The sequence below is a fragment of the Rhipicephalus microplus genome, chromosome 3 (genome assembly GCF_043290135.1).
Source record: "Rhipicephalus microplus isolate Deutch F79 chromosome 3, USDA_Rmic, whole genome shotgun sequence".
Lineage (NCBI taxonomy): Eukaryota > Metazoa > Arthropoda > Arachnida > Ixodida > Ixodidae > Rhipicephalus > Rhipicephalus microplus.
In genome coordinates, this window is record NC_134702.1 from 187,114,059 (window position 1) to 187,224,589 (window position 110,531).

General features: G+C 44.9%; 2 protein-coding genes and 2 long non-coding RNA genes across 4 annotated transcripts; 3 read left to right on the forward strand and 1 right to left on the reverse strand.

Annotated features, from left to right (window-relative positions):
- Positions 1-4,404: 4,404 nt before the first annotated feature.
- On the forward strand, positions 4,405-5,660 carry LOC142803073 (uncharacterized; the record flags this gene model as incomplete). Its single annotated transcript, XM_075888183.1, has 1 exon — positions 4,405-5,660. A coding segment is annotated over one exon (846 nt), but the record flags the coding sequence as incomplete, so codon positions are not given.
- A 12,849-nt stretch (positions 5,661-18,509) lies between these two features.
- Positions 18,510-80,441, forward strand: LOC119167539 (uncharacterized). The gene is made up of 3 exons (XM_037419037.2): positions 18,510-18,793; positions 26,202-26,424; positions 78,181-80,441. Exons 1-3 carry the CDS (start codon positions 18,674-18,676, stop codon positions 79,245-79,247), a joined length of 1,410 nt encoding a protein of 469 aa, XP_037274934.2. The 5' UTR covers positions 18,510-18,673; the 3' UTR covers positions 79,248-80,441.
- Positions 80,442-81,218: 777 nt separating this feature from the next.
- Positions 81,219-82,598, forward strand: LOC142803448 (uncharacterized). The gene is made up of 3 exons (XR_012894123.1): positions 81,219-81,555; positions 81,642-81,728; positions 82,264-82,598. It is a non-coding gene; the product is annotated as an uncharacterized LOC142803448 (long non-coding RNA).
- A 7,468-nt stretch (positions 82,599-90,066) lies between these two features.
- On the reverse strand, positions 90,067-102,326 carry LOC119178602 (uncharacterized). The gene is made up of 3 exons (XR_012894455.1): positions 102,059-102,326; positions 101,818-101,968; positions 90,067-90,733 (listed from the first exon to the last, which is right to left on the reverse strand). It is a non-coding gene; the product is annotated as an uncharacterized LOC119178602 (long non-coding RNA).
- Positions 102,327-110,531: the final 8,205 nt, after the last annotated feature.

Here is a 110,531-nt window from a genome sequence, read left to right on the forward strand (position 1 = left end):
GGACCTAATCCCATAAAAATTCGATGCGAGCTGTCATGCGATATTGATCGCACTACATTGCGCAGACTGGTTCTGACTGGAGTGAATGTTTCTCAATTATATAAAATTTGTAAACAGCTGTCATTCATGTCCAACCTCCTAACCACTTAAAATAAGGGTGTTCAAGAACAATCGTATCTACTCCCATTGACACCACTGCTGTGCATAATAAAGAAACGAATTAGCCAAGGAATGCATACGGGGCATTATTTGTTTTTTTTTTTAACAGAGTGCAATAATTGTCCCTTAAATTGAAAGGAATTAAAGTGGACGAAAAATAGCAGCGATTTTTCATCCACTTTAATGCTTCAAACATATAACAAAATTTCACTTGAGAATATCCCCAGAGGTACTGCAGGATTCTGCTATCACTCACGGCTGGCAGGGGAAGCGGATGGTGGCTGTCGTACCGCTTGCCTGAGAACGTATTAAATTTAGAAACATAAGGGAATTGAGAGTGCTTCCTTGGTGTTACCTTAGACCACCAACTCGTATGGAGTCTGCATGTTGCTGATCTCGCAAATCAAATGAACTCTACCATAAATGTTATTTGTCGCATAGCGGGAACAAAATGGGGTGGTACACCCACCTGCATTTATACTCCACGTCCATTGTGCAGTAATCTGACTGAAGATTGCCTACTTCACGCCAGTTCTCCACATCTCTACGCCGACTTCAACTTTTACAAGCATGAAGCTTACACATATGTCTGGGGGTTTCACAGGCAACATCAAGTTCTCTGACATGGGCAGAGGCACGAGAACCCAACTTTATAGCAATTCGAAATGTGCAGACCTGTTGGAACCTCTTCCGCCTAGACACGCAACACCCTTCACATCCACTCATATCAAATATTGAGAACTGCACCGGAGTGCAGATATACAGTGTGTACCAACACTACATTTTATGACTTCCTGTGTCAACACATTGGCCAATAGACCTAAATTACCCGCCATGGCTGCTTGAGCTTCCAACTAATGAAACGTCTATAGAAGACTTCGCAGCAAGCATCACGTGCCAATCATTGCCGCGCAGCATTTGAAATCACATCACGTGTACACCAACGGCCCCGTCGCCAAAAAGACTGCGACATCAGCATTTATAATTCCTGAGTTATGTGAAGAATATGCATCTCTCCTTTTCAACAACACCGGAGCTTATAGCAATTTTGTTAGCCATAAGCTTCATTATATCAACGATGCCAAGACAGTGGGTCATAATTACAGACTCTCTGGCAGCATTTGCATGTGTGGAAATTGCCACTTTCAAGACATACCTATTGATGTGCATACAGTATACGCGATGCTAAAAGAGCTTTCAGAAACTACGAAGTCGAATCATGGAGTGGCATATGCGTGGGTCCCCAGTCACTGCAGAATCAAGGGACATGAAATGGTAGCCGAGTTGGCGAAAACTGCTCGTCATATGCAAACTCGCCTCATTCCTTAATTGATATGTGAGTTTAACGTCCCCAAACCACCGAATGATTATGAGAGATGCCGTAGTGGAGGGCTTCAGAAATTTCGACCACTTGGGGTTCTTTAACGTGCACCCAAATCTTGGCACATGGGCCCACAAAATTTCTGCCTTTATCGGAAATGCAGCCGCCGTAGCCGGGATTCGATCCTGCGGGTCAGCAGCAGAGTACCTTAGCCACTAGAGCACCACAGCGGGGCACCTTACTCTTGTATCTCAGTGTTAAGTAAACAGAATTTTAAGAACAGTGAAATGTGAACTCTGCTTGTCTACCTGGTTCACAAACAAAACAAAGGAATCGATCCTATATGCAGTTGATCCTAATCTTCCTATCGATCCTATATGCAGTTGATCCTAAGCTAGCTGCTGTGCAATTATGCCTAGCCCACGTGAAGGTCCTGGGACCTGCGACAGGTATACATTGGCTAGGGTGACCTCGTAATGGGAGTAATTAGCTGCACCTAAAGCATACAGCAATTAATGCTGATTTTCGAATTGGAGTGTGTGCTACAATAAAAATCACTACACACACACAATTGATGTTTGTGTAGTCAGTCCTGAAAATTGCTGCAGCCAGTCAAATAGAAGCTGGTATGCACTTTTAGAAAAGTGTGACAAGCCGGTCGCACTCAGTTAACAAAGGTGGGACACTAATGGCTCAACTAAGTGCAGGAATTATGAGAGTGCCCAAGGTTGGACTGGTAAATAGGCAGCCCATTTTGGAACCACTACAACCACGAGGCTCTGAAAAAAGATGGTATGCACACACTCGGTGTTTACAATCAAGACACTATGGCACAGAGTCATAGGGTTCGTCAGTTGGTTAATAGCAAGCATTTGATTTGGCCCACAGAGAATCAAGACATTGGCAAATAGCATCAATGGACTATTGAAAGTATTTTAAGAGTACCAATGTGTCAGAAGGAAAAGGACATGAGAGGGCACAGAGACTCTCCAGGGCTATCTTATTGTTTTCACTGACAAGGCATATGCTTCAAATTCAGCCAAGCAGTATTTACAGAAAAAATTGTGTTGCACCTCCTGAAATTAGTAGAAATGTCTTCGAGACCAAAAAGAGAACCATATTAACACAGTCCAAGTACCATCTAGTCTACTGTCTGCACCACGTACCATTGTGGAAGTAGTGAAATTTTAAAGTGCACCACAAGCGATATGCTCCTAGATGATGAGATAGCAGCTCCTCCATTGACTATCAGTAGTTGAGTACCAATGACTATTTGAACAAGGATGGCGTAGCACATTGTGCATGGTGGTGAAATTTACTGGTAAGGTCTCATTTTTCACTTATGTTCACCTTATGTTCTCACTTATCAGAGCACTGTTTTCAATGATCTTGATTGTTGATGCTGCTGAACATTTGTCTATTGATTTAGCCAAAGTCAACATCTCTTAGTTTCTCTTTAAAAATAAACTCCATGTAACTTTAGAAGGCACAAAGCTAGTCCAGAGGTCCTGACTTTATTTTTTATATTTATTCATTTTTGAATATTTTACAATGTCAGAAACCTCTTCGGCTGGCCTCCCTGAAATTTTTGAAATGGCCCTGCATATGGTCAAAAGCTTGTCTTGATCTTGCATGATCTATGATTGCATGATCTATGATAGCTCAACGAAAATGTTTGTATGAACTGTATGTCTATCATGAAGGATCAGAAAAAGGAACTAGGACTGAGTGTCATGTGACAATCTGTGAAGTGCAGCAAAAAGGAAGAAATGGGGTCATGTTGGGAATACTGCCATGAGCACAAGAAGCAAGCTGCTTTAGCGGAGCTTGGCTTGTGGGCACTATGCACACTCTCTTCGCAGTGTTTGTAGTCCTCTATTGTCTTATATCATAATTGTTTATGCTCATATTTGCGATGCACAGCCAAAACTATAGAATTCTTAATTGCAATTTTCAGTTATTCGTTTATAGCGAATGTAGAATGTGGAAAGAGAAATATTTTGTACCAAATACCAGTCCGTCATGTGGTGGCTCAACTTCACTTAACTACTAGTGCACTAATGGCAGGAAAGATCACTATAAGTATTTGCCTGCTTTAAAAATATTCCAACAGACACAGAAGAAAATAATGCCTAAACTTTGAGCTTATGTAAACAAAAAAAGTCACTTGCATTTAGGACAATTAAGTTCTGTGTCTGTCTATTTGACTTGCATTTAAAAAAATTTGACCCAGAGGGCAAAAGAAGTTACTATAGTTACAATTAAAGTGGCCATTTGGATATAACCAAGGTTATTTCTCATTTTAATAAAGAAGATTTTACTGCTTTCACATTCCAAATAATCAAAATATCTAAGCATGAATGTTCAAATTTGTATAACAACTTGCTGTTATCTCACGTGCAATAATATGCATTTTTAAAGCATTTTATAGATGGAATCATTTTAAATGCCTGACATGCCTGCTTTCATCATCACTTTCATTTTGCAATGACCCTTCATAAAGCACATATGGCTAAATCCAAATAAATTTGAAGCACACGTGGTTTCTCATGAGGTTATTCAAACTTTTTTTATATTCACAGGAAAACTTGGACAAGGAGTTCCCCCCAAAATCATTCTGCAGAAAATACAGGCATACTCATCCACAAAAAGGGACCAGATGAATCTAGTCAGAAGAGAGGACCTCCGGAACATCAGCAAAAAATTCAAGATTACAAAACAAGAGCAGCGACACCCGGATGACTTTATAAGTGTTGAAATGTGGATAGCTGAAATGACTAAAAATAATGGGGCAAAGGAGGCAAATAATGACCTAGTAGACTTGGATAAAGCAAGTCAGGAAGACAGACACTGTCCTCTTCTTTACTACAAGAAGGTTGGTGACCCAAGAGAGAATGACGAAAACTTTAAGCTTGCTTTAATGACCTTCCCACAGATGCAACTCCTGTGCAAGGCTAGGCACACAAAAACTGTGCATTGATTCCACACATGGAACAAACAGATATAATTTCCAATTAACAACCCTGCTCAGTATAGCTGAAGATGGATCTGGAATCTCATGTGCTTACCTCATATCTAAGAGGGTGAACACAGAAACTGTGGCAACATTTTTTGAAGCCATTCAAAAAAAATTTGGTGTCATTCAGTGCCAGGCATTTATGTCAGATGATGCTCCAGTCTATGGGAATGCATGGGATCAAGTGATGGGGTCTTTGCCAAAGCGGTTACTATGTGCCTGGCATGTGTTGCGTAATTGGAACACACACATAAATTCAATTACCAACAAAGAGTGCAGAAGCACCGTGAAAGACGTGTTACATACTCTGATGAAATGCACGGATGTGACAGAGTTTGAACAGATGCTGCAGGCATTTCTAAACCTTGGATCAAAAGAGCGAAAAACAGATAGCCTCACTCCCAAAGAGCTGGAGCAATTTGAGAAGTTCATGAAATATTTTGCAAGGACATATGCTGCAAGAGCACACCAATGGGCTTACTGCTACCGGAGCAATGTTGGCCTGACTACGAACAATCACATAGAGGCTATGCACAAGACTCTGAAATATTCTTACTTTGCTGGCAAGGTAAACCAGTGGCTTGACAGGCTACTACTAGTATTATTTAGCTTCACAGCAGACAAATTATTCAGTAGGGCGATTGCACTTGTGAAAGGCAAAGGAGACCATCGAAAGACTGCAATTTTTAAGATGCACAAAACAGGATTTGAAATTCTGCCATCAAACATAGTAAAAGTTGGAGATGGTCAGTAAAAAGTAGAATCGCAAAGCAAGACTGGCTCCCACTACACTGTAGAGAGTACACAAGTGATTTGCACTGGCTGTGAGCTCCACTGCAAGCAATGCGAAGCTTGCCATCACATGTATGCAAGCACATGTCTTGATCATGTAATGCATGCGCACATGTGCAAGCACACTCATGCAGTCGCTTCAGTGGAGCTCCAGTCTCGCAAGTCACAGCAAGATTCAGCCAGCTGTGTAGCGTTCCCTCAGAGCAGTGAGGGTGAAAGCTGCCCAATGATTGATGACCCCAGTTTCCTTATGGAGAGTGCTCAGAAAATAATACAGGGTACAAAGCAGCATTAGAGCGAACAATTAAGAGCCAAAAAACTCGAGTCATTTAAAGTCCAGGCAGAAGCCACTTTTCAGGGGCTATTGAAAAAGCTCCCTTCAGTTACATCAGAAGAACTAGGAAGCATGCAAGAAGACCTGTATAAATATGCTGCGAAGCATAAGCTTGCAAATCCAGAACAGCCCCAAGAAAAAAGATCTGATGTGGTGCCCGCAAATAAGAACGCTGAAAAGCAGCCGAGATATATAGCACCAAAATGCAGTAAACGAAAACCTGCACTTGGTCATCCTCCCACAGTGCTGCAGCAAGACGCCATCAAGAGGCGGCATCTGTCCCAAGATCAAGAAGAAGAAATGTTAATCATACACACAGGGAACGACCATGATTATTGCAGACCACAAACTCATTAAACAACCTTCACGTTAGCCTGTGGCGAAAATTAAGAAGTACCGTCAAGTCTTATACTCTCTTATGTGAAACATGGAGGCAACTCTGGGTAATTGATAGATTTATATGTGGGGTTTAAGGTCCCAAAACCACCATATGATAATGAGAGGCGCCGTAGAGGAGCGCTCAAAAAATTTTGACCACCTGGGGTTCTTCAACGTGCACCCAAATATACGCACACGGGCCAACAGTATTTTCGCCTCCATCGAAAATGCAGCCGCTGCAGCCAGGATTCGATCCCGCGACCTGCGGGTCAGTAGCAGAGTACCTTAGCCACTAGACCACTGCGGCGGGGCACAACTCTGGGAGAAGTTTTGCTTGGAATTCTATTGAGACACAGTACTTCACATGCGTACCCGTCGATTGCACAGTTCGGTATTGCAAGTACCTACTTGGCACTGATGCATCTCTGCTTTTACATATTCTCTTTGAGTCTGAGAACTTATGCTGGGTGCTGGAATTCTGCATGGAAAACATTTTATTTTCAACGGACAATTTTACAAGCAGCAGTTCAGAACAGCAATGGAGGCTTTTGTTTCTGTGCTTTCTGACCTGTGCTAACGTCGCCCTTGAACCATGGAACAAAAAATAAAAGAATAATTGCCTTCCCCAACGTTCTTCTAAGATGGCCAGCCAAAGGGCTTAAATCAGTGTGTATCTAAAGTCGACCCACATGGGTAGATACCTAAGGTTTGGCTCTGTGCATCCTACAAGTCAAAAACGCTCAGTTGCCGCAGCTCTTTTTTTCTCGCGCAATGCGCATCTCCTCTGAGCCTGGTCTGCGCAAGCGAGAGCTAGCTGTGGTAAGGAAAGACCTCTGCAGCAATGGTTACCCCTCACAGCTCCTGAAGACTCAACAATTGCGGTCTTCAGTTGCTTGCCCTGAAGAGGTACGTGAAGCTGACAGGCAAAAACATGCTGCTGTACCCTACGCGCAAGGCGTCAGTGAGGTGCTTGCAAGAGTGTATGGCACATAGGGTGTAAAAATCACACACGTGCCGATTACCAAGCTAAAGCAGAAACTTGCACGCGTGAAAGACCGCCTGGAAAGCTAAAGATTTTCAGGTGGTTATCTACAAGATACCATGCAAAGATTGTGATGCATCCTACGTAGGTGAAACTGGAAATTTTAAATGAAGAATCCAGCAGAACCAGAACCATGTCAAGAAAGGCAATGCAAGCTCGTACGTCTTGGCAGATCATCATTTGAACAGTAACCACATCATCGGCTGAGATTCTGCGAGCATAAATGCAACAGAGAAGCGCCTATCGACACAGCTACTTTTAGAATCATTACACATTCAAATGACGAAAACTGCAATTAACCGGACGCAGGGTAATGTCCCGGAAATATGTATGTGCATTCTGCGCCACTCATTCCATAGTCAGGCCCTCTTGCATGCTCTTCATTGAACAAGGGACCTGTAGTGTCCTCGACTCGTCAACATGTGTGTGTGTGTTTTTTTTTCAGACAAGGTATTTTTTCCGAAGAACTTCAGAATCATGTATGTAGCTACTATGCAAGACCCTTTTTCAGTTTTTTTTATTATAATAATTTTTTTGACAATGAAAGTGCAAATGGCTCACCTGAATGATTTCGTGGCATGCCTCTGCCTCTACAAAAGACCTCTAGCACCCCCAGGCACAGTGCATGAGCTGAGCACGTAATTCGTCTTTGGATCATTTATGCAAGAAAAAAAAAACGCGTGTGCGGCCATGTGTCCACTTCTTATTCATGGCATTTGTGCTAGTGAGAAAAAAAATATGTATTTCAAGCATCAGGTTCTGTAATAATTGCAGAGATTTAACATTCCAAAAGCACAATACGATTATGCAGGACGAAGTAGATAGTGGAGGGCTCCTGAAAATTCAACTAGCTTTAACGTGCAACTAGATCTAGGTACACAGGCCTCAAGCATTTCTGCCTCCATTAAAAATGCGGCCATGACGGTCGAGATTTGATCCTGCTACCTTCGGCTTGCCAGACAAGCATTATAACTGCAAGACCACACGCACCAAGTGCTACCGCTACAGTGAAGATACTCTGCCAGTGTTGTCTTGAAACGTAGTTCTGTGCGAAGGTTACAACTTACAACAGAACACTATCCTTTTACGCATTCCTTGGATAATTCTCAAAGAATATATGGGGTTTTACGTCCCAAAATCACAATATGAGAGATGCCGTCATGGAGGACTAGGGAAATATTGATCATCTTGAGTTCATTATTGTGCACTGAGATCGCATAGTACACAAGTCTCTACTACTTTGCCTTTACCGAAATGCGACCGCCACAGCCGGAATCGAACTCGTGACCTTCGCATCAGCAGCCGAGCACCTTAGCCACTGATCCACTGTAGCGCACCAATTCCCAAAGAAGACTTCACATCCATTTACTCCAGGGTCACCCATCTTCACACAGTGCAATGGTTCCAATGTATTTTCACAATTTTTTTCATTATTATTTTCTGTTTTGGCCGTGCAAAGTGCATTTATAGGCAACTGTTCTATTTTTAATGCATACTTGTTTTTTTTTTTATATAATGAATAGGTTTTAATGGTCAATGTTCTAGAGTAATACAGCCGACCTCAATGAAAGACTATACTTGTGTGGCTTGAGGCATGCTAGGAAAATCTATTGTGTTGTGCATTGTTTCTATTCTTTACTTTTTATTATTTATCTGTGCATAATGCGAGTATTTATCAGGCACTAGTTCATCATTTATACATGATCATCATCACTTGTCGGGGCACATCTTGAGATAGTTATGTGCCTCAAACCTAATTGTTTCACTTCTATGTCACAATATTATTTTCTGTATCGGTGATGAAGTTTTAGAGTAATCATGCCAGCCTCTAGAAGCACGAGCCAAGGTGAATGTGCATCTAAGAGTTCAATTCTAAAAGTCTCAACAAACTAGTAATCAGACGAGTAGACTATATAACCTTAAAGATGACTGGCTGGTGACAGTCACTATAGCAGAGTTGACATTTTTTTAACTTGCAGGTGGTTACCCAGTACTTACCTATTAAACATATTAAGATATTAAAGCAGCTCACAAGAGAATGCGATGTATAAAAGGAATGAGGTACACTCACATTTTGTTCACTGAATATTGTCACTGCTTTTTGAGAGGACAGCCATGTTAATCTAGCGTGAATAGCTCTAGACTTGCAATGTCCTTTCTATTCAGTTTTACTTGCAAATACCACAATCTGATTATGAGGGATGTCCTAGTGGAGGCCTCCAGATTCACGCAAGAATTTCTGACGTGCAGTGTAACGCAAGAAAACTGGTAGTTTTGGATTTTTATTTTGACTGTACCACGACTGCCGCTGTGATTTTATTCTGCGGCCTCGACATGAGCAACGAGAAGAACCGACACTAAAATCCTGCTCATGAATTCATCTTTATTAGACCTCTCAAGAATAACAACTTGATGGGCGAAAGTTCGAAATCATTTGTGAGTGCTTTCCATGCCCTTTTATTTCGTTGCGCTGTGGAATAAGTCTTGCTGTAAATGTATTTGCACGTAGATACATCTTGTGCACTAATATCTTGCCCTTGGAATATGTTTATGACGTATGAGATTAATGTATTGTTTCTGTGTGTAAGCAAATGTAACAAATATTTGACTGCCCCTCCAAAAAAAAGCTTCACAGATTACTGCAGTGAACGTGCTTGTCCTCTCAATTCTTTTGATTAAAATTCACTTGCAAAAAAATCAGAGCATGCACACAATTATTTCTAAGGAAACAGGCCTATTATATGGTTCCATCAAGATGTGCTGCATCATGTGTAAGATGTCATGAATAAATCTATGATGAACTATGAACTGAGCAGTTTCGCCATAGTTTTTTTTTGTAATCTTTCTTTCACCATGTGTCTGGCATAGCATAGCCTTAGTTAATTTTGCACCACAAAACCAGCATTGTACAAGAAATATAGAGCAAAACAAAATACAAATGAGCATTCAAGTGGTGGCCAAAATAAAATGATTACATGAAAGGTTATGTGCACGAATCTGTGCAATATATTCATTAAATAGCTTGTCAAAGGCAAGATAATGTCGCGATGCTTGGCTTGACAGTAAGGATACAAATTATTTTCAGGTCTGTTTTTAAAAGAGCACTAATGTAAGACAAAAATCAGCTTAGATAGATAAATCGTGCTCTAAAAACTTTACTATCATTAATTTCACTGCTATAAGCCCATCAACAGAAGAGAAAATCAAGGAAAGTTTCATTTTTAAATGTTGCGCCAAAATACCCGCATGTGATGTCATAAATTTCGACATGTTTTTGTATTTCAGCATGAATGGTTCATTAAAATTTAGCAAAATTGGGTGTGCTAAATGCCTGGCCCTAACAGAGGACAATGTACTTCATATTTACCAATCAGGAACTGCGTAGGCTTTAGTAGACAACATCAAAATATATGACATCGTGGCACAAGAACTTGAAAGTGGCATTGCCACCCACACTTTTCGTGTGGATATTCTAGCGTACGAAGAGTCTTCTTCTGGCAAGCTTGGCGATTTATTTATTGTGACAGAGTAATTTACTAATGTGAAGAAAATTGTTTGTCACAGTGTCCCTTACACAGGCTCCAGAGAATGTCATCAAGGTTTTGCCTTAAGTTTTCACAATAGCAGTTTCGGCTCATTCAAATATGTCTCCGCTTAGCATATTTTGAGAACAGTTAGTGCTATTAGCATTATTTTTTATTGGATGGACAATCTATATTTGCAAAAATAGCCTTGAGCAATGTTATCGAACAGTTCTAGGAGTACAGGACATATTTCATAAAAATCTTTTTAAAAAAAAGCAGGAGAGTGGACAGCATCGCAATAGTCATACATAACAGGTACATTCAGCCTTTACTAGCAACAGGCAATTTTTTCGTGCTTTTTATGGCACCAAGTAGGCCCCATGGCTTCCATGTATTTTTAAGGTTTCTTTAGGACCTATTTTCTCAGTAACTTCTCTATGTAAAGAGTTTGGGTTTGTTTCATTTTATTCCACGGTGTCTTCTTGCAATTGAACTACAATTATGACTGTATTTAAACACTTGACATTTTTTCAATTTTTTAGCAAAACAGGTAGTTTTTCTCTATATTTTTTTTATAAAACTGCCAGAAATATTACAACCATTTCACATATGTACATCATTTTAGTTAAATAGCTTCGTATTCATGCTTCATTTATTCTTGTTAAAAAGCCGCTTTCTGCCTTCAAAACTTGTTTTAATAATAGCACATATGTAACAAAAAGTTGATTGAAGGATATTGTAAGTTGAAGCTGAAAATCAAGTTTATTTCATGTATTGCTCTAAACAAACATGTGCTATACAATTTAATTAATGGAAAAGTAGAATATTGTCATCACACAAATCAGCTTTTTGCTTTTTCTATTTTCTTACTTTATTGGCTCGTTTTGTCATACCTTGTGAGCCTCTGTTGGCCAAATGCTATCGATCTCGTCCAACCATAGCGCAGCATTTTCCCTCAGTGATATGCCTAACGGCATCGAGAAAGAGCACTCAAGCCATGCATGCCTTTTTAAAGGTTAGAACGACTTCAAAGGTGGCAGTTCTGAGGGTTTCCATTCCAACAGACATTATCCATTGTGTTTATTACAAGTCCCACAGTTCCTCCACATACTGTGCAGACACAATTTCCCATAATTTAATGTCACTACAGGTAAGCATTTAAATGTCACTACAGGTAAGGTTTTGTCCTTGCAACAACACAGAATGAGGGATGACAAACTTTATTTGCTGAAGTACTTACACATATGCTCCCTGTCTCATATCTGTTAGTAGCTGAAGCGTATCGATTTCTGATCATACCATATTTGCACTTTATAAACAGTTTCATTGATTTAGGAACAAAAGAATACCGTTTACTGCCACAACCAATTAAAAAAAAGGCACAACTAAACTCAAAATAATTGCACAGAACCCTGTCCCCATGTGCGTCTCGCACACACAAAGCAAGTGGACTCTGTAAAGGCCACACATTTTAAAAAAGACTCCACCATGTGCCTTTAGGTAGCCAGAATACTTTCATATAAACCTGCTAATCTCAGATAAACTACCGGTTTCGATTTTCAGATGTTTACGTGAGGCAGAAAGCTCTGGTTGTGCATAGTCTGAGATAAGGGGGCTTGGCTGCCCGTCAGTTGGTCTCGAAAACCTGATCCTTATGGCTGAATGAAACTGCACAAAATAAGTGGGGCACTGAATATTGTTAGAGAATGTCTTATTTCAAACAAACAAAAAAACAAATTTCAATTTTTAATAATTTTGCTCTACCGTGTCCTTAAATTATTGACCTATGATACTATAATTACCAAATAAAACTGAGAACTTCACTTATCTTGCATACCATGGCATTACTGTATGCACTCTTTCACTTAATAAAGTTTCCTGTTCAAAAGAAAAGCACAGGACTGTATAGTTCTGGCGGTGCGCCTAGGACTAACAGCACTGCCATGCTTGGCACTGTTGATGACAACATTCTGAACATGTACGTGTTCACCTAAAATGCTAAAATAAATATCGGAGGTGGTTTAGGGACCGTTGTATGATGAGATACCATTATAATCATGATGATAGTTGTTATACAGGGATTGTTTTAAATGTAATGTCAGTGATTATGTTGTAAGTGTCTGTCTGTACCTTACAACACACAGAACCTGTTGACATAACTGCAATTTTATGTCCCTAAACCGTGATTGACTAAGAGAGAAGCCGTAGAGGAGGGCTCCGGAAATTTCGACTATCTCGGGTTCTTTAACGTGCACCGACATCGCACAGTACAGAGACCCCTAACATTTTTCTGCGACCGAAACGCAACCACTGCGGCCAGGATTGAGCACGCAACCATCCGGTCAGCAGTGAAGTATTATAAGCACTGCTCCACCACAGCAGTCATGGTCACACTGTTGACTGCTACCATATAGAGAATGAGTACAGACTTTTACCTGAAACGCTTTTTCGTTTCCCAAGCAAACCACAATGAAGCACTCATTTGGAGAAAAGATGAGCATCAAAAATAGGTAATCTTTTCAGTGGGAAAAAAGATTGACAAAGTAGTGTAAAACTATGCAAGTCGAAAGTGTAAACAAGTCCAGCAATAAAGACAGCGTAAACTGATAATTGTTAGAGCTTCAAGTGCACCAGTGGCACAAAAAGCTCAGCGATGAGCCCGCGGTGAACAGCCATCAACAACCACTGGAAACAAAAACGTTCTGGCCCGCACCACTCTGTCGTCACCCGCTTCCCGGTTGATTCAAAGGTGCCAAAGGTTCACAAGCCATCCGACAGTTCTGGCATGACTTCACCCTGCCTTCTATTTATTTCAACCTTGAAAACTCTAATGAAAGGGCATAATTTTGGGACAGTTGATGAAATCAGAGGCTTGCACCAATGCTCTTATGGACATTCTGTAGGAGGCCTGCTGTGATGCCTTCGGTACCTGGAAATCTCGCTGGAGACCATGTATTGGCATAAGATGACCTTAGTGTTATATGATATGATGAATATATCTTTCTTAATCAACTCGACATTACTTTTGAGACCTATCCTTAGAGCTAAGCCTCGAGTAGATACTGTTGAACACCATGCAACTGGTTAAAATGCCACTTGATTCATTAGCCTCATCAGTGAAAATGTATATTATCTTCATGTGTATACAACAGGAAATCGAACCACCCTAATAGTAGTTTATTCACACTGCATTAAATTAATTACATTACAAAGCACTGCTAACATATATATATATATATATATATATATATGCAAATTTCTTGACAGAGGGAAGGCTAAAACCAATGAAAAAGAAGCCAGAGTGCTTTACTAATGGCGGTTGGCATGCAAACACGGACACAGTGAAAGAACTACACTACACAAACACCACTTGTGACGTCCCATCCTTTTCTGCCCCCCACTTTCTTTTGTGATAAATACTTATCAAATAGCTCAACTTTCTTCCATTCTAAACAGGGGCATCTGCAGAACTTAATTAGGGTGGTGCATCCACAAGGGGAGGACATCCAGCACTGCAGCTTTTCTAATCATGAAGGCCAGGTCCTCAGTGCGCTAATAAAGCTGTGTAGTTTAGCCACTTTAAAATATATATATATATATATATATATATATATATAATTTCAGGAAGGGTGCCTGCACCCTTCCCCCCTGGAACCTTTTTCCGGACGTCCATGATTTTAAGCAAGAGTGGCCTTGTTGGCACACATAAGCACTAGTTGGGCTGAGCTTTGAGGTTCATTTCACCACCTGTGCAGTTCATACACTGCTCAACATATGCATTTACCCGCACAATATGCATCTGTATCTCAGATTGCAACAAAAACAGCAACAGGAGAATACACAAACCTTAGGTTTGCAAAAATGAGCTGTTGCTGTATTCAGCACACATGACACTGCTGACACACATCAATAGAGAGACATCAATAGATGAAAATGCCTCAACCTAGCTGTTGCCAGTACATTTGGTTCATTGGCGCTAGCTTCTCAACACAAAAAGGTCAAGATGTGTTGCAAGGCCCACATTGATTATGAAAGAATTCTATAGCATGCTGACCAGCATTAGCTCTAAATCTACCCATTCTTTGCATCATTATTTTTTCAAAATTTTATAACTCTCAGCATAGAAAAGGCCAATCAGTGTTGCAAAGCCAACATTAATCATGAAAGTTTGGGGAATTCAATGGCACTATGACCAGCTTTTAGCCTAAAATCAGCCCATTCTTTACACCATTAGTTTTTCAAATCTTTATAATTATCAAGATTTTTTTTTACCCCATGCTCTATTATTTTCTTACCCTGTGAAAGAGAGTGGAATTGTGAAATTATACTACTGACATTCCACGAGAATTGTTTACTGCTTGGAAGCATTGCACTCGCTGATTGTACCAACTCAAGTGACATTTTTACTGTATGCTTTGGATTTGCAGTGTCGCTCATTGTAAACATTTAATTAAGTGTCCATATAAAGCTTCTCAGTAAACGACCGGTTAAACTGTATCGGGAGCAAGGCGTAACGTATGAAGTCCTTCAAAGTAAACTGGTCATGAAGCACTTGTTATGTCTGTGCATCATCAGATGCACTACCTTAGACATTTTCTATTGCACAGCGCTACTAGTACACACGTCTGCAAAATACATATAGCCACATGTCCGCATCTGCCAATAACTTAGACCTAGCACAAGCAAGTGGAATAGCACATACTGAGAAAGCGACGGAGCAAGCAAAACACCACATGCTCTCGTGTCAACTTGCTTACACCGTCCCTGCCTCGATGTGAGCTATTCCGCTTGCGTTATGTATGTGCACGAACAAGCCCAAGCTACCCTTCTTGCGTACAAGCACTTCTACGGGACACTTGAAATGTGTGCAGCTGCATGCAATACAAGAAGAGAAAAAAACGCAAAACACTTCTCAAACCATTCACGGAAACTATATAGAGTCAGTACACATGACACACATCAATAGAGAGACCAATTAAAATGCCCCAACGTAGCTGTTGCCAGTGCATTTGGCTCATAGGCGCTTTCTTAACAATTATCACTTCACATTGCGTTTTCACACCTCACTTGCCTGTATTTCCTTTCCCACGAGTCGGTTTCAGTGCTAATGAGGACGTGTGGTTGAGACGGCCTGCCACGCTTTATGTGGTAACGAATTAACGCAACTTTACTAGCTCGCCCCGCCACTGTGGTCTAGGGGCTAAGGTACTCGGCTGCTGACCCGCAGGTCGCGGGTTCGAATTCTGGCTGCGGCGGCTGCATCTGATGGAGGCGGAAATGTTGTAGGCCCGTGTGCTCAGATTTGGGTGCACGTTAAAGAACCCCAGGTGGTCGAAATTTCCGGAGCCTTCCACTACGGCGTCTCATAATCATATGGTGGTTCTGGGACGTTAAACCCCACAAATCAATGAATCATCAATCAACTTTACTAGCTCGGAAGCTGTGGACACACGTCCACCCCGTTCATGCTTCTCACACACACCCATAACACACCACGCGATTGTACGTGTTCCGCATGTTCTTTGGTTTACTTAAACTGTCCATAGACACACTCTCTGCTCCTATAGGTAAAGAAGTACCTAGATGAGCTATCGCTTTGATCACATGACTTCATGACCACGTGACCTGAGGATCGTTCTCCTGCATTTACCGCCTCGCCACTGCCCCCTTCTAGTACACTGTAGTTCGGTGTAGAGGTAGGGTGGCTAGGATGCTAGACACCCTAGTAGAGGTGTGCGCTGTAGGGTGGGCGTGCGGCCGCCAACAGTTCTTGCTACGCCGCCGACGCGGTTAGTCGATGCGCCATTTAAATAAGTTTTTTTTTCAGCTTGCCTACGTTTTGATATATATATATATATATATATATATATATATATATATATATATATATATATATATATATATATATGAGATCTAACAGACAGTAATGCCAAGATCTCATTAATATTGTGTTAAAACACGGAAAAACGAGCCCTTAGGTACACACTTCTTTCCCTTATTTTATATATGTGTATATATCTATATATATATATATATATATATCTATATATATATATATATATATATATATATATATATATATATATATATATATATATATATATATATATATATATATATATATATATATATATATATATATATAAGGGAAAGAAGTGTATACCTAAGGGCTCGTTTTTCCGTGTTTTAACACAATATTAATGAGATATAACAGACAGTAATGCCAAGGAATGTACAGGGGAAGTTCTATAATAGTTTTAATAAGTTTTAATAACTTCCCCTGTACATTCCTTGGCATTACTGTGTATATATATATATATATATATATATATATATATATATATATATATATATATATATATATATATATATATATATATATATATATATATATATATACATGTGTGTATGTTACCGTTTAATGGATAACATGAAAAATATTTAAATTATGTTTCTTCGATACGCTTTCAGAATATAAAAACTGCTAACGTCTATTGTAAAGTGTCCAAAAATTAATTCTCAAGCATTCCGGCTGAGAAAACGCGAAAGTGCTGAATAAACGTCACAATAATCAAAATATGTTAGTTTAAGACATTTTTATAAATAGAACAATGACTTTGGCACGCATTCAGTGCCATATCATTCGGCTTTATGAATTGTGGATTTTGCTGTCAGCCTCAGAGCAAAAAGCTGGTTCTGAAAAAAAAAAAACGTCAAGTGTTTGGCACGCACAGGAAAAATCAATTGGCTTTTCAACTAAATAGTGCCTCGTAGTCTACTAAATATGCAATATGTCATGGCTGTGATAAATAGATTTTAAAAACACTGATTAGAACAACTGAGTGGGTCACTGTTGTGACAAACACGAGCTAATTTGCTGCGGCTTCGAGGGAGCCGCCGCCACTCGTTTTTCCGCCACAAAATACCTAGCGGCGCGCCGACTCTACACCGAACACATATTACTAATGTCGATGTCGCAGGGCAGTCTATTTTTTTTTTTCTCCTTAGCTCTTCTACGTTGTTTGATGTCGAAATGAAATAACTTCGACGCGACAGACGCCATTCAAATTTGGCCAAGACCACCTATGCACACTAAGTGATGGAATGATGGGCGCATCTCGATCTTGGAATTTGATGTCAGTGCTCCTTTAAATTGAAGCGGTTGGTGAATCAAATGAGATGCGTTTGCCTAGTGGGCATAATTACGAAAAGACCGCCTATTTACCGGGGACGGAAGGTGCCAAATAAAGGCCTGTTTGCTGAAAAAAAGTTTAATCGTACCTAAAGGACACGTCGATCGCGCCGAAAGGAGACGTCAGTGGCGGCGTACCGACGGCCGGCGCACTCCTTTAAAATGGCAACTGAACAGGTTCTAGAAACATTTCTGCCAAGAACGTTTCACAACGCCATGGGGCGCCGATAACTTTTATCTTCCATTAAAAACCCGTTCGCGCGAAAACCACAAGATACACGTTCTTCTGTTAAGGATTTAGATGATTACAATGAACAGTACCAGAGCCAAATGTGAAAACAGAAGCGAAACCCAGGATATGGTGGCTCCTTCTAGCCTCCATACCCAGGATAAATGGATAAGATAATATGACTGTACTCTTTAGATAGGGCGGCGACTACCGCTTTCTAGCTGTATGAAGCGTATTTAAGCGGTACTCTATGTTCGCAAGGAACCTTCAAGATGGCAGCGCCCGTGAAACGCCAATGGGTGTACTTAGTTTGTGCCGATCCACGGTAGAGAAGTCGTGTACCGAGAGCTCGCACTGTCACTGTCTGCTCGTTTTTCGCGTTAGTTCCCCTTCTTGCCCTGAATACTCAACCTGCCCACTCTACTTTCATAGTTCGCGCTTCAGAGAGCTGTGACTGGACGGAGAATCTTGTCTATCACCGTGCCGGACCTTTTTTTCCTGCGTACGGCTGAAGAAGCAGCCGAAAGCATGTAACTGTATCACAACTTCCAATTGAGAGAGAACAAGCTGATCAGTTGATTGCTGCTGTGAAATCAAGGAATTTCAAGCCTTCGAGAACCACAGTTCTCTGTTCGAAACAATTTGGTGGCGGCAACTACCACCAGTGGTTATCGTTAATACGTGTAATGGGAACTCCGCTAAGACATGCTCGATTAAGGCCCTGCGTGGTGGCATCTATCTTCGTTAATGAACAGAGTGCATCGGAGGCGCCGAGAGCAGCATTCTTGAAGAGTGCAGAAGATGAAGTAAGATTTTGAATGTTGGAGCTGGTGGGAGAGGGGTATGTGTTGTTTTGCAAAGAAGCAACACAATCTCAGTAAGGTAGATACATGGTCTCCCTATTGCTATTCAATGCGTGTTTACTAGATGTTTTCAGGGTCCTAGATTAGGAAGAGCTAATTATGATGTGTTAATGGAGTACTTCAGTAACCTCCCATTCACTGATGACATTGTCTTGATGAGTAACTCGGGATTCACAACTCGTGATTACTGTATTGGACGAGGAAATCAGAAAAGTAGATCTGAATATTAATATGCAGAATACTAATATGCAACAATATCGCTAGAGAACAGCACTTTGCAATAGTTAACGAGACACTGGAAGTTTTACAGGAATACATCTACTTAGAACCATAGAGTTTCTTAAAGTTAACTAGAGGGACCTCTGGCACTGCGATCATTTGTGATCACTACCCTGGATAGTCTGGATAGTGATCACAATCATAACAAGCTAAGTTTTGGAAGAACGATGAAAGTGGGAAGGAGACAGGGTGAGCAACTACCGGGAAAATTTTTATTCAGAAAGGCAAATGGAAATGGCTACTAAACAAATTAAGAAAGTAATCACTGAGAATAGTAAAACGGTGTGGAGGTACACAAATTTATTCAGACTGTTTGAGCTAGAGCTTGCTAAGGCACATGACAAGTTGCCCTGGAAAAGGAGACACAAACTCAAAAGTTGGTGGGATGAAGAAGTTATAAAGAACACAGACATGCTAAGCAGAGGGGTGAACCAACAGATGATGTTGAAAGAAAATGGAATATCTTTCTATGCTGGAGAAGGGAAGCATTGCTTCTGATCTATGAAAAGATCAGAAGGAAGGGGGCTCAGTGGCTGGAAGAAGTACGTAAAAAGAATAAAAACGCAGCTGCGAAATTTTGGAACCACCTAAAATCCCTGAGTAATGATACAAGCCGAGAGGTCAGGTTTATAACTACAGCTCAAGGTGTTAGGCTGAAAGATGACGAAGCAATTTAATATATAAGAACAAAGATGGCAGAAAACTTTCAACAATAAAGTGCCTTATGCACCTTAATAGACAAGGATGGATCAAGTGGAGCAGTGGCTTCATTTTCAAAACGAGAGTGGGAAAGGGCTGAGAAGAGGGTTCCTAGTAGTACATCAACATGTCTTGACAGCATTCCAATTATGCTGAAAGAGGAATCGGGTCGCAAGTCTAAGCAGACTTTGAGAGAGGCAGCAAGCATAGGAATAATCGATGGTGAAGTCCTTGATGGATGGAAACTTAGCAGGATGAGCATGATCTATAAAGAAAAGGGGGAGAAAGCTGACATAAACAGCTACCGTCCTATAACAGTGACATCAGTGGTCACTGTTAAGCGGCCGCCAGGTAGTACCTGGCGGCCGCTTCGTGTGCCTGCTGGACGACCCATTGCTGGTCGGCAAGAAGTGAGCTCCTGAGGAACCTCTCCCACTTGCTTGAGGTAGAGTCGGGAGGAGTTGTTCTATACTCCCAGAGCACGTGTGCGAGTGTCGCTGTGTGTCTACATGATGGGCATGTGTCGCTGGGGTATGCATGAGAATAATAAACGCGAATCGTGGCAAAGTTTGGGTATGTGTGTGTCTGTAATAGGCATAGGGTCAATGTCTGCGGTCTGTTAAGTTTTGGATGGGGGCGTGAGAAAATGCGGCGTTCCAGGTAAAAGTGCTTTGTTATGTCATTCTACGTAATGGGTGCATCCCGATTGGTATCTAACTCAGCAAGATGGGGTTGCCCTGTGGCGGTGCGGTCGGCAAGTGTGCGCGCTCCATCATGGGCGATCTCGTTGAGGTTGGATAGGGCACCCGGCACCTGGCCGAGATGGGTGGGGAACCAGAGGACAGTTTGGTGCTTCAGGGCACTCGCGTCCGCTTTGCGCAGAATACGTAACGCCTGGTCGGAGATGATTCCGCGTTTGAAGGCTTTGATGGCCGGCGTGGAGTCGCTGTAGATGAATTCCCGTTTGCTGTCGAGCATAGCTATAGCTATAGCTACTTGCTCCACTACTTTGGGGTTTTGAGTAATGAGAGAGATAGGTTAGATTTCAGATTCAGTAAGGAAAAATCAGCAGTCATGATTGTTAATGATAATGAAGTAAGTGAGCTTAGGATACAGGATGTCACTCTAGAGATAACGGATAAATACAAATTACTGGTCGTATGGATAAGCAATGGGACCAAGTACGTAAGGGAACACGAAATATATGTAACAACTAAAATTTACTAGAATTCAATAGTGATCAAAAATGGGGCACTTTGGAATTACAATAGGTATGATGTGAGAGGGATTTGGACAGAAGCCATGGTTCCTGGTCTGATGTTTGGCAATGTGGCTTTGTGCATGAGGTCGGAGGTTCAAGCAAGATTAGAAATTAAGCAACATGGAATACATAGGCTTGCTTTAGAAGCTCACGGGAATACACCAAATCATGGGGTACAAGGTGATATGGGATGGACATCATTTGAGGGCAGGGAAGCTAGCAGCAAAATAAAATTTGAGAAGCGCTTTAGAGGAGCGTTGGGCTAGGAAGGTTTTCAGTTACTTGTACATGAAGAATGTCTATACAAAATGGAGGAAGTGAACCCGAAAATTGACAGGTAAATATTTAGAAAACAGCAGGGGGCGAAACCAAAAAGAACTATCGGTTAAGATGAAGGTAAAAAAAAAAAAACAGAGACCGACATGTTGAGAATATGCGTGTATAAGAAGTCGGCGCTAGAGATGTAACCCACTTTTAAGCAGGAAATTGCCAAGGAAAGGATTTATAATAATACTCGGTGTAGTTCTTTGCTGTTTGAGGCCAGGACGGGAGTATTACGAACCAAGACATATCGGGCCAAATACGAAGGGGTAAACACTGTATGCAGTGAATGTAGAGAGGAGGAGAAAACTGTTGAACACATGATAATGTTCTGTAAAGGGCTTCACCATATAGTTCAGAATGATGGCGCAGAGTTTTTCAAAGCACTGGGGTTTAGGGACAGAGAGGGCGAAATATACTTTAGGCGGGTAGATATAACTAGAAGGAAGTTACCTGATAGTGGCTAAAATCAAGACACGAGGGAAATTGAAATTCTTCACTGTAAAGTACCAGTCTCTAACTTCACTATTTAAAAAGAAATAATAATAAATCTAGTTTTTGTTCACTAAGTATTACGACTAGGTGGCATTCGTCACCACCCAATCTTAAGGGTACAGCCTTATCAATCGACCACGGGAATAATGGGTAGTACATGAATTTGTCTAGTTTTTGTACTTGCAGGTGGTGAATTGCACACATGGCTTCGTTTATTGCTGTGTTTTAGTTTTGTTTCAAAGGAAAAAGCAAAAACGAATCCTTTTGAGCTTTGTGAGCCAATTTGGAATTGTAAGCCTGACAGATAAGGTGGTAAAGTGCAACCGCTGAACATTTGCTGGTTTTTGTTTTGTGAAGAAACAGCTTCAAGCCACATGAACCCACACGAAGCCAGAAGTACGAAGCTTATACAAATCCGTGTACTATCCACCATTTCCATGCTCTCTGAAGCGCTGTAAGTTGTAGCTCCCGTAGACACTAGCGGCAGAGTTCCCTCTAGCGTTTACTTAGGAAACTCTGCTTAGGACCGGCAATAACTGTGAAGCCGAACTATGAGAGAGAAAACTAGGAGAAAAAGGATGGGTTGGAGAACATTCAGCAAACATTCTCAAATCATGAATGGTAGTTTACCTATCCTAGAGGAGGGAAGTATATTATAGCTGCATCTTACTGGTACTTTACTACAGAGCAGACTGGCAAAGGGAGTTCAAAGAGAAAACTTACGAAGGGTGTTCACCTTAAATTGAGGGTGCACTGAGCAGTAGAAATAAAAAATGATAGATGTAGCCTTGAGAGAGAGGAAAAGAGTTAAGTGGCTTGGGAAGAAAATGGGTGTTGAGGACATCATAGATGAAGTCATGAAGAAGAAATGGACGTGGGCAACGCACATAGCGTGTAACTACTGGTCATTGAAAGTAGTCGATTGGATTTCAAAAAAAGACAAGTAAACGTCAGGTAGGCAGATGAGATTAGGAAGTTTGTGGGTGTAATGTGGCAACAGCGAGCACAGAACCAGATCAAATGGAGGACCATGCAAGAGGCCTTTGCCATGCAGTGGGTGTGTTCAGGCTCACTGACCACTACGGTACTGTCCAATGTGAATGCCGGGTGCAGCTATTGAGTGTTTTTGATTTTCCAATGAGTTGAGGGGCAAATGTTTTGCTAACTAGAAAAAAAAGCAGCACATGCGTGCATTTCACAACAATGGCCGCATACAGGCTGCCGTTCATGCAGCCCTTTATTTCCACATATGGATCGGTGGGTACTATCCCCACGTGCCTTAATGATGGTGTTATTGGCGACTGAACGACGGTGCTGGAGCATTCAGTGCGCAAAGTGGCCCTTCGACCTACGCATGTCTTTGTCTTTCACACCTTGCATGTCAAACCAGTTTCTCATGCCCATGTGGTAGTGGCATGCGTTGCACTGCCAAAAAAAAGAGCGAGCAGGCTTGAAGCATTGCAGACACTAACGCAGTGGTGGGCTGCGCTCTGGTCTCATTCTTTTTTTAACTCTTCTTCGCTTCATCGATTATGCTGGCAACGCCACTCAAGGCAAGAACGGGCAGCTAAGAGATGTGCTCTAAAACTTTCGTGAGGCTATGTCATTGTCTGAAGCTGCACGACCAGTGAAGCTGTATTACACATGGCATGGAGGTTACGACATACGTAATCCTCATGGAAAGTAGAAGAAGTTATTGTAATTACGATACGTTTATTGTTGATCCAAAGACACTTTGACTGTTTCTTTTGATTGTATCTAGCCAGCCACGTCTGAGTGCTTTAGTGGCACTCGTTCTACAGATTATGTACCAAAATTGGCATGGAATATGCAATTTGTTTGTCGAACGAGATTCACGCAAAATGCACTTAGCTAACGTGAGAAATCAGGGGAGCGAAATGGTAGAATAACACAACAGAAGCCATTGTGAGTGGTTTCTTGGAGTCAGAAAATCGGGACCATATTGCTTGTTGGCAGGTCTTTCTTAACTTTATATGTTTTGCTCCATTTCATTTTTCATCTTTCTTCAGTAGTTTATAGAATTGCTCCACCACTGTCAAAGTGTTCTTGGGAAATTTTAAACTCAAAATTTTACCCTCACGAATTCGGCTTGAGCTCTGTATCTGTTATAAGCTCAGTGGTTTGCAAGATTGCCCCCTTCTTTGCATGTGTAGCGTGAATGCCTTCTTCAGTGACCTTGCAACCCAAATATGTCGCAGATTTCTGAAAGAATAGCCACTTATCGATGTTGTGCATTATATTCGCTCAATCTTTGCCGGACACATTCTAGCGGACACATTCTGGCCATTTCAGACCCTATCACAATCACATTGTCAGTGAAACATCTTACGTGTAGAAGGCCTTCAAGCTCCTCGTCCATCATTACCTGAAATATAAGATGGTGCATGAGGCGCCCCATGAGGAAGGCACTGAAATTTGACTACCCCAGCCTGGGGTCTACTCCTAACCATTCGTGCGACAGTGGGACACTTATGTCCTACTTTTTAGAAAAGTCTTGAGAAAACATTTTATCCCAAATATCACCCATCCCACTTTGCTAAATCATTGATATTGTCACGGTGTTGTGACGTTGACAAAAGGAGCAGACTGTAGTTTGAAGATCAAACTGCTTATTTGACCGTACTTGTGGCCGGTCAATGAAAAGTCTGATTGCAGCAATACACACTGGCACTGATAGCAGCAAACTGAGTGTCGGCTGTCAATCAACTGACAAGCGGCGAAGCGCGTCAGCATTTAAACATGTGCCGTCAAATATTCAAGCCTTATCACTGGTCGTCGCGCAACTTCTATAATAATCTCAAATGTTTGCGTCTCTTACGAATTCTTGACACGGCGATCTATAATAATCGTGAGCCTTCTCGAACAATGAGGCGCAATTTGGGCTGAGCATTTTGGACAGGCTTTGTGGGCGAAAACTGAATGAAACGAGTGTGAAAACAAAAAACATGTGTAGCAATAGTTTACTTATGTGCTCATAGTTTCGAGGAAATTTTTCTTACCATGCTTTTAAAGGGTAGTAGTAGTCTTACAGAAGTGCTGATATTTGGTCAGCGTTTCATTATAGCTTCTGAATTTTCCTCTTCTTCAGATAGATGGAACCTACCAATCAGAATGCTGGATAATTTCCTCTTCTTCTGGTTTTCTTGAGAGGTCATTTTAGCTTCCAACCATCACAGGTCTTTCGTAAATTTGCGCAATAACTTAACCGATCAATTCACTCGGACAGCCCCCCTTAAAATCGCCCCGCTCATCCCTCACTGCAGTTGCAGATATTAAGGCACATGTTCAGTAGCAACAGCTGTGCTCAACAGTATTGACAGCAAAAGTAAGGCAGTCAAATAATGATAAAAAATATGTTTGGTGCTGGTGAAGTAAGCTTTACAGGAACAGAACAGAGCGTTCGGTATGAATCAGGCTTACACTGCAGCTGGTGTTGCGTGATAAAAATCAGGTCCACATGATTTCCCTCTTGACAGCTTGAGAAGCGATACTGTGTGCCCCTTGCTTCTGGCATTTCATTCCATATATCCGTTGAAGCAATTGCGACATGGTGCCTTCAAGAGGCAGTACGACAATGTTTTCCCACTTTTTCAAAACACCCTCGCAAGATAATCGGACATATACGTCCCACATTTTTTCAGTAAACTACTAGATAGATTTCAATGAGATTTGTTTGGTACTATTTTTTTTGTAGTTTATATCACTGTACCAAAGCTGTTTTTTACATCACTGTGTCAAGAATAAAGGTCAACCTACAAAAGGTTAACAATGTTAGCTACTGTTGGAGCAAATGATAGATGTTGATATACTAAAAGCAGGCTCAGTATACTAAGTATCTTTTGCCTGCTGGGGCAGTGTGCAAGTTCTGTCTTCTCGGAGGGGGGTAATGATATGTGTTCAGAAAAGGGGTACTATTGTTTTGTCGTCCCCACATTAACGGGCGTACGCCGCCGTCTTTTTATGACAGTGACTAGTGGTGTAGCCGCATTACTGTTTATCTTTTTCATGAGTTCCAATAAATATTTCACATTGTGTATTAAGAGTGCATTTTAGTTAATGTGATGAGTACCTATTTTGTGGTGTATACATCTCTAACTCATGTTTTCGTGCACCGTTTGATATTCTTGGGTGGTTGCTCTCTGGAGGCACAACCATTCCACTCACGCCAAAACCAAGATTTCATTGAAAGAGATCTTGTAAAAGCACTTTGATTTCTTTTCTAGGGAATAATATTTTGCATTTTCACTTTCGACAACATATACAAATTTATTTCAGGATGACTTCACAGCAGAACCGTTACATGGAGCAGCACCAGGTCTGGTTTGTGAGGAGGGACAAGCTGTGGAAACATCACCAGAGCCAGCATGTGAATCGAACCACATTACTCATAAATCTGTTCAAGTGCGACTACATACCCGCAGTGAAGCATCCCAAGCAAATCAAGGGAAAATTCTATCAACAACTGCAACGCAAACAGAATCACAAGCTCTTTTTTCAAGTATGTCATCACATTTATCATAAGATTTAAAGGGCCACTCACCAGGTTTGACAATTTCGAGCTGACAAGTGCACTGCATAGATGAGGCGTTCATGATCACGCCTGCCAAAGTTTATATCGCTACGCGCCGCAGAAATGGGTCAAATTTCAAGATGAACGCTGCTCTCCCTCCCTTCTGCTGGTGTGCGCCCAGAGAATGAGGGCATGACGTGCGCCTATAAATGGCCCTACGTACATGGCAATGCAGTGACGTTGGTCCTCTACGTAGAGGACTCTGCTCTGCCGTTGAAAACAGTGGCCCGTGACATGGCGAAAATTATTTTATACGGCATGCGTGGTTTATATAATTGTTGCTTGAAGAGATCAATAAAACTAGATAAGTAACAAGGCGTAATAAGGGAATGTAAGCGTCTTTTTTCCTTTTTTTCTCCCGCGAATTGCAACGAGATGTGGGGCTAATGTGTTGGCGTTCCGCATGCGTTCGTGTCCTCGCAGTCAGCGCATGGAGCAGACGACCACCGTGGAACGCTCCTATGCGTTCGCGCACTTATTGTACTCATCTATTCTATCACATCTAAGCCAAGGTTTCCAAACCATCCCGCAAAAACAGGCAGAAGACCACAAACTAATGCTGGTCAACAAAGCAACGCCGCTCGCGTGCACGGGGGCTGGGCTTGTTGGGGCATGTCATGCGCACGTGACCTCTTGGTCGGATGCCTGAGAGGATGAGGAAGAGATTTGGCTTGCAAAGGCTACGCGGAGGAGCGGCAAGGGTTTCAAGCTTGCCTCCCCTCATCCTCGTTTTGCGCGCTTCAAAAAACCTCTTTTCTCCACTCGTGATGAACCGATTCATAAAATTTTTGTGGAAAAATGTTCCTCATCGAACACCCAACAGCTTTCACTAACTAAAATTTGGTGTGGGGCCTGGTGAGTGGCTCTTTAAAAAGGAACTCGGTTTTGGCCGCGAGGTCGCATAGCGGCATATCGCGATGGTACATGAAATGAGGCTTTGGGATCAAATGAGGCATCATTCTGAATGCTAACATAAGATAATAGTCGCTTCAGCGAGCAAAGTAACTTTCATGCTGTCAGTCACTTTAATGCAGAGTGATTGGTGAGAGCGTAGCAAGTACAGCGGTTACAAAAGTATGAACCATATACTGATATCCGAGACAAGACGCAACCGCGCTTATTTATTCAATGTTTACAGTTTTAGCCCTAGGAGCATACCCCCCCCCCCCCCTTTGTATCTGACCCCCTTCATGATTTGTGTGATGAAGAGGGCTGGCAGTCACTTAACGCAGCCATCAAATGATTACAGAAACGGTTTCGTAAATTTGTACCGAGTCCTCCACTTCAGGTCTATAAGCATGCAGCAAACTGTGCATTTGTGAGAAGTGTGTTGTACTTGGATTAGACTACATTTCATTGATTCTAATGATGCTATGTCTCACACTGTTATTCACGAACTGATGCTTCTTTCTCCCTTTAAACACAGAGCCTCCGAGCTAGTGTCCAGCAGTAGGTTTCACAGAGGCAACTGAGGAAAACAAGAAAGAATACTGCTTGTATGAGCCTGACCCGATTCGCTAGTAGTATTTTTTAATGTCAAAGGCTCTGAACAAAGACGCCTTAAACCTTCCCGCAGCAAGGCGAGAAGGGATCAGCAACTTTCAGTTCTTCTCGTGATTTCTGAATGTTGCTCTGCTTTCGCAGGAGTTCCTGTAACTATGCATGACTACCTTTAAATTGAGCATTTCAATTGTTTTTTAAAAGTAGTCAGCATATACAATGAGATAATGTGGCATTGTACAGCTTCCCTATTTGTATCGCGTTGCATGCGCCTGCACCCAAGGTTGCCTGCACCTGTGTCATGGGCAGCTTCTTGTCCCATCGTCTTTACTCTTTCGATAGGTGAGGCAAGCCAGGTCACCCAAAACGTCACTACACATATGCACGGACACAACAGGTAGCATTATGCTTGATTCCCGAGATGAAGTGCGGGTAGCAAGGCTATGTCGCTCCAAAATCTTATCGACCTGGGAACTGCTTTCACGTTTGCATAAGCACACCGAAACGTTGTTCAAGACGTTCTGACGAGCATAGGATTATTACGTCACGGGGAGCTAGCTCCGCTTTAATGCATACTTCTAACGCAGGTCTATAGGTACGTATTTACGGTGTAATGTCTTTTAATATACGGAAACCAACAGTATTTTAATACTAATAAAAAATTTGTTGTCGCAAACAATGGTCAACGTTCACGTGGCCAGGTACATCGGATCATTGATGTTTTTGCTGCCAAAAGTGCCACAGATAATTATTCACGGCTTTTAGGGACGAAATAAGAGCATAAATCTACCTCTCATGAAAACAACAGGGTTAGTTAGAGTCAATGCGACAGACAATCTTTTCAGCAGTGGAGTTGAGTCATTTCATGTTCTGGACTGTTTTCAGTCCCTTTAAGAGGAGTAAAACGTGCTTCATGATTACTTGTTCATAAGCAGAAATTTATACATTTTGCTTGCTTTTATGCATGTGAATGATACTTTTGGCATTGACCAGCTTGAAATCTGAGCTGCATGCTTTCTGTATTGTAACCTACATGCTTATGTCCAGGAAGCTGAGCACTTTCCATGTCAACCATAGCTCAGCACCTGTTCCACCGTGACTACAGCAGTGTTACACAATTAGTCAATTTCGTTCATGATGTTACCTTTAACCTGGATACAGGAAATCAAATAGATGCAATTTTTATTGACTTCTTTTCTGCTTTTGACTCTGTTCTTCATTTATAACTTGCTAGTGAAATTAGATACCACACGCAATGATTCCCCTTCTTTCTTGCATTGCCCGTTTGCTTCAATATAGCTCACAATTTAGTTATTTCAATTCATTGTAATCATCCCTTGTTGACGTGAGACGAGGCATTCCTCAGAAATCTGTTCTAGACCCTCTATTATTTTTAATCAATATTAATGATTTGCCTAACTTTGTACCTCATCTCAGTAAGACTCGATGCTGATGATTGCGTAGTGTGCGACCCTATTAATTCTGCAGAAGACCACCGTCGTTCACAATCACTGCTTCCTTTCAGCAGCTGGTGCAAAACATAGCAAATGAACATCAGTTGCATTAAAACAACCATCTTGTCATTTAGCAATGGTCGAAAGTTGTTTTCGTTTTATTGTTGTCTGGATAGTACACAATTTAAAAGAGTGTCACAGTATAAATATTGTTATGGATAAGACGCGACGCCGTATCGACAAGGCTGTGGATGAGATGTATTTAAAACCAGCAGTAATGGCATGACCGGTTCACCAGCGATCGAGCAGAGGCAACCCTTCGTCTTCCTCCTAAGGCACACACGCGCGTTGCCGCCCAGAATATCAATGTGCATAATGCATGCACGTTGCATAATCCCCGGCGGCAGAAGCGCCGTGTCGGCACATCTAAATGTCAACGTCACTGGGAGAGTAGTAGGGCTTCAAGCGTGCAACATGTACAATATCAGTAGCCCGTGGGGCACATGAAGGCGACGGGGCGACAGGACCAATTTTATATGTCAGAGTAGTAACCACACAAAAGACTTGGTATGGACCTGTGTAGTGAGTAAGCAATTTTTCTCACAAGCCAGCTCGACGGGTTAGAGACCAGAGCAGGACTAAAGAACCGGACAAAAAGTGTATGTCGCAGTGTCGTTGATCAAACAAACGCCATTGCTTCTCTTGAGAGGTCAGAAGGCGAGTACGGGTGATTCCGCGTGCGTGAGCGCCTGAGTGATAGCGTCCATGGCACATTCACTGGTCAGTACTGCAGGGGACGGGATGACGATGTCTAGAGGCAATGTTAGTCTCACTAGTCTTTGCACATCATCACTGGTCTTCGCACAAGCTTTGGAATAATCTCGATTGTTTGCATCTTGCAGATAATTAAACTTTTTTCGGTCCAAGACTTCTACCCACTTTCCGGCTCTACTAGTCCGAAAGAAATTTGCCAGTTTCTGGTGTCATGGAAAAAACATAAGCCGTGCAAGAAAACCTCACAGGATCTTTATTTTTGCTTTTGCATTCTGCATGCAACTGCTTTAGTGTTATTTGCTATAGTGCATGATACCGCTCAAAGCATGATACCGCTCAAAGCATGATACAGCTCAAAGCTCAAAGCAGACGACGCAAGCAGTGCCAGGAGACAAAGGCGTTTTATTCACTCAGCGACGCGCTTTTTATGCGCTGTCAAGCGAATCAGAGGGTGACAAAAACAAAACCAAAAAGAAAGCCAAATGAAAGAGCATGGCAAGCTGGGCGAATGTTACAACTCGGCCAAAGCTACCCATGTCGGAAGGCGTTCAAGAGGATGACGCTTCTTAAACAACTGAAGGTAGGAACAGGTGGCCAACATTCGAGGCAAGTCTGTCTAAGCACGGCGCTGACCGCACGTTTCACACGTTCACATATGCTTGACACGGGTGAAGACGACGGGATGCATGGTTTTTGGGGCTCCCAGGAGGAAGCGACGATGAGAACGGGCTTCATTCGCCGATTGGTGCTTGGATGCCACGCATGTAGCGAGAAGGAGCTGGCAGAAGACACCTTGCGCAGGGTTGGACTCGTCAGGCGGCATGAAGGGATCTGAAACAGCCTAGTGAACTAGCGAGCACCGTAGCGCAAGTTTGGGAAAGCCCGGCGGCTGAATTCACCGGGAGCAGATAACACGAAACCAAAACTACAATGGAGAAGCGTGCGCCGAAATGCATGCACACACAATGGGAGGGAGAGAAAAAGAAACACTAGGGAGTGCGGCTGAGGAAGTCAGCATTTGCATGGTGTTTGCCTTTCTTGTGCCGCACTGTGAAATCAAATTGTTAGAGTGCGAGGCTCCACCTCATCAAGCGGCCATTTTCATTTGACATCTGGTTGAGCCACACCAAAGGGGAGTGATCGGTTTTGAAAACAAAGGAAGACCTTTTCAGATAACACGAGAGCTTTTTGAGGGCCCACACCAAGCAGGCGCATTCTTTTTCTATTGTGCTGTATGCCTGCTCACAAGACGTGAGCTTTCTACTGGCGTAGATAACAGGGTGTTCCTCGCCTTTTTCGTTCACTTGACTTAAAACAACGGCCATCCCGCGTTCTCTGGCGTCGCACTGAACTAGGAAAGGGAGGGAGTAATCTGGTGCCGCGACAACCGATTGGCTGACAAGAATATTTTTAATCTCTGCAAACGCTGCCTTTCGAGCCGTATCCCAATGCACTGTAGTTAGTTCGGTCTTGCGGAGAGCGTCTGTGAGGGGACTAGCTATGTTTGCGAAGTGAGGAATATAGCTTCTGTAGTATTCAGCTAAACCCAAAAATGAATGCATGTCGGTCTTTGTTTTCGGCAAAAGAAAGCTAGTGATTGCGTCAACTTTTAGTTCGGAAGGACGTCGCTTTCTTTGGCCAACAACATGCCCCAAGTAGTGGACGGGGGTGTTCGCAAGACGACATTTAGTCATTTTCAGAGTTAAGCCTGCTTTACGTAGTCGAAGGAAAACCTCTTGTAAATGTTCCAAATACTGTTGCCAAGTGTTAGAGAATACCCTGATGTCATCGAAGTAGGGAACAGCAAATGACTCTGTGCCTGCGAGCACCTGATTCATTAGTTTTGAAAATACGAACGGTGCGTTCTTGAGACCAAAAGTCAGCACGAGTGGGCGATATGTGCCTGTCTGAGTCATAAAAGTGGCTAGCTGGCTGGCGTTTTCCGTGAGTGGCACTTGCCAGAAGCCGCGGACTAGATCCAACGTGGGAACATATTGTGCTGTGGAAACGAACAGGGCTTCGACATTAGGAATGGGAAACAACTTGGTCTTTGTAATCGCATTCAATTTTCGATAATCAATGCATGGTCGGGGTTTTTGCCAGGACTTTCTACGATAAACATTGGTGACACGTAATCGCTCTCCCCCGGCATGATTAGACCCAGGGCCAATATGTTTTGAACGCAATCGTTCAACAGCTTCTTATGACGGGGTGAAAACCTGTGCATCCTGGTTCGAAGGGTTGGTCAGATGTCAACTAGATGTCGTTTTCAACAAGGTTTGTTCTGCTGGGGTGGGGGCTGAACAAATCGCTGATGTTGCTAATAAGCATTTTCAACTGCTTTTTTTGTTCGAATGTTAAAGAGGCTTGTGTAGCTACAGACTCAAATATGTCTTCAGTTGGCGGGGAAGAACAAGGGGTCGTCACTTGATTTATTTCCTCTGGTTCGTTTAAGACGATGCACAACATCTCCGTGCGTTCGACAAAGGGCTTCACCAGTCTCTTCGAAGGCGGGGGTTCAGATCCCACCGCTGCCACCAGCTGTTACATATTCGGCGTCTTAAACGAGCGACAAGAGCTGAGGAACAGACGACGCAAGCAGTGCCAGGAGACAAACGTGCTTTATTCACTCAGCGACACGTTTTTTATGCGCTGTCGAACCAATCAGAGGGTGGCAAAAACAAAAAGAAAGCCAAACAAAAGAGCATGGCAAGCTGGGCGATTGTTACACAAGTTCAAGATGAAGCAGCGGTGGACCTACCTCGTGAGCTCTGCTCGAAAGAACTCGTGAATCTGGTTGTGAGAAAGGCAGTTGCAAGCACTACTGAACTACGACGGAAAGGTGCTGTTAAAGTGAACTTGCGTGTGGTGACCTTCTACAACCTAGTTCTTGAACCAGCGTGTCGAAGAGACTCAGGATCACGGTCTTCAACAGAAGAGGTGAGCCTCGTTTTGAAAGCTCTTCAGCTGCAACATGAACAGATTGTGCAACAGAACCAAATAATGCCATCCCTTATAAGCTCTCTAAATGCTGTGAAACCGGTGCCTAAATTCGTAGAGCCTGATGCCTTCGACGGTGTCTTCAAGTCCAGAAAGTTGGCTTTAGTTCTATGAATATGCCCCTGAAAAAAACAGGTGGCTCTCTGATGAGAATAAAATCACTAACATGCATGTTTACTTGAGAGGTGTTGCGCTCAAGTGGTATGAAATATGCATTCAGGAAGACAGTGGCGACTCTTGGAGTGAGTGGAAGAAGAAACTTTTGACCACATTTAAAAGCAATCCAGTACCTAGATGCAGTACAGCACTTAATTTCAAGTCCAAGCAAAGCTCTTTTGTTGAGTACTTCTTCGAGAAACACCATCTTTTTTAAGCTAGCTGAGCCTTTGCTTCCATCTATGGCCGTAGTAGCCTTAATATTGCATGGATTACACACTGAAGTCTTGAAGCAGGGCAAATATGGTCACCAAGAACTCTAGATGACCTCTTGGAGTGTTTTCAGAACATACCATCAACATCAGAAACAAGCGTAACCGCTAATTCGAGAAGCTGTTTCAAAGAGAGTAAAGCGGACTGGTCAAGTTGCAAGCAGCGAAAACTGAGCCACCTCGCAAGTAGCACGGATAACTTGACCTGGCGTGCTCCAAGAGGTCGAGTGAATAATATCGACTCTGAAGCTCAGGAGGATTCGGCAGAAAAGAAACTGATAAGGGTGATCAGTCCCGCCCGATGACTCCAAATGAGACTGTTTATTTAAGTTGCTCTAGTCTACTTCACATTCTCATCAAAGTAGAAAACAAGCTGATGATGGCTCTCGTAGACAGCGGTGCATCTGTGTCTATTACAAATGCCAAGATGGTGGATGCACGTCAGGTGCATAGTGGGAGAGTCCTACGTGTACAAGGCTATAATGGAAAAGTAATGTTACATGATCACTGGGTCTTTGTAAGCATCGATTTCCAGGGCCAGAAAATAGAGAGCGAAGTATTGGTGGTTGAGGGCGTGACGTACGGCTTTATGCTATCAAGACCAGATATAAAGAAATTAAAGATCAATGTATACTGGGATGATGTGGTTCTAGTCGAGGCCGTAGCAAGAAACGAGACATATGTAGATGCTCTATCAAGGTTGATGGTACAAAGCAACAGGGAAAAATCTGAATATATCAATGAAGTGATGCTGTGGGAAGGCTCCGAACACCTGTTTTTTACTGAAGGTCGGTATCAACTCCCACCAACACTTGTTTCCAGAGTCCTTTATTTGTACCACGATAGCCCAGAATCTGGAGGACACAACGGATTTTGGCGCACCTACAACAAGTTGGTCAAGAGATTTACATGGCCTAACATGAAGAGAGACGTCAGTCAGTACGTTTGTTCCTGCCATGTGTGTCAAGTACACAAAGTCAAGTATAAACAACCTATGGATGCTATAATACTACCTTGCCACTCGAACGTGCCTTTCGAAGTAGTTCACCTGGATTTCGCCGAACTAAATAAGAAATGGGAAGGAGTCAAGAAAACGCAAGCTTTTCTTCTAACCATAGATGAATGCACAAGGATGGTCGCTGCACGAGCAGGAAAAAAAGATGCAAATAGCGTCATAACCCTTCTGTCGTGTGTTAGGTTCGTCACATAGCAAGGCGTGTGACGCGAGGAAGATGGAGACAGTGAGGAAAACTAACGGAAGTTATATTGGACGAACAAAAAAAACTATTGCACATACAGTACCATAAGTCGCACACGCACGCAGTTCACACACGAAAGAAAGGAGAAAACAGTCTCACAGTCTGTGCCGTAGCCCGGTGCCTTGAAGGGGGACCCGTTGCGTACTCGGATGCTGTCGTCGCTTGGGTTCCAGGTCAGCATACCACGGTAAGGGGCATTCCCAGGTCTAGGCGCAGCCGCACACTGTCAGCGCCGTCGGCTCGGTGGACGTGGTCAGCAGCTCCGGTCTTTCGAGGGCGCTCGCCGTACCGGAGATGTCCACAGGACCACTCACCGAGAACTCGTGCTTGGCCACGCCGACGCGCCGTGCCCCGAGGACGTCAATGGCTCGAAGACAGGAACCCGGTCTTTCGAACCTCGCGCGTAGTTGCGGGTTCGCCCTAGGCTCCCTTGCGTCGTCTTGCCGGCGTCCGAACGGCTTCGTTCTCCACGAGCGTCTCCTCTTCTTTTTTCAATGGGCGCGCTGCAATGCCTCTTCATTTTTCTCATCTTCCAGGTGATGTGGCGCTGTCGTCTGCTATGCTCGCATTTTTAAGGTACTACATCACATCACCCCCCACTTAAGAAAGTTCTTCCGGTAGAAGAACTTGAGGGCACTGGGGCACGTTGGTTCGCAGTCGGAAACACACACGTAAGCACCACTGCACACTATATCAGTTCCGAGCCCCGCACACTCGGCACATTCGGTCACAGAAGTATACACACCAGAAAAAAAAAAGAAACAAGTCACAGAACTAAAGCGTCATGATACTTGTATCGCGCTGTAAGGTTTACATCTTAAGCAATTAATACCACTGAACATCAATTCTTCATACAGACGATGCTCACAGAGTTGGCAAGCGGCTCATGTATTCTGCGCCTATTATGTCTCTGCCTTTGATATACTCGAACAAAAAGTCCTATTCCATAAGAATGAGGCTTCACCGTAGGACGCGGCTGTTCACACGCTTGGCCGACTTGATGTACACAAGCGGTTTGTGGTCACTTTGTGGAATGAATGTGCGTCCAAATAAGATATGAACTTTCCGGACCGACCACGTAAAAGGCAGGGCCACTCGCTCCACTGTTGAGTAAGCAGCTTCGCATGGTTGCAGTATACGGCTTGCGTATGAGACTGGGTGCAGTAGTCCTTTCGTTGGAATGGAACGCATGTTAGCTCGTCGCTTTCGGTGTCATTCGCCCTGCAAACAGCTGATGCTTCATGCGGTGGTGCAAGCGGCCATTCCTCATACTTCTTCGGTAGGTTTATATGGAATAGCGTGCTTCTGGTACCGAGGTCAATTAAATAGTCGACATTGTTTCTCTTCTCAAGGACATTAAAGGGTCCCTTCCACGTCAGAACCAATTTGTTGGTATCCGATGGGAGCAGAAGCAGAACCTTGTCTCCAAGGGATAATTGACGTGGTCTGGTCTTTCGGTCACAATGCTTCTTCTGTATCATTTTCACTTTCTGTAGCTCCTCTTTGGCTAATCGGCAGGTGTCTTCAAGACGATTCCGCAGTTCGACTAAGTACCGATAGGATGTTTTAACATCATCATCAAGATGATCAGCGGCCCATAATTCTTTCAATATCGCCAGGGGACCTCTGACGTAACGGCCGTAGAGCAAGTCGAACGGGGAGAAGCCTAAGCTCGACTGGGGAACTTCGCGATACGCGAAGAGTAAGGGCGCCAGGTACCGGTCCCATTTCTTCGGACACTCCTGACACATTCTTCTTATCATTTGTTTCAGGGTACCGTTGAACCTCTCTACAAGGCCATTAGCCATGGGATGATATGGGGTTGTTGGCAATTGTTTGAAGGAAAGAAGTCGGCTTAGCTCCTTCATTAGGCGTGACGAGAATGACGTGCCTCTGTCACTGATTATCTCCCGTGGGACACCTACACGAGAAAACATCTCCAGAAGTGCCTCAGCGACTTTCTCCGTCTCAATGCTCGGCAGTGCTACAGCATCGGGATAACGCGTTGCCATGTCCACCATTGTCAGTACGTACTTGTTTCCGCCCTCTGACATCGGTGATAACGGACCCACAATATCAATGGCTACTCTCTTGAAAGGGGTGTCAATTATAGGAGTTTTGCCGAGAGGTACACGACCCACCAAATGCTTGGGAATAGTTCTTTGACATATATCACACGATTTAACAAATCGTGTGATGTCTGACTGAACCCCTGGCCAGTAGAACTCTTCGAGTACCCGGTCGGTAGTTCGTTTAATTCCCTGATGGCCCGAAAGGATGCCTTCGTGGGCCATTTTCATAACAAATTGTCGGAGGCACCTTGGTACCACAAGCTGATTCACCTGCCTCTTAGAGTGAAGGGTGTACTTGCGATAGAGGATTCCGTCCTTCAGAAAGAACAGTATTTTAGCAAACCTCGTCTTTACCTCTTTGTTAACGGCTTCGAAGCATTTCCGCAGGCTGCTGTCTTCCTCCTGTTTGGTTTTAAAGTCCTGTGGGTTGATGTCTAAGGGGTTAATAACTGGAGCCGGAAGTAGATGTGTATTTCTTGCCTGCCGGTTTACTGCAGCAACTTTTGTCTTGCGGCGTGTTTTCCTTGCAGCTGATGTTGAAGTCTTTGCATACAAGGGTCCGTGTGCAGAACCGGATTTTTCTGCGCCAGAATACTCTTCTGCAGTGTTCTGGGTGTAAAGACGGCTCTTCCAATCGTTATCAGGATTGTGAGCATCTCGAACGCCTTCCACATTTCCCAATACAACATCATATAAAGGAGTATCCATGCAAAGGGCTCGAGTTTTGCCAGTGAAGAAAGGTGAAAAAATTTCCACGTGTGCTTCAGGCAGCTTCATCAACCGTCCATCCAAGAGGCAAATCGAAGAAAGCTTTCCAGTCAGCTTGCTATCCGCCACAAGAGACCTTCTGACAATGATTGAATCGCATCCGGTATCTCGCAATACTGTTGAGGGATATCCTTCGAGTACACCTTCGCCTGTGGGCATCGATTTTTCCTTCAGCTTGGCTGGGTGCGTTTCTTCGCACTCCGGACTATAAGGAACACAAAGGGAAGCCTGCGACTGAATTAATTATCTTGGCTCCATCTCTTTGTTGAAAAGAGCATGAGGCCTTCTCAACGCTGTTGGCCCTTTTGGAGCAGTCAGCTGTTTTATGCCCAGTGCGGCGGCATTTTCCACAAAAGGGTGGCTTTGTACCTGGACCCTTTGTGTTGGTCCAGCAATCAGCAGCTCTGTGACCCTTTTTGTTGCAAAGGAAACACTGCTGTCTCTCTTTGTCATCTTGCCGCTCAGACGTTCGAGTTTGACCTGGAGGCTTGCTCAGGATATCGCCTTTACATTTGCCAAGGTTAATCAACCCCTGGGCCTCCAAGTTGTGGTCTGTAGCCTCCGCAAGTTTTTCAAGGTTATCACAGTTTCTTTCTTTAAGAAACACAGCGAGTTTCTCATGGCATTGTGCGAGAAACTGCTCCGAGACAATTTTGTCTCGCAGAGCATCGTAGGTCCGGTCTGTCTTGGCCATTTCTTGCCAATGGTCAAAATAACCTAATAGACGCCCGGCAAACTGCGTGCCCATTTCAGAATTATCTGGTTTTGCTGATCGAAATTTTGTCCGATAGCCTTCTTCTGTGAACCTAAAGCGTTGTAGTAGCGTTTTCTTCAACGTTACGTAGTCTGTGGCATGTTCTGGTGCCATCCTACCAACTACACTCAAGGCTTCTCCGGTCAAGCAAAGGCTTAGTGATAGGGCCCATTTGTCTTGCGGCCAATCTTGACTAGTAGCGACGCGCTCAAATCGCTGTATATATGCGTCCAGCTCATCGCGTTCCTCGTTAAAGGCTGGGATGAGTTTATGTGGACTTCGGTAGCTCTGCGTGGTGCCTACGGGCGCACCCTCGGTAAGCTGCCCAGTAGTTGTGCTACCTGCTGTCGCACCTAACTGATGCAACCTCAGCTTGAGCTCCAGAACTTCCTTCTCTGCTTTTAATCTAGCGACTGCCTCTGCCTCGGCTTCTTTCGCGGCATTTCGTTCAGCCAGACGAGCGTCACGTGCCTCTTTTTCGCGTGCGCGTTCTTGGTCCATCCATTCTTTTAGTGCTGAGCCGCTTAACCCCAATTCCTTTCCGATCGCCGTCAGCTTATCTGCCTCCATCATCGACCGTCACACACACATATGCGATGTGATACTCTCCTTAGGTGTAATAAGAGTAGTCCTGTCGCGCGGACGCCAGTTATGTCGCGTGTTAGGTTCGTCACATAGCAAGGCGTGTGACGCGAGGAAGATGGAGACAGTGAGGAAAACTAACGGAAGTTATATTGGACGAACAAAAAAAACTATTGCACATACAGTACCATAAGTCGCACACGCACGCAGTTCACACACGAAAGAAAGGAGAAAACAGTCTCACAGTCTGTGCCGTAGCCCGGTGCCTTGAAGGGGGACCCGTTGCGTACTCGGATGCTGTCGTCGCTTGGGTTCCAGGTCAGCATACCACGGTAAGGGGCATTCCCAGGTCTAGGCGCAGCCGCACACTGTCAGCGCCGTCGGCTCGGTGGACGTGGTCAGCAGCTCCGGTCTTTCGAGGGCGCTCGCCGTACCGGAGATGTCCACAGGACCACTCACCGAGAACTCGTGCTTGGCCACGCCGACACGCCGTGCCCCGAGGACGTCAATGGCTCGAAGACAGGAACCCGGCCTTTCGAACCTCGCGCGTAGTTGCGGGTTCGCCCTAGGCTCCCTTGCGTCGTCTTGCCGGCGTCCGAACGGCTTCGTTCTCCGCGAGCGTCTCCTCTTCTTTTTTCAATGGGCGCGCTGCAATGCCTCTTCATTTTTCTCATCTTCCAGGTGATGTGGCGCTGTCGTCTGCTATGCTCGCATTTTTAAGGTACTACATCACACCTTCTCTAAAGAGACATCTTTAAGACTACGAGGTCAATCGTATGCGATAAAGGAGCTGCGTTTAAGAGCGAAAAGCTAGCAAGATGGGCTCGGGATCACAATATATCGATCAAGTTCTGTGCCCCATACCATCCCGCAGCGAACGGGTTGGCAGAACATGCCATACGGGACGTGAGACAGTACATCAAGATGTACGATAATTTTCCTGGTGGATGGAAATATTCTTTGGAAGCCGCCGTGAAACATCATAATCTATCTTATACAAGTGGATTGGGGTGCTGTCCACAGTATGCTTCTTCAGGAGAAACCCCTATTCTGCAGGCAAACCGTGAGTTTGGACTCTTGGAAAACATCACGATCGTCGAGGAGAGGCAAAAAAAATCACAGGAGGAGAGATACCGAAAACCAATGAAAAAGAATTTTGACAAGAAGCATCGAGCAGACATGCCAGACATTCAAGTCACCGACCTCCCACTAGGGAGGAAAGGACTAAGAGATGACAGTGCCAAATTTTACGGTCCTTACTGTGTGACCAAGGCAGCCACTCAAAACGTAATTTGAAGACTGTCTGGTACACTGGTGAATGTGGATCAGTTGAATGGGCTTCAATTGGAAATGTCTTCAAATATTACCCCAGGAGGGGTAATTAAAAGAAACGGGGAAGGGTGAAGCGGTATGAGCCTTGGGACAGGAGAAGAAGAAGCACAGCAGCTGGGGGGCAGGAAAGAAAAAAAGGATGAAGTTAGAAATAAAGCAGATTAATATGGACTTCAGTTTCACACTGAATCTATAATGCTGTTCCGTTCTTTTAAGTAGGAACACTACAACTGTCAACAGCGGTATTGTCTCCGCCACCGTCGTCGTCTTAGTCGCTCACTTCTGTCCAATCACTGTCTGGTGGAGGCTTGTAATTCTCATTCTCACTAAAGTCATCGTTGCTTTCGTTAAAAGCACCGTAAAACACATGCTGTGAAAACGTGGCTATGCTTTTTAGCGAACCATGCATGAGTGGGTACGTTTTAGGCTTTGTTATGAAACATAGTGCTGCACCCTAGTGTAAAGAAAAGTAAACCTCAACAAATAAACTTATTCCTCAAAAGATAACGCTTTATGTGTTTGACGAAATTGGCATGACTTGCCTGGAGAAAACCACAAAATTTACATCACAAACACTCTTGTCGGTCGGTTCTCGACGGCGGACCGCTGCGGCCGTCTTGCTGTCGGGCGCTGCCCAACAATAGACTACAAAGGGTTGACAGAATGATCTACAATGATCACGAACCTTCTCCAACAGTAAGGGGCAGTTTGCACTGAGCACTCTTACCAAGGCTTTGTGGGCGGAAACCGAATAAAAAAAATGGGATAAAAGAAACGCGTGGGGTATTGATCCCCTCTGAGAAAGCATCGTCCCAATGCTTCGATCAGAACACAGGGAAAAAATGCATGAACAATAAAAATAACAATAAGGTGGAATAATAAATAGGTACAAGCAATACAGCATGATAACAGAGAAGCAACAACAAATAATGCAGTTTTTAGGTTAATAAATGCCCATGAAGTGGCTTGAGGTACACCACATGAACGACTTCAGATTCTGCACGTCGGCTTTGAGAGTTCATGATGCTGTCAAGGACAACATCGCTGTCGAGTCGGCCAAGACGTCAAACTATCCTGTACGATCCAAAGTACCGTCGCAGAAGTTTTTCACTTGGTCCGCATCGGCGTCTCTACCAAAACACGAGCACCAGGTTGGTGTTCTGCAAATTGTCGTCGAAGGTTTTTAATAACAGCTGTCGATCGTCTGATGGTTCTCAATGCAGAGGCGGGCGAGTTGTCGTGCTTCTTTGCTCGCTGAAAATAGACAGTCACGCCGAGGTTTTTTTTGTCAGCGATGTTGGGCAGCACAGGGTCGAGCGGCGTGGACGGGTTCCTTCTACAGACCAACTCTTATGGCACTGCCGTGCTGTATGCGAAGTTTATGTACGAAAGAATTGCGTCCCACATCTTGTGTTCGAGGTCTACGTACATGGCCAGGCCAGCATGTCAGCGATTATCTTGTTCAGCCGCTTGGTGAGGTCGTTGGTTGGTGAGTAGAACGCTGTCGTTCGATGGTGTCTAGTCTGGCTGTGTGCCAAGATCACCTGAGTTAACTACGCAGTGAAGGCCATACCCCTGTCAATAATGAGGACCTCTGGGGCATCATGATGCAGGACAATGTTTTGACGAAGAACATCGCTATCTCGACGGCACTTCCTTTGGGCAGCGCCTTTGTCTCGGGGTAGTGGGTGAAGTTGTCAGTAGCTACGGTGACCCATTTGTTTCCGCAAGTCGACGTTGGAAATGACCCCAGTAGGCCCACGCCCATTTGCTGAAATGACCAGCGAGGTGGCTCCATGGGCTACAGAAATCGAGCTGGCCTACTCGGTGGTGTCTTTCATCGCTGTGTGGTCATCATGCAGAGCATTCATAACTTCCGTATGTAATGTCGAAGTTACCACAATGAGGTATTTGGCCCGACATGGCGGGAAGATTTTCTTGACGAGGAGGCCGTTCCGCGAGAAAAATGGTGCCAGTTTTCTCGTTAGTACCTTTGAAACGACGGCAGCTTTGTCCTCAAGGTATTCCAAAAGACCCTTGACTTCCAGCTTGGCTCGCTGTTGTTCAGCAAAGTCATCAACGCTTAGGGTTCCCAAAAAGTAGTCACTGTCTTTGTCTTCTTGAGCCGGTGGGTCATGGGATGAGCAGTCGGCGTTGAAGTGCTTTCGTTTGGACTTGCAAATCACGGCAATGTAGAATTCTTGAAGTCTTACACTTCATCGTGCGAGGTTACCTGAAAGGTCCTTGAAGTTTACTAGTCAGCACAAGTTGTGGTGGTTGCTTAGAACTTTGAATGGCCTTCCATAGAGGTGGGGGCGAAACTTTGACATAGTCCAGGTGATAGCAAGGCACCCTTTTTTTGTTCTCGAATAGTTGCCTTCTGCCTTAGATAGCAACCGGCTAGCATAACTGATAACCCTTCCTTCTTTGTTAGTCTTTTGGACAAGAACAGCTCCGATACCTACACATCGGTGTTGATTTCTATATTGGCCTCTTTGTCGAAATGTGCAAGCATCTGAGGGGTGTGCAGGTGTTGTTTCAGTTTCCTAAATGCTTCACTTTGCATCATTTTTCACTTTAAATAGATGTCCATCTTCGTGAGCTGAGTTAGTGGCATGGCGATCTGCAAAAAACCCTTGACGAAGCGTCTGTAACAGGCGCACAAGCCAAGAAATCGGAGCTCGGCCTTCTGGTTTGTGCGTTGTGGGAAGGCGGTGATTGCATCTGTTTTCTGTGAGTCTGGGCGCACTCCGGTCTTGCTGATCACTTGACCCGAAAACAGGAACTCACCCAAAAACATGGTGAGTCCAAAGCTCCTGATTGCCTGAAGTATGAATTCAAGGTGCTAGAGGTGTTTGTTGAAGCTTGAGGAAAACGGGATGACGTCAATCAAGTAAGCAAGGCAAGTCTGGCGCTTCAAGCCAGCCAGGTCTGTATCCATGCCTAGCAAAGACCAAAGGCCACGACATTTTACTTGAACAAGCAGTTCGGTGTTATCAAGGCAGTTTTTTCTCGGTCTTTCTCGTCAACTTCAATTTGCCAGTAGACGGTCTTGAGGTCCACCGAAAAAGGTACCTCGCATTGTGGAGTTGGTCTAGGGCATCATCTATTTATGGGAGCGGGTACATGTCTTTCTTTGTAATTTTGTTCAGGTGGTGATAGTCGATGCAGTAGCGTAGAGTTTCATCCTTCTTCTTCACTAACACCACCGGTGATGCACATGGACTCTTTGTAGGCTGGATGATGTCGCGTAGCATTTCGTCAACTTTTTTTTTATGGCCTCGCGTTCTCCTCGAAACTTTGTGTGGGCATTGATGAAGTGGCGTGGCAATTTCTTCTGTTATTTATTTATTTATTTATTTATTTATTTATTTATTTATTTATTTATTTATATACCCTAAGGGCCTCTAGGGCATTACATAAGGGGGGTTTTATACACTTATCAGTGACAACAGCAATTTTTTAACAAGAAACGAAAATAAAAAAACATGTGCAGGATACACAGGAATGTGGGGAAGAAGAAGCCGAAGTGTGCGAACGCTTCCACTACGGCTCCTGCTTTTTTCAACGTTTTTGCGACGCCACTTTGTGATTTCAGCGTCATATTAGTGCAACGACTTCCAGAAGACACAGGGACTCTGCCGACACAATTTGCGCGCAGTGAGTGCTTGCTTCTTGCATTTTATTTCGCCTCCGCCATCGTCGCTCGCCCGCCGCCAGCTAGCCCTGACGAGTATCTTCTTTGCTCTAACGTGGCGCGTGCTTGCTCGCGCGCCCCGTAGCCGCACTGTTTCGCTGAGCGATGGAGTACCAAGTGACAGGGGAAGACATTGACCCTGAAGAAATCACGCCAGACCAAGGCTGGCAGACCGCCTCGTGTCGCCGAGCAAAAAATGAAGGCTCCAAACGTGTGCCGTCATATAGCGCTCTGAAACGCAACGAGCACAAGCCCCGCAACAGAGAACATGTGAAGAACAAGATTATTCGAGAAAGCCGAATGCCTCACCTACCAAAGAATGACATCCGCATTATCATTAGACCCAGAGGGGGTCTTAACATCGCTAGGGTTGGCCCAACGACAATCGCTGAAGCCATTTCGACTTCGGCAGGTATCAGCCCATCGGAGCAGCAAGCAGACACGCTCTGCCCCAATATTAAACAGAATATCTTAGTAGCAAGCACGCCGAAGAGAGAAAATGCTAATCGCTACGTGCGCGTTAAAGAAATTCGCTACGCTGACAAGACCTATGAAGTTAGTGCCTACGAAGCGGCACCACATTCTACATGCAAAGGTGTCATTCGAGGGATTCCCGTGCAAGACGGTTCGGCGGACATTGATGCGAAGATTGTCAACGACCGCAATCCACTAGCTTTGGCTGCCAAGCGCATCGGAAGTACCACTGCAGTGATCGTGGCCTTCGATGGACATCGTGTGCCCAATTTTGTGCGATACGGATCGGTGCTACTTCAATGTACACTATACCGTAGACAGATAGATATTTGCTACACCTGTGGTCGGCTCGGCCATCGAGCGGACGTGTGCCCGAACCCTGGAGACGTTATCTGCAGAGGCTGCAGCGTGCCGAACCCCGAAAAGGAACACCGCTGCACACCAACATGCAAGCTTTGCGGAGGAACCCACCTCACTGCCGACAGGGAATGTAAAGAACGCTACCACATTCCATACGTGGTGCGCCGACGACGATGGGAGCGAGCACACTCGATGCGACACAACAGTTACGATGCAATGAACGAGTTCAATGCAACCACTGACGACGACCAGGCCTCGAAGCTTTTTACAGATGGTCGACCCAATGGCAGCCGATCCCGGTCCCGATCCCGGAGTCGTCCCAGGAACCGCACAATGCGTGTATCGAGGTCCCGGAGCCGCCCTCGGACCCACTCCCGCAGCGCGCGAAGTGGGACCCCAACCAGATCTATATCGCGAGGCTACTCCAGGTCTCGTTCTGGTTCACGTCACGGTTCCCGTTCAGGTTCCCGACACGGATCACGCTCCGGCTCCAACTCAGGTTCCGGGCCTCATGCCAGTTCCAGGCCTCACCCCAGTCTCACCGGGGTCTCGCGTCAACGATCGCCTAGCCCATCGGCACCACCATCGCCAGGCAACGTCAGCAAGAATAAGCGGGGACCTCTCACTTGGGCGGACGCCGTCCGGAGAAAAGGAAACACTACATCACAGGTAGGGTCGGGATCACTCCCAGAGCATGATACACACAACACCTCTGAGATAGCGATCTTAAAGCAGGAAAATGCGATGATGAAAGAAACAATACGCAAACTCACAGTCGCAATTGCCGAACTAAAAACTGACAGAAACGCACGCGCTGCTATGCCCCCAACCGACAACGACGACAATGCAGTCACTCCGTTGCAGCCGCAACCCGTAGGCGTTGGTAACGACGACGGCGAGAGCGCACCCAAGAAACGCGCGGTCGCCCACGACCAGCCAGCTTTAAAGGAAGAGTTAGACGACATTAAGAGCACGCTATCGGCGATTAAGGAAAGCCTTCGCTTTCTTGGCGAAAGCATGGCTCTCGTGCAGTCTACTCTCGCGGTACACGGTAATCGTTTGGGCCAAGTGGAGCAATATCTTGATCACGTCGTCGCCCCTGCCGTTGCCGCGGATAAGCCGTTGTCGCAACGTACAGCCGTGCCCAGTCCACCGCATCACGCGGCCCTTATGCACCCGCCGGGTGCTCAGGCCAACTCTTAATGCTTCAAGATGGCCAGGCCAATTGACGAGTTGCGAATCTGGCAATGGAACTGCAGGAGCTTCACCCACAAGAAAGCTTTCCTGCAGCAATACCTCCGTAGCCACGAAGCCAAACCTCACATCATGCTATTACAAGAGACTGTAGTACCAACCGCCACGTTTTCCGGATACCAGTGGTTGCCCGGCCCCTCGGGAGGACGCGGTATCGCCACCTTGGTCGCTAACAAGATTACCTGCACAGCGCACAGTCTCAATGTGCCCGAAATTGAGCACGTTATGGTCGAAATCCTCCCTGGAAACATATCACAACAAAGCGTATACATGCTCAATGTATACAGTAGTCCCAGCCACCATAGACAAAGATTCACACGCTTGTTCCAGAAAGCTGTCCGCCTCGCGGGGCCTAACCCGCTAGTGATTGCAGGCGATTTTAACGCTGCGCATAGCGCCTGGGGCTACACGTACGACACACCCAAAGGTAACGAGCTTTGGAAAAGTGCGAATGACATGGGCCTTATTCTCATTACGGACAAGGCCTTCCCCACTCGCACTGGTACGTCCACGCAAAGAGATACTACGCCGGATCTATGCTTCGTCAAGAATATCTCCGACGCCCACTGGTCCAACCTCGCGGTAGATCTCGGTAGTGACCACTTCATATTGGCTGTACACCTCCCCACAGTAAGCAGGAAGACCAAGTCGTACACGTGGGTCGACTGGGACCTCCTTCGTAAGACCCGCGCAGAACGACCTCCTCCCGATACCCCACCGAGCCTCGAGACGTGGACGGCCCAGCTCAAAGCTGATGTAAACAAGGCAACGAAAACTATCACCACAGACCTTCCAACCGAAAGGATGGACAGTCGTCTCGCCCACCTACTAGAGGCCAAACAGTCTCTATTGGCCCGGTGGAAGGGCCAGCGCCTTAATCGGAGGTTACGCAAACGCATATCTCAGCTGAACAAGACCATGATGGATCACTGCCGCATCCTTTCAAAACAGCAGTGGGACGAAATTTGTAATTCGATTGATGGTCAGGTTCGAAATGGCAAAACGTGGAACTTACTCAAACACCTCCTCAATGAAACCAACACCCGCACAAATCAGCGTCATTCGATCGTGAAGATACTTCATCAGGCTAAACAAACAGTGTCACCGGAAGATGTTGTCAAGAACCTCGTGGAAAAATATCTCCCGCTCCCCACGGGCCCTGCGACCCCTCACCCTGATTACTCTGGCAGCAACAACACTAACTTAGACGCCGAGTTTTCTATTGAAGATGTACGCCGAGCTCTCCATGAGCTCAATGGCCGCTCAGCCCCTGGCCCCGATGGCATCACCAACAAGCTCCTACGCAACCTGGACGATTCTTCCGTCACTTACCTCACTGACACTATCAACGAGATATGGAAAAAGGGTGAGATACCCGATGCTTGGAAACTAGCTCACACGGTTCTGATACCCAAACCGGGAAAGGCGCCGAGCCTAGATAACCTACGCCCCATATCTCTCACGTCGTGCGTGGGCAAAGTGGCTGAGCACGTCGTCCTCAACAGGGTTGGTCGGTACCTCGAAGATAACGACTACATCCCGCACCACATGATTGGCTTCCGACCAGGGTTATCCACTCAAGACGCCATGTTACTCCTAAAGCATCAAATTCTAGATGGCGGAAACACTCGGGACACTCGTGCAATACTCGGTCTCGATTTAGAAAAGGCCTTCGATACCATAACGCACTCGTCAATCTTGAAAGCGATCGCAGCCCTCGGCCTAGGTCATCGATTTTACTACTTTATCCGCTCTTTTCTCACTCGGCGCAGAGCCGTCCTCCGCGTAGGAGACCTAGTGTCGGAAGAAGTGGAGCTCGGACAGCGGGGCACTCCTCAGGGATCCGTCCTCTCACCCACGCTCTTCAACCTCGTGATGATCGGGCTTTCCGAACGACTTTCAAAAATAGACGGGCTAAATCACACTATCTATGCGGATGATGTAACCATATGGTGCTCCACAGGGTCGGATGGCTTCATTGAGTCCGCCCTGCAAGAGGCTATCGACACCACCGAGTCTTACCTCGACCACACCGGTCTCAGGTGCTCACCTGCGAAGTCGGAGCTGTTGATATATTTGCCCAAACGCCGGGGTGCCAAGCCCAAAGGGTGGAAACCTCCGGCGGAACGCAATATCACCCTCCACACCAGAGATGGTCGTACTATACCCAGGGTAGACACCATCAAGGTCCTCGGCATGATCATCGAGTCCCGCGGAACCAACACCCAAACAGTACACAAGCTCAGGACTAAGACCGAGAATGCCATACGACTCGTACGTAGAGTAGCCAACAGGCACCATGGCCTCAAAGAAGACAACCTGCTGCGTCTCGTACACGCGTTTGTTTTGTGCCATTTTACGTACGTTGCCGCTATACACAAGTGGCTACGTGCTGAGCGCGATCAACTCAATGCGCTTATTCGCAAGGTGGTCAAACGAGCCCTTGGCCTCCCTATCACCACTCCAACGTACAAACTCCTCGAGCTTGGCGTACATAACACGCTAGAAGAGATCGCCGAAGCTCAGGAACGTGTGCAATTGACCCGACTCACTACAACCAAGGCGGGCCGCCATATTCTGCGCGAGCTCGGCTTCTTCTCCTCGAGGGCCAGGGACCCCCCAGAGTTGACTCTAATTCCCCGTGAAATCCGCGACCTTATTACGATCGCTCCCATACCACGAAATGTACACCCCGAATACAACAGAGGCAGGCGCCTTGCGCGGGCGACCGCCATTCTCAAGCGCATAGACATGGAAGCGGACAACGTCTCGTTCGTGGACGCCGCTGCCTATCGCAACAACCAAGCCTTCGCTGCGGTCGCGGTATCATCCGCGCAGCAGACTCTTACCTCAGCCACAATCCTCGCCCGAAACCCCGAAGTAGCGGAGCAAGTAGCTATAGCTATAGCTATGCTCGACAGCAAACGGGAATTCATCTACAGCGACTCCAGGCCGGCCATCAAAGCCTTCGAACGCGGAGTCATCTCCGACCAGGCGTTACGTATCCTGCGCAATGCGGACCCGAGTGCCCTGAAGCACCACACTGTCATCTGGTTCCCCGCCCATCTCGGCCAGGTGCCGGGTGCCCTACCCAACCTCAACGAGATCGCCCATGATGCAGCGCGCGCACTTACCGACCGCACTGCCACAGGGCAACCTCATCTTGCTGGGTTGGATACCAATCGGGATGCACCAATTACGTACAATGAAATTACAAAGCACTTTTACTTGGAACGCCGCATTTTTCCACCCCCACATCCGAAACTTAACCGACCGCAGGCATTAACCCTACGCCTATTACAGACACACACGTACCCAAACCTTGCCGCGCTTCACGTTTATTATCCCGATGCATACCCCAGCGACACATGCCCATCATGTGGACACACAGCGACACTCGAACATATGCTCTGGGAGTGTAGAACAACTCCTCCCGACTCTACCTCAAGCAAGTGGGAGAGGTCCCTCAGGAGCTCACTTCTCGCCGACCAGCGATAGGCCGTCCAGCAGGCCCACGAAGCGGCCGCCAGGTACTCCCTGTCGGTCCCTACGTGGGAGACGCCCGCTACGCGCTAAGCGCGTCCTGCAGGACCGAAATAAAGTTTTTCCATTCCAGGATACACAGTCCGTCAACCAAGATAAGCAAGAAATAACACAGCAAGGCTTTCACAAGCAAGCACATTGAAAAATCTGCACGACACGTTATACAGCAAAGCCTAAGATTGTCTAACACATTCAAGGAACGCAGATAATGCAGACTGAAAAGATGATTGCTGTGTATGCGTTACAATGCTGGCAGACAGAACGTTCCACTTGGTTATCGCTAAGACAAGGGGTGAGTGTTGGTGTTTTCTTGTGCGAGAATATATAGGTTCAATTTTATGATCATGGTTAACGCGTGCGGAAATGTACAGAGCAGGGTGAATGAACGTATGGCGGAACGGCGAATTATTGTGGTATAATTTGTGGAAGAAAGATAAGCGGAAATATTTCCTGAGCATGGCAAGAGGGGGAAGGTTTAGTTTTTTCTTAATGGATGACACACTTTCATAGCGGGAATAACATAACAAAATAAATCGCGCGGCTTTGTTTTGGACAGTTTCGAGCGTGTCAGTAAGAGCTGCTATGGGGGGGGGTGCCATACTATGAAAGCATATTCTAGGGTTGGCCGGATAACAGTATTGTATGTGTGAAGTTTGGTGTCTTTGTTTGCAAGTTTCAGGTGGCGCTTAAGAAGACCAAGTTTCCGTAGTGCTTTCGCGGTAATGTATTCTACGTGGCTAGTCCAGGTTATATCAAAGTGAAATAAAATACCTAGATATTTAATAGATGGAACGGTCTGAATTACCAAGTTGTTTATGGCACTCATTGGGCAAAGGATATGCAACGGATGAAAAACGTTCGTGTTTGGTTTTGTTTACATTTATTTCCATTTGCCATAAACGGCACCATTCTGATAATTTTGTCAAGTCGGACTGCAAGATGTTTACGTCGTTTGGTTTGGTGATTTCCTTATAAATTACACAATCGTCTGCAAAGAGGCGCAGTAAGAGTTAATATTGGATACGATATCATTAACATAGACAAGAAACAACAGAGGGCCTAGTACGGATCCCTGGGGTACCCCGGATTTGACGGGTCTGGGAGTAGAGATAACATTGTTGAGTTTAACTGTCTGGACCCTGTTAGTAAGAAAACCGCTTATTCACTGGGTTGTTTTATCGTCTAGCTGTAGATTACAGATTTTAGTCATCAACCTTTTGTGTTGCACGCGGTCAAACGCTTTAGCAAAATCTATAAAAATTGCGTCAGTGTAGCGGGAGTTCAGAGAATCATTAAGATCAGTTACCAATTCGAACAGTTGAGTTTCGCACAAGCAGTTATTGCGGAAGCCATGTTAGCAATAACTGCTCGTGCAGCAAGTTATCTATTAGCAAGTTATTTTTATTGAGGTGAGATACGATGTGCGTAAACAGAATATGCTCGAGTATTTTGCAGAAAATAGAAGTAAGAGAGATTGGCCAGTAATTATTAGCACATGATTTTAACCCAGATTTGAATATAGGTACCACTAATGCTGACTTCCAATCATCTGGGACGCAACCTGTGTTCAGTGACTGCTGAAATATTAGTTTCAATAGGTACAATGATTTTTGAGCGGTTAATTTCAGAAGTTTAAAGCTGATGCCATCGGGCCCTGGACTCGTCTTGTACTCAAGTCGCTCAAAGGCACGTGCTACGCCATTTTCGGCGATTTCTATTGGGAGAGAGATATCATGAATGATGGTCTCTGGTAGGTCTAGGGAATCTAATGGAAGCTCATTTGATAATACCGATGCAAACTGATCGCTGAATATTTCCGCAGTTTCCTCAGCTGACGGAGAATCACCATGCTCACCGTCTAGCAAGGTCGGAAAGTCAGCGTTTTTAGGGTTTAGCACTTGCCAAAATTTTTCAGGGTCAGTTTTGAGGGGTTTAGGCAGTGTGCAATTGAAAAATTTATGTTTGGCTTCTTTGATGATGGCTTCGGTATTTCTTGATACATTCCTATAGTTATCCTAGTCTACTGTCGATTTTGTCCGAGACGCCTTCCTAAATGCACACTTCTTATTATTAAGACTTCTTTTCACATCCTGTGTGAACCACGGATTGTTTTTGGTTGATCTAATAGCGATTTTTGGTATGCAACTATGTTCGATTTGTTTTAATATGTCACGAAATTTAATCCAGTTTACATTTGCAGTGCAATTTGCGAAGCTGGCTTCGAACTGGGGTGTAAACTCTTCCAGCATACGATTCATTTTCTCGACATTGGTGCGTGCATAATTGAGTATGTGCTTGTCCGTTATGGTTTTATCGGGCAGTGGGATAGATAAGGAGCAATGTACGGCGCGGTTATCGCTGATTTCCTTTAGGACATGAGTAACTGCATCATCGGTTTGGTTTTATTTGATGTTCACGACGGGGGCCTGTTGAATTCTTGGCGATGACGAAAACAAGTTCTTGTATTTCAGAAGCAGGTTTCTGAGCTCTTTTTGTTCATGTGTCGGCAGGCTCGGACTAACGTGAAAAGCCGATTGAAAAGCTTGAATTGTCGGAATACCTTCGGCAGTATCGTTGACAGTAAAAGCGTTGCTGGCTTTCAATGTTTCTTCAATGTAGGCAACCACGGTATTGCTCATGTGCTTGTACTTGTTGCTGAAATTCCTGAGCAACACTCTTGCGTTACCTCCCTACGGCTCGGCTATTCCTCTGGCAATGCAAATTTTGTGGTTAATCAACACGTGCCGGTCGCCTTCAACGACTCCTTGCATGTCTGTTGATTCTTGAGTGACGACAGAAATGCTGATGCTGGAGCGAGGAGGAACAGTGGCTTGGTCTTCCAGCACACTCAAGGTGTGCCTTCTTGACGGCTTATGCAGTGCCAGTCCTTTTTCTATGTATAGCGTAATTGCCTCAGACCTTAGGTCAATGGCAGTGCCGTGTTGACTTAAAAAGTCTATTACAAGTATGAGAGCCCTGGAGCAGTGCTGTAGAATTAGAAAGCTTGCGGGATAAGTCCGCTTATTGAAGGTGACCCTTGCTGTGAATACCAGCCGGCATTATTAGATGACCCCCAGTGGTCCAGATTACGGGGCCTTGCCAAGCAGTCTTCTATTTTTTCAACTTCTTGGGGAAAGGCCCACTGATGACGGAATAGTCGGCCCCAGTGTTGGCGAGGGTAGTCACGTTGTGGCCATCAAATATTACGTCGAGATCGCTCATTCGTCATCGTGTGTTGAGGTCAGGTCAAGGCATCGGGTCACGGCTACGTCAGTTTCTGCGCTGCTTCCACGCCGCATCATCAGGTCTCCTTCTGGCCGGGAAGTTTCTATTTCAAGGCTCTGTCCGGCTTGTAGCGTGTTAACGTTCCATCACGGCGGCAGTGACGAAGAGTCTTTGGTAGTTCGTCGCACAGCAACTGCACCTTCATTGGTTGCTGCCGCTAATTTTTCCGAACATGGGCTTACGGAACGGCTCCTATTGGGGCTGTTGTGCTGCTGTCATCAATGAGGGGACCGGTGAGGCCCAGGAAATCGCGAACGGGACGAACGTCGAGGTGCCTGTCCTGTGGTGGTCAGCTATTCAGCGATGTTGCGTAGTCGCTCGCCGTGCTGTGGGGGTGGTGCATTCACGGCAAAGCCACGTAGGCCCGTCTGCCAGTACTCGCAGCGGCAGTATTAGTGGCAGCTTCTCTGCAGTGGTATCAGAGTGGGCGGTTGTCAGGTGTGCCCTAAACATCGGTCTTTCTCGATACGTAGCACTGGGAGGCAGGTGGGTGGTATGTCGTCAGTAATGGTAGTGGCGGTGTTTGGCAATGAAAATGAGATGGTGTGGCCTGTTGATGTGGACGTGGGTTGGAGCGTAGCGTCGGGCAGCAGCAGCATAGCTCATGGCTTGGGGTTGCAGCTGCGCTGACTCAGAAATGCCCAGATATTGCTGGATTTCTTCTTTGACGATGTCTGCAATTTATGAAACTTGATGCTGGAATGACGGGAACATCCGGCAAAGCTCTTCGCGCACTATGGCTCTTAGGGTTTCACGCAGATCGTCAGAGCAAAGTGGCTGAATCTTTGCACAGCCTGGCATCGAGCAGGGATTGAATTGTTGTGTGCTCATTTGAAGGGTGTTTTCGATAGTCGTCGCTTCTGACACAAATTTTTAGACGCTGTTCAGAGGGTTCTGCATCAGTCCCAGGAAAAGCTTCTTCTTAACTCGTTGCTTGAGAACGCGGAATTTTTGGTCAACAAGCATTTCAGGGTTGGCGTGACAAAATAGTTTGCTTATCTCTCCCATGAAGAACACCAGGTTCTTTTTTTTGGTAGCTGCATACGAGTTTCCAGAAGAGCTTCATCCTTCTTGCGACCACACTAACACAAAGGCAAGGATTGAACCCGAAAAACGCTCCACTTTCAGCATCAAAACGTGCTCTCCTCAGGGACTCATCATGTCTAGTCCGATTAGTAGCATGTAACTGCAACCCTGATTCGTCGGCGGACATTGTCTGTTCCAGAAACTCTACTGATAGCTCACTTGAAGAGTAGCAGCGCACGTAATAGAAGAAATTCTTGCTAATAACTGCACATGTGTCGCCAGAATATTTGTTGCATCTATTTCTGGACATCGCGATCTAATATTCCGGGCTTCGCGTCCATAGAAGAACACGTGAGTTGTAGGAACGCACTGATGCTTTTCCTCAAATATATTTTATTCATGGATAAAGATTGGGATTCCTTCCAACAGCACATCCATGCCCCTAAATCACATGTTATATTTTTTTAAACATTTCAAGTAAACAAGTGCATCATGTGCAAAATGCCCGCGCTATCAATTCCAAGAAACAATCTCTCCTCCTCTTCGAGCCTTTCGGGCCTCCGCCTGACGCACAGTATGAGTATCTCTCACGCACAGTAAGAACGTGCTGTGATATGTCGAGCAAGAGCCTACGACTTCCAGTCAGTCTGCAAGCAGCTCTCCGTGGTGCTTGTTGTTATTTGTCATCTTACCCACATGCGTGCACGCTCTTGTGAATCGGCTAACACTGGGTCCATACCGGCATGATTTGTGTAAGCATGAGCCTGCACGGTAGCAGCGGTTCGCCAACAAACACACAGTGGACGGAGACGCAACAACTAGACATCGCCGGTGTTTCGAGCAGTGCGTCAGCGATGCTGTATGCCTTGCAAGATAGGGAGGGTGTTCGGCTCGAGGGTCAGCTAGCTTTCGGAGAGGATACCAGGGCAGGGTTGCAAAGAAAAGAGTGAAAGGAGTCATCGCCGCGTTTCGACAATCAAATGCGTCTAACTCGGCTATTACGGCACTGTTTCGAAAAATTATCACAGCTCTCTGGTGGTGCTAAACTCGTGAACAACTTTCCCACCTTGACTGAATTTTGACCTCTGGGCGGTTTAAAGGCCCTTCAATACGTGCAGCTTTCAGTAGTGCAGGGTTGAGACGGCTGCGCATATTACGCATTCTTGATATATTTTTGTTTTATTCCACCACGCTGCTCCAAAAGCATAAAAATTACGAAATTAGCATATAACTGCTCTAAAACAGCCTCAAAAGCTAGATTGTTGATGCCAACCTCAGCTTCAGCAGGGGAAAGCCGGGTTGACTAATAGGATGTGCCTAAGCTTGTGTTTTTTTTTTCTACTTTGTACCTTTCTGGTGATGAAGGCTCCCATGGTGCTGCCATAATCTCCTCTAAACTGTTGTAAATATGCGGCAAAAATGTGCTGCCATGCATCGAGCGTACTGCTTCTACTAGCTACGCTGTGTGTTCTAGTACCACTGCCACCTTGCGAAAACCACGGAGTCAAGTGGCAAGCGTAGCGGGGTTGACTCTCGGGTTTTTTGTGGTAAGTAGCATGTTCATTGGTTAGCTGCGATTTTCATGTCGATGCTGCTGTGTGTAGTCGTTTACACGTGCGCATTTTCCGCGAGTGAGTAACTCTGAACGTGGAATCATTTCCCTGCATGTGACTCGGCTCTTGGATGCTCTGGCACGTGCACGTTAGGATGCTCTGGCACGTGCACGTTAGTTCTCAAAATGGATTTTGTGAGCAACAGAACGCGTGCAACCCATTCCCGGTTTACGCACATTAGCTTAGCTTTATGTTGTATCCGTGTTTCGGTCGAAGGCCTTCTGCAGTGTGACTGGCATACTTCGTTTTCTTTTTTTGTTCTGGCAGTTCCGTGTTCTTGGACACATAATTTGTTACCTGCACTGCGCGGTGCGAGCGCTTTAAGGCCTGACTTCAAGTAAATGTTGCAGCCTGTCAGCGCGTGGCTCTCACGGGGCGTCGTGCCCTCTCCTTATGAAAAGAGAGCGGACTTCAGCTTCGCGTGTCCACGCGCCCCCTGCTAACAGAGAGCCATGCACTGACGCGTTGCAACGGGTACGTGTGGTCAGGTCTTTACGCGAGTCGCGGCACGGGTGGCATTCGCAAGTCAATGTATTATCGGAAGTTCTACATCGACGGTGATGGCCTATGATAATAAAAAAAATGAAACTGGCCAGTGTGGGCCCTATTTGTAATGCGTCATTACTGAAGTGGAGAGGTGTTATCAGTATCATTCGCTTATCACTTAGCACCATTCAGACGCGCTTTAAGAGATAGTTGATACGGCGAGGTTTCTCGGTTTCCATGCTGCACTCTTGAAGGTGGTCCCGTGCGAGGTGGCCTTGAACGGCGGTGCAGCGAGCTTGTTTTGTATGTCAAAAGCTCGCAGTGCAATTGACGCTATCATTTCAGACTTTTCTGTAGGCGAAAGCCCACTGTTGTGTAACTAGGATTCTTGTGCAATCACAAATTTTGAATTTCTCTTTGAGTGTGATGCGTTATTCTCTTTAGGTGCTTCCGGGGAACATAGCTTCCATCCTTCAAAATCTGTTTAAGTGTTATGTGCATTTTTACCGAATTAGGATATGCGCTGTGCCCCCCACAGTGCTACAAATTAGTATTTTCAAGCTCCCAGGACAACACAGTGATCCCATTTGTGCGCCAACTGTGCCAAAGTGTGTTAAATCAGATTTGCTGGGCCATCCTGATAATATAAACGAAAATTGCTCCAAACTTGGCCGAAGTCGGATTTGGGAGCGTCTATCACCAGCAATAGCCATGCCGGCGCCCCAAGCAATAATTTGTCCTCGGGAAGAGGTTGGCGAGAGGTCTGAGACTGCGAAGGGGTTGGCCCGACCTTGGAAACTAACGTAGGGACGGTCTTGGGGTTTGATATTGGCCTCACGCCGGCCTATGTCGGAACACAACGTAGGCCCGACGGCATTGGCCGATGATCCCGAGTGCATGCCGCACGCGGGTTCACTACGGCCCAACCTTACATAAGCATCGATTTACCGACGACTGCAGGTCAGTTGCCAACGTTCCTTGCTCTGCTTTTGTGTTTTGTGCACACGACGTTGTCTCAGTGCATATGTTCACATGGAACAATTTGCAGCAGGCCTTGTGCAACCCAACTATATAGTCGATGGAGTGGTGTTCCTGCTAGATCAGTTCTCTCTTTCGGTCAATTTTTGTGCTCCTGGTCGTGAATACTTATTCGGCGTGTGACGTTTTGCTACCGAAATCCGAGGTGTGTATTGTTCTGTTGCTGAGAAAAGCTGAAAAGAACAAAATGACCTATACGTAGAGAAAGGCAGACCATTTACATCACTAGTTGCACAATCGCATGCGTTTATAAGCTCTATACGCACAATTCGAGAAAACAATTTTGTGGGTATATATACAAATAAGAAAAAACTGTGCACTTACAATAAGTATGCCCGTGTGTTGATATTCTGAAACGTGCTTGAAGCCCCACAGCACACAGTTTCCTTGTAATATGTCACTGGAAAACAAACAGTACAACAAATAAATTAAGGACCACACATCTTACCTTCAAGGCAGGCCTGGTGGATAATTTTCAGTCGTCGTTTACTACTCATTTGCGACCTAATGTAACGTGAAAAAAAGTTGCGTAAGACTTTAGCAACCAAGCATACATCTTACCAGACTTCCTTTCAGCGCGGTGAGACCAGTGCATCGCTCTATCCACACCTTTTTCAGTCCTTGTTGCAGTGCTTCTTATTGGAAAAAAAAAGAAGCAATATTTGTCATGCTGTTGCAATATAAACAAAAAATACAAAAGGCGTATATTTACCCGGAAACAATCAACGATGATTGATACAGCACCCGTTCACCTGAACCACTTTTATTCGTCAGCTAGAAAATACTACCGATTGACACATCAGTTGTGCAGATCAAGGTGAATTTTTCCAAGAGACAAAACTGGCAATGCATCAGGAAACATTGCCACTTACGTGTATGCATGAAATCCTCGGCGGTGGGACGTGGCTGCTTCTAGGAACATGGCAAAAGAAATGCTCCTCAATGCGTGCAACTTTGCGTGGTAGCGCTTCAGCAACTCGTCGGCGCTCCGATCGTTGTCTCCTTCCCAGCCCCGTGACCCAAAAAAAAGTAGGGGAAAAAAAGGCGAAAGGTCCTCATTTCCTTTGTATCCCTTTATCGTCGTTCTGCTCTCAAGCTACAACTATCGCCCAACGCACGCTTCGCGCTCATCAACGCACGACCACATTCCCTTCCTCTTTTCAGGTCTTCTTTCTGTGAGAGATATGTGACGTGTGGTGTAACGGCCACTGGCAAAAAGCTTTTATTGCGATAGCAATTATATGGACACTCCCGGCCGGATTTCGCCGCTGGCGCCGGCGTCATGCTTCGTATATGTATACATATCTATACATATATCAAAACGCAACAAAGAAAGAAGTGCAGAAAAAAGACTCTGGCGCACGAAATCCAACGTGGGACCTCCACGTCTTGAATAAGAGGTGTTAACCACTGAGCCACCAAGAGATACTCCTTCGACGTTCAGACGGCAAGTTATTTATATCTACCACTTACCGCTGTTGGCGGGCATCTCGGGGAGGGGGAAAGCTAGTGTGTTTTCAGCATTGTCAGCAAGATGGCTCAATGAGTACATGGTGGCTTTCATCTCTCACGCGTACTTTGGCCCGCAGAGAGGAGGAGTGGACGATCTCTCTCGCGCGCCCTTATCTGCCGGTGGTGAGGATCATACGCCTTCGCTGGGCTTGATCTGGAAGATTTCCGTTGCAGTTACCGGGCGCACAAAGGTCACTGCAATCGTTGCACAGCCTCCATCTGTGAAAAGGGCGTGCTTTTCAGACACAGCGAAGTAACAACTCAGGCGCTTATTTATGTTTCTTATTACCTGTGAGTAGGTTTCGTGCGTCGTTTGTACGTGAGAAACACAGGGCATGTTTCAATCTGCTTGCCATTCTGCGCGTGACCTTCTGATTTATTGCTATCGTGCTCAATCCCACGAAACACAAGAAAAGCTAAAAAACTTCTAGTAAATGTCCCAAAAGGACAGTCAAAAAGTATAGAAGAAGTCTTGGTAAGATGTTATTTAAACCTAAGCAGTTTGAAAACCTTCTGTAGCTGTGCTAATGCCACGTTATTATACGGCTAGAAAACTTCTAGCAAGAATTCTAAAAAACGTCTTTCTAGATTTTTTAAAGAACTTTTGTAAAAAATTACTATACTTATATAATTGGAAGTCTAGTAAACTTCTTGCCAAGATTCAAAAAATACTTTTGCTAGATCTTTTAATACCTTTTTTAGACATGTATTTTTCATGTAAACCAGCTTGTTGAGAATTTCCCATAGTTAATTTGTTGCATCATGTCAGCATTTTACAATCGGTTCATTTAGCTGTCCACTGTTGAGCACTTGTGACAAGTGGGGACAGGAACATAATTTGGCATCAGATTATTCTTGCTCTATTCTAATCAGCAAAATTGGTGCCATATTTGCTGAAAGAATTAATTAGTGACTGCCATCTATTATTACAATAATCTGTTTTGCTTGGAGACAAGACGGGCTTTTAAACGTCAACTCATTATTGTTTCTGGTGTTGCCTGGAATGCATCATACTGCACATCCAAAAGCAAATGCAAAATTTCAACAAATCTTTTTGCATACTTGTAACCTTTATTGTACAGAACACTTTGTCCCATAACTTGCATGCTTTATAGTAACTATAATTATACAAAGCAATTGAGGGGCTGGCCAGATTTTTGGTCCAGGAGCCTGCACACATACAAAAGGCACAAACCGTTCTCTTCGAGCAGACTTCTATCAGTGCAACGAAATTCAGCAGGCTAGCTTGGCAAACACATTGGCCCAGTAGAAATATATGAAGGTAGAAAATTTGTTACAGCCAAAAAGCAGCAGTCGAACAATTAATTTTTTTCTCACCCAGTGCACTTAAATTCAGGTATGTTAGAACCATGAGTAGTCGAAATTAATGGGTTTCACCACAAATCTGTGCTTTGCAATCAACTTGTGGTTTTGGCAACACCCTGAATTCGAATTCCATACCAAAATACTCGCACAAAAGACACAGTGCAGCAAAAAACACTACAGTATAGCAGAATGCCTTCTGTCAGTCATGATTACAGTGATACCTAACAATGTTAAACATTGTTGGGCATTACTGTAATATATCACATCTAGTTAGGTATTGGAAAAGTTAGGTATGATTAAGTATTTCAGTAAACAATCACTTGTTTGCACTTACGGCATTATATTCAAAAAGACAGTGAAATAATGTTATAAAAACATTAAAACAAAATATTCAATCAATATTACAGTGAAAATAAAACCATTGATCTGCTACAGCCTTATTGCAATGCAAAAATTTCAATTTTAAGTGACTAACTGCAGATTACACAAAAATTAAACATGACATAAAACCTTAGAAAGCAGCACTGACACATTCATAGACGTGATTTGTGCTTGTATAAAATTCAGCCCTAAGAACAGAAACTGCCTTTGCAGATAAGTTATGAGTCCAGGGGACACAAAGTAAGACAATAATGCTGTCAGCTGCCCAATCAACTGAGAATACCAAAATTGTTGTGCCTACAGAAAGTGGGTAAGTTTGCATAGAACAGTTTGTGATAGTGGTGTTTCTACATACTCCTTGGAAAAATTCTTTGAGCATGTTTATGCTCTGAGATATTCCACTTGGAAGTTTATTGTGCTTTTCATGATTACGCATGCAAGGCAGTGAAGATCAGCAAAACATTACTCCCTGGTAGGAAGAGCAGTCAGTGCTTGCTATTACCAGCCGGTAGTGAGAAGGTAACCATTATAGTGCTTGTTTACGGGTTCAACCTATGGTCAGATTATATGCGGCACCTCAGCGAGTAGTAGCTGTGTGTTAGTGCTCACTGTCCTGCATGCATAATGATACAAGCCACAACTAAACTTTCCAGCGGGACATGCAGACGCAGGCATGCCAGAATTCTTTGGACCTATGTAGAAATGTGACTGGCTCAAATTTTTAATACGTGCATGATTACCTGCTGCAGTCACTAATAAGTCCATTATGAAATCTTATTTAAGGGCACAGCTGACAGTGATAATCATTGTTGCACACTGTGTTCCCCTGAACACTTAGCTATCTGCAAAGGTGACTTTTACACACACAACTTACAGCACTGACTTTTTTAAATAAAGAACAACAAAAGGCTTAATATTGAACATCCTGAAAATGTGAGAGACTTGAATACAGCAACCAGGTGGCTCAGTGAAGTTCCCTTTACATAGGAAAAAGAAGCCATGCGCAGCTGCTGTACATTCAGTAGCCAACTTTTCCACGAGCCACCATTGATGACAGGCTTGTCAGGAATTTTTTCACACTCAGTTCGTACTAAGTGCATGCATAGGCTGCGATGGAAACACCGAAAAAACAATTTAGTGACATGAGCGACACTGTCTCTTAAAATAACTGAATTTGTCAGTATATTTAAAATGGTTTGGAACAATGTGTCTTAAAACAAGCAGGATGTACACAAACTAGAGATAATACATGCATAGTTTATTGATGTTCTTGGCAAACACAGTTGCAACCTTATGAAAGAAAATGCAATTTTCACATTGCAGATGTGTCAAAACCATGCTTGAATTGTGTTCGTGCATAGTGCGTTGAAAGCAAATTCAATGATAGCACAACACATACATGATAGTATGCACTTTGATCAAGTCTCCATTGCAGGTAACCTATATTATTGAACATGAATTTGATTTCAAATACAACTAATGTAGCTTTTTTCAGGCTGCTCACACTGGGACGATTATACCTATAATTTCAGAAATTGGTGTCCCTAAATTACTATTGTGTGCTGCCAAATTATGGTTATCAGTTTCACTAATTCTGGTTGGCTAAAATGGCAGTACCCTCACTCAAGCAATGAAAAAAAAAACATACGAGGCACCCACCTTGAAGCACAGACCATAGCAATAAAGCATGCAAGCTTCTGCAACAATCTCCAGGAACCAGATTCTTGGAAGCTATTGACCGGGATTTAGCAATAAGATTTGATGAAACTGATTTCTGAATTTGTATAATTCCTTCAGTGCCAATAGCTTGAAAGCTTGCAGTCTATATTTATTATTCTCAAACAAATACGGTGTCCAATTTTACATTTAACCGCAATACATGCACGACATGCATGCTTACCATGATTTATAACATTATCGTGAGTTTTGAGTGATAAATAAAATATTCATTCTGCACATACCACAGATTACGTCAACATCTGTAGCGCATGCCTAGAACGTTTACTTTATCCAGTAACGGCCGGACTAGAGGGGAGAGGGGCGCACTCTCTTACGACCTGCTCTTCGGGTCTAGTTTCCATCTTTCACCACCGCTAGTTGTGGCGCTGCGGCTCAACCTCGCCAGTTGAGCTAGAGCACGGCCAGGGTAGAGGAAAGGCACGCGCTCACTTGCCACTCTACTTACCCTGCCCTGGCTACAGGTGATACTTCTCCTTGCTAATTTACATGGGTGTCTTCAAACATGGGAGATTCCTTCCCCCTTATGAATTTCCTGCTTAATAGGGTCCAGCAGTGTAACATTATATTCTTGAAGCGTCGAATCATAAACGTTTGAAAAAAAAAACATTATTTTAATGCGAGGAACACGAAGAAAAAATATGGGAATTTATTGTTTCGTATTGCTTTTATTGAATAGTACATGCTGCTCTTCACACATTCACTTTAGCCAATTTCAGTACGAAGGTAAAAAAATAAAAACACAATAGGCATTACTACGTAAACAAGCAACTTGCAGAAGAACTTTTTTCTTTTTTGCTTTCTCGTCGAGAAAGGAAAGTTCATTTGGTTGCAATCTGATTAATTTTCTGGACAGTTTGTGTGCATGATTGGAGGGCTTCTCTTGTGAGTCGATGATTTTCTTCGTGTGGTTGATTAAAAGTTTTCTCATGAATTTTTCGGCAATTAGAGCTGCGGACCGTTTTGCGTGGCTGTCGTCAACACACTCTGGACAGTTTAGTACTGGCGCGCATTCGAGCCAACGCTCGACGAGTAGCTGAAGAACTTCCAGCATATTCGTTCTTGGCAGATGCGTTGCCACGCGGTCAAACAAATTAATTAAATTGTTCAAAAAAGCAAGAAACTCTGGCCTTGGATAGCATAGCCCACTCTGGTCTTGGCCTTGCAACAGTACGTACAAAGGATTGCCTTTGTTGCCTGTTGTGACTAGGATTTCACAGTATCCGCAACCAAAATCTGTTATTAACTTGGCAATATAGCCGCCAACATATGACAAACCCGAGTAAGTCACCGACCTTGGTGTAGGGGCATGACATTGCGTTAGGTCTTCCAGCTCGTCGTGAAACTTTTCAGATAGTGTGGCTGCCACTTGCTCACCATCAACATTGGACGTTTCGGCTTCTTTTGGGCATAATGACTTCGCCTTCACAATCCGATCAAGGGCAGCCGTAACAGCTCTGGCATCCGATTGGTCATTGCCACCACACATTTGTCGAATTCGCCCAAACAGTTCGCCCAAACAGTAGGATCGCTATTTAGTTTCTTAGTCAGCATGTAACTGACGCCTTCTTAAAGCAAGAAGCGTGTAGTTTCCACAGTGGATTGCGTAGTGAATAGCAATGCTTGAAAGGTCTCTTCTGTGAGAGCGCCGTTGCCTGAGCCGAGTGAACACGACTGTACATTCTTTATGTACACAGTGAACTTGTTTTCAAGCCACAGTAAACGATGATTGTGTGGACTGCAAATTGGCGCCTTGTAACCACTTCCAGCACAAGAAGTATCATGAATATCAAGCCATTCCTTTATGGCTTTCATGAAACGAATGGTAGCATCCGCATCTTTGAAATCATGCAGGTCCCTGTCCCCACGGTAATTCTCCTGCAGATGTTGTACCGCCGCACACACCTGTGGCGAAAACACTTGGACATCACGCAGCACATTTTGCTTTTCAAGATCTGTCGGGTACACATGTTTTTGTGTTAGGTTGCGAGCAAGTTTCACAGTCATCGACTTCTGATACTCGTACAATTTCTGTACTATGTACCGCTTATAACGTCGCAGCCATCTGTGAGCTGCCTTTCGAGGAACTATCTTTGGATATTTTTGATCACATGGCATGGGTCAAAGCTAAGGAAGATTACTCGGTCAGGGTCATGCGGGTGCATGATAACCGTGCGCAAGGAGCCATTGCTCATGTGTTTGAACAGCGTGATGTTTGCCGAGTAGTTGCCGGTTACAATACGAACGATGTTAAAACCACACGACTCGACTGTCGATCACTTCTTTTGTCCATTCTAAAAGGTCTTTTCCACTAAGCTGCTTGGTAAAATAATATGAGCAAGGTATCTTACATTGACTGTTTGTGTTACACAGAACAAAGCACAAAACCCTGTTTGCCAAAATACCCTGCGTGTTCGACGCGCTGCTTTCGGGTCTGTCCTTAAAACCAAATACAGCATCTTCTTTTTTGTCGTAGATGCATTTTGGCTAAATGCTTGCTTCATCAACAATTAATGATGTCATATGCTTCCTGCTAATCAGATGTGACGCTTCATGAACCAGTCTTGTTCGCATTGCAACACTCATTCCAGATGAGGTTGGGCTGGGGCCCATGTATTTTTGGAGGGTGCATTTTGCTGGTAAGTTTAGGAGTCCTGACTTTCAAGCATGGTCGTATCCCTTCGGCGAGAGAAATCTCCATATCACACATTCTCGAATTACTTCTTCAGTGTACGTCAGATGCTGCTTCCCGTATCGTTCAATTTGGTGAATCAGGAACACCGCCTTTTTGTGTCCATTTTGCGAGTCCGCCTCGATTTTTCTCACTGAAGCAAGATGTTTGCTTTCGTGATAGAATGCACTGTGCTGCTCTTCCTTGACAAGTTTTTCTAGTAACTTCTGACCCTTGGAACGGTGTATGACACTTGAGAGCAAAGCGTCGAGGTAGTGGAGAGGTACTGGCTTGCACGTTGGTGATCGTTGTTCATGGTTTGCGTGCTCATGCTTTTGGTGTCTTCGTGGCAATTCACAGACACATTGTCTTCCACAGGCAGCGATTCAAGCGGCTGGGCTTTTTGCTTGATTTGCTTTGGAGGAGGTACAACAGCCCAAAGAGCAGGTTCCTTGCTAGGCCTTTTTGCAGGAGGCATCATGTACGCCAGATAGTCTTGGAAAACTGTGGGCACAGCGCCAGGCAAAAGTTTCTTTATGCGGCACCCAAAAGTGTAGTCAGTCAGAAGGAAGTGCAGGCTACACACGACCATTGATGGCGACTTATCGTTGATAGTTAAATCCTTCCTAGCAATGTTTCTTTGCCATTTGGCGCACAAATCTCCGTCACACGGAAATTGGTGAAATGAAACACCTGGGCTTTTCCCAGAGCGCGAGCGGCAAAAGGGCATGCAGAAGTACACCATTTCGATGCCGTCCAGTCCACGTGTACCAGCTTAACCCGATGCACTCTGAAAATATTATAACGATGCAATCAGAAACAGATTAAGAAAATTATGCAACTGAAATGCACAACAAGTATACTTACTTGGTAAAATATAGCAGCGAATGTATTCGTTGGTATCGGTGATATTCCACGGCAGATCTAAAACACGTGCGGCAAGCGTGGTCGGTTTACTCGGCCAGAGGCGAGGCGTCGACTGAGAAAGAGAAGGGGTTGGGAGAGTAGAGGGTTGGTTCGTAGCGCCCCCACTCGGCGACCGCTGCAATGAGCTGTGAAGAATTTGCCCTATTGTTCCCTCTTTGGGTGCGCAGGCCATAAGGAAGTGCGCACGTGCTGCCACTGTAGTTTGGCCGTGATCCATTATACTGTTAAGCTTGTCATTAATCAGAAAATTTCATTGGAGGTGGTGCTATAAACTATTATTAATGTTCGAACACGTAAAGGTGTTCAGCAAAGTTTCCACACCAAGGTTGGACAATGTGCATAAAATATTTAATAAACCAAAACAAAATACAAACATAGTGGAAACAAGCAGAAAAAATCGATGGTGCTCGAACGCGTGGACTAATGACTGAATTAGTGCTCGCACAGTAAGGTACAACAATTCGGCCACATTTAGCCATGAAATATTCGTTCTAAAATACAGTTCAGGATAAAGGAATGGCTTAAAATGCACGGACTCAGGCCGCATGAGGCAACCTATGTTGCTGATGTATATCGAAAGTTGGCATTTTACTAAACGACCTGCATGAACACTTAAGTGTAAGTGCAACCTTTGCGAGGCCTACCTAAGACAATGCAACTCGCTGCACACGAACACGCATCAACTCGAGTATCACAGTAGTTTACAAAGACGCGTGCCGGTGCAGATGCACACACCGGCATGCTTTGGGCCACTCACTAGGAAAAAACTTGTCTGATAGTAGTCATAACGTATAACGATACTGTAGCTGTTTAAAATGGAATGTACAGCAGATGAAACTGCCTTAGACACGTTCACTTCAATAGCGCGCAATATGAACAGGCATCAATGCCTACAGCAAACAAACCTCCCAGAATTAATGAACAAAAATAGTGGTCACTCGCGAGCAGGGCCCCCCTCCAACATCACTGCTAACAGAGGCGGATAGTCGCCACAACTCTGTTCGAATGTGCCGCCGAATTCCCGCAACGTGTGCATGCTTCACACTCCATACAAAAGAAAAAACTTGTCCATGCCTAATTTAGCACAGCTTTGCCTTTATACTGCTGAAGTACTTCAGAAAACTTGGGTCCCCATGTAAACAAAAGCTCACTTATCGTGCACATGGTAGGAAAAAAGTGGCGAGTGATAACAAAGCGCCTACAGCAGCAGTGTGGTACATACCTGGCCAGGGCTCCACGATACGAACCCACATGTCTTCGCTTGAGTATAGCGCATCTTCGTAATCAGCAGCACTGGCAGAACACAAAGCGCAAGCACACTTTTAAAGCACGAGAGAAATTGACTCAAACACGCTCCTTCGAGAGGCGACTGAGCGGCGAGTAAACACGTCCAGGCGAGTAAATATTGTTTTAGTCGCACAGGTGCACACCGCATATGGGTATCTTAATTTCTTAATGCTGACATGAGAGCTCAATTATTACATATAAAAATGTAAAAAATATGTAAAATAATATACTACATGAATATGTAAAGCGAATAATATTTTGATTTTAAAGAATGAAAGAAACTTAGAAAACACCCTGCATATATTGCATAGAAAATCCAGACTTCATCCGCGAATTCTACCAAAAGTTCTAGAAAATAACCTTTAGTAAATGTTTGGAAAAAGACGTATTGTAAAGAACCTTTTCTCAACGTCTTCTAAAAACTTCCTTTGAGAAACGTTTGTTCAACGTCAGACAATATACCTAGATGTCCGCATACCTTTCTAGTCGTTCCGAGAAGTTTATACGACGTTTCATGTTTCTTGGGTTGCTTCACCTTTGCAGCAAAGCTGCGACTTTTTCATCCAGCAGCCGTGATGGTGTAGGCGTTCTCTCCCTAAAGCCGAACCACAGGACCCCCAACTCATCACTTTTTTTTTCTTTCTTTCGAAGGAACGTATGTGCTGCTCTGTCTGGTGAGAAAACAAATACCATCAAACAGAGGGGTGCTTCCGTCTTCCCACTGGTATGGCCAGGCTAGACTGCACAACCGTGCAGTAATGAACACTTTTTTTTCATGTGTTTTTCCCCTTTCCGTGTTTCTCTGCTAGCACCTGATTTCTGAGTTTACCTTGGCTTGCAGGCGCTGCACCCTGCTACCAGCCAGGCTGCAGAAATTTGTTAGTTTTTTTTTTTTTCCTGGAATGAATGGCACGTACCCACTTTGGGGAATATGTTAGGCGCCTTCTTCTTCTTCGAACCACTAACACCACCACCTTGGCTTGTTTGTACTTTTCCCCAGCTTTTAACTTATAAATGGCATGAATGCAATGTTTGAGTAATATTTGCTTATGGTAGCTACGATCTGATATTTACGTAATCAAATATTTGAGGCAGAAATGCACAGCTTCCGCTACTTTTTTTATAAGTGTTGTATTGAAGAAAAACAAAAGCGTAGTTGAACGTGTGTGTGTGTGTGTGTGTGTGTGTGTGTGTGTGTGTGTGTGTGTGTGTGTGTGTGTGTGTGTGTGTGTGTGTGTGTGTGTGTGTGTGTGTGTGTAAGAGAGAGAGAGAGAGAGAGAGAGAGAATTTAAACGTGGGAGTGTCAGTCAGCGTCCTTAGTAGGATATATATCGAATAAAGTGGCTGGAAGGATAGCCGCCGTGGTAGCTCGGTAGAGCATCGTACACGTTATTTGAAGGTTGCAGGTTCGGTTCTTGCTTACGGCAAGTTATCTTTTCACTCACTTTTCTTTCTTCACATTTACATTACAATGCAGTCTAATAACTTCCCCTATACTTTCCTTGGCACTGTTGTCTGTTAGATCTCATTAATATATATCTGCTCACGGCAAGTTCTGCAAGTTCTCATTAATATATATCTGCTCACGGCAAGTTCACAGTATCTGCTCACGGCGTGTCGGCGGGCTGCAACAGCATAGCTCATCGCTTGCAGCGATGAGCTGCAAGAGACTTGCAGCTCTTGAGACTGCGGAACGCCCAGTGATTGCTGGATCTCCTGGTGCACGACGTCCGCGATGGATTCCACGTGAGGCTGCGTTGAAGGAAGTAATTTTCGCAGCTCCTCTTGCACGATCTCTCGGATCGTCTCACGCAAGTCAGTGGTTCCAAGCCCTTGAATGCCGACGTAGCTTGTAGACGAGAAGCTACGGTTATATTGCCGCGTGCGCATCTCGAGCATCTTCTCTATCGTAGATGCTTCTGAAATGAATTCGGCGACCGTCTTTGGCGGGTTTCTGATCAGCCCGGCGAAGCGTTCCTGCTTTACTCCTCGCATGAGCAGGCGGACCTTCTTCTCCTCAGACATGTCGGAGTCAGCGCGGCGGAAAAGCTTAATCATATCTTCTGTGAATAGCGCCACGTTTTCGTTTGGCATCTGCATGCAGGTTTCGAGAAGAGCTGCGGCCTTCTCCTTGCGAAAGTGGTGAGAAACCTGGTGCGAAAGACGTCCCACGTTGTAAGACTTCGCTCTTCATTCTCGAACCAGGTCCGAGCAGCATCTTATAAGGTGAAATACACATGCCAGAGCTTGTCATCGTCTGTCCAGTCATTGAAGGCGGTGACGCGGTCGAACCTTTCGATCCAGCTTTCCGGGTCTTCTAGTGGCGAACCGCGGAAAGTTGGCAGCTCTTTGGATTGTCGGAGCAGGAGTGGTGCAGTCTGCACGGGGGCGGTCATGGTTGCAGTAGTTGATGTCGGGATCCGGGTCTGCCTGGCTGCTTCAGGAAGGGGCCCGTACTCTGGTTGTAATCCCCTCTGCCTGCGGCTTGTTCGCTGTTCAGGGTTCGCGTCCGTGTCTTCTTTGCCGCTTGGGCTGGGGTCGCGGCTTGAAGGGGGCGTCCGGAACATCAAAGAAGCAGCACCTCCACCAGATGTCTTGGGGTCGTGACGTGGCCAAAGACAGGAGACTTTGTGTTGGAATTTAACTGTTTATTTGGGCGAACCTGTGCCCGGTAAACGGAAAGTCCGATTACAGTAGCAGTCTTGGACTGATAGCGGCGAACGGAGCGTCGGCCATCGATCAACAACTCACAAGTGGCGAAGTGCGTCGGCATTTATACTTTTGCCATCGAGTGTTCTAGCGTTATCGCTGGCGGTGGTGTAAGTTCCAGAATAATCTGTACAGTTCGCAGAGTGGGCGTGATCTTATCGAAATGATCTACTAAAGTCCGGAAGCTTCTTGAAAACTGCAGGCGGGGTTTGTGCTGAGAATTGTGTAGTGTTTTGGGGCAATAACAAAACTTGAGAAATAGAACGTGGCAATATATTTTATGCCAGCCTAACTAAATGCACGTGTTTATACTATGTTCACTCGGCAACCAAGGCCGGCCTGATGTATTGCCGACTGGTCACCGCGACGAGTGTTTGGCGCGATTGGAGTTCACTCGGCCGCCGACGTAGGCCCGAACCATGCCACCAACCAAGTGCCAATGTAACCGGCAGCGCACCTCGGGCCGACCCTTTTCCAATGTCTGGGGGCCAGTGAAGTTGGCTGCCGACTACATGCCAGCCATTCGCCAATGGTCGGCAGTGGGCCAAGGTTCCTTGGGGCGTCAGAACATGTGCATCTTGACCTCGGGGCCACTTAAGTCACAATCGCATGCCTAAAATTATTCTGCTGAATCAACAGTGGTCGCGGGTGCTTCCTGAGTAATCCACCATGTTTGGTGCCCACGTTTGGTGCTGACAAAACTTCTGTTGTGCTAGTCCGGTGAAACGCGCTCTTCGCAAGGGCTCGTGATGTCTATTGCAATCTGTATCGTGGAACTGTGCGGGCAATTCATCGGCGGGCGTCGTCCGTTCCAAAAACGCTGCTGATAGCTCGTCTGAAGAGTTGCGCGCACGTAATTATAGCAATTTTCACGAACAAGCATACATATACGTGCCGCCAGAATGTGTGTCACGTCTACTTCTGGGCATTGCGCGCTGTCTAATTTTCCGCGCTTCGAATCCATAGAAGAACACGTGCACGGTGGAAACGGATTGACACTTTTGTTTAATGTACTTTATTCATGGATCTTCATTAATAAATTCATTTTCGTAATTTCTTCTGCCAGCACATTTGTGTTTGTAATTGCTGTTACGGTTTGTAATTTCTGTTGCTCCTAAAACACCCCGCCATTTTGAACTTGAGATTGTTAGAGTCCGTACTCAAAATTTTTGCATGCTTTTTTTGATGCCATCTCATTATTAAAAGCATGCTTCTTGATTGGAGCAGCCAGAATTCAGTTTTAATATCTCTGGCACTTCTGGGGTTGAAAGGCCCGTGATGAAGCAACCACGCCTTGTTACATGTCTGCCTCTCGCTTTGCAAGGTCTTTAGCGGACTGTTAAAAAAATTGAACATCACGTCATTGCAATGATTGCTTCATTTTTTTTGGGGGGGGGGGTGGGTGGGAGGCAGAAGCTGCATCACTTGAATGGCGCATTCGCGAGCACGCTATTTCGAGGCGTAATGAGACATGCTCGTAAACGTTCTGTGCTACTATAGCGTATGCTTCGCGCTTAGATAACTGACAGTGCAAAAACCGCTTCGGCAATTGAAAGTGATCATTGTCCTTTTAGCCAGCGTTCATTTGAGTTATGCAATGTCATGTCCAAAAGATACTATTGGCTAGTTTCATTTAGGCTCTTAGCAAATAATGTGATACCAACATTCTGTTGACTTTGAGAGTACAATATAGAATGGTATAACAGCCATCTTTGATGCCGGTAGAATTAACGCGAGTGCCAGTGATCACAAACGGAAGGTGCCTGCCTTATCTCTTGCCTGTTTTCCTTAGCCAATTGAAGTCTCTACAGAGCCACTCTTTCGTGTGAGCCTCAACCTACTTGGCCCATTCCCTATTTCTACCAAAGGGGACAAATGGATCGCTTTCACAGTAAATTATGCAACAAAATATGATATTGTGCGAGCGATACTGACAAGCTGCGCTACAGATGTTGCCGACTTCCTACTACAGGACGTCATCCTGCACCACGGCGCCCCTCGACAGCTACTAATGGATCGTGGCTGTTACTTTTTGTCGAAAGTCGTCGATGACCTGCTCCGCTCCTGTTCAACGAAACACAAGATCACTACTGCGTACCACCCCCAAACGAATGTGCTCACCGAGCGCCTAAGCTGCTCTATAACTGACATACTTGCCATGTATGCTTCTGACGACCAACTGTGACCGGGTAGCCTACATTTGCTTACAATTCGTCCCGTCGTGAAACTGTCGGACTTTTGCCATTCTATCTTTTGTATGGCCGTGACCCTGTCTTGCCCTTTGACATGTTACTACACTCTGGCATACAGTTCTCAACGACTGATTACACCCACAGTGCAATTGCCTTGACTGCCCATGCCAGAGATGTCACTTGTCATCACCTGACAGCATCACAAGCATCTTAATAACGATGCTACGACCATCAGCATAGAGAAACACAATTTTCTTCTGATTCCCTTGTCCTCCTTTGGACACTGTCACGTCGTGTCGGCTTGGTGGGAAAACTCCTTTTTCCTTACTCGGTGCCATACAAGATCTTCCACCAGCTGTCTGACGTGACGTATGTGATCGCACCAGCCGTGTCCTTGCTACCTCGTGCCAGCAGTGAAGTTGTTCACGCTGCCAGGCTCAAGCCTTATCTACCTTTACTGATGCTCCGTAATTTGCACCGGCAAGGAGCTAAACCTGCCGGGAGTGTGACATTGCGGCAAAGAGCACAAGCTAGCTAGCTCGGATGAAAAGAAGACTACATCTCTTGTCGCCGCTTTTGCAGCAGCGATATTGGCCGTTGATACACCAGCTTTGCGCTCGCGTGTCTACTGTCTTTGTGTTACAAAATGCACCCCCGTATTCAGAAACGCTTCTTGACTGGAACTTGACTTGAAACCGCCTACAATGCAGCGCCTTTGAAACGCCTCTGTGCATTTGTGCTGCCTTGGCACCGCCTAAAGACAGCGTGCTTGTAACGCGTTTGTGCTGCATTGAAGTCGGTGGCAAGTCAAGCTCAAGTCAAGCAGTGTTTTTTAATACGGGGGTAAATGACGCTAACTGCTCCGTAGCAAGGTTTTTCTGCTCCAAAATTGAAATTTTGCTGCTCCAAGAACTGCTCCCAATTTAGACTCTCCTGTCTCATTCCTGGTAGCGGGCTTGTCGCTGGCGGCTCTTGTGTTGGGAAACCTACTGTGAAGCAGCTACGCCATGTCACACGCTTTGCACGGTCATTACCTAATGGTGAAAGAAAAATAATAAATGTCTCGGTCGCTTTTATTGCTTTGTTTCTTGTTTTTTTTTGGGGGGGGGGGGGAGAAGGTGACATTGTGTAACTCAAAGGGTGCAGTCGCTGGCGCGTGATATCTCAAGACATCGTCTGGCAGCTCATAAACTTTCTGCGCTATTAAAGTCTGCTTCATGTTTAGGTACGTGACAGCATGAAAACCGCTAGGGCATTTGGTGTGGCCGCAGTCCCTTTAACCAGCCTTTTATTGAGTTACATGATATCAGGCATAAACGATGCAGTTTGTTAGTTTCATTTGAGCTCTTAGCAATAAATGTAATACCTTAAAAAAATTTTGTTGTTATTCCAAGCAAGATTCAATGCCAGCCACAAAGAGCACTAGCGGCGAAGTTGCCATTTCGAAAGTCTGTGCAGTTGCAAAAAAAAAAAAATTATACTGTCTCCCGCTAAAGGGATCGATGTGTGGATGCGAAGCAGCGGGAGATGAGAAACAGCACCCACAGAAACTCTACCACGTCACCTTAAAGGGACTGTCTACCATCCATCAAGCTTTTATGTATTGTGTCACAATAATAAGTGTGTTATTTGAAGTGTCTAACCTTGCAGCGGTTTCTCTGGAAAGTGTAGAAATATTTACAACATAGCATTCTGATTTCTGTTCGTTCTCCTCCGATCGGTGGGATGAATGCCCAAAAACACTGGGCTGTGGAGGGGATGGCAATTGTGCTGCTGATGAAAGCCGAAAACTGAAACCTCGTGTGGTATTTTCAGGCTTCATCATGCTTTGTTTATTAATAAAACTAATACCTTAGTGGTCGTTTAAGGCATGCACACACATTTTGTTGTTGTTATGAGCGGCAGCAGACACTGTGCTCGTGTTTCTCTGTCGTTTGAAGGCAGGCATGCAGGTAATACAGGCGAGGGAACACACCGCCGACAGCGCCACCAGGTGCCTTTTTGAACGCATGAGAAAAAAAAAACAAGAATGAGTCTCTGGCACAGCGAAAGCAGCCTAAAGCACGTAAAATAGTTTCAAGTCATACATGTTTGTTTTTAAGCAAAATAGGTCTACCTGCGAAGATCTCTTGTCCTACCGGTAGATTGACCACATTGCTGTTGGATGACGCTTGTGGTTATTTTTATTTTCAAAGCTCCTAAAGCCGTGGGTCTTTCTCTCCTAGCTTGTGGTACGCGACCGCCTAATTCAATGACTCACTCGGCATGTTTGGTTGGACAGACAATGGTTTACAAATAAAACTTTCTAAAGGTTCGCCCCACTCATCATTATCATTCACTCTGTGGATATGCTTTCATTTTTTTTGTCAACTTTCAACATCTGCTTAAAATTATAATTCCTTTTTTATGGGATGCACAAAGCATCCTCATTGCCTCGGATGTGATGAACGATATTTTCATTTGCGCCCTAATCAAAAAAAAATTTTGCAAGGGGTAGGCAGCCCCTACAGGTGCACAAACATTCAGAACCTCTAGCTAACGCTGCCCGGTAGGCATTGCTATGAGCTCTGCCGGTGACGATGGCTATAGCACTGCTAAACAGCTGGTCCCTCTATGCACAGGCCAGGGACATTGAACAAGATCCTGTGCTAACCAGAGCAGACGTGCTCTGTCTCACGGAGACGTAGAACGACGAAAGACCAACAATCAATGGCTATGAAGTGATCGTGGATACTGTAGAAGTGTTTCTTTTTTGCCTTTGCCACCATCTCTGGAAAAAAGGGGGGAAGCGTAGGACAATAGAGAAGGGGAGGGGATGCTCAGCGAGTAGGCGAGTGGACACAGCCCCGAGCAAAAGCTGCTTCACATCTAAAAAACTTGATGTATGCGAGGTATTCGATATCGATCCTTATGGTGACTTGGAAGACTATACGCCATTTCAAGATTTCACGATATTGAAGTAACTAGAAGAATAAAATGGGGTGGAGCACATTCGGCAGGCACACTCAAATTATGACAGGTAGATTGCCACTATCCCTCAAGAGGAAGGTATATAACAGCTGTATCTTGCCGGTACTTAGCTACGGAGCAGAAACCTGGAGACTTACAAAGAGGGTTCAGCTTAAATTGAGGACGACGCAGCGAGCAATGGAAAAAAAATGGTAGGTGTAACCTTAAGAGGCAAGAAGAGAGCAGAGTGGATTAGGGAACAAATGGAGGTTAAGGATATCATAGTTGAAATAAAGAAGAGGAAATGGACATGGGCCGGGCATGTAGCGCGTAGACAGGATAACCGCTGTTCATTAAGGGTAACTAACTGGATTCCCAGAGAAGGGAAGCGGGTTAGGGGCAAACAGAAGGTTAGGTGGGCAGATGAGATAAAGAAGTTTGCTGGTATAAATTGGCAGCAGCAAGCACAGGACCGGGTTAACTGGCTGAACATGAGAGAGGCCTTTGTCCTGCAGTGGACGTAGTCAGGCTGATGATGATGATGATGATGATGATGATGATGCCATTTCATACATCAGGTGCAACGCTGTCGAAGCTATGCAGGTGCAACGCTGTTGAAGCTATGTGTGATTGCGTGTGTCTCGTGCTTACCTTTCATCGTTGTAAACACTTGTGCAAGCCCCGCCGCGGTGGTCTAGTGGCAAAAGTACTCGGCTGCTGACCCGCAGGCCACGGAATGGAATCCCGGTTGCGGTGGCTGCATTTTCGATGGAAGCGGAAATGTTGTAGGCCCGTGTGCTCAGATTTGGGTGCACGTTAAAGAACCCCAGGTGATCGAAATTTCTGGGGTCCTTCACAACGGCGTCTCTCATAATCATATGGTGGTTTTGGGACGTCAAACCCCACATATGCTATAAATGAAACATCAAAAAGCGAGAACTAAAAGATGCCAAGTGGTTCAGAAGAACTTATAGGCAAAGCTATGATGCGGTTTATTTATATAAGGCACAAAGCATCCTAAACATATTACTCAGCTAGGCTAAAAAGGAAAAGAAACCATCTTATGGGTGCTAAAGTCACTGGACTATTCCTTGGTGCGAATGCATCTGCTGTAAGAAGCCTCGCTAGCCACCAGACCGTTGCACCTGGTACATGAAATTAAGTATAGAGACCCCCCTGGAACACCTCTTGCATTCCAATGTGCGTACGAGAATGGCATGATGGTTTGGCTACCTTGCGATCAAGGCTTGGTGCATATCCCCGGTATGGCCGCTCAAGGAAGTGAAGCACTTTTCGCACAATCTATTGCGTTGAGAGTACAACATGTAGAAGAATATAGGAGCTGTCTGCAATGCCTGCCGAAAATAGCGCACACGCCAGCGACCGCGCCTTTGACGTCAAAGTTCATTTACAGTTGCTGCTCTAGGGCCATGCTCCCGCCCCATCACCTTGCTTCTTGAAGATGATCCTTGAAGATGGGTGGCAGGTTCCTTTCTGCTTGAGTAGCAATCAATAGCAGGCGGGGTCTTGTTACTGCATGTGCTCTTTGTGCAATGGAAATAAGTCGGCTCTTTACCTCTGGTTCAGCGGCATTCAGCGGCACCAGCTCACGTGCTCTTACCCGCGTGTAAACGATACGATGTGTGGGGAAAGATTCTCGATTTGCACATTACACAAAACATGATTGCAAAAGCCAGGCGCGAATGTCTATATAATTTCTGTTGCAATGATAACAAAATGTGTTTCGCCTTCAAGTTGTATTAGGCATAGGCATAAGGCTACCTGTGAGGTTTTTTTTTGTTTCACTTCTTCCTAGAAAGCGCTAGGAGGTTTTTGGTGTACAGACAAAGTGCTCTAGCCATATAAAACTTCCCTGTGAAAGGAAAATGAAGTTTGTTAAATCACGTGGTTCCACAGAGAAGCTTTAGAGAGATGAAAGGGAGTGCCTGAGGAGGGTGGCTTTGTGAGGCTAGCTAAGTGACATGGGGCTACACCCAGCATTGATAGTGATAGTGAAAAAGAACCTCACTTTCTCCTTGGAGTCATTTTGGGAAAATGCATTTGGCATAGTGACAGTCTATAGTACTCTACATCACAGCATCTGTCTAACATGTCTGCTGATAACCACATAGGTGAACTGAAAATGGTATTTCATAATATAATTTTATTAAACAGTATTTGGCTTATTTGCATAAAAAATAATCACTGAACAAGTTGTTCCAGAACAGCATGAAGCCATCTTTCGCGTCAAGTGAAATAGGAAGTGCGCCTAAGATGATTGGCTCTATGAGATTCGCTATAATTTGAAATATTTCTGGCTCCTCACAAGAGGCCCGAAATAAATATTCATGTTTGTGAATGTCAAATCAACGTACTTCTCCAATGTACTCCAGGATGTGAAGTTAGCTCCTTTGAAGTGCACCCAGATGAAAGATTACTTTATCTAAAGTGCTCTAAAATGGAAAATTTTGCTGCTCCAAAGTGCTCCAAAACGGGAAATTTCGCTTATCGAAGTGCCCTAAAATGAAAAGTTTGCTGCTGTAAAAGTCACTCCAAATCAGAAGACATTGGTATCATCACTAAAAAGTGTAATTGATTACAAGATTTTAATGCTCATGTCTGATTGATGCCAAACTCAAAAAAGTGTGATTTATTAAAAGATTTTAATGCTCAAGTCCGATTGATGCCAAAGATAAAGTATGTTTGTGGAAAATGTATAAAATACATTTGTGAAAGATGTGTAAACTATAGCAGTAATATATAAACTATTCTTTCAATAATGCCCGTTAATGTTCTCGTGCTAATTCATATCACTAAAACCATTGCTGCTATTGCATCCTTTATAAATGTATTTTTTCTTTGCTCTGCATCAATTGACTCATATTTTTATTATGCTTTTGTTTCACTAGGAAGTAGTTGTTTGGTGAGCAGTGTTGTATGAATACTTCCATGCAAATAGAATTAAATTACAGTAAGTAGTTTAATGGTCTTTGTGCACATTCAGACACTCTTGCCTTTTTTTCATATAGCCTTGGAATGACACGTAAATCATATTGTAGTTTTTGTCACATGGTGTTCATATGTGTTGACCATAGAATTCATCTGCAGCAAGATGGGAATATTCGTAACACTTGCTGTCGCACTGCCCTGTTGCCTTAACAGTAGCTTCGGTTTGTGCGAGACAAGTTGAGCATTTTTTTACCTGCGCAGCAACTCTTACATGTTGCCTGCTGCTGTGGTCTAGTTATCACGCATAATTTACATATACTTTGTGTGCTGCCAATTGCTTTGCAGGCCCCTTGTCCTGTGCGTCCTTGGAACATTCTTCTCCGCTGGCATCTGTACGAGGCCGATTTCATTCCTGCCAGCAGTGCAGTTATGTGACTCTGGACAAGTCAACTATGATCAGACATGTTCGGAAACACTTGGGCGAGCTCCCCTTCCAGTGCCACTTGTGTCCATCTGCATTCACTTGCAAATCCAGGCTGGTGACGCACGTGCGCAACCACACAAGACAGCGCCCCTTCACCTGTGGACAGTGCAATGCATCCTTTTTTACTAAGAGTCAGCTCATTGTGCACATGCGCAGTCACACGGGAGAGCGGCCATTCTCCTGTGTCCACTGCGGTGCGTGCTTTGCTCACACAAACAACCTCATAAATCACATTCGTCGCAGACACACAGGCGAGCGTCCGTTTTCCTGCGTCCACTGCAATGCTTCTTTTGTACTGAAAAAGACCCTCGTTCGTCACATCCGCAAGCACACTGGAGAGCGTCCATTTTCTTGTGCCCAGTGCAGTGCGTCTTTTGCAGGCAAAAACAACCTCATGCGACACATTCACTCACACACAGGAAAGCGTCCCTACTCCTGTGTTCATTGCAATGCATCGTTCACGCAGAAAAGCCACTTTAATGAGCACTTGCGCACTCACACAGGAGAGCGTCCGTTTTCCTGCACCCACTGCGATGCCTCTTTTGCACGTAAATGCAATCTTGTAAAGCACATGCGCCTACACACTGGAGAGCAGCTTTTTTCCTGTGTTCAGTGCAATGCTTTCTTTTCTATGAAAGTCAGTCTAAATCGGCATGTGCGCACTCATGCAGGAGGGCGTCCTTACTGTTGTGCCCACTGCAACGCATCCTTTTCTTTGAAAAGCAGTCTAAATCGGCACATGAACACTCACACTGGAGAGCGTCCTTACTCCTGTGTTCACTGCAATGCATCCTTTATGCAGAAAGGCCATTTTATCGAGCACATGCGCACTCGCATAGGAGAGTGTTCTTTCTCCTGTACCCACTGCGATGCGATCTTTGTGCGGAAAGGCAACCTCGTGAGGCACATCCGCATGCACACTCGATAGCTGTCCTTCTCTTGTCTCTATTGCAATGAGTACATTGTGAAAAAGGCTCATGTGACCCACCTGCCTGCACACAGGACACGGTCCATTTTTCTGTGTCCATTGCAATCCATCCTCTTGTGTGAAATGCGAACTCATTAACCACATGCGATAAAGCAGGAGAGCAGCCCTTTTCCTGTGTTCTCTGCAACTCGCCCTTTTCGTCAGAAGGCCACCTGATCTAGTACATTCACACTCACAGTGAACAGCAGCCCTTGTGTTTGTCATAATAAACGCTTCGGTTGAAGAAACGGCAATGTGAGACATATACGCACGCACACAGAAAAATGTCTCCTAAATGCAAAGCGTCTCTTGCTCGGGCCTATGTCCGACCCCAAAGGTGGCATCCGAACTCGCACTATGCATGCGCAACTCTTGTTTGTCTCTTCCTCTCGAACAGGTGCGCGTTAGTCTCCACTTCTTTTCTACCACCTGTTCGCGCTCACTCCTTCCTCTCTCTCCTCTAGGCATTCCTCCCAGTAGTGTTAGAACCCCAATTGTGCATGCGCATTCTCTCTTCTCTCCTAGGTTTTTTTCTTTTTCGCCTCGCAACGCCGAGACATGGAGCGTTTGCTAACCTACGCTCGCTCCCCCCTCTTCTCTAGGCATTCCTGCCCACGGTGATTACATTGTAACTGTGCATGCACGTTCTTTACCCCTCTCATCTGCGTGCACACACGTTCTTTACCACTAGCGAGGTGCAATTTTCTTTTTCTCCCGCGGAGTGTCCTGGATTTTTGCCACCGACTGTGCCACTCGCTCAGGCTCCGAAAACTCTCAAGTTGCAGCGATGGCCGTAGAGAGCAAAAAAATTTAGCGCAGCGAGTTCCATTGAAATGTGCATATAGTGAAGCTACTAACTCCTCTTTTAGCAGTCGAATAAGTTAGTGTGCACTTTTCTTGCTGGGGGCGCTACTCCAATAAAATTTTTTACTTGAAGAAGTTGTTTTGCGCAAGCTAATCAATCACTCAAACATGTCATTTTGGCTCTGACAAATTGGGAAGTCATTATACGTAAATGATTTGTGGAGCTGCTTTCAACTGAAGAATAAACGTTTTTAAAGGGGAATTCTGGCGTTTTTTTTTAATATTCACCGATTTCATTGAAACTTTAAACATTGTTCGCATTAGTACCATGGTGATATGTGCCAAATTATACAACCATAAGTCATTTATATTTAGCAAACAAATTTTAAAATTGGTAGCTACTTCTAGAATTAGACTTGTAAACGCGAGCCACCCTGTGTATATGTCGTCCTGGCCTACTCTTTCTTCGAAAACCCCGCTTTTCCCAGGAGACGGATGCAGTGCTTGCTTTCTTCTACGAGGTGACAACGCACGCACAGTTCAGTTTTGTCGACTCTGTACAGTGTGTTAATAGTTGTTGACGTCGAGTCTTACAACATTGAACTACGAAGAAATCAATTCAGGGCATGTCAGATGCTTCAGGTGCTGGAGGGTCAAAATCAAAAAAGCGATGCTTCCACACTCATATCATAGCTGCAATTATCGCTGAACTTGTCACTAATAAGTTCAGACGAGCGCCACAGCTTGATTTCGTGTCGGATCACATCACCAACTTGCTTTTCACGCATCAGAAGATCGAGGCACGTGAACTATGTTTACACCTTGGCCAGCCATGGCGGGGTGTAGCGGATCTTGTGACGACATCGGCGACGGATTCTTGTGACGTCATTGAATACCCACCATGGATGACAGAGCCGCTCCCTGTTTCGGTTTCTGTTTTGACTCGTCGTTTTTTGCTTGATTAAAATTATTCATGAGTCCCAGGGCAAAAGGAACCACCCTAGCTTTTTCGGGAGTGTCAATACTATTATAATACAGCATTATCTCAGTATAGTTGAAAATGCACCAGAGTTCCCCTTTCATCTACAGTGACGGTTAACTGTGTGATGGGCGCCAAAAAGGAAAACAAAAAGCAACGCTCGCCTGGTGAAGTGATTGTGGGCGTGGCGACTACACCCTCGCCCACTTATTGTAAACATGCGTGAAACTCTCAGTCACTGGTATTGTTACTAGTAAGGTGCCCTCTGAAGGCACCCCTCTTTCCTGGACTAGGACTCGAGTGTGTACATCACGCTCCTTCACACCTCTGCATGAGGGTGCTGCATTCATAGAAGGTAAGGTTGATTGCTTGCTTGAATCAAACTGTATTTCTTTTCCCAAAGCAAATATAGAATAATGTGATTGCTTCTTCTTTCAGAAATCTAAGACTTCTCTCCCGAGCTGTCAACATCAAGGCATGAGACTAGTAAGTTGACGCTTTCCCAGTATAGAGCACGATGCATTTTCTCCTGCTCAAACAAATGTATAGTGACATACACTCCTCTTTTCCAGTGCCCCTCAAAATGTCTCCACCTACATCACTAGGGCACACATCCCTGGGGCCACAGGAGTCATTGCCAATGGCACAAACTACTTGGAGTAGGTTTTCTTTCTCTTTTTAAAGCAAAATTTTCAGTGTAGCCAATTACATAGTATAATGCCAATAAGCAAGCCTTATTTCTGCAAAACAAGATGGAAATATTTTCACATGCATCTTCTTCTCTTATATATATATATATATATATATACACGTGCACGCACACAGTAGGTTCATAACACAGTTATTTACTTGAAATGAATTCTTTCACCGAAGAAATGCACTTCTGTTTCATTTAATATTTCTACTATTTGCCACAGTCCATAAGGTGTGTAGCTACCTTTGGCCAATCATATACAGTGGCTGTGCATTAAATTCATTTTTACTTCGGCTGTTTTTGTTATCATGACTTGCCTAAACACCATGTTAGCCTTTAGCACAGCCTGGCCTGGCATTTAGTATTTAGATATAGTTTGCTAATGATGGAATAAAATACAAATGTGTTTTCATTTCTATCATACTTAGCAAACCATTTAACCAAAGCAGAAGCCTCTTGCATACCCTGAACATAAGTGGAGTGGCTTTTTGATTTTCCAGGAACCCCATGTCCAAGGACCAGGGCCTCGAAAGTGCTCTCTCTACATTCTAAGAAGAGGCTTCAGCGCTTCTGTGACAAGAACTCCCACCTCCATCAAATAGATGCAAGACTGCAAAATCCCAAGAGACCAACTCGCCCACAGCTGCTTTTTTGAAGCAGGCAGGTACCTAAGCAAAGACTTTTTGGAAAGTCTAAGAGTGCAAGTGCATCGGCAACAACTGAAGAAACATGGGAGAAGATGGCTGGTGCTATTTGGACAGTTTGCCCTCAGTCTCTACTTTACAAGCCCTAAGGCATATAAATATCTATCACAGGTGCTAAGCCTTCCCACAGTAAAGCCTTTAAGGACGTGGCTCTCTGCTATGTATATATAGAGACAGGAAATCTACGTCAGGTTTTTGAGTTAATCAAAGGAAAGGCGAAAAATTGGAAGATTCAAAATTGAACTTGCTGCCTGATTTTTGACGAAATGTTATTAAAATGAAACTTGCAGTATAACCGCTAGGAAGACTTCATTCATGAATATGTTCATAATGCCAGAGAAAGAAGAAATGGCATAGCAAACACTGCTCTGCTTGTGTTAGTTTTGTAGAATAGCAAAGAAATTAATAGAGCCTGTCGCATTCTTGACAGGAGATGGAACAGTTCGCTCAGGACCTTTGTTACTGTTATTGAAAAAGCTAATCACTGAGCTGAAGGCAAGTGGCCTGTTCATAAAAGCACTGTTTTGCGACCAGGGTAGCGGAAATAGCGTGATTGTGAGGACCCTCGGTGTTAGTCCTGAAAGGACTTTCTTGCATCACTGATAAAAAGAAGATTTACTTCATTTTCGACGTCCCTCACCTTTTGAAATGTGTGAGGAACAATCTCAGAAAGTGTGATCTTTCTTTTGGTGATATAGTTGCTTCCTGAGGGCACATTAAAACTTTGTATGAGTCAACACATAGCCTAAAGCTTAAATACCTACCCAAGCTCACTGACAAGCACATCTATGAAAGTGAATTTGGTAACATGAAAGTAAAGTGGGCTTCTTAGGTGCCCAGAAACAGTGTTTATCCAGGGATTGAAGCATTCATAGCATTTAATGTGCTTCCGCCAGAGGCCACAAGCACGGCTAAGTTTGTTGAGTAAATGGATGAGTTGCTTGATTCATCAAACAGTTCTTGTGTAAATATAATGGAGAGAAAAATGAAGTGTGCAGTTAGTTCCTCAACAGGCCACATTGAATTATTGCATTGCATGGATTAAGTCTTGGAAATTTGAAGTGCCTAGGCAATCAAGAACTATTCAGGGATGGCAGGTGACTATAAAAGCAATTTGTATGTTGTGGGAAGATCTACAGGAATCCTACAACTTCAAATTTTTGCTCACTTGCTGTCTGAATCAGGATCCCTTAGAGAACTTGTTTGGGATCATTTGGCAGCAACATGGCTGTAATGAGACTCCAAACACTTTTCAGTTCACTGCCGGCCTCAGGCATATTATTATCGGGAAGCCCTTGAAGCTGTCTGATGGCAGCAACTGTGAAGCAGATAAGGCTGTTCGGCTGACTGAGCTGAAGAACTTAAGACTTGATCAAGGAAGTCCTGCAGTGTCAGATGCCTCTAGCTCAAGAGTTTCAGACTTTGAAGGCACCGAAGATATGTACTAGAATCAAACATAGTTTGTTATGTATCAGGATGCCTAGTGCAAACATTTTTTAAAAAGGCACCATGCTCGCACTGCAGGATCCTTGTGGAAGACAAAAGTTAAGATCTGTCTTCTCCAAGCCATGATGTTCAAAGCAGTGGAGGTGCCGGGCAAGGCTTTAGAAGATTTAACAGTGCCCACAGAAGCAGCTTTCAATTTTGTCAGAAAACTAGAGAAGGCACTTTCTGTTTGGATAGGTACTGTGGGGTCAGAAAAATTACTTTGTATGGTAATGGGGGTGACTGATGGCCAATTTCGCAGTGCTCACAGTCGCAAATCCTTTCTGCAATCCTTTTTGCAATTCTTTCTGCAATCCTGCAATCCTTCGCAAATCCTTTTTGTAAATTTTAGGATTCTCTGGTATTTTAAATTTAACAACAGAGAATTAGGCCAAGCAAAGGCTTAAAAAGAAAGCTGCAAAAATTGATGTAGAAACTCAAGGCCTTTTTGTGTACTCGCATACTGTTGTTTTATGGTTGTTTTGAGCATAAAGAATAAGAAATCCAAGGAACTCATGACTTGTGATTGTGGAGTGTGTTTTATGCATCTGTGTTGTCAATGAAGTAGGTACTTGATAAGCAGGGACGCACAGATCGACTAGACCATACCTCTTAGTTTTTGGGCACTTTCCGACTGTCAAGTGGGCCCTTTACCAAGAATGATGGGAATCATCCCAGCTCATTTGTTCACGGTCAGCTGCAAGCTGCAACAATTTTTATGCTCTGAGTCGATAATTGCCTCTTATGAACACAACTTAGCCGATTGCTTGTGAAGAAACTCAAGTTAAAATAATCTTCCATGCATTTCAGGGTAAATTTATTAGGTTCGCTCAACCAGTTTAATAGTTTTTGCATTCATAGAACCATACCTTAATCACTTTTAGAGAATCGTGCACCAAGACTTGTGTGCCCATACCGTCAAGAGTACTTCACACCAATTTGGCCCGCGTGGGGTTTTTTAATACACACATTAATCTAAGTACACCCCATCAGAACGCCCGTCACAGTGGCCGCATTGGTTTTGTCGCCTACTTTTCTCGAGACTACAAAGCAAGTGCAACCGTCGTGGGCACGCACAACCTCTGGCACCTTACCTTACCTACTGCGGAAAGTAGAAGCATGTTCAGCAAGGAGCCAGTACTATGTTAGGAAAATCATAATTTGGGCGGTTTCATAACGTTAAGCCAAGACGTAAACAGATCGCAACCTAATCGTATTCTTTCCGCTGAAGCTACCGGCCTTATTATGTTCCAGAGAGGCTGTGTAAAATAGGCACGAGGAAATAAGCATATTATTATAGTGTACACAGGTGTATACTTATGTTCTGTAGCTTAGGTCTTCTCGACTATGCGTTTGCGCTTTCAAAGCCACTACCTCACTATGTAACCGCATTGTTTTGTGTGAATGCTCGCTGGTGTATTGAATGATTTATTTATGAACTTTAATAAAACATTAATATGTGTTGTGTGCGTTAATCCCAGTCGAGCCCTTGGCGTCTCCTGGCACCTTTGCAGCCTGCTACGCAGCTGACATTCGAAACATAGTTGAGAACAACATTTACGACACTCGTAAGACTCAATAAATGAATAAATTGGGGCATATACATTTATTTCTTTAGAATAAGCATGCACAACCAGTGCGCGAAACCCGCAGCCAGCAACCCGAAGCGGCAGCCATATTATATAGCAGCCATTTCTGGACAGATGCTATGAGCATCTCCTTCATAACGGGGTGGTGAAATGTGTGCCACCAGGCTCGCAAGAAAAATCAAAAAGAAATCTTTCTTTTTATGTTGGCCTAATGCCTTATCAGCCTTGATTGAATCGATCTCATTATAACAAAGAAAAATATAAACTTGTGTTCCATCTCTCTGCCTCTTCAGGCAAAATAACCTCATTTTCCCACTAGTATTTCTGTACTTTATCTCTACTTTTCTGCAATCAATACTCTAACCATCTCTTCTTGGTTTTATCGCGGACATGTTCAGCCTTCCATGCTTTTCCCTAGAACCCAAAGCCTTATGTAGGCTTGTACCCACACATACACCTGGGTGGATATCGCCGCATTCAATCAGAACATGTTCCATTGTTTCCTTAACTTCCCACAACATGCACATTGTTCTTCTTCTTTACTGAATCTTGCTTTACGACTACGCCTTCTAAGGCAACCCGACCTCGCTTCGAAGTGTAAAGCGCTTCTCCTTGAATTACCATAAGACCTCTTCCGCCTTATTTTGTTCTTGCCTTTTCAGTAGTTACTGAGAGCCGGCTTTTTTTTTATTGCTGTCATCCAATAAATCCTCCCCGCCTTTCTGAGTTTTCACTTAATGCTCCTTGTTGCCGCGTCGCCCACACTGCCAGCGGTATATTTACTGGAGAACCATTTAGTTCTTTTTCTCCACTTTGATTTCACGCTGTTCCTATACAAATACCTGAACACCTTCCCTGCCTATCTGCTCTCTTTCATTTTTCTAAGCCTCTCTTCAAATCTCATTTTGCTCTGAGCTTCTCCTATTTCAGAGCCTGTCCATTCCGTATCCCCCTTTACAACATCATTCGTAGTCTTCCCGTGAGCGCCAAACGTATGCGAGGCGTCCCACAATTCTTTCATTTACATTCATTCCTGATTGCATCTCTGACTTCATGGACACTACTGAGTTCCCAAATGAAAGCCCTAGGACCATTATGCCTTTCCACAGACCTTGAAGCACTTCGTACCTATGATATCCCCTTATTGCTCTAAGCTTCATTATTGCAGCATTCCTCTTTCCCTTTGCTGCCGATGTTTTTTCCTGCACCTCCATATACATATATATATCTCCCTCATTTAACCATACTCCGAGGTACTTGTACTTGTTTACCCTCGGTATTTCTTGGCCCTGTATTGAGACCACCTGATCTTTGTGATTATTGAATAGGATCAATCCGCACATGGAGGAAGGAAAAACATAGGAGAAGCCATGACGTCATATTCGTGAAGCCGCCGCATCACAAACACCTGCACTACCTCCTAGCGGAAAAGTAGATAAACACTACGCGATTTCCGGCGAGCGGCCACCGCGGCGGCCTTGGAAGCAGCGTTGGCGGAGTGGAAGCTGGCAGGTCTTCTCTGCCGGCAGCGAGTCGATTCACGAGTACTTGTTCTCTTGCGTGTTTTTTTAAGAAAGCTGTGCAATGCCCAGCTGTAGTGTATACTGGGTGTGAATCGCGTGCACTGCTGGATGTACCTGGTGGCACTTTTCACGAATTCACTATTGATCAATAATGCATGGTATTTGCATGTGGAGCTCTCAGCTGTACGCTCCGTTCTTACTCATTGCGTCAACTGAGAGCACACGCGAACTTTCATTTTTAGTGTTGTAGACATTGTGTCACGTTTGTAGAAGTTGTGTCATTCATACGGAAGGACAATAAACTTTTCTAGTTATCGGACTAAATGTGTATGTATTGTACAGTGTGCGCTCGCTGTGTGTTAGTTGTGTGCACACTGGAATCACACACTTTACGTGCACGATCGCATATACAATACAGTGGTGCCTTCTTACCGACGTAAAGTACCTCAAGCACTAGGCTGACATGGAGACATGGCACGAAATAGCTACAAAGCAAGCTCTCAAGATCGTGCATTGCTACACTGACACTATATACGAGCAAAGAGCAAAGATCGGGAAGTCTGGCAAAGAAAAAAAAAAGAGCTTACAGCGAGCAGAACGCGTAAGTCACAGCTGGGTGAGTTCGAATATAATGATGCAGAGGCTGAATGATTTTGGTTACGGCACGTACCAGTGCTTTCTGCTGTTGCACAAAAACACTCCACGAAGTACTTCAGCTCGCCGCGCTCGGATATGTTAGTGAGTGTTAGAGCGCATGCGAGTGTTGCAAAGACATTTAAATTTGACATTATCATTGTGCTTTCACAACTAGCTGACAGAATTGCTCACGCGCATTGACGCACCCAATATGTACCCAGGCTGCAAAAGATGTGCAGGCCTGGGGCACTACTATGTAGGAAAAAGCATCTGCCCTTAAGTATGAACGCAGAGTTTATAAGGTGCATACTTTGTTTGAATGTGAACCTGGAGCCCGACATCAATGAGCTCCTTCCAGCAACTAGCGCCGATGAGCCAGCGAAAAAAATCACAGCATATCCAGTGAATGATGATGAGTGGGGCGAAGCGTTCGTCCGTACGTCAGACAGACAGACGATGGACGGACGCGGCCAGCGGATGTTTCACAGTTTGCCGATAAAACTCTCCAAAGCTTCACCCCATTCATCATCATTAACTCCGTGAATATGCTTTGAGATGGCAAAACTATGTAAAGCTATTGTAAAGTGCTTGCGAGGGTTGAATTATGCAAACGCGCTGTGCTGCGTACACCATTTGCACAACAACGTTAGCGATGTTACCTAGTCTTCTCGGAGTTTCTTGGCATTTAACGCAAACTCTAATAATGATTATCATGTAGAGTTTCACATCTCTAAACCACGGTATAACCACGGTATCAGTATTGTGGGACAGTATATAGTGATGAGCATATCATTTCGCCTCCATCGAAATGTGACCGCCGTGGCCGGGATTAAACCCACCACTATAGTGAACTAGAATATCTAGTTCATATACACCTTTTCACACGAAGGAAAAAAACCCCGCCATGATGGGCTGTGCGCGGGAGTACAAAGGCTAAGGGAGCAGCATTTCCAGTGCATTTTCGAGGGGACGCACCAACTTGCACAGCCCAAGGAGGGCTATGGCGGCGCCTAGGGAAGCGTTTATGAAAAGGTGAATACCCACCACCAAATGGGCACGTTGCATTAAGACATTTAAATCTGACACCACCACCGCGATTTCGCACCCGATTGAAGTGCTCGCGCATGTTGAGGCATTAAATGTGGGCCTGCACATAGAGTTTGATTCCTAGGAAATTAGCCCACATACTCCGAAAGTAGAAGCTACTGTGAAGTATTAACCGAAAGTATAAGCTGCATACATTTTCCAAAGTTGAAGGTCTCAAGCCTAGTTGGCTTGGCTCATTGCCGCAACTTGCGCGGATCAGCGAGCCCAAATTTTGGTGTCGCGACACAACGTTGTGCGCTTGCGAGGGCATTTCTGCGAATCTGCTGCATTGCGTAGTCAATCTGCATGACAATGGTAAGTGATGTTCCTCATAGTTTCCTTGACGTTTCTTCAGCACTTAACTCAAACTAAAATGGGTAATGCGAATGATGTTAGCATGATATCCCACTGCTTGACTCACACGGCTCCAACGAAATTCTACCATTACGTATTTTTACAGAATCTACATGAACCTTTCCACCCGTCAGTTAAAAAAATTGTCGTCGCAGCTGGTCGCTTAGACAATGAACAGCACTAATGTCTGTCGCACCAACTTGATGAGAGCTGCCAGCATCTGCTGATCACCGAGCGCCTGCTATAGTTCGTGCAACATTGAACATCACATAACGCGCTTTCAGGCATCTCTCCTAAATAAAAAAGCTTCACAATTACCTAACGAGAAAAACTAGTTCTTGTCGTGTGTTCAAACAATGCAATATTTGCGTGGATAACATCTGCATGCACGACGTTCGCTAGCGCTTTGTCACCTAAAACGAGGAGCCTGTGGCAGTGCCACCTCGTAAGTGGAGTGACATGTCCATAGAGCCAATGTGAATGAAAATTAGACACGTTGTTAGGGCCGTCTGGATTGCGGCGTCAGTTGTATAAATATTGGAAAATTGCTATTTTAAGGATAATTGAACAAGTTTCTATTATCTTCTGCACTCAAATAGCTTGCTTGAACAAATAATAACTAAAAATATTGTTTGAGTAGTTTATAGTTTTGTATAAAATGAAATGAGTTTCAATGAACTAGGGCGTTTTGATACGGTGGCTGGCCATTCGCCTAGCAGACGACGTCGTCTGCTTATGCGTCATGACTGTCCCCCGCTCATTGGAGCCGCTCCTTGTATCAATTTATCTCGTTTGCATATAGTACAATGCAGTAAACTACTTACTAGAAGCTCGCAAGTATCTTGCATACTTACTTTAGTAAGTGAGTGATGCCGCATACAGGCCGAGCGAAACGACAACGCTGATCACACGAACTTATGGCAATAAATTGTTTTATTGTAAGTCAATCGACGTTTACATGAAATATAGGTCACGTAGTAACGTTTTAGCATATACAGCAGTGAACAATATGCGTGCATCAGCGTTCATGTGCAAACAAGGTACGTACTAAGCATAGCTTCAATGTAGATGCCCGGAGCACAGAAGCTGTCCAGCGCTGGCTGATATATTCATCGCACTTCATGAAAACTTCGCTACAGTAAGTAACGGTATACTGATAACGTTCGAGCATTTCTGTTGCTGAACGTTCTCGCAACACCTTGGTAACAGTATTCGGCAAACTTTTTGTAATTAATATCAATGTATCTGCGTGCCTTTCACGAGCAGTGCAGCACGACTGTTTGGTTTCAGGTCCATGCTGTCACCTAAAATGCTTCACTTTCCAATTTTTAAGGCATTCGCACTGTGCATGCTTCTGAATGCCTAAATTAAATGATAAATGGCTTTTTATGCATACTATTTTCAAGCCTTCAAATAAAATTGTCAAAAAATAAACTTAGATGGCATTCGTTTGCCGTCGCTGGCGGTGCGCTGTCTTCGTTTTGATGGTGGCGACGTCTTATGGCACAGATGTGGAGCTCGCAACATGCCACAGGCCTGGCTGGCACCGCTTTCAGTGTACAGTAGAGGCGGAGAGTTTGGCAACTCGCTTACCTGCACCATGGGGGGCCAATGACTTTTATCTTCTCTAAAAGCCTATTCACATAGAGGTCAAAAGCAACGTGTTTGCCAAAAGATAGACTTACTTTTGGTGGGTATTTAAAAGACCATAATGAAACACAGCATGGCCACACAAATGTGAAAACAGAAGTAAAAATCAAGTGCGACATTATGGCACATATCCTAGTGGGGTTTGCAAAAAACCTCATAAAATGACTTTAAGATGACAGCGCCCATGAAACGCGAATCGATGTACTTTGTTTATGCCGAGCCACGGTAGAGAAGTCGTGTACTAAAAGCTCGCACTGTCACTGGTTTTTCATGTTAGTTGCCCTTCATGCCCTGGATACTCGACCTGCTCACTCTAATTTAACAGTTCACTCACAGAACACCTATACACTACCACTTAGAAAAGAGAAACTGTACCTTTGACAATGCAATGAAAATAAGGGTAGTGGTGGCGTTGTGAACTAACTTATCCGACCTAGAGACGGTGCTCATAGGCCTATCATCATAAAACATAAGAATGATAGAAAGGCAGCTGCAAAGTTTTGGAACCATCTAAACTTTCTAAGAAATAAGACAAGCTTAGAGCAGAGGTTTATAACTACAGGTCAAGGTGCTAGGCAAGAAAAGCACGAAGCTATAAGAACAAGGTTGACAGAAAAATTGCAACAAAGAAGTGCTTTTGCACCACAATAGACAAGGATGAATAAAGTGGCGCAATGGCTCCATTTTCACGAGAGTGGTAAAGGGCTGAGAAGAGGGTTTCTAGTAGTACATCAACAGGCCCAGACGGCATTCCAATTATGCTGATAAAGACATTAGGTCCAAAGTCAAAGCAGGCTTTGAGAAAGGCAGTGAGCAAAATAATAATTGATGGTGAAGTCGCTTGATGGATAGAAACTTAACAGGATGAGCATGATTTATAAAGGAAAGGGGGACAAAGATGACATAAACAACTACCGTCCTATAACAATGACATCAGTGGTCTACATGCTGGCGATGCAGATTATAAAGGGAAGATTGCAGGCATGGATAGAGAATGAGGAATGCGGGGGGAACTGCAGAATGGGTTTCGGAAACACAGGAGGTTGGAAGACAATCTGTTCTCACTGACGCAGTGCATCGAAATAGCAGAAAAAAAAACACAGGCCCCTGTGGCTAGCATTTTTGGATATCAAGGAAGCATACGATAGTGTGGTTCAAGAGGACTTGTGGGGAATACTGGATGCACTAGGTGTGAAAGATGGAGTCACTAATCTTTCAAAGGGTATCTATAAAGGTAACAAGGTAGCTATAAAGAGGGAAAACAGGTATCCAAGCCCACAGAGGTAAAACGAGGGTTTAGGCAGGGGTGTCCTCTGTCACCCTTGTTATTCATGATGTACCTACAAGGATTATAGGCCAAATTAGAGGGAAGTGGACTTGGCTTCAACCTCTCTTTGGTCAAACAATGAAAACTCTTTGAACAGGCACTACCAGCATTGATGTACGCAGATGATATTGAGCTAATGTCCGACAACAAGGAAAATTTGCAGAGATTGGTGGACATCTGCGATAATGGGGGAAATAGATTAGATTTCAGATTCAGTAAGAAAAAAACAGCAGTCATGATTTTCAATGACAACGAAGGTAGTGAGCTTAGAATACAGGAGGTCACGCTAGAGATAACAGATAAATACAAATATCTGGGCATATGGATAAGCATTGGGACAGAGTACCTAAGGCGAAACGAAATATACGTAACAACTAAAGGTAATAGGAATGCAGCAGTGATGAAAAATAGGGCACTGTGGAATTACAATAGGTATGATGTTACAAGAGGAATATGGAAAGGGGTCATGGTCCCTGGTCTGACGTTCGGCAATGCGGTCTAGTGCATGAGATCAGAAGTTCAAGCAAGATTAAAAATTAAACAACGTGAAATAGGTAGGCTTCCCTTAGGAGCTCACGGGAATTCACCAAATCAGGGAGTACAAGGTGCTATGGGATGGGCATCATTAGAGGGCAGGGAAGCTAGCAGCAAGATAAAATTTGAGAAGCGATTGAGAGAAATGGGGAAGGAGCGTTGGGCTAGGAAGGTTTTCAGCTACTTGTACATAAAGAATGTCGATACAAAATGGAGGTAGCGAACCAGGAAATTGATGGGTGAATATTTAGAAAACAGCAGGGGGCCAAACCAAAAAGAATGATCAGTTAAGAATAAGGTAAAGGAAACTGAGACCGATATGAAGAGAATTGTCATGATTAAGAAGTCCGCACTAGAGATCTATTGAACTTTTAAGCAGGAAATTGCGAAAGAAAGGATCCATGATAATACTTGGGGTAGTTCTCTACTGTTTGAGGCGAGGACGGGAGTATTGCAAACCAAGAGGTATCGGGCCAAATACGAAGGGGTAGACATGGTATGTAGTGCGTGTGGAGATGAGGAAACTGCTGAACACTTGATAATGTTCTGTAAAGAGCATCAACCAATACTTCACGATGATGGTGCAGAGTTTTTCAAAGCACTGGTGTTTAGGTAGGGATAGTGAGGGCAAAATAGACTTTAAGCGGGTAGAATTAACTAGAAGGAGGTTATCTGATTGGTGGCTAAAGTCGAGACACGAGTGAAAATTAAAGCTTTCACTGCAAAGTACCAGTCATCAACCTCACTATTTAAAGGAAAAAAAAAATCTAGTTTTCGGTTCACTAAGCATTACGGCTTGGTGGCGTTAGCCACCGCCTGATCTAAAGAGTATAGCCATATCAATCCATCCATCCATCCATCATCATTCAGCTAGGGCAATATGGCGGCTGCTTTGGTACCAGGTGTAAGGGGTCATGGTGCGCGCCCGCAGGTTTATGGGCATTTATTCGCTGAAATTCCAGGGTGGTATTCATGCGCAAGGCCCTCTAACGTTACTATAAATACTTACGCTATGACGCCAGGTGACTGAGAGGCCTCAACTGACAAAAAACACACCAAGCAAGTAAGCTTACATTGTTTATTGACAATCGTGAATGCAGCACTATACATGTAAACAAGGAACACTGTTTCTCTTGGAGTTGAACAATACATGCAAAAAAAAAACAGTGATAGCCATCTGTTTAATAAAATTACCCACTGAAATTGTGCAACTATGTCTCTTGTCTCGTTCAGTCAGGGAACGATATTTACACTGGACACCCCATGCACAGTAACAGTACTTGGTACTGTGCGCTGTCCATTGTCTTTCTCACCACACATGCTCTCAAACAGTGCAGTGTCAGTATGGTTAGCCTGAGCCACAATAATATTTGACAACGCATTGGCGAGAAGCACATCGCATTGAATAAAAACAAATAATCCCAGGCTGTTGTGCTAGGTATCGCATTTCCGATGGAGGCGGAAATGTTGTAGGCCCGTGTGCTCAGATTTGGGTGCACGTTAAAGAACCCCAGGTGGTCGAAATTTCCGGAGCCCTCCACTACGGCGTCTCCCATAATCATATGGTGGTTTTGGGACGTTAAGCCCCACATATCAATAAATCAATTGTGCTAGGTATCCTTTCATATAACATTTTTCTCGATATTGTGTTTAGAATCTGTGTTCTTACCTGCACGTCCGATCTTTTTTACAACTAACTAGATCAACTTCCAGTTGTGGTAAACAAGTGTATCCTGGGAAAACACCATTTACAGGATCATGTTGAAAAGGAAACTTGGTTTACGTTTCAAAAGAGGTAAAAGGGTTGCAGTGACAGGCACTTTAATTAAATAACAGTTGGCGAATAATGAAAGCCCAAGTCAAGCATTTCAGCAAGTCAACATTCTTGTGAAAGTTGTCGCGGATGAATTGTTAAGAGAATTAGCTACCCTTGCCCTTGCTCGCCTACTGTAGATCAGCTGACACACGAGATAGAGGATGCCTGTTGGTGCTCCCAAAAGCACTCATTCGTAAAGAAAAAATTATGCACCAGTGGATAGCACTCGCAATACACTGCACATGACATATACACATACAATAGGGACATATGGAATACTAGACAGCTGAGAAGAGCTGGAAGTCACGGCAGCAATGTTAGAAAAATAGGCAGTGAAGAATCATTGCAGTCAAATCTGCATAATGAAATTTTCTACGAAGTTTCCACAAAGTAAGGGCCATTTCCCAATCTTTAAGTATTTGCACTTCAGACTGAAAAGTTATGAGCACAGCACAATCTGCTACTTCTCAGCAAAAGTACTGAAGTGATCGTTCTGGCTCAGTAGTCATCTGCTTGACGGGGAACGCAGACAACAAAGTTGGCAAATATTATTGCTCCTGCCAGTTGTGGGGTGCACACTGTATTTACATTTTTGCATGCAAAAAATCACTAGCTTTTTAATTTACGAGGAGTTGTGCACAGTTCATGGACCAACTGTGAGGAGTGAAACAAGTGTCGGAACACGGTGTTGAGACTTCCGAAATGGCTGCACAAATGCATACAAAAAAGAGTGGAGCACCACGCCAAGCATCCAGACCAACCAAACTGTTCAAGTGGACAGGATATTGCAATAGATTGAGGACTAACAGTTACTGGTCTGTAAGACAAAGTTCCCCTTGTTGGCCTCGCTACAATTTCCACAATTGTAGCCAACATGCCCAGATATCACAAAGCTAGGTCCCGAAAATGCTTACCGACCAACTAAAACACTAAAGGACATCAAGTGGATGAGCGTTTTTGGACTGCTAACGATAAAACAGGGATGATTTGCTTGCGCACACTGTTGCACAGGTGATGACGCTTCATAGTGTACGCACTTGCAGAAACAACACAGTGGTGCCACCACTTCTTTTAACAAAAACCAAAAAAAAAATTCAAGCAATCAGCTTACTCCAGTTAGAAAATGATGGCTACCACTTTCCAAGTCAAAAAGGAAATTTTTAGTGTTTATTTTCATAAAATCTTGCGGACTAATAAGGCAGAGCAGAGGCAGCCACAGAATCCGAGTAACACAGATACAGAGCGTGATAAGATAGTCGTGATTCCATACACACACCAGACATTACACAGGTTCAAGAAAAACGGAAAAACGAGCTGGAGTTCGTGTCCTGTTCTCTGCACCGTTTGAATTAATCAGCCTCACCAAATCTACAAACCCCCTGAAAACGCAGTCATCAACGGAATGCAGAGTTCAGCATGGAAACAGGTATGCGGCATGCTTCTGGGAAGTTGTCTATAGGACCCCCCCTTTCATGTGGTGCTTGTTATGTCGGAACGATCGAAAGGTGTCTGAGCGATCGACTGAGAGAACACGCTAACAATGTTAGAAACGGAAAAGATGGTTTTCTTGCTCAACACTGCACTGAGTGCAACTGTGTGCCCCTTTTCAAAGACACAGCGACACTGTACAAGCACAAAGATGAGCGCACCCGAGTCATCGTCGAGGCCGCGCAGATGGCACGCGAACTGGTGTCATGCATTAGCAAGCGCTCTGTGTCTCTGTCCGAGAAAAACTAAGGTTCCTCGAAGGTTTTGGTGCGCGTAAGTAGCTATATTACTTTTACTTTTCTGTTTCATTTCCTTAAAAACTTTTCTTTGCCTTTTTCTGTGCCTTTGTTTTTTGTTTTCCCTTACTCATGTTTTGCTCTTTGTGCCATATGGTTTTCGTCACATGGTTACTGTCTCCTCTATATATTTTCGCCCTCGGTGCAATAATCTCAGCTGGAAGGTAGCGCTCGTGTCCTTCGTGTCTTTCTTGTCTTTGTGTCGTCGTTTTGTTCTCGCGCTTTAACTATCGTCATTCCATACCAACTCGTCCAAGCTGCCACACTTAGAGCTGACATATACTGTGAAACACTCACCACAGTAATAAGTACAATAAACATTGATGATGTCACAAATTCTCATCCGGAATCGGCCTCCTACATGACAACATGCATCCTTGCTCCACAATCAGAACCAATGAGAAGATCAAACATTTTGGTAGGGAACACTAACAGCTCGCCATACTGTCCTGTGCCAGCACTGTGTAATTATATCCTCTTTTTTTTTTTTTTCACTCGAAACATTGGCTCAGGGTACGATTTGAAGACAGTGAGGAATTCAAGATCACCGTTTGCAGCAGGTTCAATTACCAAGCGGCGATCTTTTATTCAGATTGACTAAAGGAACTACTGCAACAGTACGAGAAGCACTAAGAAGTTAGCAGTGATTCTGTAGAAAAGTAAATAGGTTTTTGCTAAACGAAGCCCACCAGTAAAAACATTTGCTAATGAATATTTACTTGCTTGAAACCAAATGGCCCTTACTTTTTGAATGACCTTCAAAGTTTTTACACTTTGCATTGACAGATGAATAAATGAGTTTTTTTGTGCCAATGGTGTATAGTCATCAAAGACACTGCTCAAACGATGAACAACAGCAGAAGCTGAATTCGCATTTTTATTCTTCACTACTTCCTAACTGTCTGCCTCACTCTTAACACAGGTGTCATACAAATTTAGTCCTTTTGGCTACATATTTCAGAGCAATATCAAGGAAATGGCCGTTAGTACACATTCGAATTATCAACATGTAGAAACACTGGCCAATTTTGATTTGATTATACCTACTGAGTGCACTCAGTCATTGTTCTGTTAAAAATTAACATACCTTAAACATGCCTTGTCATGCATCAGGTATTTAAAAGTGCACAGCCCTGTGTATTTCTATTAGGGGAAATCTCTCGACAATTTGAACACATTGGTATCCACAACAGGTAATCCTAACTGGGAGCCCCTTGTTTTCGTTGCTGCTCGCACAAGTCTGTTCAGAGTGATCACAACATTTTGGAAAAACAAACCAAAGTTACTAGAGGAGGAAAACAACTGAATGGCAGCATTTCTCACCAGATGAGATTTCGGATGCTGAACTGGAGCCCTTGGACAAGCTAGGAATGATGGTCATGGAGTCACAGTGTAAGAAATGCAAGCAAATGCAAATTACTGATTACCTCTCATTTTGATTGTGTTAACTCTGTCATGTAAACAAACACGTTTCGAAGCACAAATATTGACATACGTTTCAACACTAAGGCTCACTGCTTGCGTGCACGTCGGTGCTTCTTTCTGGCGTATCATCAGCCTGATTACACCTACAGCAGGACAAAGGCCTCTCCCATGATCGGCCAATCAACTTGGTTCTGTGCTTTTTGCTGCCACGTTATACGTACAAACTTTTTAATATTGTCACAATGCAGAAACAGCAGCAGTTGAATACCGGACAGCTCGCTTTAATTGTACCAGAACACTGGCAAACTGATCGGATGAGAACCTCGTCTTCCTCTCTCACTGCGCATGCTCTTCGTTGTTCTCTTGGTGCTGCATATTCAATGCGGCATTTGCCCCCCTCCAGAGAGATGCGTACCGATGCTCTTCTAAAAAAGACGGTGCAGTAGACGTATGATGCAAATCAGTCCGAAAAATAGGGCTTCATTCGCACAACGTGCGCGATTTCTGGTTTTCGCTGACGAGTTGACGAGGGGCTGTCAGGAACGACCATGTAATCAACGTCACTCAGACATTGTAAAACTGTGTGGGGGCCAAAAAACCTCTTCAGCAATTTTTCAGACAGTCCCCGAAGGCGGATAAGACTCCGTACCTAGACTTTTTCACTGGGCCGATGGACGACATGTCGGTGTCGCAGATTATAACGTTGGGCGCCGAAATTTTGCTGCTGGTTGATTCAGACGCATGCAAGCTGCCTCGCTTATTCTGCTCGTTTGGTAAAAGATGCAGCGTCCAAATCGATGTCATTGCAGTCGTACAGTAACATGGCGTCAAGCATCGTCGTCACTTCACGGCCATGAACGAGACTGAACGGCATTTTTCGTGTAGTTTCTTGCTGCGCTGTATTAGGCGAACATTATGTACGGTAGAATGTCGTTTTGGTTCTTGTGATCCAGGTCAACGTACATACTTAACATGTTGGCAATAGTCTTGTTGAGGCATTCTGTTAAGCCGTTGGTTTGTGGATGATAGGAAGTGGCTTTCTGATGGGCTGTTCCACTGAGCTCAAGCACTGTCTTCAGGAGCGCGGCCATGAAAGCGGTACCTCGATCTGTTATTATGATTGTCGGAGCACCGTGCCTCAGGACGATATTTTCTATGAAGAATTGTGCGGTTTCAACGGCGGTGCCACTTGACAAAGCTTTTGTTTCCACGTAGCGTGCAAGATAATCAGCGGGGACTATTACCCACTTGTTGCCAGCATGGGAAGTCGGATATGGTCCGAAAAGATCCATTCCAATTTGGGCAAAAAGTACCGTGGGCACTTGAATTGGTTGTGATAGTCTAGCTGGTTCTAACGGTCGCGATTTTCGTCGTTGGCAATCGAGGCACGTGCGCACGTAATGTTTCACAATAGCTGGAAGTCATGGCCGGTAGTATTTTTGTTCGATTCTGGCCAATGTGCATGTGTATCCGAGATGACCGGACGTTGGCTCATCGTGGCAAGCAGGTGGGTGCTTCTTCTGGGAGAAAAGTTCTTCTTATAGAGAACACCACTACGTAAGCAGAATGACGGCAGGCTCCTTGCAAATCGTCTAGGAACGATTTTTGTCCGGCCATTCAAAAATTCAATCAGGGGAAGCAACTCGCTGTCTTCCTTCTGCTTGCACGAAATCGTAGTGGTGTCGACGACTCCTACAAATGCCATGTTGTCCTCTTCTGTGTCATCGTCGCGCTTTATCGGTGACCTTGATAAGCAATCGGCGTCAGCGTACTGCCATCCGGACTTATACACGACCGTCATATCAAACTCTTCAAGGCGTAAGCTCTACCGTGCGAGCCGACCAGACGGGTCTTTCAAGTTGGTCAGCCAGCAGAGGGAATGATGGTCGCTGACTACGTGGAAGGAACAAACGTAGAGGTACAGACGAAACTTCACAACCGCCCATACGACAGCAAGACACTCGTTTTCCGTTGTGGAGTAGTTGGACTCGGCGCGGGAAAGCATCCAACTAGCATATGCGATCACACGCTCAGCTGAGTCTTGCCACTGGACGAGTACAGCGCCTAAACCCACGTTGCTGGCATCTGTGTGGACCATGGTAGGAGCATCCTCATCAAAGTGAGCAAGCACAGGCGGAGTCTGCAGGCATTGTCGGAGATCACCAGATGCCGCTTGTTGATCGTCGCCCCATGTGAATGAAACATGTTCTCTTGTGAGTCGTGTTAACGGCGAGGCTATGTGGGAGAAATTGGTATTAAACCTTCGGTAGTATGCGCATAGGCCAAGGAAACGCGTGACTGCTTTCTTATCTGTTGGCACCGGAAATCGGGATCAGGTCGAACACCTTCATGGCTCACCACATGGCCTAAAAATTCGAGCTCCTTGAAACCGAAATGACACTGCTCGGGTTTCAGTGTCAGGCCGGCAGACCTTATTGCCCTGAATACCGATAGCACCCTGCTCAGGTGTTCCTCAAATGTTTTTGAAGAAACAATGACGTCGTCTAGATAGACCAGACATGTCTGCCACTTAAGGCCTGACAGAACGGTATCCATTAGTCTCTGAAATGTTGCGAGGGCTGAGCACAATCCGAAGGGTAAGACTTTAAATTCATAGTTACAAAAGCCGTTTTTTCTCCATCTCGCTCCTCGACCTCAATTTGCTAATACCCACTTTCGAGGTCCATTGACGAGAAGTAGTGTGCGTACCTCAGCCTGTCGAGTGAATCATTGATGCACGGTAATGGGTACACATCTTTCTTTGTCACATGGTTCAGCTTGCAGTAGTCAGCACAAAATCGCAAGCTTCCATCTTTCTTTTCAACCAGCACTACCGGCGATGCCCAAGGGCTTCTTGACGGCTGGATTACGTCATCATCGAGCATTTTCTTCACTTGTTCCTGAATTGTTTCACACTCTTTCGGTGCTACGCCGTATGGGTTCTGTCGTATTGGCCTTGCCGTCTCTTCCGTTATTATCCGGTGCTTCATCAGTGGCGTTTGACTGACCCTCGAGGTCGATGAAAAACAGTTTTTGAACTGGTGAAGAAGATCTACTAGACGCTGCCTCAAGAGATGCGGGGCTGTTTTCAGGCGTCCTGAACATGTACCCAGCGCCTCCACCAGTGTCACAATGCAGAAAGAGCAGCAGTTGAATACCGGACAACTTGCCTTAATTGTACCCGAACACTGGCAAACTGATTGGATGAGAACCTCGTTTTCCTCTCTCGCTGCACGTGCTCTTCGTTGTTCTCTTGGTGCTGCATATTCTATGCGGCAATATCATCGGCTTACCTAACCTTCTGTCTTCATGCGTTTTCCTTCTCTGTGAGTCCAGTCAGTTACCTTTAATGACCAGCAGTTATTCTGCCTGCGTACTACGTGCCCAGCCCATGTCCATTTCTTCTTCTTGATTTCAACTAGGATATCCTTAACACCGATTTGTTCCCTGACCCACTCTGCTCTTTTCTTGTGTCTTAAGGTTACACCTATCATTTTCCTTTCCATCGCTCGCTGCATCGTCCTCAACTTAAGCTGAACCCTTTTTGTAAGCCTCTAGGTTTCTGCTTTATAGGCAAGTACGAGCAAGACACAGCTGTTATATACCTTCCTCTTGAATATTAGTGACAGATTATCATTCATGATTTGAGAATGCTTGCCGAATGTGATCCACCCATTCTTATTCTTCCTTATTATTCTAGGTATTTTATTCTCACGGTTTGGTTTTGCGATTGCTACCTCTGCAAGACATGTCTTGCTTAATGAAGGCTTGAGTTCTCGCACAGTTTTTTTTTTAGAACTTTTATAGTGTCACTCCCAACATGCACCCGGTATCAGTAACTGTTTTAACACTACTATAGCTGTACCTACCACTGCCTTGCAACAGTCTTTACAATAACAGCAATCTATACAGAGTGCGAAAAATGAGTGCTGCTAAATATGCACTACTACAAGCCCATTTGTTACCTAGTTATATGTGATACTCTATGCAAAGTTTGACACGTAGAGTGAAGTACAGTATGTGCACCCCATGACATGCACTGTCCAAGTATTTTGAAGCCTGAACATTTCCTGTAAACTGAGTAATACATAAAGCATGAAACGACAATCTGTGCACCCAATTTTGTACAGCTTGAACATACCGTACGCTATCACTGCTTTTCAGTATAAGGCTTCCCTTTGTCCGCCTGGCATATTGGTGGCACATGGGGTTGTCACTATGGCAACTGTAGAGCTCCTTACTACTGGATGTGGGTAGCTTGGAAATCAATGGTGTCTCTTTAGTCCAGTTTTCTGAGAAGAAAAAAAAAACACTCAAGAGCAGGGTAAGACAGAAATGGTTGAACAAATTATGTTCAATAAATAAAGTGTCTTAAACCACACCTTGCGAGAATTTTGGCCCATGAGCTTGCTTTCAGTGATGACACATTCTCCGCTGACTTGAGGTAGGTTCAGAGTGATGAGGCATCCAAGCGTACACTGACATGAGCAGTTCTTTGGAGACTGCGGATGGGTTGTAAGAAAAAAAAAGAAAAGAAAACAGTCCTGGTTAGTCTGGTAAAAGTGTGAACGGATTGGTGATGCATGACTAAAAAGAATGTATATGGGAACACTGCACATAAAAAAGGTAGTGTGGACATAACATGGCAAGGTTCCTTTTGGCGTCGCATAAACGGTTGCCAGACTGGGAGGGTCAGTGTTGCCAAATTGCCGCTAAATTTGACTGCAAAGTTTTTTTGTAGTTGTGACTTTTTTGTGAGAATTTGGTGCCATCCGCGGCGCATTTCGCGAACGAGCGACGCTGGCCGTTTTAATTAACGGAATTAACCGCGCATTACAGAATTCGTTTTAATTAACAGAATGAACCGCGCCTAGCAGAAGTCGAGCGCGGCGCTGCCATGCAATTAAGAGGCCGTTTTAATTAACGGAATGAACCGCGTATTACCAGATGCTTCGCATATCGAGCTTGCTGGCGCACTATTGCGGTACAAAAGGGTTGTAGTATATATTGGGTGTTTTAAGAAATGGGCCTGCAGATACTCAAGGTCAAGGGGAACGCGACATTTGCTCGCCTCTTTCATATATGTGCTTGTATGTGTGTCGGCAGATTACCAGAGAATATATATAAAAAAGTTGGAATATTTGGAGCTAAAGTTAGAAAAGAGCACTAATTAAGTAAACTGGGAGTCACCAGTAATTTTTCTAGAGTTATTGAATTCTAACCAATTTACAGGCGAAACCAAAACCGAAGCACTGATGTCGCATGCAACATACGAACTCCAGGAAACGTACCCCAAATGAACCGTTCATAATACCCGTGCCACACGTGCAGAGAAAACGGCATTTACCCCCGAATGCCTTCAGATTTATTATCATTCGCGCGGTGCCCAACGTACGAAATGATTTCGCCGAAGGTGTCGCGCTGGCCCAGTGTGTTGAGCCCCGTTCCATTAGTTTCGGATCGTCACGACACGCGCGCTGCGCAGCTCACGTGCTTTTCGAGCCGTAGTCGTGCCTTCTGCTTTACATTCGGATGCAAACAGGAGAGGAGAATTTACCCAGTCAATATGGCCGACTTTCGGATTCATCGCGGTACATCTAGAACACTGTAATCGCGGCTTCACAACGAGTGACGTCAGGACCTCTCCTACCTTTCCTTCCTCCGTGGTTTATAAGAACGATTGCAACTAGTGGCGTTAGTTATGTCATATAGCCTCATAGACTTCTCTTGTCTGCCGGATTATCGGCGGTCACTTGGAAAGTGGCCGTCGTTGGAACTATGGTGGCGGCGTTACTTAGGTAGGGGTGTCTTTAAATAAGTTTTTACGTTTTGGAAGCCTGTATGCAACAAAAATAACGTAAAAAGTTTGAAAAAGTGTAAAAGTAATTATAATTATTCTTACTTAAATGCCATCGTTATAGCTGACAGGCGATTTGCGCTCATTCAGCAGGTAATTCTTTCAATACAAGGCATAGCCTCTAAAATTAGCAAACGCCAAAATTGCTAATCTTAAAGGCCAAGTACAAAGACCTTTATTCCTACGTAGGTAGCGCCGGCATGGATGACGGGCGTTTTGCGCTCATCCGGCAGGCAAGAGAAATCTAGGAGGCTATACGGTTATGCATAATTATAGTGTACTAGAACATTGGGTAGTGTATTCAGGGAGAAGCCGTGGCTGCCACCGTTGGTATTGACAGCCGCGAGATAACGCCAGCTTAGCATCAATTGTCACCTCATGCACTGGCTCTTATGCACTTCAGTGCTTTGAAATTAGTAATAGCAGGGGTTTAACGTCCCAAAACCACCATATGATTATGAGAGACGCCGCAGAGGAGTGCTCCGGAAATTCGACCACCTGGGGTGCTTTAACGTGCACCTAACTCTAGGTACACGCACCTCAGTATTTGTGCCTACGCCGAAAATGCAGCCGCCGCGACCGGGATTCGATCCCGTGACATGTGCTTGCATACGTCGCGCTTAATAGTCTTGTTTGTTTGCTGACACGTCCGCAAAAAGCTTCCTGAATGGTTGTGTTCGTACTGCATTCAAAACAAAATGACATGTCAAAGCTGCAACGCACGGTCCTAATGCAAGAATACAAACGATGGCGAAGCAGTCATTCCCGGGGAAACTGCCTGCAGTTTTTGAAAGCTCTGTTGGTGAACGAAGAAAACATTAGAAAGGTCGTGGTATTGAAGGAGCATCTACAAACCCGAAAGTTTCTTGTTATATTACTGCTATATCGAGTCGTAGGGGCACACTGCGACAGCTTCGACTTCCTTCGTTACGCGCGCGGCACCGTTCTTGTCGATAGCTGCATCATGCAATTGTAATTATGTGACTAAGGTGACAAAACTGCCATTTGATTCAGAGGCACGCCGTAGCTGAAGATTTGGGAATAATTTTGACAATTTTAGGTTTTTAAACGATTACGCGCTTGCCGAAATACTGCTGCTCTGGCTGGGATATTGCATTGTATAGTAAAAAGGAGACATCACTTGCACCACTGTCAGAGTGTAAGAAGGAACCATAATTTACGAGATCGCATACTGCAGTGAGAAGTAACACTGATCGAATTCATCGCCATTCCGTAGAGTTGTCAGTTCACGATCACTTCATCACGTACGGTGGCGCCTTTATGAACGCTGACTGATTTTCGCGTGTAGCTTTTTTTTCATTTTGCCTCTCGAGACTGCATGGTTGATACCCTTCACGAAAAAATGAAATTGTGACAGCACGTAAATTACCACTCTCTTTGACACGAGATGCGGTGCGATCGAGCTCATATAAATTGAAGGTAATCGAAGCTTGAGTAAGCGTTCCAGCGAAGTTGCAGTCCCTGTAGTGTTCGCCACCTCGAGTTTGTAGTCGGAAGAAAGGTCCATTGATTAATCTGAATCAGTGGCCTCACCGTCAAGGATGCTGCAGTTTTCTTGGAGATGGTAGATTCGACCGCCGAGTTCTTCCGCTTTCTCAGAGGTCTTGAGTGCGGCGCTCTTTTCGATAAGTAGAGCGTTGGGCAGTAACATCGGCACGGCGTCTGGCGTTAGCTCTGGTCTCTCTCTCTCTCTTCATATATATATATATATATATATATATATATATATATATATATATATATATATATATATATATAGTGGGTATTTAGTATACCAATCCTCTTCATCTGTACATTATCATCATTATCATGTGTTGCTCATGCATCCTCATCATTGTCACGTATCATCATCATCTTGATTCGTTCATCTCAGATGTTGGCTGCCGGTTCCTCGGGCCTAATAAATGTCTTCCAAACCAAGACTTCATACGTGGTAGAGCATGCTGTTAGATCTCCCGTCATCCTCTCGACCACTCTACCCCCTGGAGCTACGTTCAGGTCGCCGCTTGGGCCAGGTGTCCGGAAATATGTCGCACCAAGAAGAGGTCGGTGCTGCAGCCGTTCCCACTCCGCCACCGCGTGCCGCGCCTTTTCACGTCATTAACAGCCTCCAGCGTGAGCCCCATCCCTTCGCTGGTATGCGCGGGGAAGATGTGGAGGAATGGCTGGATGATTTTGAACGTGTCGGCGCTGCTAACCGGTGGGATAACGCCTACAAACTCGCTCACGCGTCATTCTACCTCACGGGTGTCGCGAAGACGTGGTTCCTCAACCACTTTATCGACATCCCCAACTGGTCAGCCTTCAAAGATCAGCTTCGCCATGTCTTTGGTACACTGGCTGTTCGTTCAGCTCTCGCAAAGAAAGCTCTCGCGACTCGGAAACAGCACATCGGGGAGTCATATACATCCTACATCGAGGATGTCCTTTCACTTTGCCGCCGGGTTGACACCCCAATGACAGAGTCAGACAAGGTACGCCACCTTCTTAAGGGGATTGCACCCGTCGCATTCAATGCCCTTGCAATCCAGAATCCGGCTATATATACCGTTGCTGACGTTGCAACAACCTGTCAGCGCCTCGAAGAACTTGAGTCTATGTGCTTACAACCAGGCAGTGACGCGGCGCGTATTACGGCGGATCCAAACCTACGAGACACAATAAGGGTGATTATACGCGAAGAATTAGAATCAATGAGATTCACACTACCTTCAGTGTGTCCCATTCAGTCTTCTTCAACGTCATTGCGGGATGGCATCAGGGAGGAACTCACGTCCATGACCCACATGGCCCACCTGCAGCCCACTGTCGCTCGTACTCTCCCATCGTTCTCGCATGCCGTCGCCGCGCCATCAGGCAACGTCAGCTCGACGTCGCCGCCACGAACGTACGCGTCGGTTGCTGCCGCACGTCCCAGAAGCTTTCTCACGAGCTTTCTATCACCAACACCTGAGCCATCATCTGTCCCTCTCACTGCTCTCTCTCCCGGTGCATCTAACACAAGCTACTACCCTCCTTACCGATCGGCTCGCCCTACGTGCTATTATTGCGGCTATCGTGGTCACATTTAACGCTTTTGCCACAAGCGCCAGCAAGATGAGCGCCGAGAGTACGACATACGCGAACGAGACTATAGCGCAGGAGCCTTGCACCAGGGCCGTCGTTATTCGTCACCGCCGCGTCGGTCTCCATCTCCGCCAGCATCCGGTGAACTGCGCAGTAGTCATCGATCAACCCGACGCCGTTCACCATCACCCTACCGTCGCTCCTCTTCTCCTCTTCAGCCTGCTTCCCTCCCTTCTGATCGGCGTCCGGAAAACTAAGCGATGCAGTTTTTGGACGACAAGCTGCATTCCAACACAGTACTCTAAGTCCTCCAGCGCGCCCTTACAATATGATTGCAGTCACAGTTGAGGGAGTGGACGTTGATGCTTTGGTGGACACTGCCATGGGGCTGGTTTTTCTATTATTCGTGCTGATTTGTGTACCCGTCTTCGAAAAGTCACGGCGCCTTATGAAGGACTAACACGTACTGGTTAGCCCAGGGAACAATGGTTCACCCTTCCGCTCTCTGTACTGCCCGTGTGCTAATCGACGACATTCTTCATCATATACAATTCGCTGTGCTATCCCCGTGCTGCCACGAACTCATTTTAGGCTGGGACTTTCTTTCATCTGCTTCCACGGCTATTTGTTGTGCACAACTTGTCGTCCATCTTACTGACACAGACCACTTGCTTAGTGACGAAACCTACAGGCCACTTCGACTCATTGCTGCTGTAGACATCGAGTTACCCCCAAACGAACATCAATTAGTCACAGTTTTGTCCAACGACGTCGACTCTGGTGACATTTTGGTCACTCAATCGCCCCGTTGCCTTAATAAAGGCATAGCTCTCGCATCAGGTGTGGCTCGCTTCAACAATTGATCAGCTGTCCTCGCTGCTACGAACACCACACCAGATAAAATTTTACTGCCGCGGGGCACTACTGTCGCCTGCGTTGCCGATTTGGAGCCTGTGTGCGTCGTGCCTCTTACCCCTGCCTCCTCTAAAGGCAATCCTGGAGATCATGCTGCTTCCTCGGCCTTTACAGCAGCCATCAACAAGGACTTGACAGACTCGCAGAAGCAGCAGCTGCTTGATTTGTTACAAAAGCATGCAAACTCTCTTGACGTTCATTCATCCAGCCTGGGTCAGACAACTGCTACAGCACATCGTATTCAGACCGACGGAACATTCATTGTGCATCGTCGTCCGTACCGCGTCTCCCTAGCCGAACGAAAAATCATTGAGGAAAACGTAGACGATATGCTGCAACGGGAGATAATCCGAGCCTCAACCAGTCCTTGGTCGTCTCCAGTGGTTCTGGTGCGTAAAAAAGAGAGTTCCGTACTATTTTGCGTCGATTACCGAGCACTCAATAAGATCACTAGAAAGGACATATACCCCATGCCACGTATCGACGACGCCCTCGATTCCTTACAAGGTGCTGAATTCTTTTCAAGCCTCGACTTGCGTTCCGGCTATTAAAAAATCCCCATGCATGAAGATGACAAAGAAAAAACTGCGTTTGCAAACCCGGACGGCCTATACAAATTCAATGTTATGCCGTTTGGTCTATGCAATGCGCCCGCAACTTTTGAGCGCTTGATCGACACCGTGCTGCGTGGCCTGAAATGGAAGACTTGCCTATGTTACCTCGATAACGTTGTTGTCTTTTCATCGACGTTTTCTCAACATCTGCAACGCTTGGACAAGGTCCTGACTTGCCTTGTGGGCGCTGGTCTTCAAATTAACACCAAGAAGTGCTATTTCGCCAGCAGATCTATCAAGGTCCTCGGTCATGTTGTGAGCAAAGACGAAATTCGTCCAGACCCTGAGAAAACTGCTGCGGTGCTTCGCTTCCCTCGCCCTGACAAACCGAAAAATTTGCGAAGTTTTCTTGGTCTCGCCTCTTACTTTCGGCGATTCATACAAAACTTTGCCTCAATAGCCGCACCACTCCATAAGCTACTTGCTTCTGGTACGCCCTTTCAGTGGTCTCAGGAATGTGAATCGGCTTTCGACAGGTTGAAGAGTGCCCTCACGACCGATCATGTACTTTCTCATTTTCACGATGGTGCACCGACTTTCCTCCATACAGACACTAGCGGCCACGGTTTAGGAGCCGTGCTCCTCCAGCGCGACAACTCTTCGTGAGTCGTTGCGTACGCCAGCCACGTCCTCTCCGCAGCCGAGAGGAACTACACGACCACCGAGAAGGAGTGCCTCGCCATCGTTTGGTCAGTGCAGAAATTTCGTCCCTATCTTCACGGCCGCCAATTCACCACTGTGAGCGACCACCACGCTTTATGTTGGCTTTCGACACTCAAGAACTTGTCGGGACGCCTCGGCCGCTGGATTCTACGCCTACAAGAGTATGATTTTGACATCGTATACAAGTGTGGCAGAAAGCATAGTGACGCCGATGCTCTTTCTCGCTGCCCGCTACCAGCGGCTCCCCGCAATCACTTTGCACAACACACCCTCGGAGTCCACGTCTACGGCGGTTTCCTCTCTCGCCTCTATGGACCAGCTGCCTTATGACGACCCGCACGATTTTTCTTCTCGACAGCTGGCTGACCCATACTGTCGACGTATTATAGGCTACTTCACTGGCAGTTCCCGTCCACCTAATGCGAGGCTCCGTCGCCAACTCTCGCAATTTAAGCGGGACAACTCGGTGCTGTACCGCAAAATTTACCATCCTGACGGTCAGCGCTGGGTTCACGTTCTACCCCGATCGCTTCGGTCCGAAGTCCTCAGAGCACTTCATGACCTTCCGACGGCTGGTCACCTTGGTTACCACAAAACCTACGATCGCCTTCGAAGTCGGTTTTATTGGCCACGTATTACCACTAGTGTAACTCGGTACGTTGGGTCCTGCACTACCTGCCAATGTAGAAAACTACCCACATCTGCTCCAGCCGGTACACTACAGCCTCTTCCGTGCCCAGCCACACCATTCGAAGTTGTAGGCATCGACCTTTACGACCCCCTTCCAGTCAGTGCTGCAGGAAACCGATGGATAGTAACAGCCGTTGACCATTTGACGCGCTAAGCCGAGACGGCATCCGTCACTACCAGTTCAGCTTCTGAAATTGCCGATTTCATCCTCCGAGCCATTATACTGCGTCATGGGGCTCCACGTGCATTTCTCAGTGACCGTAGAAGGGCGTTCCTTTCACAACTAGTGAACGAACTTCTTCGCGCCTCTGGTACAACTCACAAGACTGCCTTTAGTTATCATACCCAAACTAACGGCCTCACTGAGCGATTCCACCGCACTCTTGCTGACATGATCGCCGCCTACATTCAACCAGACCACAAGAACTGGGATGTAGTTCTACCATTTGTCACTTTCGCCTACAATACGGCTATTCAGCGGACAACCGACTAGTCACCATTTTACCTAGTTTATGGACACTCCCCTACTTCTTTGCTGGACGTCTCTTTCTTTACCTGCCACGCGGATTCATCTCCATCCTCTTCAGAGGAATACGTTTTAGGGATCGCAGAGAGCCGCCAACGTGCTCGTATAAACACTGAAGCCCAACAGCAAGACAGAAAGCTGGTTTATGATGAATCACATCGTGCTGTATCATTTCAACCTGGAGACGAAGCGCTCCTTTTGACGCCTATTCGCACACCTGGTTTGTGCGACAAATTTCAGCCACGGTTTATCGGGCCGTACACAGTTCTTGAAGAAACTTCACCAGTGAATTATCGCGTGACGCCACTTGTAGCCCCAGCAGATCGCCGTTATCGAACTACTGAGGTCGTCCATGTCTCCCGTATGAAGCCCTTCATGCGACGTTCTTTTTCCCCTTGACTTGCCGCGGCCAGGCTGGCCGCTTTCACGTGGGGGGAATTAGTGTGGGCATTTAGTATACCAATCCTCTTCATCTGTACATTATCATCATTATCATGTGTTTC

Coding starts and splice junctions, on each gene's coding strand:
- LOC119167539 (XM_037419037.2), top strand. CDS start 18,674: ATGGGAACTCCGCTAAGACATGCTCGATTAAGGCCCTGCGTGGTGGCA. Junction 18,794..26,201: donor TGAAGAGTGCAGAAGATGAA/GTAAGATTTTGA, acceptor AATTTATTTCAG/GATGACTTCACAGCAGAACC. Junction 26,425..78,180: donor ATCACAAGCTCTTTTTTCAA/GTATGTCATCAC, acceptor ATTGCTTTGCAG/GCCCCTTGTCCTGTGCGTCC.